This window comes from Dreissena polymorpha, chromosome 4 (genome assembly GCF_020536995.1).
Source record: "Dreissena polymorpha isolate Duluth1 chromosome 4, UMN_Dpol_1.0, whole genome shotgun sequence".
NCBI lineage: Eukaryota > Metazoa > Mollusca > Bivalvia > Myida > Dreissenidae > Dreissena > Dreissena polymorpha.
In genome coordinates, this window is record NC_068358.1 from 731,220 (window position 1) to 875,398 (window position 144,179).

Below are 144,179 nucleotides of genomic sequence, written 5' to 3' on the forward strand. Positions count from 1 at the left end.
AGTAGACTTTGATCTTTAAACAGCATTGAAGGTATAATAGTTCTTTCTTAATGTTATGGTTTTTTTAATTATATTTATAGTGCCCATATAATTCAACAACTTTTCATAAAAATGAGTGTAAGTTATAAAACAATCATTACAATATCATAACCATATTTTAGGCTTAGGCTGAAAACATTTACAGTACCACTAAATATAGATATATTAATATGTGTCCTATATTTCTTTGTCATCTTTTGGATCTTTTATAACTCACAATAAAGAAGGCCACGAAAGAGTATACTCATGTTGAAATTAAGAACAGCGTTTCTAGTATACAATAAAATTTAAATTACATAATGGTGATTACAAAAAGTATTTATTGCAAAACGAAACGCAAAAATTATTAAATTTCGAACTATTTGCTTTTTATATACAACAATCTGACGACAAACATGTAAGGATTCAATTCATTGTTTTCTAACTATGGATTGAGATTGAACTTTGGCAGTTTAGTATTTAGAAAGTTCAAATTTGCTGTATTATAATGTAATAAAATCACAAAACAGGTATGTTCGAATGGTGTTCAAGCTTCAAGCTAGTGCTCGAAGGGGCAGGGTGGTGCTCTTCTATTTAGGTCCAGCTGGGTCACTTGGTATTGTCCATGTGTCAGTAGTATCATGATGTGTCGCTTTGTTTGCCGTACACTTGCTGTCCCAGCAAACGGAACAAGTGCCACAACGCGGCATTATTGGTAGGAACATACAACACAGATTTGGCATATGTAGTCCATGCAGCCGATATATTATTCTCTAATTCATGAATGTGTCCAAGTATGTTAATGGTAGTCTCTATATGTTTGTCAAAATTGTCTTTTCCATTTAATTTATCCTCCAAATATTTCTCAATATTGCATAATGATACATGTTTCGTATGTGCATGTTTTGATGAAAGGTATTGAAGGTAGAATAAAAACGGCCGGGCATTTATTACAGCGGTGTCTCTCCACCGCTCACAAGACAGTTCCCTATATTCTGACTTATTGGCGTCAGTGTCCCACCGGTACCGGTACATTTCATAGACGAGATGTTTTGGCAAGCAGTATGATTCTTCTCTCGAAAATGATACAGGTGTCAATATCTTGCGCAAGCAATCCTTTACGATGTATGCCGGTGAATTTGAGTTTGTAAATTTAACTCGTTTTTCGAGTGTTTTAAAATCATCAAGTAAAAATGAAACTTCGACCATATGTTTCGTTATGCGTACCTCCTTCAGCCGTGACTCGGCTTTTTCGTATTGCTGCGTACACACGAGCATTGAAGCATATTTAAGATAGCAAGAGATTTTTCCGGAACTTAAGGAGCCTCTGAACATTTTATCAATGGCGTCTGATATTTCAATATTGTTTTCTAAACATCTAGACGCCTCTACCGAAGCTTTTTGGTTCAATATATAGTTTAAATGATATTTCCGTTCGTACCGATATTTATCGTCATTTGTGATAGCAAAGGATTCAGATTCTATCCTATAATCTAAAAAATAATCTACTTCACTTTTACTTTTTCTTGCCTTTCGATCTATATTAGAGCTCCAATCCTCATAAGTATTAAATAAAAATTGACTGATGATCAGAGAACGTGCTTCTTGTTTGGTTGATAGTCTTGAGTTTATTCTACCTGACATCCTTTGTCCAAAGTTGTCCATTTGTATCGAACAAATGCATATGAGTTTTGAAAATATCATTGTTGAAATCTCATTTTCTAGCAGGTCCATTTCAAAGACTTCAAGTTTGTTTTCAAATAAGTTCACCGACGCAATTGTGTAATGAGGACAATATCGACGTTTAAGGAAACGACGCAACGTGTTCAGACAGTACAGGACACACTGCAAAAGATTATCATTTCTCCATATGTTTTCCGGAAACTGTTCAATTGTGAAGAGAAAACTCGTTTTCATATGAAAGGTGCTCAATCTAGTATCTTCTAGTGGTCCTAGAAATTCCTTTCGAATCATTTTTGTAAGAATGTATGCCCTCATCTGAACTATGCTAAGGTCGAACATAAGCAAACGTTCTATAGTGTTAGTTGAAATTCGCCATTGCAGTAGTGAGTACTCGGTAGAAAATTGTATCGTCAAAATCGAATTTAGACGATTATATGTAGAACCGATGTTCCCCGGATGTACAAGAAATATTCCGCATTGTTTTGCATCGGTAATCGTCTGTTGTTTAGGCCAATGCCCGGGTTTTGGTCTTGTAAACAATACTTGGCAGTCGTCTGGCTGTGATGGACACTCTATGGCAAATGAAACATCGGTTTCTTTACATTTATCAGAAAATCTTACAGCTGGCCCGTGTTGTTCACAATTTAATGCAAATAGTTTGACCATACTTGACAATTTATCAACGGCAGGTTTATTTGAAACAAAGATTCTGCCTTGTTTATCACAAACAAAGCGCCCAGTAATGTCAATATCATCATTTGAAGCGATCTTTTGGTTAGTCTCTGGATTCAAAGGACGCACTTGTAGAAAGCAACATTGCGAACAGCAGTTTTTATCCTTCACAACAACTGCTGCCAATGTGTTCCTTTCGGTTTTTTCTGTGATTTGACCGTGAAAACTAAGCTTCTTATATTGTTCAACGCGCATCATATCGGTGTCCGAATTCATACCAAGGGTGGTAGAGCCTTCAACTTGACTACCAACTGCTAGGATATATGTCGATACTGACGTATTCTTGCATGGAGAACGTGTTTCATCTTCTAAATAAACATATCTTCTAAACCTGACCATTTCCTCAGTAACACCTATATCTTCCATTGCCTCGCATAATTTTGATGAGATCAAAGGTATCATTATCCTCTCCATTATATGAGTTTGGCATAGAGCAAAGAAGCAATTATCATTTGAAAGCCTACACTGTACCTTACTAGAGACGGTACTCATGAATCGTATAGTTTTTTCACAAAATTTGTAGTTTAATATCCATTTTGTACAGTTGTCGATTTGTTTTGAAGGCCGGTGACGACCGGGGATATTTTCAGATCGAGTATAATTATTGATTTTATACTCAAGTAAATCACTTATTGTATATACCCATTGAACGTTATGCACTAATTATTGTGTATGGGACTTTAAATTTGTTAGGCAGATTATATGTCCGCTAAGTTACTTTAAACCTATTTATGTTAGGATCGATTTAATCAGAAGCCTTGGGCTGTTTTAGACGCGTGGACGACTAAAATGTGGACGACTCATACATGATCTCCTTACTAAATAAGCAAAATTATAATAAATGTAATATTTGTGAATTGGTTTATGATATAAGTTTCCGTCGGGCAGTTATCGATTTAATTCACGAGTGATGGCAAAAATATGTTCACGTGTCGCAAAACTTTAAAAAACAGCGCCTTTTAAACGGCTATTGCCACCAGTTTGGTATTGATTATGAAACATTCTTCAGTGGTCTTTTACCAATTCTTTTGTTCAAATAATGTCACTGAGGTTAGAATAGCCCCGCACTGGGAACCATTCTTTTCTTTATTTTTAAACAATGAACAGTGAATATAATCTTAAAGCAGAAGGCCCAGAGATTCTGTGTTTGTTCTGAATAACAATCACTACCAAGTTTGTTAAAATAATGCACCTGTAGTCTAAATTAGGCCGGGGGTTACTTATTTGTATTGTGTTACTTATTTGTATTGTGTGTATTTCGTTAAAGTTAAGAGGTCTTGTATTATGTACCTAAATTACATCCTTCGAAAGGTGCTTACAAAATATGCGCCTGGAGTCGAAACAGACCTCGCAAAAGGATTTTAAAGTTTAACGTAGACTTATATAGAGAAAATATTCAGAAAAATATTATATTAAACCGCTATTCCAAATGCTTGTACATTTGGTATTTAGCATCATCTAGAGCTCCTCTACCAAATTTGTTCAAAATTTTTGTCCACTGGTTAAACATAAGTTCCAAACTGACCTCAGAGGTCATCCGTTTAAGTTTGTATATAAAAAAACTCTTTAAAAATCAAGTATAAAGACGCAAAGCACATGTCCCTGTTTTCACACCAAGCCATAAACCACAAGTCACATTATTTACACATGATCTATTTGCAAAATTACTTAAAAGTGTTTTCTCATGAGGACAACACAAGTAGGTATTACTTAAGCATCATATAACGGGTTCAATGTTTTACATTCATGTAGACTTACATTAAAATATGTTCAATTTATGCCGCTGTTTTAAAAAAGTAGACACAAACTATAAGTCTAGAGTATTATAATAACAAACTACAGTTTCCCAGTTGAGCTTTCACTAATTTTTATGATGGTTTTGTTTTTACAATTAATGCTTTGGAAGCAGAAATATCATGAAGCATTAGACATTTTAAATTTGAAACTAGAGTTGAAACACAATAAATATATATTATTTAATATAAGCAATTTATTAATTTTGACTAAAAATAAGTGAAGTCTGAGAAAAAAACACATGAAAATCATGAATTTTGTTCGGTTTTACACGTGGTTGAACTTTGTCAGAAAACACTTTGGCCATATACGGAAAATTGAAGGTAACACAAAAGTAGCTTAATTAGTTAGCTCATATAAAGCAACGCGTGCACGGAAGATCAAAGGAAACAGAGGTTCAACAAAGAAATGGCCGAGACAGTTTAAGAAACAGTAACATTATGAAGAATCATACAGATAAGAGAGTGTGTCTCCAGAACACTACAGTGGATCTGAATCCAATTAAATCTATTCGTTTATAGAAAATGAACATTATGTATGTGATCATCCTCCAAAATCTACTGCTTTTCTAGAATTATTCAAGTATATGCAAACATCCAGACATGTTAAAAATTGTTATATACTAAGGGATTCAGAGGTCACTTGAGGCAACAGTGACTGCATCCGTTTAAGAGCTTAGCAAAGCTAGAGAATGTCTAGATTGCATTTGGCGCAGATGCGAAGAAATGTGTCACGCGATTTAAGAGAATATAGTAAATAAGATACAAATAAAGACAAACCAATGGCCATGGCTACAAGTTCCTTGAAAATTGTTCTGTCAACTTTGTGATTGTAAGCTAGGGACTGAAGCCGAGGTTTCTACATGTGTGTGATTAAACATATGATTTGTCAGACATTGACATCGATGAAAGGTTCATTAGACAGTATTGAGAGAATTATGGACTAACGAAGACTGAGACGCAAGTAAAAAAACAGCGAATTAGACAAATATGACTATAACTGCAGTAAATTCTCACATATGTCTTTGAATGACTTAAGGCATTACTCTGAAAAAAAAGAACAGCAGCAGGAGAGAAGCAACTGCTTTCAGAAGTATGGAACCATCTTTTGACAATCTGTATTCAAATACAAGTGATATACAAACAGTGATAACTGAGCCTGAAAAACTAGAGTACATGAATCTTCAGACGATTGAAGATTGTGCTGTCATTTGCAATATTTTCCAGCGGTCTTTCTATTGCTTTAACTGCGGTTGATTTCTTTCAGATATTTTTTTGGTTTTGGTTTCACACTTATTTTAACACCATAATAAGACTTGTTGGTGAGTTGCTTGGGTAGGTGTTGTAAAATGTATTTTATTTAATTTCATTTATATAAATATTTTAGGAAGAGTATTTAACTTATGAACTTGGAGTACTGATGTATTCCCAATTGGCATTATTTTATAGATCATTAGCCAAAGGGGTTTAGTACATCAAAATAAAAAAAACCTGTTGATAGCCTTTTGAAACATGACGCAAAGGTTTAATATTATTTTTGATAATAACTTTAGTTGACAATAGTTTTTTATTAAATTTACAGACTATGTTTTATAGTTTTGGAATTTATTATTGATTGTATTATTTAACAATTGTTGATGTTTTGTTTGGCTTTTAGACAACTTTGCATATGTCAAGTCTGACTATAAGTCATTACTACAATTTCAATATTCAGTAGTGCCATATGCTCAGCATTGTAAGAACGGAAAATCTACCAAAACGCACCCGGCCAATTTAGACTGTACCCGAAATGTATTCCCGCGCAACATCCTATATCTTAAAACGTGCTACGGAATACGAAACACAATTCTTTTTAAACAAAAAGTGCCTGAACATGCTTTTTTGTGATATGAACATACTTAATTTAAAAAAAAAGCTGACAACGAAAAATTTAGCGTTAACATTGTTGGGTACGTTTTAGTATATTTACCGTACCCTGGGTACATTTAAGTATTCTTAAGAGTACCCGGGTTACATTTAAGTAGTACCCGAGCCGACAATGATCAATCGATCGTTAATTAGCGTATCGGGTTTGCCTCCCAGAAGACAATCGCAAAACAAAAATGATCATTCACCAAAGCAAGTTATTCGAACGGTTCCCCGAAAGTACGTTGTCCAGTATGGCGCTTTGAAGATTGTATGGCCCCTTGTCGAGATAATTTCGACCAGAGCAACGTGAGTTTAACGTTCGTTTTACGTTTGTTCAACGTATGTTTTTATGCATGGAACCCTTGCGACGGGTGTTGGCGCAAGTGTCAATTGCGTCGGTTGCGGCGAACATGCTATCAAGGAAAAGACGCAGGATCGACGTTCGTCCGACGCAAACTCGACATTATGTAGACGAACCCCGGTTTACATAAACATTTTTCACTTTGTCTAATGAGAATATCCGCAAATTACTTCGTGCGTTGACATGCAAATAAGGAATCATTTTTACCTCACTATGTTTACCAACATCGGATGGCACAGTTCAGAAATCCAAATAATATTCTTTTTAATCAGTGATTTTCTTAAGCGCACAATACTGATCAATAGAAAGAGAATTCGATGCTTAGTTATTCACAAAACCATATTGCCTCGTTCAATGCCGATAAGAAAACAGTTTGTGTTCTTAACACATCTTCTGGAACAAATGTAACGGGAAAGTCCTGTGAAAGTCATTCGACAAAATATTTGGTTCATAACTTAATACTAATAACCAAATTAAGGAATGTAGCGTACTCCATAAGAGAATTTGCTCAGAGTTCTGGCGATGGCGTACAATGATAATTAAACTACCCGGTAAATTCAATTAGATATATCTGGGCCTACACTATTTGTGTAAAATTAAAATTGAATAGGCACCAGAACCGTTGCGAGGTTTGGATGTTGTTGTTTTTTTTTGTCTGAAATTTCTACGCAAAACAATACCATGACTACTTGTACAAACAATGGAAAGACGTTTTTATATCGATTAATACCGATTGCCATGGTCTATTTGACGTCAAGTGGCTGGACCCACAAACGACTTGGTCGCTTCATCCTATTAACGTAAGAAGCTTTTGAGTTCTGGAACGCAGAAAAATCGATGTCTTCCATGGGCCGTGTGCGCATCTGGCTACACGAGCAGCCCTGCTGTCATGTTGCGGCACGGTGATCACGTGCCCACTGCTGTTTGGACCTATATTGCAGTCCGCACAGGCTAATCAGGGACATTTTCCGTCTAAACTGCATTTTTTAAATGTGACTTTCTATAAACGAAAATTCCATTTAAGCGGAAAGTGTCATCCCTGGATGTGCGGAATGCACAGGCTAATCTGGGACGCCACTTAACGCACATGCATTAAGCCCAGTTTAAAAAAAACAAACGAGGTTCTATTAATATGTTGGGGAAAACATCGGGACGACCCAGGGGAAGTTGCCACATTATTTTATTTGGATTTATTTTCCACCATAGAGCCAAGCATTTGTCGCTTAATCCCTCGGTGTGAGATGCAGTGTGTCCAGCAAATGGCCCGATGGCATCGGGCGTTCACGAGATCTTAAATCCGACCTAAGTGAATGATCCCGGAACAGGCGTAGTTTTTACATCCCAAATGGTTGCGGGGGTAAACGTCTTTGGATAATTTCCGCCATTATTTCCCCTCCCTCGAGGAGGGGGCATTTATAATAGTATGATTATCGTTCAGTGTAAGATATTTTGTTACGTAGTTCTTATTCATTATAATGATAAAATATTACATTTAATTAGACGTAAACGCGATTAGAAAATGTAAATTGGGTTTGAACACACGGAAAATAGTTTTCATGGTTATTTGTCCACTGAATTAAATTCACGACGTCATGAATAAGTAACAGTAGACAGTTACTTATTCCTTCGGTTATGACCAAAATGCATTATAATATTTCGCGCAATAATTATATAAGCAGGTGGTCACGCGTTCAGTAATAATGTGTTTAAACGGTTCGTTATCTTATCTTCTTCACTTTAATCAACAACTACTAGTAGAACTTATGTCATGTTGTGGCTGTATTACATGCTACGCCATTGCAGAACACAGATTTGTTCCTGACAAATCTGACAGAAAATACTCCATTCTAGAAACTTATTTCGAGTCTACAGAGTCGACTCGGTAGATCGAAAACAAGGATCTCTATATGTGTTGATGCTGCTATTGTACGTATATTCGTTACTTTTTATGTAATATCCAAGACATTGAAATTGCATAGTTACACGTGATATTTACGTAAATGAGGCATTTAGTCACAATAAACACGTATACGTTAAAAGATAAAATAGTACAGTTGCATGGAAATACTGAATAGGTTATGCGGCCTTAAATAATAAAAGACAGCCGATGATCCAAAACCCGAAAACCTCCGCGCGCATGCGCATTAACTATGACGCCTCCACGGATGAGATCACCGCAGAAAAGCAGGTGCAAATACAGAGGTGGCTTACCAGCGTGGAGCGTCAACAGCCGCCACCGGAAGTGGCCGTGATGGACGCCACTGGAGCAAGTCAGAAACCGCATGTTGATACAAGCGATGAGGAGAAGCTGGCGGCCATAAAAGCCGCCCTGGAGCGTCTGGACAGCGGCACGGTCGCGAGAAGTTTTAGTGGACGCAGCAACGGTCTGTCGTCATGTGTTACGATTATTTTTTACATGTATATTCAATGTTGAACCAACTTAACCAAATTAACCGATGCGCTAATTTAAACCATTGGTTGTTTTCTCCTTTTTAATATTTTTCGTTAAAATTGAACCAAACCGCGCACAAATATTTATTTATATGTGACTTTAAACTGATGTTAAAACTTTTAATTCATTTTTTCTATTTGTGAACAAATCGATGCTAATGCTCGTTAAACTGGTTTTATCATGGTTTCTAGATAAGCGAACACCGTATCCATCTACACCGTCTAGAACGCGCACGTACCTTCGACTCGATTTACCACTTCCGGTTCGCGCATACCGGGAAGCTTGCAAACGCATGCGCATTCAACCACTTCGACGGGTTCTGGGTCAGTTTGGGCGACCACGCATTATTCTGAATGACCTTTGTATGTCGTCCTACGACGTTCGAGCAGCATGCAAGGGGTTAAAGGTAAAAATGATGTTCAATTTAGCGTACATTAAACGTTAATCAACAGCATGCATGGTCTACTTTTGGTTGAAACAAAATGCCGGTATTTATCCAATCTGTTTATGATGTTTATTTAATTTCGATGTGATAACACATATAATTACTGTAAAGGGAAGCAATAAATATTTTTATGAGCGCATGCGCGAATTGATATATGGAACTACTCTTCTTTTCCTGAGATAATGTTAGCTTTGTCTTTTAGAAATTACATACATTAAACAATTTCCATTAAAATGGACTTAAATAAGGATTGAGCGCGCCCATGTTTAACCATATTTCATTAATTCGTTTATAAGGTCGCCGTGGTGTAATGGATATGGTGTCCGCCTAGCGACCGGGAGGTCATTGGTTCGACCCCAACCGTGGGAGCGTTCTTTAGATCTCCCCCAAAGACACCAAGTACTGGTTCTAGGCCCAGGAAACGGACTCGAGAGCGTTCCAATAAGCCTGAGGCTTTCGATGCAATCGAGCTAAAAATAAATAGGTTTAAACTAAACTAAACTAATAAGTTTATAATAAGATTGACTATTAGGTTTTAATTAAACACCGTGTAAAGTGTTCAATATTTACAGTTCGAATTGAGATATACATTGTATACAGATATATATACACCGACTGGAATAATTTGTTAAAAGTATGAGGCCTCCGCCAGCTACCTGGACCTCTCCGGAAACTCCCTTGGGGCAGCTGGATGTGTGCACGTGCTTGACATGCTGGGAGAGAACACCAACTTCACGGAAGTGGTTCGTACAGAATCGTACTGATTGGTTGTATTCTGTTTTAAATTTATCAATCCACTTTAACATGCAGTTGCAGTCTGTAGTATCAAGATTTTGAGAAACATAAATAACGTTTTTAATCGTCTTTAAATAACTTCAGAGTCGATCATACATAATACCTAAATTGGATATGACTTGTCACAAATATAGGCGGCTTATGGATTGTTATTAAATGCTTAAAATACTAACGTGGCAATGTTAAAATATCCTATACTATTTATGAGCGTCTTGCGGACAACTGCTTGAGCGGTGCCGACATAAAGGCCATAGGGAACCATTTCCTTTACAACAAGGTCATCACGGTGCTCGACATTTCCGGTAACAAACTGACGGACGCAAACGGTGTCGTGGTGGCCAACATGATCAAGGTTACTTACATTTTTATTAGACATTCAATTTGCACCCGGTTACTCTAGTTACCTTTGATGCATGGCACGATGATAGCATTCATCGACCGACTAAACCGACTCGAATTTCAAACCTGATTGTTTTTCAAAATTCCGAAGCGTACTTATTTATGTGTCCACAAAATTTACAATGCCGACAAATATAAAGGATTTTTGCAATATTATATATTCAAACTTGGAACACATATTTGATTTGTACTGCTCTCACGAGGTTAATGCTGTTTTCATTTAAATTGCACGCGTAGTTCATGCTTTGTTTTGCTAGAAAACAGGTAAAACGCACATAAATAATGTGTAAATGTCCAATGTCACGTTATCCATGAAGACCGTGATCGGGTGCATGTCATGTAAATACTCTTCTTTTCTACAACACAACTCGCAGCGCAAAAATGACATGTTCAGTTCGCAAACGATACTTACTTATGATTCTTGTAAAGTGTTAAGTTATTACTTCTATTACTAGTTATTATTATAAATATTATTAAATAAAATCTCACACCTGCGGTTTCTGCATTCGATTTATAAATTACAATGAAAGTGTTAGGTTGCCGCGCTGTGGTTGCACATCATAATGTGCGCTGAAGTGGGCCGCTGTCAACAAGGAGTACAATTACCCATGTTTATTGCAATGAGCAAGCTGTTAAACCTATTTTTGCCGTCTTGTAAGGTATTATTAAGGCACAACTACGGCGTTTGTTGAATATTTCAAAAGTTGGCTTTCGTTGCGGATTATTCAAAATTATTTTGCCAGCTCGTTTTTTTGTAAAGGTGTTATTTTTCAGATGTGTGTCTGCTTGTTTGCTTATACTTGGAAACAGTAATCAAAGCATAGCAATTGTTACTTTAGTATTTCCAGATGAATGCGGGTCTATAAACTTGTTCTATTTTTCTGTGTTGTTACAGTCCCTTAGCATAATTGATGAGCACGCACGAAAATATTTTTTGTATATAATATACACCAAAAACTTTATACTACATGTATATATAGTTGTATAATATTTGTTGACTTCGATTGAGATAAAACATGCAATATTTACATGGAACGACTAAACCGTACTAATACGATTTAGTAGTTAAAGAAGATCGTGCGTCGTTATAATTGTTTCCTTTGTAACTGTCGTGCGTCGCGAAGCATTTCGTCGTTCGAACTCTACAACTTCCAGTCGACAGGACACGTTATTTTCGCGATATATTATAGAGAGAGTGTCTTTGATAATGTTCGTTCGTTGAATTTAAAGGGGCCTTTTCACGTTCTGGAAAATTGACAAAATAAAAATTACAAATTTCAGATTCGCAAATTTTCGTTGTAGTTATGATATTTTTGAGGTACCAGTAATACTGAACATTAGCATGCTCTTAAATATCTATTATATGCATCTTTTTGGCGATTTAAAAACCTGAAAATTATAAAGCGTTGCAATGCGAAACGATTGAATAATTTGGAGAGTTCTGTTGTTGTCCTTATATTTTGTGATTTTATGAGGATTGCTTATAAATTAAAAAATACATCACTTATTGTGTGAGCACGGATGGCCCAGTGGTCTAAGCGATAGACTTTTACTCCTGGGGTCAATGGTTCGAGACCAGTTGAGGATTACTTTTTTTCTTTCTGTAATTTTATTCTTATATTTTTTTTTATTTGAGCTTTTAAAGTGATATTATGGGCATTTTTCACTGTTGAATTGAGCTGCAAAGAATTAACAGGTCAAAATAATTAGTTAAAATGTGGAAACAGACCAATTATCTACAACTCATCTTGCTAGCAGTTGTTTATAATATATATATATATTATTTTCGATATTTTACATGACTCACCAAGTCCTCTAAGCCGAAATGATCCGTAAAACAAAATTGTGTCTTTGTGTCGTATGAATGAATCTGCATGAAAACTACATTTAGACTCGCATCGTACATCGAATCATTTCTGTCCTCAGTTGTCAAAACGAAAGTACGGTTGATATTCAGATGGATTATTTTTCTTTTTCCGGGATATTGTTTTAGTATGTTGATGCTGCATTAACAAATATAAGTGTATATGATGTGAAAACACCAAAAATAAACAACGGTTGCGATAGACACCTATATACTGTTATGTGCCCATAATATCTCTTTAAGATCCAATGTTTACATTTATCAATATAAAGCATTTAATGACACACTTCAATACATGCCAAAATCTGTAAAAAGGCCCTTTGTGTCATGTTGTCAGGTCGATGCACGATATTCAATGCGACACACGATACGGAACTCGATATTGATCACCCGCACAAACCCATGCGAGAGACACCAGACCCAAAGACAAATCTAATAAAAATAATGGAGGTCCGATAACATTTTTTAAGATTCAAAGGCCCCCGTCTGGTAAAACAGTTCTAAGCGTCATTTTACTTTCATAAACAGAGAAAACAGATAGGACAATTGAAGAACATTCTTAAAATTGGTTGGATTATTGGTTGCAATATTATAATGATCTGTACGACTGATTGAAAAATGAAGAAATTTCGTCTGTTACACCCATACACATATGAATATAATATGGATAACTGTAAAGATAAATAGTCTATATCATTAGTATTGAAAAATGTCCGGTATTAGATCTAGTGAGTACTTATGAAATCCACAATTGGCAGAAACTTAATGCCTGTACTATTTCCCATTTTTCACATGGGTTGAACACTTAACAACGACCAACGACATTCGAATTTCGACGAAACATTTCCTGCAAAAACATAGCGCGATATTAATATATATTTAAACGCCACGTGTTTTCCTAAATAGATTTGGTAATTAAGGAGTAACTTATCGTGTATCGACCTCAAATGGAGACAGGAGAAATTCCGTGTGGAATTTAAGATCGAAGACGAGTATGTCACGCGAGTTGTGTATCGTGTTATTTCTTAAAATTTACCCGACATTTTTACAAGATATATACATTTCCAGAAAGGAAATTCATTTCTGCATTGAACAAGAAAGAATTCATCGAAATCACTGCACAATTGCTTTGAGTTATGGCTGTGCAAAGCGATGCACCATGTTTTCGGGTCATTTTGAGTTGACTACCGTGTTACATATATTGGATAGTGCTATTTTTCCCCATAGAAGTTGATTGTTCGTTTTACTTTGATAATTTTTCATTAAAAACGATGTTTTTACTAATTAATATCATAGGCACACGCTAACCACCTGTGCTAATGAGTACCTGTTTATGCGATTATATTTCACTAAATCCAGATAATTATGTCCGAGCTAAACAGTTAAGTACGCAGAACAAGCGAACACAGCACTACACCTTTGAGTTTCTCTGTTTGAGTATTGATATCGATGTCTATACACGTGTAATAAACTAAATTCGTTCAAATTAATAATAGTCAAGTGTTATAGATGAAATAGTAGCCTTTTGATGGACATGGTACGTATCACTTTAATCTGACTCACGTTAAAGGATAACTGAGATTTTTATGGGAGACAAACAATTTGCATAGTATTGAGACATCCTTAGTTTATTACATGCATGCGCCTAATTTTTCAATGAACACATACATTTTTTTATGAACACGTATTTATTTAGGCAACCTTGTTATGAATTTATCATAACAATTCATGCAATTACATCCTCTAACATTTGAAATGAGAACAGTCAACTCGTTTTAATTAATCATCATTTGCACTGAAACGTGATCCAAAGTTCAGAAGTATTTCCCGGACAAGATGATTTTATCTTTAAACTCGTTTACCAACTTGGTCATGTCTTTGTTTTCCGTTCGAACGAGGCGTAAGGCGGTGACCAGCTGATTCTGAAGGACTTTCTTTGCCTGAAGCAGAGCGTCATCCGGGCACTTCCGGAACAGGTCATACTTTGGGCCACCAGGCGGCTCGTAGCCGGGATACATCCGGGTAATCAGCGGGTTCGAGTAATAGAAATGGGGCAAGTGCTTTGCGTCCAGGGCCGCTTCCAGAAGACTAATGAAGTAAAGCAGAGCGTCGTATGTGTTGTTAAGGGCAACGGTCGGACGCAAGTGACATGTGAACATGACTTCGTAGAGCGCGATCTGCTTCAAGTGGTACGATTTCAGCACGGTTACGAGTTGGGGTGGTGACTGTTTTGAATCTTTGGCTGGCGTCTTAGCTTTGACGAAGTACGTCTTCATTATGCGCAAGGCTGTCAGAATGTAATGCCCCCTTGCAGTGGTCCTGATAACATCCAGCGTGTGTTTCTCGTATCCCGAGGAGTTGATATGCCACACCAGTGTTTTCTCTGTCTCAGAGACGAATTCAAGCATTTGTTTCATGTCTCCCTCAACCCATTTGCAGACAGCGTGGATGGGGCAATCGAGGCGGATACCTTCGTAAGTCGTCTTTTCGTCATCACGCAATTTTATCGCGGGAACTATGTCCAGGTCAATCTCGCCAGTACTGTCTTCCGCTTTTCTAAGCTTACCTTTCACCATAAGCTTGTTATGAGCCTCTTCATTGAGATGAATAGTGATGTTTATAGCCGGTGGATTCTTTTTCCTAGTGATGCTAAACTTAACCTCTTTGTTGTCTTGTATATTCTTTTCAACAATTGCGCTCGCCGCATCCACTATTGAAGTCAATACCTTCTCGTGCAGGTTCTTCGAGCTAAGGAACAACTTCCCATCCGACTTTACGAACACGCTTTTTTGGCAGAGCTTCTGAAGGGTTTTCTCCAAGTTTTCCCATTTTTCGTCGATCTCGAAGAAACAAAACCCGGGTATAACAACAGAGGATTTCGTCACCGGCTTGGACACTAGCTTCAAGCCTTCTATTTGAAACTGAATGACGGAATCGTACTCGTTCGGCCAAATGACCTTGAGTGCGTCCCGAGAGCTTCCTTGTCGGATGTAAGACTCGATCCTTAGACGCTCGTACTTGGCGGCTTCCGCGCGCATCTCTTTCTGGAGCTCCTTCATGACGTAATCAACGGCCTCTTGAGAGCGTGCCCACGGCTTTGACCCGAAATCTATGTCACCTGAAAGCATAACAGTCGTTGTTCATTTTAACTACCATTCTATTCCGGTAGCATTTTAATACTTTGTGTCTGCATTACATATATGTCTTCAGTAAAAATTATTACATATTCATAATCACTATGTATTCAAACCTGGGTTATGATTATTTATTTTATTTGGAAGTCAATCATGAAACGTTGATATGGAAGGCGTTTTACACTTGAAATATACATATAAATTGTAACACAACACTAAATATACGCATAATTATACAGGTGGCATAGCGCGAATATACTAGGTCACTCGCACGGTATGTCACAGCAATAACAAGAATTACTGAAAAGAAATATTTTCTCAAGATCTACAATTATATCAAAGCAGGAGTTATATCAATACTGTTTTCAGGCATGCTGATTAGGATGCATACGGTAAAATTTTCGATATGTATGTTTGTATTAAAATTACGTAGCAATGTTGAATTGTCCCTATGTGCCAGGCCAAACACAAGGTATCTACATGTAATACAAACATGTATTTCATATGAAGTTCGAAACATAATAATATTTTATACATTTACGAACTAGCATGCGTCTAATCAAGCTATAACAAGAGTAACTCGCATGTCAACTTCAATACATGTATGTACCTTCTGTCAGGGCATTACTGTTTGCTTACTTACTCCATGTATAATTCACGTACCAATATACTCGGATTCTTTTAAACTTTGAATCCAAGCTTGATCGCATCCGTAGAAGTTGGCTTTTGGCTTTACCCATTGGTTGAACTTGGCGCCAATATGTTTAGGATCTAACTGAAATGACCATTCGGTCCATTCGTAATATGTCCGGACCGTGACATGGTTTACCGTATATGTACATCATATTTGCCCGAAAACATACACATCCAGTCACTAAGCCTGCGTATTGAAGCAAAATATGTAAATGCTCTTAAAAATATATCTTTGATTTATTCGACGTACTTTAATTTTTGTCAAGGACATTGCGACCATCTGACAATAGACAAAGTATAAAGTAATGCATTATTTTTCGTCTTTATAAATGTAAGACCAGTGTTCGAATATAACCAACTTGGTGTGCCATAAACGATCTGTTTACATACGCTCATCCTCCCAAATGCGCTGGATACGTCACCATTGCCCGTCGCCATAATAGTCGAAACTACTCGAGTGTTTTCGGTAATCGCCGGAACTCCTCAAAATGTTCCCATTGTCCACTGCAGCTTATTCGTAGCAGTTCTCACTATTAACGCACGTTCAGATTATAATTGGTATCTGAAACATAATCCAGAGCCTAAACGTTCGTTTTAATGATTATTAATGTTGAATTCCACCATAAGCCACTGGCTAAATAAAAAAAACAAATATCATGTGCTGCGTTCATTAAAGGTAACATAAACATTGATTATGACGTGTTTTCCTTTTATAAGCTTGTTAAATTGTCGTTAAAGGCATTATGTGTGCCCATGCGTATAATATATGTGGGCGTCTTCACAAAATACATAGCATAATGGTTCTCCAAAGCTTTACTGTGCTATTATTAGCACTGACTGGGTCTAAAATCGATAGATAGCACATGGCGGTGAATCAAGGACACACTCTTCTACACAATTCGAGGTATATAGCGCGATGCATTAATTATGTCATTTATACTGTAGTATATTAAGAGTGGTTGTCATAATCGATACATTTTGAAGTTCCTGTATTGCACGAAAGGGTATGGACTCGTCTTCTTCAGTATATGCATACATTTCTTATTCATCATTTACTTGTATTTAACTTAAAAATATAAACAACGTGGTATTAATTCAATGCATCATCTGAAGGAACAGTATGGGAGCGTGGGGCTGGGCAACGTATTTCTATACAATGCCTATTTTAAAAAGGAATTTGTAGTATTCCATTTTTTGTACAAAAAAATGCTCACGTTGAATACGTTAGCATGACCGTTTTCAATTTCGTAATCATGAAATACTAATTTACTAAGAGTATATAAATACCCGTCTTCTTCATTATCTGCACATCTTTATTATTCAGCATGTGTATTGCATTAAACTTAAAAATACAAACAACAAGATAGCAACGCATTATATGAAAGAACAGTATTACCATTTAGGGTTTGAAACAGTATTTTTATACAATTATTGTTTTAAACTATAATTTTTATGCTTTTGCGCAAAAAATAAAATGGGCAAAACGGTCACATGACTTTTTTCAAATCGTTAACATGCAATAATTTTTTTTTAATGAAATACATGTCAATAAAAATGCAACTAGTCATTAAAATGCAACTAGTCATTAAAAGTAATAACAAAACGTATTATAGAACCGTTCAAGTCAGTTTAAGAAAGGAAAGTAAAAAAACTTAACACTTGAAAAGAAAAAAATCAAGTGCAGCTACAAACACATTCATTTGAAATTATTATTTGTTTGTATTTGCTCTCGCTGTATGATACTGAGCAGAACAATGTTTCAAATGCGCCATGCGTCATACATGGCAACAAGTTTTGAACCATTTGGATTTTACACCTAACGTTTTAGAACAAAATGATATTTTTTTATATCAAATGTCAATTATACAGCTAATATTTCTATACAAGTACTTGTTTTGATACGTAAACAACAAAAAGAACTTTTTATGAACATCTGAATCTCAATTTTATTGAAATTTAAGTTTTTACTAATTTATGTAACAGCTACACTGATTCCCTGACAAACAAACACTGAAATAACGTACATGTTCTCCATAGAGCCTGCAACCACTTATTTTGTCCGACAAACAGAAATAAGGTTAATATTCCACATATGGAGCATTACCAAATTTTATCAACCTCGCTTAAGTATTTATTTGAGTATCACAAGATCCAGATTTAGACGGACAGAAGCACATACGGGACGGCCCGGGAATAATTTATTGTCCTCTACGGGTACACCGATTGGGGACTAAATACAGTGACTATTTAACAAATAAAGACATTTATCGTCATTTTGTTATCTCATGTTGTACTCAAGTAGGTAGCAGAGCTCTAAATCAAAACCGACAAATAAACTTGACGAACGACACTTTATATTATTTGTTGTCCGTTCGTCTTGACGCCAGCTCGTCAGAAGGCGCCGTCGCGATATAACGACCTTATATTTTATTATATTTGCGCTTTTTTTGCGTTCTTTTGCGTTAACGTTGAATGGCGGCAACACGAAAATCACATTAATTAAAAATATAAACATATATATAATAATGTGTCGTTCTGGTGTGTAATCATATAGGCGTCCTTTTATCGCACTTTCAGCTAGAACAATCCGGTCAAATTCAGACGCAACACAATCAGAATATTGTGCAACAGCTGGAACATTAATCAATTCGTTTACACCACTAATAAACCCTACGTGCATGAATACACATGAATAAAATGTGCATTAGGTTAAACAATAATGTTCATCGATGTTACCTCTAAATCGTTGTTTAAACGTAAATAAAAATGTACCTTGTGTAAATAAAATCCCAATTACACCCACTGGCTTCATCTGCATTTAACTTTAGCTACATAACCGCTGTGCACGTGAAGCAATATGCCGTTGAAATGCAGATAATGTGCACTTCATGATTGTGCAGTGTAGACACCCACTGTACCGCTTACGGCGGTCCTTACGGGTCATATGAACAAACGACAATTAGTAACATGCCTTAAGACATTGGGCATCTTTTGTAATTGATTGTGTTCACCCACCCAAGATATATATGAAACTGAACCAAATAAACATTCTCCGTCGTCACCAAAAATCTATTTTCTTAAAACGCTTTTTTTTCTTACCGCAATTATGACTCTCAAACAGAAACTAACCCGTAGATAATTAATTTCTAATATGTTGGAAATATTATGCTGTATTTTCTTTCACGTACCAGGTTAGCCCTCAGCTTCGCGTCATGCACGCGCACCACAACGAATTTCACGACATGGCAGGCAAAGCTTTTGGAAAAGCAATAGGTGAATAAAATACACGATGTATAGCTAGTATATGTTAATGCTTTAGGTGAAACGACGTTTTGATAGACAATATTTTTTGTAACAAATAGCATTTCGATAGTCGGACACCTCAGTATACATTCCGTACCACTACATCATATCAAGAACCGTAGACGATTCGAGCTAACCTGGGTTCCGACAATGCTCAGGTCAGGAAAGTATTTGATAGACATATATATGTGTAGAGGGCTAAACGTTCGTTTAACAACGTTCTATTTGAGTGTTTTAAGGCTTGGCCGGAAAAGTATTTGACAATTCAATAGATTAATGTAATAGAAATAGCTCGAACAGTGTTCGGCAATCCAATCGGTGACTGTAATAGAAATGGCTAGAAAAAGGTTCCACTTTGCAAATGTTCACACAATATTAAGACAAACACCATTTTAATGTACCTGATACACCGATTTGTGTGAATTTCAAAATTGGTATGGATTATATAGTTATTTTACTTTAATGCAATGAATTTGAATACAAAATGTAAAAAAACACTTGCTGAACAGGACCATTTACTGAAGTGGAAACCACATGATGTTTCTCTTTACTGTATTAGTCTACCTGACTTTACATTTACTTTTTTATTCATAAATTATAATCAACTTTGTTTCCGTGTGCATTTGTTTGTCACAGCAAGTAAGACCTGTATCGCTGAGCTGGACCTGAGCTGGAACCACTTACGGCAACGGGGAGCAGTTGGATTTGCCAAAGGTCTCGATGTAAGTATGCAATATCATTCGTATTCCATAAACCGGGTGTAATTGAAAGCGTAAAAGCGTTGTTTCGCTTATAACTAACATGCGTTCTTACAAGTGCGGTTTGTATGATTGGAAGTACTACACGTATTTTCATTTTCCGCCAACATACCCATGAGACGCTTTAACTTAAAGGGATCTTTTCACTGTTTTGGTAAATTGACAAAATTGAAAAATAGTTGTTTCAGATTCGCAAATTATCGTTTTAGTTATGATATTTGTGAGGAAACAGTAATACTGGACATCAACCATGGTCTAATATAGCCATTATATTAATCTTTTGACGATTTAAAAACCTGAAAATTATAAAGTGTTGCAACGCGAAACGATTGAATAATTTGGAGAGTTCTGTTGTTGTCGTTTAATTTTGTGAAACTACGAAGGTTGCTTATATAAAGTATAAAATACGTCCCCTATATATAATTGGCAGGATGGCCGAGCGGTCTATTTGTTTTTTACTCCAGGATTCCGGTGGTCACTGGTTCGAGTCCTGCTGCGGGCTACTTTTTTTCCTTTTTTAAATTTTATTCTTGATTTTTTACTGGAGCCTTTTAGATCCAATGTTTACATTTATCAATATAAAGCATTTAATGACAAACTTCAAAATATGCCAAAATCTGTGAAAATGCCCCTTTAATATTTGCAAGTCACCGCACTGTCGGTATTACGTAAACCTATCGTAAACTTATTATCTGCATCATGAAAACCATTTGTTAAATGTTTATCAACCAGATTTGATGCATAAACACTTTTTTCTCTGTACGCGTATTCGAAAGTAGTATAAAAACTAGATCTAGAGGATCGACTTGAAAACGCAAATACACGCCTACATTTTATTTCACATACCTGTTAATACACACTGGTTCGGGAGGTTTATACAATTTTAAAGGCAATTTGTTTTAACGAGTTGTTTTAATGACAGAAATAATGCCTGCTCATAAATCATATTTCCACGGAATGTACATAATTGTATATGCACTTGGTATGCGTTTATAGCTCGAATATAATATATGAAATATATATAGTGGAGCTATCCTACTCACCCCGGCGTCGGCGTTTCCGTTTCCGTGCAAATGTTAAAGTTTTCGTACTACCCCAATTATTTTCATTGTCCCTTGACATATTGCTTTCATATTTTGCATACTTGTTTACCAACATGACCCCAACCTATAAACAAGAGCAGACAACTCTATCAAGCATTTTGTCATAATTATGGCCCCTTTTCCACTTAGAATATGTAGCAAATGTTAAAGTTTTCGTACTACCCCATTTATTTTCATTGTCCCTTGACATATTGCTTTCATATTTTGCATACTTGTTTACCAACATCACCCCAACCTATAAACAAGAGCAGACAACTCTATCAAAAATTGTTGTCATAATTATTGCCCCTTTTATACTTAAAATATGCATATTATTGATAAATCTATGTTAAAGTTTGCATACTACCCCAAATATTTCCTATATCCTTTGACATATTGCTTTTATATGTTGCATTCTTGTTTATCAACATGACCCCGACCTATAAACAAGAGCAGACCACTGTACCAAGCATTTTGACATAATTATGGCCCCTTTTACACTTAGATAATTTAACATTTTGCTTAAATTGCCATAACTTCTTTATTTATGATCACATTTCATTATTACTTTGACAAAACAACACTTACCTGAATACCACAATGGATTCCACCAAAACAATACCCCACGCCCCTACTCAGAATCCCTCCCCCCATTTTTTTTAAACATCATCTAATAAATTACCACACCCCACATTATACCCCCTCTCACCCCACCCCCCTACCCCCCCTACCCCCCCCAATTTTTTTTAAACATCATCTCATAAATTACTACACCCCACACTATACCCCCCTCTCACCCCCCTACCCCCCCCTACCCCCCTCAAAATGTTTTATTTTTATTTTTGAAAGATCGTCTAATAAATGACCACACCCCACATTATACCCCCTCTCAACCCCCCCCCCCTAAAAAAAAAAAATAAATATTTTTTTTTCCTTTTTTTTATTTTTGAAAGATCGTCTAATAAATTATTGAATATGAACAATTTCCCCATGATGGCTTACGTTATACTGTCAAGCACTCGAATAGTCGAGCGCGCTGTCCTCTGACAGCTCTTGTTATATGTCTCGTCAATACTATAAAACACGTTCGCTGAAATTAAGTTAGCTACATGAGATTAAGAATTCTAATAGAGGTCGGACAAAGGCAGTGACGTTACGCCATCTTTAAAAAGAATGGTCAAATCGAACTCCTAGACGAAAACGAATTCCACAATTTTCAAACGGCATTGGATGAGCTGTTAAAATAGTGACCGAACAGTATACTTTCATTATCATAGTCACTATAATAACAAATTCTTTCTTAAACACGTGCCAGACCACACGTTTTTATTTCTTCGAAAGCGAAATGAAACATTATATTCATGATCTTACTTCTTGTTCATGAACAAGTCGTGAAATAATGCGACGCTTTAAGATGTCGCTTTTTAATATCAGCAGTGAAATGACGTCATAGCCATAGTGTGACTAGAACATCATTAATTCGACTTTCTAAAAAAAAGAAAATGAAATTGAAGCAAGATTCATTTGGTAGTGTAAAGACGCCTTATGGAAGTTTTGAAATTACATATAGTGTCGTATCTGTTTAAGTTCTAAGAATTGAATATATGTATTTGCATTGTATCTCCTTTTTGGCATTTTTGTTTGTAAGTGATTGAAATATATTATACACAATACAATATTGAGTAGATGTTGATGATATATATTATATCGGTAGCTTCTTATACATTTTAAAGTGATATTATGGGCATTTTTCACTGTTGAATTGAGCTGAAAAGAATTAACAGGTCAAAAAAGTAAGTAAAAATGTGGTTACTGACCAATTATCTGAACTCATCTTGCTACCAGTTGTTTATAAAAAGATATTATATATTATATATTTTACGTGCCCGTAATCCGTAAAACAAAATGGTGTCTTTGTGTCGTATAAACGAATCTGCACTAAAACTAAATTTAGGTTCACATTCTACATGCGTGATCAGTTGTCAAACGAAAGTACGGTTGATATTGAAATGCATTATTTTTCTCTTTCCGGGATATTGTTTTAGTATGCTGATGCTGCATTAACAAATTTAAGTGTATATGAAGTGAAAACACCAAAAATAAACAACGGTTGCGATAGACACCTATAAACTGTTAGATGCCCATAATATCACTTTAAGTAGATTTATATTTTACTGTGAACATATCTAGAATCTTGATATAGTATCTAACTTAAAATAATTATGCAAATTCTTGCGCATGAGTCACAATACGTTTGCAAAACCACATTCAATAACTCACCCCTTTATTATTGAACGCATCGTCTGTCTCCTGTTGACTATTGATATTTCGGAGGTTTCATTGAACTGATGTGGGTTTAAATAATATTATATGTGTTTATAATAGTATGTTGTGTCCTTGCCATAGTATGTTGTGTGTTTATGATGTTATGTTGTGTGATTGTGATGATATGCGGTGCGTTTGACATAGTCTGCTGTGTGTTTGTCATGGTATGTTGTGTGTTTGTCAAGGCATGATGTGTGTTTGACATAGTATGCTGTATGTTTGTGATGGTATGCTCCGTGTTTCATTCAAATGATTTGAGTTTAAATCATATGATATGTGCTTATAATAGTATGATGTGTATGTGATGGTATGCTGTGTGTTTGTCATGGTATGCTGTGTTTTTCATGGTATGTTAGATGTTCGTCATGGTATGCTGTTTGTTTGTCATGGTATGCTGTTTTTTGTCATGGTATGCTGTGTGTTTGTCATGGTATGCTATGTGTTTATCAAGGTATGCTGTGTATTTGTAATATCCTGCGGGTTTATCTAACATGGTGTCCTTTTCATTCGCTATGATGTAAGTTGGCGTTATTTTCATTTGAACACTCGGTTCTGTCAAAGAACTAATGGTTACGTCAAACGTATGTCCGTCGGTCCGTACGTCCGTATTTCCGTCTGTCCGTGCGTCTGTCTCTTTGTCTGTGTTTTTTTCTGTGTGTCTGTCGTTCTGTTTATCTGTTTGTGTGTCTGTTGTCCGTTTGTCTGTTGTCTGTCTGTCGGTGTGTCTGTATTTCTGTACGTTCCTCCGTCCGTATTACCGTCCGGATGTCCGTCCGTCCGTGTGTCCTTATTTCTGTTTGTTCGTCTGTCCGTGAGTCTCGTCTGTTCGTCTGTCTGTTTTCTGTATGCCTCTCTGTCTGTCCGTCCGTATGTCCGTATGCCCATGTGTTCGTGTGTCCGTCCGTGTGTCCTTATTTCCGAATGTCCGTGCATCTGTCTTTCCATCTGCATGTCCGTCCGTTCTTTCATGCGTCCGTATATCCGTCTGTTTAACATACCGTCTGTCTGTCTGTCTGATATACGGACGGACAGACGGACGGACATACGCACTGACATACGGAAATAAGGACCCACGGACTGAACGAGGAACGGGCGGACGGACAGACACACAGGCAGACGGGAAGGCAGGCAGGCAGGCAGATAGACAGACAGAAGACTGACAGACAGACAAACGGACGGACACAAACACATAGACAGAAAAAAACAGACAGACACAGTGACAAACAGACAAACGCACGGACGGACGAAAATACGGACATACGAACCGACGATGATGTAACCATTAGATATTTGACACGAACCGAGTGTTCCGAATAAAAATAACGCCAGCTTACAGCATAGCGACTGAAACGGACATCATGTTAGATAAACCCGCAGGATAGTACAACTAACACGCAGCATACCATGATAAACACACAGCATACCATGACAAACACACAGCATACCATGACGAAAACACAGCATACCATGACAAACACGCAGCATACCATCATTAACACGCAACATACCATTAAATACACACACCATTCTATGGCAAGCACACAGTATACTATTATAAGCACATATCATTTGATTTAAACCCACATCATTTCAATGAAACTCACAGCATACCATGACAAACACACAACACATCACGATAGACACATAGCAGACTATGGCAAACACACAACATATCATAACAAACCACAGCATATCATCACAAACACACAGAATACTATCCCAAACACACATCATACCACCACAAAACACAGCATACTATGGCAAGCACACATCACACTATTATAAACACATATCATATGATTAAAACCCACATCATTTCAATGAAACCTTCGATATATCAATAGTTACCAGGAGACAGACGAGGCATTCCATACTTTATTGATGCCATGAAGTGATACAAAACATATTAAAAGTGTTTAATGTCGACGCTGTAACTTTTGTATCTGGTAAAATGTTTCATGGTGTAAGAGGAAGTGTTTCCTCCTATCTATTTTGAATGGCTTTCCTTAAGTTTAAATTGAGTTTCTTTTTGATGTAATAGGATTTAGATAGAACCAACTATACGCGATCAATATCTTCTTTGTCATGAAATAGCTTAAACACCTAAATCATGTTTCCACGAAAACGACGATATGCCAATGTTGGGATCTTAACAAACTTTGAATCGTTTGGGTACGGTAAACGCTTCACAAAATAACATGATTGGTTGACCTCTTTTTTACTCGCTCTTTGCTTGCTAGATCTATATTTGTTAAATATACGATGCCGTTCCAGGTTTCCATACTCAAGATGTGATCTTTTTTTTATCATTGCCTTGTAGTCTGAGTTGTAAAAATTGGTTTATATTTATATGTTAAACCGTTCTTATCATTAGCCCAATCACACTGCTTGCTTTGTTAACAAATTTATTAAGCGTTCTCACTTAATTTCAAGTCGGTAGAAAATAATATCCCAAGCAGTGCCGAATTAATCAACGCGGGGCCCATAGGCAGTGCAACTTTTGGGGCCCAATCACCCAGAAACCCTAGTCGGCCTATTGGCTAAGTGAACGTCACTGCTTTTATATTCTACTCCAGCTTAAGCCCCCTAATAAACATCTTGAAAACCAAATAACCATTAAAACGATAAGTTTTTTCAAATAATAAATAAGTATATCTCACTTGGTTAGACAATGACAAGTCTTTATCGGAACATAACATGGATATAAAATATATGGCTTTGCTGATTCCTAAGATTAGGCCAGGAAAGTAAATACAATCTTTCTTCACGGTCTCATGGGCCCCTAAAAGTCGCGGCGCCCATAGGCAGTTGCTAACTCTGTCTTATGGGTAATCCGGGACTGATTCCAAGGTCTAATTCGTATGTATTATTTGGCATTTCCGCTTTATCGGGTCCTTCTTCTAGCGTGTAGTTCTTATTTGGAATATGTACATGTATACCATAATGGAGGGTGTTGCATTTCGCGGTATTGAGCTTTTACCATGTATCACTTAACTAGGACAGTCCATAAGTATTTCCGTGGATGTGTTCATTGTCCAAAGGTACTTCAGCTAAGCTGAATAACTTTGTGTGATTAGCAAACAGGCGGATAGGGCTTGTGATCATGTCGTCAAAATTAATTGATATATATCTAAAAGTGTTGGCCAGAGTACACTGCCTTGAGGTAAGTCACTGGTAACTTTGCCTCATTTCGACATCTCCCTTTTCACAACAACTCGCTGCTTTCTATTAAAAAATGCCAGCTTAGCAATTTACAATCCGTACCATATGATACAAGCTTCTTAATCAATCTAGCATGGGACACGGTTTCGAATTCTTCTCTTAAGTCAAAATATATGCAATAAAACCTTTTTCCATCATCTCCCCATTTATTCCAAATCTAAATAACTTCAAGCAATTGCACTTCGACGAATAAATCGAAAACCACAGTGAATTAAAAAAAAAACAACAAAAAATTAATATGCATCAATCATATTTCTAACCAAGTTTAATCTTATTAGTTTTTCCATCATTAAGCACGCAATACAAAATCAAACTTATAAGACGATAATGTGCAGCTTCTTCGCTTGATCCATTTCAATCAAAGCCTTAACATGTGCAGTTTTCCAATGATCGACAACTTCACCATCGGCTCTGAAGTCTTCCCTAATTTTTCAATTATTTTAAGCATGAAATCTGCTCTTCACCAATATTCAGATCATTAATCGTCTGTATATTGAACCTGTTACTTATTATTGGCACATTTTCAACATGTTCTTGCACACACGCGCTGGAAGACAATATTTAACACCTCCGACGTTTCACAGTGATCTTTTGCTGCTAATGAATTATTAGTTGTTTTCGATTTCGCATCAACTATCCTTTTTTAAATTTGCACAATTTGAAGACTTTTTGATTATTTTCTTCTGCTATTTTAATCATCAAAACCAGCACGTGCTTTTCTACATTCTTGACTAGCAGCGGTTCTATCTCAAGTGTAGAGTTGAACATGAGTACGTTCTTTTGTTTTCATATACTTTGCCCAGAACGGTGTTTCTTTTTGATAGCTGTAAATGCATCTTTGTTATCCACATATATATGCTCTTTTTAGATGTATTTTATTTTATTTTTTCAATGCATGCAGATATGTAGTTTGTCCTTTTAATAAATCATTTGTCATTCAAAGATTTTTCAAAAGAAATCATTCTCCCAATTGACACTGGCGAGCTCTGTGGTGATCAAATCGTACTCTCCCCAATCGCATAAGAAGTAGTTTTCTTTTGCCTGGGAATATACTCAAGAATTTCCGTCGATATTGAACAATATAAAAAAGGTAACTTTTACTTAAAAAAAATAGTCCTGCAATTTATTAACTAATAGCTTGTCAGTTGAAAACACCAATTTAACCAAACTCGGTTTTTGAGAGTTTATATATATTGTGTAAAAGTTTTGATACAAGAAACTGTGTATGTCAATAAATCATGACTACCTCAGATCTCAGGCGCTGAAGACGTCAAATGATCTCAATTTATATATCTGTAATTGAAGTTACCCAATATACTCTTCTTAAGATGTTTTTTTGGCCTATTGCTATCATAAATTCATTTGAGTGTATTGTTTTTGCTTTGTAAGAATGTGATGCCCTTTACACTAGACCAATCAAATTGTGTCATTGTCGTATCATACTACACATCCACAGTTTTCATAAGGAACAAAAGTGTTCAGATTGCTCTTAAATAAAATTGCACTTCTTTTTTAAATATCACAATATATCGGATTGACAAATTGCTGAAAACCCTCCAATAAGTTACTCGAAATCAACTCTGTCACCCGTCTTGTGAATACTTCAATTATTTTTAGTATGTCCGTCTGGTGAATGTAAACTAAATCTTCAAATTGTGCCCATTTATTGCCACTACCGTCAGCATTTGTGATAAGGCATGTAAGACTTTCATGCTTTTTAATACAAAAGCTATCGTTGTTGTGACATCAGTATTGCTGTTTCCATATATTTCAGTGTTATTTGTAAGAAAGTTTAAGCAAGTACCTCTTCGATTTATTTCGGTGTAACTTGAAATGAATGCTTGAATCACTAGATACCGGTACATCTGAAGTACCGCCATCACATTAAACTATTGTCTCTGTGGAATTATCACTGCCATTAGATACATTTACAATAGCCGCATTATACAGGTAAAGGAAGAACTAAAGGAAGCGCACCCCTAATGATTTCCCGCGATTTCTTCGAAGGTTGAAGAGCCTAATATTAGGTGCCGTAGCCTAGTGGTTAAGGCGATAGACTAGAAATCTTTTGGGATATTCCCGCACAGGTTCGAATCCTGCCGACGACGTATACTTTTTTGCGACGCGTTTTTTTTATTTTCTAACGTAATTTGATTGAATATGGCATATAAACTATGTTTATTGTTAAATATGTTGCAATTTTTATGCACATTCTTCAATTTTTTTAAATAAAAACAACGTTATGGCTAAATGGGGTGATTTACTGCTGAAAATACGAACCATGCATGTTGCATTTTTATTTTTATTTCAAAAAGTAAACGTTAAATCTGTCTATTTCTTGGTATTTTTGCTGTATATAGTGTATCTATAAAAACTAAGTTCAAAATATTACTTAAATGATTCTATTTTGAATTGTATGACACTTTGTTTTTAACCAACCCAATTTCTACATGCCTGTAACCTCTTACATTTCATGGCGCTCTTCCATAGATAACAAGTTATAAAAAATAAATGTCTGTAAAATAAAACTTTTTTCATTTTGTTTAAACTTTAAACACCTTTACTGCATATGTACACACCAACTGCATGCCTATATTTTGAAATCTGGTGGAATTATGGAACTTTCATATACCCCAGGGGTGCACATAAACTGGACAAAAGCGAGTGTGGGGGTGGTTTTGAAATAAATCGGTATATTTCTTTTTAAAGCATGGAAAGACTACCTAAAAATTTGCATGTAGTTCAGTGAAATGATGCTGATTAAGAAAATAATAGATTATATTACATTTGGATAGGTGCCCATTACGGGTGCGCTACCTTAAATAAAGAACTGCTGTTAATTAAACGAATAGTTTTTACATCTAATTAATTGTAAACATTATAATAAGCTAAACTTAATGAGCTGTTAACGGTTTCTTTACTGTTATCTAACGTCCGCCTCCAAGGGAGTCGTGTCTCGGGCCATGTCTGTTCCCTCTTCCCGACCCCTTGCTCAAATGGGTCCTTGACCGTTTGCAACTTTATTAGAGCTGCTTTCATCGTTTGATTACTGACTAGGATTTATATTAGTATAATAAATTTTGGGCGACTGGCAAGGGCTTACGTTATTTCTAGGTCTCCATCGTATGCTTCGAGCATATTGTCTCTTGTTGGAGAATTTATTTTGGGAGTTACAGGCTGTTGAGAGCAGATTTGAGTTATAGTTTGGGTTTAAAGTATAGTTCGTCCTTTAGTTTCTTAAAGTCAAATGTTTGTTAAAACACACGGCGTTTAGTAACCTCTTCTTTCATTTAGATTTTTAAACAGTCTCTGCCTAATGTATAGTCAGGCGTAACCTGAATTTATCTTTAAGCACTGGGTTGCTTCTAAGGATTGTCCATCCTTCTTTCTTCCAAAAAAACTCTCATTGGCCGTAGTCTTGTGCTTCTTTTTTCACCAAGTCTAATTGTTTCTGTTGGTGAATCATTTCTTTTCACTGAGCCACATAGCTCATATACCACTACAGATTTTCCATCCTCAGAGGATTCCTCATTTGATTCTGACAAGGTGTAAATGATAGATCACATTAGTCTTGTTTTTGTACGTTCTTTCATGTCTAAATTGCTTGGTCTTATTCAATTTTTTAGTGTTACTCTAAACTTGCAAACATTTTGATTAACTGACTTTCTATTTGTCGTCATTCTCTCAATCATTTTATTTTGTGATTTTCATTTCGGCCTAGCTATTTTTCCAAGCATTTCACCTTAAATGGCCTTAACCTAACGCCAGCAGACCCGAATAAATACACTCCATTTATTCCATTGGCTGATTTGAGCATAATTTCCCGGAACATTGGCAACATCGCCGCGTTTTTGTAGTATAGAATGAAACACTGATCAATGTGGAGAAATGCAGACTTCACCTGCATGTTCATTTTTGCCCAATTACACTTACGCATTACCGGAAAAATCAATCCCAAGACTTTCAGGGTCAGTGTTGGGTCAGTATATCGTCAGGAGAAGACGAAATATACTATTAAAAAACGCCTTATGTTAATAACACAGTATTGCTTATCATATAACATGAATTCTATGGAAAGAAATTAATGAAAACCTATCGGTTATTGCCATTTATCTTGCATTGTGATACACCGAAATTGTATAGCGTTCATGATAGAAGAGAAAACGGTACATTATCTAGCCACACATTTATGACGTGCGCGGCCAGTCTGTAATTTTCAAATAACATGGGCGCTGATATATCGCTTGTAAAATAACATTTTTTATATTAGTTATTCACGCGCCTTTGCATCACAGTAAACCGGAACAGGAACTTTGCTAGACCTATAAAATAAACAATAAAATGTCTGCATTGTAGCTATGAAAAGACTAAATATATTAGGAATTGATAAAGAATCAACGTTAAACACATTGAAAATAATTACATAAACATACATACACATTTAAATCTATATCCATGCATCTCAAAGAAAGTGTAGCTTTTTAAAATTATATGTGTACCCATTAAACCATTTATTACAGTTTATCTGGATCTTTTTAAACCACCATTCCCATTCCAGAAAAATAAATCCATTGAGTATTTAAACATCGGTTGGAACGGATTTGCTTTCGAGGGCAGCGTTGCCCTTTCCGACGTGTTACTTCACAACACGACGTTGGAGAAGCTCGATGTCTCGTGCAATCGAATCCACCCACCGGCACTTCTCGAGTTCATGAAAGGTCTTCTAAAAAATAAGACACTGAAAGTGCTCATAGTGAGTTTTTATGACTGTATTTATAACATGAAAATCATAAATGAACTTGAAATATGAAGTTCCTAGTCAAGTAATTTAGGAAGACATTTTAAAGTATTTCACCGATTCTCCGTCAATATTTCATCTATTAGCATTGAATAGAAGTTTGTAGTCTGCGTATCCGCATTCTCCATTTATAATTTCAAAATATTTTTTAGACTCTATATTCAAATAAAGTGCGTTTTATAGAGAATAGTCATTTTCGACATGTTTGGGGAAAGTAATTACTAGGTCGTATAAAATACATTTATTATATAGTAAATCAGACAATGTTAAAGCCTGTTTTCCTCATAGTTAATAGTCACTTTTAAAATTAATTATGATCCAAAGACAATGCTTTCATATGTGTCAGTTGGACCGGAACCCCATCACGCCGTCGTTCGCTACTGTGCTGTTAGAAGGGATACAGAAGAACTCCTGCATGGCACTGGAGCAACTAAGCATGCAGGTACGGTATTCGGTCATTTGGATCCGTTCTCGTCAAGTTCAATTCACGTGTTCTAGTCAAAGTTCTGAAAGTGTACATCCCACGGTTCCGTGGTTCATGTATTGCACTCTTACAGGTTACGTGTCTTATCGTACAGATTGAAGCAGACGAACCGTTAAGAAAATGTCAAATTTGTATGAAAAGTTATTGCTCAAAGTTTGCATAGTGGTTTCTTCAGTTTTTATCGTCACATAATTCATACTGTCTATTTCAGTATGAATCACTTGTAACATAACTCAACTCAAATTTTTTTAATACAAAATTATTGCGTTGGTTTTCCAACAATGTATACCTCGACAAAATCAGTTTGATACTTGTAAACTATATTAGACATTTGAATGTCCTACATAATCATTTCCGAGTTGCCTCGTGCATATTTTTCACGAGATAAATATCAAAATATAAGTAAGTAAGCTGAGTATTCTCCCATAAACGTCTGTTTACAGTGGTAAATTTTATCAAGCTATGGACCGTATTTTTGTCTGTTCGCAGTGTATTGTGGTGGACAAGGCTTTCCAGGGAGTGCTGGATGCAGTGCGCCAGGAACGCAATTTCCACGTGGTGTATGAAACGTCACTTCCGGTCTCATGCAGAAATAGGAATGACATGCTTAAAGAGGTCAGAAATGCAATCACGTGTTAACCTTTATCAAGGTATTTCATTCAAACAACAATGACTCTTACGGCATATATGTTCACAAGACCAAAGTGCGCAATACCAGGGAGTCAAATGACCCTTTGCTTGAAATGTTCAGGGGTCAAATGAATTTTTCAGGGGTTAAAAAACTGCGTCAATACCAATGTAAGGAGAGAAACTTTATAAGAAAAGTTTATCGCTTTTCTTTTTTTTTCTAAAAATGATAGTATTGTACATGGTTGATGTACACTGTATTTGCCAAAAGAAATACATCCGTTTATTCATCGTGGTAAATCCGAAAGTAGTGCCTTTGTCTAAGGAGTTCCTTTCCTATGCAGGTTTTAAAGCCATTTATCAATCGCATACATGCCTTTAGTGATATTTCTTGTATCCCACGTGTGTCTGTGTACGTTTGGTGCATGGATTGTGTTAAAAGATTAACGTTTCGGGTGTGTATATAGAAGATTTGTGCTTTTGTCGAAATGCCACTGCAGGAGCCCTGTTTTCTGATGGTGTCTGCATTGAGCGATTGAATTTTATTAAAAGTTGCATGGCATTTTGTTTTATTACCATGCCGAAAAAAGACATATCGCGAACACACACACAAGAAAATGACTTCAAAGTTGGCCGTTCCATAATGGGAATTCGATTTAGTCTTAACTTGCCGTGACCCTTTTTCTTAATTCATCAATGCCCGTATGTTTGCAGATTGAGATGCACCGTAGTTGCATTATTGAGACCTTTTCTGGTTTAATGAATACATGGCTTTTCGCAGATCGAGTTACGCAGTACTTACAACATCGAACCTCTGCGCCTGTTATACCTATTAAAGGAGCGGAATCGCGCGCAGGACTTTTTCCACAAGATCAACAAGGATCACAACGAGGGACTCACTCCAGACGAGGTTGCGTTGCTCTTCAAGGTCAGTATTTAAACATGTATTATTTTATTGTCAGGTCTATTATATACGTATTAGTAAATATCGAAAACGTACAGTAGCTAAAAGTTTACGTTTTAGACTAGAATTGATTGGACCTTAACAGGAATCCGGCATACCGGTGGCTCGTTTCGCCGTGGACAGGATTATGGAATTCATGGACGTAGACAAAGACGGCAAGATAGACCTCGGGTATGTGACATTTTACAATACCAGCGATTTGGTTGCCTGTGGTCAGTATGTTGAGTTATTCTCGTTGGTAATAAATGGGTCTACTGAGTTTGCAGACATAAGTAAGGCATAATTGGCTTTAAAATACATGTATGTTAATAAGTTGTATACTTGTGTGATTCAATTCTTATTTAATTATATAAAAACCTTTATAAGTAGATAATCCATTTCCTTGTATTGAAGCGAGTTTTTGATCGGCGACAAGAAGATCAAGAAACTCTCGCGAGATCTTGCCCGCAAGTCGATAGAGGACGAGACACATTACAGTCGATATTCTAGAACCTTCCGACAGGCACACATTCAGCAATTAACGTCCAGATTGAAAGTAAAATACGGGTTTTATTATCAAATGTACATATAATATAACGTGAGGTTGGGGTTCAGATCGAAGTGTATTAAAGTTTAAGGTACATGACGCAAGATTGTCGAACATCATGTGGTGTTATATGCGGATATGCTTGATGTAATTTCAGGTAACACACTTTTTGCCCCAATATTGAATTGGAACTAAATACATATGAACTATGTATATCATGAAATATCTAAATAAACTAGTTCAAATCTATGAGTAACGGACAAAGTATTATTTATTAGGTTTACATTGCATTGTTCTTATTGAGATCGCCCTTTGCGACCAACAATTCTTAAAAGGGCCTTTTTACACAGTTTGGCATGTATTGAAGTTTGTCATTAAATGTTTTATATTGATAAATGTAAACATTGGATCTAAAAAGCTACAGTTAAAAAAACAAGAATAAACATTAAAGAAAGAAAAAAAGGAACACTCAGCTGGGCTCGAACCACTAACCCCTGGAGTAAAAGTCTATCGCTTAGACCACACGGCCATCCGTGCGCTCACAATAAATGATGTATTTTATTCATTATATAAGAAATCCTCGTAGTATCACAAAATATAACGCAACTCTCCAAATTATTCAATCGTTTCGCCTGCAACGCTTTATAATGTTCAGGTTTTTAAATCGACACAAGATGCATATAGTATATATTTTATAGAATGGTAAATGTTCAGCATTACTGTTTCCTAACAAATATCATAACTACAACGCAAAGTTTGCAAATCTAAAACATTTCTTTTGAATTGTGTCAATTTACCAAAACGTGAAAAGGCCCTTTAAAACTTTTTTATACGACTTTCATGCAAGACAAGTTTTAATACCTATGTCTTTACATTTACAGGATAAAAATTTTTTGTTGTATGGAGTATGCTCATGGTAAAATATACGTTAACTATTTTATAATAATTTGTGTATTCGTATTTTCGTGATCGTTTTAATTAATACAAAGCACCTGCTGTATTCACAAAACTATATTACATGGTTCATACCTTGTGAAATAACATCAGGCAAAATCCTCGATTTGAGTTCATTACATGTGCCATCAATAAAAGGTTTCAGTCATATCTGAATGATGACTAATTTCAGTGTGTTTATATCATGTCGTTTCAGGTTGAAGAGTCCCAAAACTACCTGTCCCCAATAACGTCCTTGACCCCATCACCTGCCAGCAGTCGAAGGTCATCCTTCAACCCATAAATTTCACCGTCCCTTCAGGGCCAATAGCCTTTCCGACAATATGGCATTGATTAAATGTGACATGCTTTACTCTGTGTGTCAAAATTTCGCGATTCTTATCTGTCTATGTTAAATGGCGCTACGTTTTTTGAAAACACGTCAACATTGTATGATAAAATCAGCGAATTTGAGTGGAAGGACTCACTTTTTAATTTCAAAGTATGTCATTCATTAAAGAGAACGAAATAGAAGAAGAAATAGAAGACAGCAATAATCGGATGTTATGCCACTGCACTTGACCAAATACTTCTCTATATAATTATGTATTGAAAGATATAAAATGAAGGAAGTTGAACTTGAAACTTGAAAGACAATTATAGGTAAGAATCGCATTTTCAAAATGTATTAAGCCAATGATTCCGAGATTTGAACTAATAAGTGATGAAATATGTTTTTCTAGCTTGTCCATTTCAAAGACTTCAAGTTTGTTTTCAAATAAGTTCACCGACGCAATTGTGTAATGAGGGCAAAAGCGACGTTTCAGGAAACGTCGCAGCGTGTTCAGACAGTACATGACACACTGAACAAGATTATCATTGCTCCATATGTTTAAAGGAAACTGTTCAATTGTGAAGAGCAAAGACGTTTTCATATGAAAGGTACTCAATCGGTTATCTACTAATTGCCCTAGTAACTCTTTTCGAATCATTTTTGTTAGAATGTATGCCCTAATCTGTACTATGTTAAGATCAATCATAAGCAAACGTTCTATAGTGTTAGTTGCCATTCGCCACTGTAGTAGTGAGTACTCAAAAGTGCAATTTATCTTTAAAATCGAATTACGACGATCATATGTAGAACCAATGTTTCCCGGATGAACAAGAAACATTCCACATTGTTTTGCATTGGTAATTGTTTGTTGTTTTGGCCAATGTCCGGGCTTTGGTCTGGTAAACAATACTTGACAGTCATCTGGCAGCGTTGGACAATATAAGGCGAATGTTGTATCTCTTCGATTAACGTAATCAGAACACTCTAAAGCTGGGCCGTGTTGTTCAACATGTATTGTCGATAATTTGAACCACCTTGCAAGTGAATCGATTTCAGGCGTATTCAAAAGCAAACGTCTTCCTTGTTTATCACAAACAAAGTGCCTAGTGATGTCAGTGCCATCCCTGCGAGTGATTTTAAGTTCAGTCTCTGTACATATAGGACCCACTTGTAGAAAGCAGCATTGCGAACAGCACATTTCATCCTTTACAAATAGAGCTGCCCAATGGCCACCTGCGGTTATTTCTGTGCTTTGACGGTGTAAAAAAAACCTTCATATATTGTGTAACGAATATCGTATCGAGGTCCGAATCCATACCCATTGTAGTAGAGCCTTCAACTTGACTCCCAACTACATAAAAAGACGACAACGACATATCCTTGTCAAAAACAGGTCTATCATATTGTAGATAAACATACCGTCTCAAGTTAACCATTTCTTCAGTAACACCTACGTCTTCCATTACCTCACATATCTTTAATGAGAACTTTTCAATGATTTGCCTCTCCATTATAATGTGTATGTTATATATCTATAAAGCTATAATCGTACATAAAGCCTATACTGTAGCTTAAAAGTAACGTTAAATACAAATCCGTTAGTTTTTCACACATTTTATAATTGTATATCTATTTTAAAATCGCCATGTAGTTTCGAAAGCCAGTCAAAACCCAGCTTATTTTCTAATCAAGTATAATCGTTGATTTGTAACACAACTAAGGCGAATATTGTGATAAGCGGCTTGACTATTTTCGTGTTGTCTACTTGAACACGGTTAGATAGATAATATGGCCTCTCACATTTTAAAATCCTATATATATATTTTTTTAGCAATATTGCATCGAAATCCTAATGCTTATTTAGACACGTGCGTATTGTGAACGACTCGTATATGGTTAATACATGTACTTTCAAATAGAACAATTAAAATAAATGAGGTATTTATAAAGTGGAAAATATGATTTTTTTGGTGTTTGTACATAAATCGATTTAAATATAAAAGAATAACACTTTTTTCAAATGGCGTAACAAAAAATCCGCCCGGGGTTATTTGTTAGCATTATATGTGTAAAGTGAAAGCTATAACAACAATCTACTCTGAAACAGCCTTTCCAAAATGTGTGCTTTTTTATGTAACATGGTATTGTGGTAATATACAACTGGCCTGGCCCCAGGGGTTAACAGTTTTACATAGAATTCTTGTCTGTAGCCGCATACCCCCAATGCTTTTAGATCTGTATATAGAATCAGGTAGACGTCCTTTGTTTTGTCCAAAGTTTGTACAAAAGTTACATCTAAGATTGAAACCTTGCATCGTTTCTGAAAACACAAACTCCAGAGCTTAGTATGCAGTATTATCTCGAAGTCTTCTAATTTGATTGTTCAAATTATGCATCTGGGGTCAAAACCTCGTTCCGGGGGTCAACCATTGTTTATTGATCCATTTTGCGAAAGTCTTAAAACATTTCTTTTTTTAAACCGCAAAGCAAAGCAAACGTTTTCATTTTTTGATGCCTAGCCTCATCGAGAGGTCCTTTACCAAGTTTGTTCAAATAATGCTACTGAGGTCTAATGACGACTCAGCCCGGGTGTCATCAGTTTTAGATTGATTTATATCGGGATATGCCTTTAAACAAATCTCTTTTTATTATGAAATGGCAAAGGCAATTGCTTTTATATTTAGTAAAAAGAAGTATCAACAAAAAGTACCCTACAAAGTTTGCTCAAATTACGCCACTGAGGTCAAAGCTGACTTTAAATTTTACATACAGCTAATCACTTTTAAAATCTTATATTTGCGAGACGAATGATCACAGCTTTGATAGTTGCTATAAAATAGTGTTCCTCTACAAAGATTACAAAGATTTGACCTGACGAGATAGTATTTGGACGAACGTGATCCACATTCGAACTACGCCTAGATACTAGATACTAGATATCTAATGATATACTAGAAATGAATTAAACCTTGACAAGTTAAGGATGCAGTCACATTTAAAAATGAAATAAGTTGCAGTCGCATTTTTGAAACTTTAGACCCAATAATGATTTATCTAAACATAGTTCGTATTATTTGTTTTAAAGCGATGACTTGAAGACAAATAAAAATCTTTAAACAGCATTGAAGGTAGAATAGTTTTTTTTATCCCATCATCAGACTTGCATTGTCGAAATAAACCACTGTGGAATAAATTTTCCTCTATTTCGGCAGTGCTGAAATATAGCTGTCACGCGCGGCGGAGTATGGTCATATTACTCAGAATCAACTATGAAGTAATCATTTTTAGTAAAATCGAATCAGATTCAAAAAAACAAACAATTTGATACCAAGATGTAATATATTTTTAACACATAATGCAACTCAAAAAGCAAAAAAACATTATTTACAAATATTAAGTGCGCGTACTCGTGACGTCATTATTAACACGTCATACGACACAATGCATGTTCTTTCACGCTGAAGCTGCAGTTGTTAAGTGTTTTTTTTCCCATTATTTCTAAAAATCGGGGACGTAGAGGTATGATAAACAGAAAAACAGGTTAGTTACTGATCTTTTTGTCATGTATTAGGCTCGGCACAATTAAAATAATAAAACAATGTTTGCTTAAAATAACTTTGGGATTTTCCGTGTAGTTCGATTTAGATACCTATTCTATTTTTAAAGAAATAATTTACGACTAAGAAAATTGATGGGATAAATCGAATACTAAGTCGGTGCCGAATAAAGCAAAGTTTATTTTGCTCGGCACGAAAATCTGAACCACTCGCCAAGGCTCGTGGTTCAGATTTTCTAAGCCTCGCAAAATAAACTTTGCTTTATTCGGCACCGACCTAGTATTCTTTATAAATGTTATGGTTGATTAAAAGATATTTATAGTGCCCAAATAATTCAACAACTTGTTCATAAAAATGAGTGTAAGTTATAAACAATCATAAAAATACCATAACCATATTTTAGGCTTAGGCTGAAAACATTAACAGTACCACTAAATATAGATGTATTTATATATCTTTGTTATATTTTGGATCATTCATAACTCACAATAAAGGAGCCACAAAAGAGTATACCAATATTGGAATTAAGACCAGCGTTTCTAGTAAAAATAATTATTTAAAATACACAATACTGATTACAAACATAATGTATTGCAAAACGAAACGCAAAATCATTAAGTCTCCAACTATTTGCTTTTTATATACAACAATCTGACGATAAACACGTAAGGATTCAATTCATTGTCTTTTAACTATGGATTGAGATTGTACTTTGGCAGTTTAGTATTTAGAAAGATCAAAGTTGCTGTATTATAATGTAATAAAATCACAAAACAGGTATGTTCGAATGATGTTCAAGCTTCAAGCTAGTGCTCGAAGGGGCAGGGTGCTGCGCTCTTCTGTGTAGGTCCAGCTGGATCACTGGGCATTGTCCATTTGTCAGTGGTATCATGGTGTGTCGCCTTGTTTGCCGTACACTTGCTGTCCCAGTAAACGGAACAGGTGCCGCAACGCGACATTATTGGTTGGGACATACAACACATATTTGGCATATGTAGTCCATGCAGCCGATAGATTATTCTCTAATTCATGTGTGTACGAGTATGTAAAGGGTAGTTTCTAAATGACAATCGATATTGTCTCTACAGTTTAATTTATCCGTCAAATATTTCTCAATTTTTAGAATGTCTTGATGATAGATATTGAAGGTAGAATAAAAACGGTCGGGTATGAATAACAGCGATGTCTTTCCATCGTTCATTTAAGAGTTTGGAATATCCAGACTTATTAGTTTCAGTGTCCTGTCTGTACATTTCATACACGAGATGTATGGATGCGCAGTGAGATTCTTCCCTCGAAAATGGTACAGATGTCATAATCTTGCGCAAACAATCCATAACGATTTTTGACGGTGACTTTGAATTTGTGAATTTAACTCGCTTTCCGAGTTTTATAAAATCATCAAGAACCAATGAGCTTTCTACCATATATGACGTGATGGATAACTCTGTAAGCGCAAGAAGTGACTCGGCATTTTCGTATTGTTGTGTGCACACGAGCATTGAAGCATATTTTAGAAGGCAAGATATATTTCCGGAACGTAAGGAGGCTCTGAACATTTCATCAATGGCGTCTGATATCCAATATTGTTTTTATACAACGAGACGCCTCTATCGAAGCTCTCAGACTTAATATACTGTTTAAGTAAAATATTTCCGTTCGTTGAAATGTTGGTTTGCATTTGCAAAAGCAGCATATTCTTGTTCTAACTTTATATTTAAAATAAAATCTATTTCACAGCCGCGTCGTTCTACTGCTTTATCTATAATAGAGCACCAATCGCGATAGTCATCAAAGAAAAATTGACAGATAGTCAGAGAACGTGTTTCTTCTTTGGTTGTTTTTTACTCCATCTAACAATCTTTGTCCAAAGTTGTCTTTTTGTATCCAATAAATGCATTCAAGATTCGAATGTATTATTGCTGAAATCTTAATATGAAGCCGGTCAAGTTCAAAGTTTTCAAGTTTGTTGTCAAATAAGTTCACGGACGCAATCGTGTAATGTGGGCAAAATCGACGTTTAAGGAAACGCACCTGACTGCGAGACGTGTTTGCTATTTGCGGTGCAATAGTCTATAGGAAAGCCAATACACTAAAAAACAATAATCAGTATCACACAATTTCAGTAGGTGAGTTGGACAATAGTATTCAAATAAGAACACTAACAGTGCTGGCGATTTTCTGTATTGAAGTTGACAAATGTTTATAATACTAAACAGGCGGTAGACGCACGTAACTGGTGTGGCGTAAGAGTGAAAAATATTAACTGGTGTTTAAAATGGCGGCAAACAGCTGATTTTGTTTCGAACTTTTGAAAGGGTTGTACATTTACCATAGTTATTCTAAATTATCCTTACGCTCCATTTAAACTCGGTATCATTCTACATTCTGTAGATGCATAATCAATATTTAAAAATTTATTGAAAACTTAATACGCAATTGCCTGATTGTTAACGATTGTCAAGATTTATTGTATTTGCATTTTAGGTAATATATGAGGTCTTCTCGGCAGATTTCATGGAAGGTTAACTCAATAACCACCATGGTAATCTTGCATGAACATGAGGATGCTTCCAACAGGCAATCGCAATATTTGCACGAAAATTAGAAAATAAATTCCAATTTTCATAACTGGTCAACACTGTAACCCAAATTTCCGTAACTGGTGTGTATGAGAATACACACCAGGTTTTTTCATGTAACACATTTCATTAGTCTTTTAAAATTTCAGAACAACAGTTAATGCATTAATGTTTTGTTTCAGATTCCATTATGGTATCATTTAAGTATGGGTGATAGGTTGGTTCCTTTTTCCTAGTTCCTCATTCCTTATTCGAGTAAGGAATATGGAACTGTTCCTTATTCCTTATTCAAGCGTAACATATTTGTTATAGGGTTTTAAAGAACAATAATGCAAACATTTCTGAAGTAAATCAAAACAAAATAACTCGAATACATTTACTTTATGTATTATGTTACATATTCATGTTTCTTCTTTGCGCTTGCATAGGATTTCTTGTTTAAACCGAACCGATATTTACTTATTCGAATACTAACTTCACATCAACAAAACCTAAAGCATATACTATTTTTTTTACATGTATGTGATAAAAACAATCAAACGTGTACATTTAAACATGTTTGTTTTTATCTATAATCCAGTTCCTTATTCGAGGCTGAATAAGAAAAAAAGGAACCAGTTCCTTATTCCTTATTCAAGCCGAATAAGGAACTGGCATTTTTTTACTTAAACATCAATAAAATTGATCCAAAATTAACCACATATAAATGAACATATTATGTATATATTGGTTGTATATGTAAAATTATAATTGCAATACATTTCTTCTAAGTTTTAAGTGATGATTATCTAGTTCCTTATTCAGTGTGAATAAGGAATAAGGAACTGGTGCCTTAATCCTTATTTAAATCCAATAAGGAACTGGAATTTTCTTTCTATAAATTATAATTCAAAATGAACCAACAAGACGAATAACTCAACGAAAATTATTGTAAATGTATGTCGGGTGTAACAAATATAAAGAGCAGTACATTTCTACTTTGTTTTATTTAATAATAACATAGTTCCTTATTCGGTTTGAATAAGGAATAAGGAACTGGTTCCTTATTCCTTATTCAAATCGAATAAGGAACTGGTATTTTCTTACTTAACAAATAAAATAATATGATTTAAAAGACGCATAAATGAAGGAAAATCACTGTTATGTAGGTTGGGAATAAAACATATGTATTTATTACAGTACATTTCTTTTAGTATTCTTGTGTAATGATAACCTAGTGCCGGCTGAATAAGGAAAGCGTAACCAGTTGCAATATCTAAAGATATCACTTATAACGACCGAGAACAGTGCCATTGTGTCGGTTCTCACGACTTTTAATCGTGCGCCAATGTTGAAGGTGGCCGGATGTAACGTTGGCATCATATAGCGAGGAAACGCGCTTTCGGAGATAGAAAATGTATTGAAATAAAACCACCCAATTACAGCTATGTAAGTTATGTTTTTTGATTGAAAGAACAAAACAAACGAAATAAAGAGGAATTTCGATGCAACTTTCCAGTCTAATAGAGGCACCGTGGCTGCTGCTTCCGGTTCAGTCTCGCTTTATTGCGACATCAGTGACGTCGCACTGATGACAACTCTGTCCGGAACATTGGCATGCGTCTTGTGCCGAGGTTGAAAGTCGCCAAATGTACCGTCGGTCTGCATGAGCTAGAAAACGCGTATATTCGCACTAAAATATATCAGAAGAAAACACACGTGTACAGATAGTATGCGCGCTTTTTCGTTTCAATTATAAAATATTGGGGCATTTCGATGAAACTTTTCAGTCTAATAGAGGCACTTAGACCGCTGCTTCCGATGCAGTCTTTGTTTTATGGAGACGTGTTGAAATCATTTTGATATCTTAATCATAACCCTTCGTAACAGTTTTCGTATGAAAACGGAACAAGATATCTGAAACATGTTTAGTTTTCAGCTATTATATAGTCTTGACCAAAGTTCAGGGTTAGATAAGACTTCAAGAGCTGTACTAGAGATATAAGTAACAAATCTTACACAAAAATCGCCAATAATAACAAATATAAAGCTGTGCTATTCTAAAATGATCCGAATTGAAGTATCCGAAATTATGGCCTCCGAATAAGGAATTGAGCGTTAAGTTAGTTCCTTATTCGAAAGCCTGTATTTCGGACAATCACTTTCGGATATGTTATATTTTAGATGGTGTGTTGGTTATTTAAGCTTGAATATGTTATATGGACGTATTCTGTCAGATTTCTTTTTATATTCTATGTGACGATGCATGCTGAAAACAAGTATTATGAAGACGATAATAAGGAAATGGTATTGCCTTACTCAAACATAAATTAAAATTTACCATATAATATTACATGTCAATGATAATCATGGTATATGTAGGTTCGAAGTTAAAAATATTTATAGCAATATGTTTCTACCTAGTATTATTAAATAATTCTTATTCAGTGCGAAAAAGGAATAAGGAACTGATAACCCACACGTCATCTTAAATATAACATATCCGAAAGTGATTTTCCGAAATACAGACTTCCGAATAAGGAACTATCTTTATGCTAATTCCTTATTCAGAGGCCATAATTTCGGATGTTTAAATTCGGATCATTCTAGAATAGCACAGCTATATATTCGTTATTATTGGCTATTTTTAATGTAAGATCTTTTTTTAATTTATATGTCTGATACTAGGAAAAAGGAACCAACCTATCACCCATAGAAATATGACACCATTTTAAGGGACATGTTCTCATTTTTTTTATTTTTTTATTAATGATGTCAATTGTGTTTGAATACAAAAAATGAAATATCAATATAATAAAACACCAATATAATAACATGAATCTTATAAGAAGAAAAGAAATTGTTTTAAAATCTCAGTCTGTGAACAATTCTGATTTAAAATATGCATTGGCTAGTATCAAACCTGTTCAGTACAAGTACAACATAATAAATAATTCAAGAGAGGAATTTTCTGTTACAAGTAGATCAGAACAAAGGTTCCCTGCAATCATGGGTGGTGGTATTTAATTGTTAAATGTTTTCTATCCTAAATTTCCAATTTAATATACTTTGAATATGTTTGTTAGGCTCGAACAAGGTTCTTGTTCTAATAGCTGTTGAGCCCGTTGCAGAGGTGTATGTGAGAGCAAGGAACATCTCTGCCTGGAGATTGATACACTCTCATTAATATAACACTAGATTTATATCAAAGATACTGAAATTAACAGATAATGCATAATATCATAACCATACTTACAATCATTTATTATAATAATTATTATTATCAGTTATAAGAAAGTTTTATCCCTAATGGAAGAATTTTAACATACTTTCTACCATTCCTTTGATAACCATTTTAAAAAACAAACAACTGCAACACAAAAATAATATAAGGTTTTAATAAGTCCATTCTTTTTTAGAATGATTGAGCAATACATTTTCATCTTCACCTTAACTGCAGCATAGTTTGTTTTTAATTTCTTAAATACATTTATATTTAAATTTGTTATGATTTTTTCACAGACAAATACTTATTTCTGGCTCGCACTTCTCGGAAACTGACCACACTGGATGACATACCCCGGTAAGATCCTATATCTATACATATTTACTTAATATTTGTTTCACTTTGATAGCAAGTGTGTTTGTAAATATTCGACCATTAATAATAAAGTTAATGTAGTATGATTATCAGCGACGCTATTTGTCTAGATTGTGTGATATATGTTAAGCAGATGTGGCAGTATCTCAATAACACATCTGTGAACATTATGAATGCAATTGATTGTCAATTTAATTGTTGTTAACTGTTGAGCACATTATGGATGCAATTAATTTCAATTTAAATGTCGTTAACTTTTGAGCACATATGGCAGTATCTCATAAAATTATCATTGAAATAAATGAATGCAATTAGTATCTTTTTTAATGGCATGCTGACGCCACGCTTTACACAAAGATGTTGCCCAAGCTGTTGATGTAATTTTGCAACTTCCTATGTTCAGATACTTGTAATCTGGCCCAAGCAATTTAAGCCGGATCTGCGTTGCGCAAACTGCCTTTTACATCATTGTATAACATATATACATGTATATTGTACACTCGAATAGCCATGAGTGTCTGTGTTTTTGTGTGTTATCCTTTGTTAGAAAATTAAAGCGTTATGCTTCTAGCTAAATGTTGAACAGGACTTTCACTGATATTTAAATCCCAGTGTCGTATTGACTGTTGAGATCAAAATGTCAACAGCCTTTGTCAATAGTCATTACATATCAATATAAAGTTTAAGTAATTTCGTTTTTTATAATTCTTGGCATAGTCTTATCCTTCACATTAACACAAAAATCTGACTGTGGACTAAATGACCACTATACCTGGTATGTGGATGAAGCATCAGGGTATGTTAGCGAAGCATGATGGGATTCCCAATATATATATGGTTTAAGTGTTATTTCTAGGTAAAATAATCAATATTGCTATTATAATTTGTTTAAGTTTTCCTGATCAGATGGTAAGTTCTGTATTGTGATCCATGCCTTGTATGTTTTTAAAATTGTCTGTTTCCAGGTGCCTAGATGTTAATGCTTTTAAGGACAGGACGGTATGTCCGTGTTGTGATTGTGTGAGGGGAAGTGATGTTTCGACAACTGAGACACCACAGAGAATAGGTTGGAACATAGTGAACTTGTCATTTGCTGGGAGATTCGTGATCAATGTGTGCCTCACGTAATAGTGGCTGGATTGTTGGCGGTGTGCCTTTTGAGGTGCTGCTCTTCACTCCTCCCAGATTGCAAATATGGCGGCATTGATAGAAGTATGCATTTAGCGAAGAAATTTCCTTTATCATATATTAAATAAAAAGAACGGACATTGGCTGAAAGAAAATTGAGTATGGAGGAGAGGATGTGCCAATAAAATTTATGCCAAAAGTTGGGACAGGTGTTGATGTGGTTTCAGAAGATGTGTGATGAATATATATATATATATATATATATATATATATATATATATATATATATATATATTTATATATATATATATATATATATATATATATATATATATATATAAGGTTGTAATGAGTCCATTCTTTTTTAGAATGATTAAGCAATACATTTTCATCTTTACCTTTACTATAGCTTACCTTTACCTATATATATAAATAAATACATACATACATATATATATATATATATATATATATATATATATATATATATATATATATATATATATATATATATATATATATTAATACCACATTTATAAAGCACCCTTTTCATATTCGAGATGTGCGTTCAAAGGCGCTTCACAGTTTTTCCCTGATCACTGGGTCATAAGTCGTCCGTTAACATCTTGGCGCAGTATGCAGCCACGGCACATTGGCTTATTTCCCTCACAGGTAACCATTTATACACCTTGGTGGAGAGGAGCAGATGTGGGATAAATATCTTGCTCAAGGAAATTCCAGTGGTCAGGGCGGGATCCGAACCCGGGACATCTCGATCCCTACGTCAGCGTCCTACCATTAGACCACTGCTCCCATATACTATCTGTCTGCAACTTGGTTTTATTGTACTGTCGAATTTCAATTGGCTCACTGTAATTAATGAAGTTAGGAGCGCTATACCAGCATATCCCCTAATCACCTAACTACTGACCCCTTTCATGCCATCTATACTCAGGTCAAAGAATCAGGTCACTTTTTGGCCCCTGTGAAACTTGTTAACAGACTTCGTCCTGAACACTATATGGAAACTGTGAATGTGTTAAAAGGATAGCATCCCGGACGCCAATAACATGATGTGTTTAATATAAAAACAGGGACATACCAAAATAGTGGTTGATATCCTGTATGCTGCACTTTATTGCAAAATATGTTGTTTCATTACCAAAAAAACTTAACGTTCTTCAATTATATTCTGTTTTGTCTGTGATATCTTAGATTGTATGCATGTTAGCCATTATATATATTAGAAATATATCTATAAAATAGTTTTGCCCTGTTGTATATCTACATCTCATATATTAACCCTTCTCTGATTATACCACCTCCTTTTCATATTATTTTATGTCCTTCTTCGAAGAAGCAGGGGAATATTGTTTTGCACATGTTGGTCGATCGGTCCGTTGGTCGGTCAATCCGTCCACCAAATGGTTTCTGGATGATAACTCAAAAACACTTAGGCCTGGGATCAGGAACGTTCATAGGGTACATTGATCATGACTGGCAGGTTGCCCCTATTAATTTTCAGTACTCTAGGTCAAAGGTCAAGGTCACAGGGACTTGAAACAGTACAATGGTTTCCAGACGTCAGTGCGTTGTACATACTGTTCCCATGGTCATGTGTTTGCCTATGCCTAAAATATTTGAAGCCTTTTTTTTCTTCCCATTAATTGCAAAGCTCCTCTTGGGCATTGACACACTGCGACTATACTTGGAGTCTGTCTCATATTGATTAAAAAAATATGTTTACTGTATGTTTTTTAGCAACCCTAGTAGTGAATGTTTACATTCTTTGAACAAATTCTGTCTTCACGCAATAAGAAAACTAACGAGTAAAAATCATGAAATCTTGTCCGGGGTTTGTGAGTGGACTTTCAGCATCTAAATAATTTGCCATTTGCAATCATCATTAAAATAGGGTAAGTATCGTTGATATAAAGCAAGGATACGGTCTTGCATTTCTCACGAGCGTGTTTACATCATAATGTGCATGCGCAAAACCTGTTGTGTTCCGGTAAATCTTAACTCCCTCAAGGTCTTGCAATTCTCACGCTACACCGGGCTTGGGTATACTGGGCAATTATACTTGATCGCGATGCGCACAGCTTCCCAGTGATGACTGCAACGATGGTGTAGCCAGTCCAGAAAACGTCCCGATGATGACTGCAACGATAGTGTTGCCAGTCCAGTCTCTGTCTTTTGTGCTATCTATCTCGCTGTTCAAGCAACAAACAATTCAAGGAAAGACACAGAGCCAGAAGACTGTATTGAGAGTTCATAATACTATATAAAGATTTGAAATGTTTGGCAAACATTTCAATTAATATAAACACAATGTATATGGTATTTTGCGTTTTGTAATTGCCTTTGATTACATGTGCATAAAAATTAATGAAATACAATTTGTTGATGTCGTTTGCTGGCTCCAATTGACCAGTCGCCAAATTATCGATCGCTCCGCCCACATAGTCACGTGGTCTAGTGATTAGAAAACTCCGACAAGCAGATCGCAATTATAGCGGATTACGTGAGGGAAATTCTATATTTGTAATGATGTATTATGCTCTTTTCTATAAAATAAATTATTAAAGAAGCACACTTAACTAAACTGCTTTGTTAAACGTTAATACAATCATAAAAACTTTAGAGAGAAATGGCGTAATCAAAATAAATGAGTTAACGGCAGACAGACTATCAGAAACGTTTCTTATACATATTATATAGGGAGGTGATGAAAAATCCGTTGTAAAAATGAGCATTTATTTCATATTGATTTTGAACTTGTATTCAACCGTCTGACAGTGAACCCGGTGGCTATTCATATATAATTTTGAAAATATTTTTATTAAATTCAAATGACATATCCATATCATGATGGGTTTTTTGTTTATTAAAAATGTTTAGATATTTGTTTTATTGTGTTATTTTTAAAAAGACACCGATTTTTTTTTATTTAGATATAAATTAAATTTTTATTGTAACCATAATTTAATACAGGCCTGATCTCGTGGTTTCATTAACAGATAGTCTAATATGCATTTTATTACATTTATGTTTAATGCGAACCTGTTACATTTGCATTTGCTTATTTATAACAAGATGGCCCTTATATGTTAATTGCAATTTTGCACATTTCTCCCCGTATCAATATATGTTGTATTAGAAATGTTGTTGTTGTAATATAAGCCGTACATTTTACACTTGAAGTCGCTTTAAGCTGGCTAAGCCGCGTTGAAATCACCTTTTTGTTGTTTTTACTTTAGTTAAAACAATATTTAAGTTAACAATTTATAATGATTTCCCTTGTTTATGATCCACAGAAAATAAATATATAATTGGAAATCATTTAAGTAATTAAATAGTATTCTTTTCTTGTGTACAGTACCTAACAATGCCTTAATGTTCCTTCATTCTGAGATCCACGCAACATACTGTTATTTATTAATCATCGACAATTACGCTGAGATTAATAAGCACGTGTGGCAATTATTATGTTGCCCAAACTGCTTAATAATATTGTGCATCAAACGGTATAACACGTTTTATAGAACACACACCTGGTGTGGTTAAACTATTTATTGTGCTTGTTTTCTCATTACTCGTTCATATGTTCAAGAAATAAAGATTAAATAATAACCTTTTATAAAGTATGTATAGCACCTACAATTTTGAATAATGATCGAACAGTAATGATCATGCATTTGATATAAAATCTGTGTAAACTCTTAAAAATTGCGTCCATTCCATATGTACAACACGCTTTGTTTGTCGGACAAAATGGCGGCCAGATAAGCGTTGCTGAGGTGTGTGTGAAAAATCGATATCTCATTGGCTGATCGACAAAATGTGGGCGGAGTTGGCGACTGGTCAATTGTTTGGGGATAAGGTCCGTCGAACAATTTATCAATTTCTTCTTACCGTATGACAAGAGACTCTGAGCGTGGTAGTATGTCTGCCGAGCATTCTATTTTTCAACAATTGTCAAAATGATGATGCTAGCATAATCAGTGGTCAGGTTGACGAAAATGGTTTCGTAACAACAATTCTAATAGGAGTAAACAAAAGTGCGGAGTCACGAAAGTATGGTGTCGGTGTCAGACAGTGTCATCAATTTTGCTTCACAACAGTTTGAGTATCTGAAATCATCTATGAAATTATTGATTTTTTTTATGCAAATAATAAGAATGTACGTTATCTCAAAGACTTCACTTGCAATCAAAAGCGCCATAACAACGCACCATAAACCTAGTCAGGCACTGATTTCAACACAAGATGAACGTGAACATTCTCCAGGTGCTGATGCCGCCAGTCCATTTAAACCCACACAAACTACAACAATTTCCCTGTCAAGCGTCACTCTAATAAAAGTTGTGACAGTCAAGTGCCTTGAAGAACACCACCCAAAATGTCAACACATAACAAAGACTCGTGCTAAAAGTTATATGAAAGCTCCCCAATACGGACCAGTCGCAGTGGAACGCGTAGTAATCAGTTACATAAACAACTCGTCAAGAACTCTAACCTAATCCCATCAAAAGCGTTTCAACAACAAGGAACAATAACTATGAAATGTGCTTTTCAAAGCTGTTATGGTTATTAAAATGCACAAATTCAAATTGGGAATCTGATACAAGATAGTATTTACCCTGCTTTGGAAATGATTATATTATGTATAATTAATTTTCGAATTTCAGGACATGAAACTTGCCTCCTTTTTGGAAAAATGTTCAGAAAGAAATAATGTAATTATGCGTTTAAAACTGGTCCTTTATTGGTTGAATATTTTGTTTATGTATATGTGGTACATGCACGATTTAGAACTGACAGAAAAACGATAATTATATATTTTTAATATTTATTCATTATTGATTTTCTAATGAAACAAATCTCGACTTTTATTATGTTGCAGAATCAATTAAAAAATTAAACAAAAAGGAAAGGACGTCAGGGAAAATATCAAAATCGATCAAAATCCTTCCTCCCAAGCTGTGCACGCGTTAGGACCCATAACTATAGGAAAACTGCATGAATATTAAATTATGTGCACTATACTTTGCATGATGAGTTGAAGGCAAGTTTATGGGAAAGGAATATGATATTCATGATACGTTGTCTACAACAAGTACATAGTTCTAAGAAATTGTTTTACACTCTACTAGTTCAGGTTTTCAAGGCATATGTGAAGACTTTAATGATTCAGAAGCCATTTCTGTCTTCTGGGAAACACAGTAAAATACATGAAATACGTAGACATTGAGTGTGTTCATATACGATACAAACATAGAAAAAGAGATTCTATAAAGGGTCGTATAACACAATTCAGCCGACTTTAGTGCGCAATTTTGGTATATATGTGTATATATATTTATATGTATGTATATTTATTTATTGTATTCATTTCTTCATTTTAATTAATTAAATAATTAATTAATTAAAATGAATAAATAAATAAAATAAATAAATAAATAATTTACCAAATTGCGCACTCAAGACGGCTTAATTGTGTGTAGAGAAATACAAGAAATGAGGAAAAATTCTGCTTTTTACATTTTTGGGAACCCACATTTATATTGCCTAGGATTTGTATCGGTTTTATAGAAGGGAAAAACACATGAGACACTTGTAGTCTATTAATCACTTCTTGTGTGAACTGTACAGTCAGGTCGTCAGTTCCGAAAAGTCGCCAGTTCCGAAACAAATTACATTTCATTCAACAATGAAAAATAAGTCTTACCACTTATGATTGAACAAATTGTACAGCCAAACACCTTAATATTTGATGATTTTTTTCGCAACAAACCGGAAGAAAATATACAAATGTAAACAATCTGAATTGTCGAAACGCTCGCTGACATATTTTCGAATGGCGGCAAAATCTCTCTGCGCGATCGGTCATCGGAAATTAGAACACGTTTGCTTCTATAACGGATTGTCCATGGTAAGTGATCTTGGTATTGATTTGAAGGTAATTTATCAGGAAATAAGAAAACAATAAGTTTTATACATTTTCAGTCAAACTGTGAATTTAGAGTCTCGAAAATGACTCGCTGCCACAGGTGTCAGTTCCGAAACAGACATGAAGCAAACCAGGGGTAATCTCAAATGAAATTTTACCAGTCAAACATCGTTAAGTGATATTGTAAATTTTATTATTGGCATTTACACATTGCCTGGGATGAAATGCTATTATTTTTAATGCTTACTGCTTGAAAACAATATAATTAAATTTGGTCCCAACCAGCATTTTGTATATTGCATTATTGAATAGGAAACATGCTAGCTGTTGCTAACTGTATCAACCTGTATGGATGTGATATTTATTTTATATAAGAGAAAAACAATTGCTTGTTTATTCATTTACTTAGCACACTGCTCATACATTTTTGAATTTACGGACGTTTAAAAGGCAGGTTGTTGGTATTTACTCATAGACAAAGGAAAACAATGTATTCCGATTTAAGTGAATCTGGTTATAAAATTTTTAAATTGTGTGATTTTATTTTTGTTTTAATTAAAAACATATGCACATGCCAAGAAGAAAAATGAAGTAAATGCAGTATATTTATAATATATTCTCTTGATGCGGAAAACTAGTGGTGATTTTTTCAGCTAAAAAAATCGTGATAAAATAATGTCGCATGTGACTGTAATATGGGTAAATGGGAATTTGAAATGTGCTAGTCACGTGAGGTATAATTAAAATAGTAAGGCTTATATCATTATTTTTTCAGTATTGTGAAGGACGCATACGTGCCCCGACAGGCAATGGGGGAAATGCAGCAGCCCAGACCTTTCACCCATGCATCTGTGATGTGTTTAGCTCTACCCATGTGAAATTATGAGTGTTGTACACTTGCCAAAGCTCTCTAGTAGTTGCTTATTTACCAACCTTTTCCTTATTTTATTTTAATTGGTTCCTAGTTTGTTTGTTTTCTTCTAGTTTTTACCTAAAGCTTGAATTCCTATTTGTCTAGAAATTGATTTAGCTATTTTTCATGGTCAGTTGTCCATATGTTGAATTGATATGATTTGTGAGGCTGGGTTCATCCCCTCTGAAAAAAGAACAACTAAGTAAGGGTTTGTTTTAATAAAATATTTTAAATCCAGTCTATATGGGTGGTGTTTTAGGAAAGTTAACCCATGTTCCACTTATATTTTGTGGAATAAGTTTGTACAAAACATCAACTTTAAATGTTATTATGTATATTTTGCTTATCCTTTAAAATAGATTTTCTTAGTCAAGTGAGATCAAAACACCTTCATAAGCAGATTATCTGTATAAAGTTTACATGAATATTTACTACAATAGAACCTTGACATGCATTGTGTGCTGCTGCTTCCTTATACATTCTCATAGTTTTGTGTGACAAACTGTATGGTATGCTATCCAGATTTGATTCATACAACGATATGTTGTTTTCATTTATTTTTACCGTCATTTCGGCATCAGAAAATGCTGTCCTATACAAGCATTAACACTGCATAGATATATGTACATTGTATTTTTTTATCACTGCCTTTTGCATTTAAATGTACCATCCCTGTCAGAGCAGAGCAGGACTGTTCAATTTATTGGATACTCCTTTAGAAAACTGGTCCTTGTTATTTGCATTAACTGTAATCTTGAATTGTCATGTGCAACCTACATAGGTTGAAATCGCTCAATATTTTCTGGTTTCATGTAATTGTTTGTTAAGAATCTCTAATTTTTGCTCTGAGAAATGAAACTTTCCTCTCATAAAGCTTGTGTTGTCTCCAGTGGGCAGAGGCTAATCTAAGATAACATGTGGCAACATAAGATTGTATATTATAGTATATTTTATGCATGTGCAAGTGTGTGATCTCAGGTTGGACCCATTTTATTTCGTTTTAACTATTTCTACATCTTGTTTTCTATGTTGTTGCTTGGAAACAGTATACTGTATATTGTAGTACATATGTATAATATATGCAGGTGCCCTTCATTATGTGATCTCAGGTAGAGGTCCATTTAAATTTGTTTTGTTATTTTTTACTTTTTGATTTCTTTATTGTTATAGTTTTTACACAAATCTGTGATCAAAAGCTAGTCTGGTTATATTGTTATGAACGTTAAATAAACTATTTTGACAGTTGAAGTTTGTTTTGAGACGATCCCTAGTCATAAAGTGCACCTCCTGTCACGTGATTCGCTATTGGAGAATATTAACCGGAAATGGAGAAAGGTTTCGGTTTAGAATTAACATAAACACTCATTTATATTCGAACCGAATTCAAAATCAAGGTAATCGAAGCATAGAGGTTAAAATTATATGTAATACGCCCTATATCCGAAATTAAAATCGATCGCCGTTTTAAAATATACATGGGTAGTTTTGATAGTGATTCGGAACTGACGACCTCACTGTATTATAGTTTTATTTGATACAGTGGTCAATTCCTTGTGTGCACCAGTGTGGGCGCAAAAGTACAAATCTCTAATATGAAAATTAAGAAAAACGCCGATGCTTTACAAAAAAACTCGCTCATTTTCCCGACGATTAACGATTGCTATCATGCATGGTGAGGTAATAACAAATATGCCTCGAATGAAAGTCATCACGCGCGTCCCATATAAATGCGAAGAGCGTGTAAATTATGTTAGAGCAAGAGGTTTTCATCCTACATGCGTTGATTTAGGTATAACACATATGAAGAGTTTTACGTAAATAGTTGAGTAAAATTGATGGCCGTGGTGTTGGTCGCTGAAGTACGTGTTGGCGATTGTGAAGCATTGTCCATGCGCAATAAGGAGAGAGCACTATTAAAGCAAACTGTAATTGCAGAGATTTATAATATCAGTGCTTTCCACAGGCCATTTAACGGTCCCCCACCGGGGCGCTTGAATTTCGAAATCAGAGTCCGTAGGGCGCCTGAAATTTTCCGATCAGTGTATTTGCTGCTACTGCAACTAGCTTTTCTTGAGATCAAAGCGATATCGACTTAGCCGAAAATTGTGAAAGCCGATTTACGATCCTCTGTCAACTACACCTAACGCTTTTCCCACCTAAAGCCCGCTTAAGGGCGGAGCGTCGCTGTATTGGAAAATCAATATTGGCCAATGAGATCGTACACTTTGTATAAGTGACAGCACTCGTAGGCAGGCACTACCTGCAGTTAAGTCAATACTCAGTTATTTTATAAACTATATTAAATATTGTTTATAAAATAACTGAGTATTGACTTAACGCGTTAGCAAAACAAAGATAAGCAGGCAGTTTCTTATATTTTTAAATAGAACATAAGCCATTTCAAACAGGACACATTAATATTGAATGTATTATGTAACATCACATTACGGAGCTATGAAAGAATCCGGAAAGTACAGTTATGACACGGGGTCGGTGCCGACATTCCACGCTGCAGATTACACGGTGTTCACCTGCACTCTGGCCATCTCCGCGTTTATCGGAATCTTTTATGCGATCAAAAACCGGAAGAAGCAGACGACAGACGATTACTTGCTCGCCGGCCGCTCCATGCATCCAATTCCGGTTGCCATGTCGCTCCTCTAGTTTTATTTCCGCGATCACGATTCTCGGAACGCCGGCGGAAGTGTATGTGTACAGCACAATGTACTGGTGGATTTCCGTCGCCATGGTGATAACGGCACGGCTGGCCAAATCTTCATTCCGATTTTCTACAAACTTGGGATTACCAGCGTGTTTCAGGTATTTTCAACATTTAAATTAAAATAAGGGTTCATATGTAGGAAACTCTTGCATGAGGTTGATTTTATGACTTTATTTCCTGAGGAAAGCGCACCTTAATTGTGCACTATTGACCCTGAAATTAATCAAACGTTGATATCGTTTTCAAGCTGTCATTTGTTTTGAACGTTGATATTCGAGTTCATTTGCTTGAAATCGAGTTATTTTCAAATGCAAATCACTATAAAGCTCATGTTTGATTGAGGATTGCTGGCTTCCCGAAGAAGGCCTCAATGGCTGTAATGTTCATGTTGTCTTTACCAATTACCTTACAGACTTGATAAGCTTATAGAACATAAGTCAAGCAAACTGGAATGAATTCAACCCACGTCACAAGTACATGATTATAAAGCTAGATTGACAGCGCCACTCACTCAATCACTCACTCACTCACCATCATTATTAGGAGGAAGGCAATAAAGGTAAATATTTAAGCCGAAGAAGACTAAAGGAAACCTGACCCAGTCTAGAAGAAACGCACACTATCGCCAATTGCCTGTGGAAGTGAATTAGTGTCATAGAAAAGCTAACATCATTTGTCAAGACTAGACTGTCTATAGAGCAGATAACTGCAAACAGTACACCATTTACTAATTCATCAACACTTAACACAAGAGATGCCCCTTTGACGTCTCTAAAGTGTCCCTGTTGAGAAGCCGACCAAGCGGATGAACACATCCTTCAGAAAAGCAGGATCATCGACCACTGGGTGAGAATATATGAGTCGTGTTTTGAGAAAACTTGGCTTAATGCATGTGCGTAAAGTGTCATCCCAGATTAGCCTGTGCAGTCCGCACATGCTAATCAGGGACGATACTTTCCGCCTTGACTTGATTTCCGGTAAGGAGGGACTTCCTTGAAATCAAAAATACCATAAAAGCGGAAAGTGCCGTCCCTGATTAGCCTGAGCTGACTGCACAGGCTAATCTGGGACGACACCATACGCACATGCATTATGCCCAGTTTTCCTAGAACACGACTCATATGACCAAAACCAACGAGCCTGCGGAGGAAGCTGTATGGATATGTGTGTGGAGGCTCTACGGAAGACGGTCCGTTTCATCCTCACCTAAGTGTAGCAGCGATCGATAAGAAAAAACAAACCATTTCCTTAATAAAGAAAACAGAAAACACAAATGTTCCACGAGCAAGCACGTTATTGTGTCTATCAGTTGTCATTTAGCCGAACTAGTAAAGAAGTAGTTCTCACAAAACGGATAATAATAGCATTTAATAAATCATGTTCAACTCTCTCGAACGGTCTAATCAACCAATATAAAATGTGCAAGAAAGTCACTGTAAAATATTTAAATATATAACAGACGCCGGTACACATCGTGTGCATTTCGGATTGATGATATGAGATTTCGTATAGTTTTTAAATTTGATCGACAAGAACATTCGTAACAAATAAAGTCCATTTACCGCGAATTACTTTTGAATTACTTAACAATGAGATGGGGTTTTAATGTATGTGTATTTCAAAGGGACATGTTCAAAGATTTTGGTATCTTTTAAGGTAAATATTCGATATATTAATTTTATAGATTTAAGCATAGCAACTTTAAGTTGAAGTACTGTTATAATAACGGAAAATATATCATTGAATAATATAAACTACAAAGTTATTTCCAATAGATTCACTTCTGGTTAATATGGATCAAAAGGCTAACACTAATAATTTGACTATTCAGGCTCGTTAAACTGATATCAATTTTAACTTTAAATAAGCGACCCACGTATTGAAAAATTAATTAAAATAAAACATGAACATACGTATTTGTGTTTCAGGTGTTGGACATGGCCATCGTCTTGTACGCGCCGTCGCTAGCCCTGAACGCAGGTACCGTACGTCACGTGATATCCAATCCATGTCTTAAGTTGTTGCCAATCTTGCACGTTAAAACATGGGAGTATTGGTGCGGACATTGACCGAAGTAATAGCTATGATACACTATACATAGACTCCATGAAAGTGTTTATTTGTGTCTTGTTCTGGGAAAATTGGGCTTAATGCATGTGCGTAAAGTGTCGTCCCAGATTATCCTGTGCAGTCCGCACAGGCTAATCAGGGACGACACTTTCCGCTTTTATGGTATTTTTCGTTTAAAGGAAGTCCCTTCTCACCGAAAATCTTGTTGAGGCGGAAATTGTCGTCCCTTATTATCCTGTGCGGACTGCACATGCTAATCTGAGACGAAACTTTACGCAAATGCATTATGCCCAGTTTTCTCAGAACGCGACACATTTAAAACCACGAAGCCTTGCTTCTTTACAAATAACGGGAAACAGCATCAACCATCAGGCGCAAAAAAAGCAATTAATTGACTCGAAGAGAACAAAAGATATTTTCGGCGTATTTTTACGGCCTTAAGAAACTTAGTCTTAACGTTTCCAATGAATAACCTCAAATTTAAATCTGAATTCGACTGAATACCCAAACGTATGCTTGCTTGTTATGCAGCAATACCAGACGACTGTATAACAAAGACTAGAAATTACGCGCGAAAACCTGTTAGTAAATATGATGACCAAGTAGATTGCTATAAACTTCGCCTTGTGGATTTAAAGTTTGAATATAACAAATGGTTACACCGAGGTACATGTACATGCACTTACTAAAATGTTGAATATATATCAGAACAACGATTTGTGGCTGCAGCGCCGTTAAATGTCGCATCGCCTTTATATGTCGCAGGCTACGAGATTTGTCGCAACGTTGCCGATAAATGCCGCAAGGAACGATACATGTCGTAAATCCTGCTGACGATATATGTCGCAACATTGACGACAAATGTCGCACACCTTTGTAAGTCATGTTAAAATGAAAAGTTGAAGTAAAATGACTAAAACTTTACGGTTAGATCTAGATTAACCGACGAGGTTCCACTAGAATGGTCAGTTTTTCGTTAGTATTGTCCGAAATGGTCAGTTGTGGTATTTTCCATTAATGTCAGTTGCAGTCAGTATTGTCCAAAATGGTCAGTTGTGGTCAATATTTACCCAATCAATTCTTATAATTCTTGGCTCAAGTAGCCAGTTGTTGATTTCCCTGTGCTAAATGGACTGCTGTTTTCAAGATTGGCCAAGGTTGTAAGATGTGATAAAACTTTAACATTATTACAGCAATACAATTACGATAAAATTGTGTTGCATATTATATGTTAGTTACATGACTGTGTTACATGTATCATTATCTTAGTTAATGTATTACTATTTTGCAGACGCACTGGTATATGCCGTAGTTTGTACGGGCACACTGATGAACTGACTGAAGACTGATATGTTCTTTTTATTTTATTTTCAATATCGTTGCCTTCAAGTAATGCTTAACATATAGGAAGCCTACCTCATCACCGTTTATCAGTGAACTTAGCCTTCTGTTAGTTATTTCCTTTACTTTCGTGAATATAAAAGTATTTGGTGAGTAACACTGTCAACGATCATCATCCGTACACAGTAATTTTGTTTTATTAGATTCCCGATCATTTTGGAATTTGAACTCGTACTCGTCACGGGATTAAATCCTCTGGTAGAATTGCCATTCTTTCTCTTTGATCTTTATGTTTCATTTTGACCCTATGAGCTTAAGGCATAGGTGTGTTGTGCGACAAGTTGTCTCGACATGGTAATCATTTCTGTCAAGTCATTTTAAAATCGCAAATACATCATTAACAGTCCGGAAAAAAATATCGGGTGATACGGTCATACATTTATATGCATGTACATACAGGAGCAGTGATAGATACTGTTAAATGTTCTATTAACTTAGTATTACCTTAGTATGATTTTATGAATAATCACATTTGCTAAAAGGCAATACAAAAATGTGTTTTCTTTCATACAGTATTTTTACCCAAATAACATACTAAACATGCAAGAAAACACATACTTTACATTTTGATGACCTGACGTATTGCACACATGTCAATAGTGAATTCTTTATAATAACAATAGCATGATAGATATCATTTTTCATTGATTCATTAAAAATGTTTGCATCAGCTTGACCGATATCATTAAAATAAGACACTGTTCACACCTTTGATTTATAACTTTCAACTGAAAAACGTTTGACCCGCGTTCTGAGAAAACTGGTCTTAATGCATGTGCGTAAAGTGTCATCCCATATTAGCCTGTGCAGTCCACACAGGCTAATCAGGGACGACACTTTTCGCCTAAATTTGATTTTCGGTAAGCAGGGACTTCCTTGAAACTAAAAATACCATAAAAGCGGAAAGTGTCGTCCCTGATTAACATGTGCGGACTGCAGGTTCCTATTGTCGTTTCTATTATTTTCAGTGCAAATCTTACTTACGTTTACAGGTGTTTTACCTTCCCTTCCAGATGGTGTTCGCCATTATGTATATAATCCATTACGCTGAAACACCATCTACATTTATATTTCCAGAGCCAAATAACATGAAAGACACACGTTCAGCAGTTACATTTACGAGACAGGTCTAAACACCGCTGTACATACGCTGTACATGTGCCAGAAGTGTATCAAGAACTTTGATTGTTATATTGTAGCTGGTTCCCTTGTACATGATGGACATCCTGAATCAGTACCTCGGACTGCCGGGACTTATGCTCTCTTGTATATTCAGCGGAAGTCTCAGGTATGGCCCAATCAAGTCATAAAATAATAAAACTAGAGTTTATTTGCACACGCATAATGAACAATTATTAATTCATATTTAATCCTTTATTCTGAAGTCTAATGATAAGGGCCCTGACATTTCCGGCCCCTTATTATCCTCATTGAACGCCAACGACGCTCATTTCTGTCGTTGCTTTAGTACATACTAGGAATTTTACATACATATAGTATGATTCATGTATGCATCACGTATTCGTTTACGTATACATATGGAACGCCATAGCTGTCTTACGTTGTCAAATTTCGTTCTGTCTTCTTTAGAAGGTGTCTTATTATGTTAATTAAACCGTCGTGATATTTTGTTAATATGTGGTGTTGACTTGTCAAAACACAGTCTTATTATGTCCATAAGACAGGTATGGCGTTCCATATTTACGCATGTGCTGTGCAGTACGATATCGTCCGGTCTGAACGCCGTGGCCGCGGTGATATTCGAGGATTTCGTGCGTCCCATGTGCTGCAAGGCCATTCCTCCGTCACGGGCTACTTTCCTCTCCAAAGTATTCGGTACACGTGCTAGTCGAAAGACTTATCGGTCATGCATCTTTCAGTATGTTGTTCGGGGTGATGATCACGGACAATATGACAAATGTTCATAGAGACGCTTAATATAGCTTTCAGTCTGGTTTATTTTATGGCCTAAGTGGACGTGTGCACTAAAAATGTCGAACTTATATAGAAACGGTAAAATGTGTGTATAATAAGGGTTATCCGGACTTTAACGTCATCATTCATCATGCACAATGAAGGTGTAAAATAACTAAGCACAGTTATGCAACGTGTCACACTTAAAGATCAGGTTTTCGCATATTATGGCTGTGTTAGACTGTAAGTTCATTATTTAGCAGGTAATTTAAAACTTATCATAAATGTAAAGCATGCGGAGATTACATGCCACATGCAAGATATGCAACTTAGTTCAATCTCTAACAAGGTATATTGTAAAATAAAACAAGAGCACCACTTAACGGGTGCCACGCTCGGCTGTGGGTGCAGTTTTTAATAGATGAAAGCTTGTCAGATTTTTTTAGAGGTCACAGTGACCTTGACCTTTGACCTAGTGACCCAAAAATGGTTGTGGTATGTAGAACTCATCAAGGTGCAGCAACATATGAAATTTCAAAGTTATAGGTTGAAGCACTTTGATTTTAGAGCCAATGTTCAAAACCTTGACAAAATGTTAAGGTTTAAGCACGACGCGGACGACACGCCGACGGACACGACACGACACGACGAGCTGGCTATGACAATACCTCGGGTTTTCTCCGAAAACAGCCGAACTAATAACACAACCTTTGTATCGACATGTTACCTGCAAGACATGCGTCCTTAGCTAAACGGTCAATGTTTGAAATATGGGCATGATTAATATTTTTTTCGGACTGTAGCATTCAAACGAAAATAAAACAAATTATATTCTTTGCGCCAACGCGCGATGATGAATTGTGTGTCCAAAGCTAAAACGGTATTTCCACACATAAAAATGGTGTTAAAACATCTACAAGAACCTTACAAATGTGCTATTATGCGGTGATTTTATTTATGCTTTCCGGTGGTTTATAGAGAAATATCAGTGAATTAAAACTGATAATTTCACTGTTTTAAACATTGAAAATTAACAGTGAAAATTATCGATTTACTGTGAAAGGACTTCATTTTTTGACGAAATGACGTCATTATCCCAGCGAAATTCTTTAGCTAAACTCTTTCACAATGTATAGAAACGGTGAAAAAAAAACAACATAAAATAAAAAGAAAATTTGTTGGATTCGGTGGTTCATAGAAAATATATATGTGCCACTCGTGAAAATATTATTTTTTATCATCACTCGTGAATTAAAATCGATAATCCACCGAATCCAACAAATATCCTCTATTTCCACCATCAAAATTAATTTTTATATAAAGAACAACATGAACTATAAATAGTGTTGACTGATTTTGCAAATTCTTCAACAAAATATATTTTTTTCCGTATATTTTATTCAGCCCACATTGTGCCTTTACATCGGAAAACCATTATTTTCAGTGCTCCTGTTAGGAAAACTTTTTACTTTCATTTTTTAAATCTCTTCTTGACAATACAATTGAGCTCTCCAGCTCCTTGGTTACTCTCTAGCAATTTAATGCACTTACTGAAAAGGTTGAAAATGTCAAAAAGCGCCAAAAAATGTGAAATAGTCGCTGTTTCGCTAAGATAAGACTAGCGTGCGTGTTAAATACGTTTCGGTATAAAGATATTCATTGATTTCATTATAAACTGAATAAATAATGTAATATACTTGTTATTGTAAGTGTGTTATTTATACACGCACAGCATTAACGTTTATTTGAACGAAACTGGTGGGTTTTTTTCCGCGTTGTACTGATCGAGCTGCTAAACCCGACATGTTATCTGTTTTTGGTAGTAGCGTCCTTAATGGAAACTGATAACTCGTTGCAGTTGACCGGGGCGTTTTTCGGAATTATGGGAGGACCATTGTTGGGGTTAATTTGCCTGGGAATGTTGTTTCCTTGGGCAAACAAATGGGTAAGCGATCGCGTTTTTTCAATCGTTTTCATATGAAACGAAATAAATATATATATATATTACATGAACACTGCATTTAGTATGATTTTGCACTATATTCCAAGTGTTTTTTAACATACAATGAACATGTATTAGTATGAAAATATTCTCCTGTCATTAACTGTTCTCGTGTTTTGGGTGGATTTGTAAGACTGGCAACCAGTCTATCTCTTCTGCTCTGGATTGGACTGGGCCAAGCTATCACAAGAACCAGCGTTGTGATTACGCCGCCGGTGGAGACTGTCGGCTGCAACTGGACTGCTATTAACAAAATGACCCCATCCCTCTCCTACCGACCACCACGCCGGATGCGCAAAGCATCCCGTCACTTCGAATTATGATAAATACGAGTAAGTTATTGTTTTTAGGTAAGTGCGGTGACAACACTGAGCTTCAACTTGCATATTTAAATCATTATGTCCAGAACAAAGTTCTTTTTTTAGTTTGAACCAACGAAAACACAAACATCATTGTTTGTGCATCTTGAAATTTATGTAAGATTCCAATGTTCAAATAGAAGATTTTCGCTGAGTTAAAATATAGATAAACATGCATTCTATACTTACCGATTATATGTAGGTAATTTTACTGTTATAAAAGTTTGTTTCATATGGCCTATTACAGTATATTTGTTTAAAATATGATTATCTCTTGGTTTAGGAACAATATACCAGGCTAAGGAAATAAAAAACTTGACTATACGCAAGAACACATAAATTTATTCCTGTCTATCGAAAACTGACATGCGCACCTTTTCTGTCATTTAACTAGGGAATACATGAAAAAGGCACACCGGAAAAGCGACACCAGCATCTCGCCAGTCTTCATCTAGACAATGACATCGCAACGCTACCTCTAATCGACGTCCGGGCTTAACTTACGCACGCTATCTGAAGTAAAATGTCCATTTTAAAGCGTTAGAAGTCTATTGGGCACCCGACGCTAGTATCTTATGCACATGACGTACAAATCTCAACAGTAAATCTGGACACTCGCACTACGTAAGCTCTGCCCATGAGCCACTATAGGCGGTGCATTTTTCAGCAAGTTAACCTTTTTTCTGAATCCACCTACAATCTAGTTGTAAGCATCTCGATATCCAATCGGCCGTTAATGCGAACAAAGCCTTCTAACGGTTAAGTTTTTTTCCATGTTTGATTGAAAGTGGCAAATCTAAGTAATATGCCCATTCAGAAGAATAACTGTTTTGGTGTCATAAATGACATTCAAATGAAACTAATCACTGAATGAAACATGGTTACAATGATATTTTATTTAAAAATTAACGTGTCTAGTATTTAAATATCACTCGGTAAGATTTACAGACATACGTCTTTTTTCGTCTTAAAGATTATGATTGTGCATAAACTCGTGTAAAGGACGTTTGTTCATTTGAAAGTCTTAAACACATGTATCGTCAATTTAAGCCATGCTTTTCATTAAGAAATAGTTATCGTTATTATATTGAAGTATAAATAAATAAATAAATATTTATATAAAAATTGTTGAATATAAATTAAAATATTTTTTGCAAATATCTCAAGTTATTGAAATTCATTTGCAAAATTGTTAAGTGCATAAAAGACCGCTTTTCCTGCAGTTTGTGTCGATATCCTCAGGTATAAGAATAAAGCTTTGAGTACGTCAAAAATTGGTGGCAAAATTTCACGTTGCGTTAAGCGTTATTGTGCAGTACATATGGAATTTTTGAACAAGAACACAGGCTTATCAAATAAAGTAAATCTGATGTACTTCACATTGCCCTAAGCAGCATTAAAATCTGTCTTTTATACTCTAGTTGATATTTTACGAAAAATTATTTTAAAAAGTTATTTGGAAAAAAGCAGTACTAACCGGTGTGTATACATCCATTAACGTTTAATTGGGAACCCAACAAAGTCACGTAATCCTGCAAGCTGATAATGACATCCCTACAAAAGGCAACAGTCTTATCAAGCTGGTGTACATACCGAATTTATAGCATGGCCTCTGCATCTTTGTTAGTTCCCAATGTTTTCCGGTTCATGGACCAGTATTCCATACGGAACTGTCCAGCCAGGTAGACAGAAAATAGTCAAAGACGACTGCTGTTTCTATTGACATTGCCCTTTCAGCAGGCCTGGATTTATTTAATACAATATTTAAAAAGGAAATGTTTATGCGCTGTCTTATTACTGTATATACTAGTACTTGTATACTTGGGAGAATAAATGTTGGAATTAAAACGTGTACCTGTTGAAATCACACTTAATATGTATTCCGGGCAGAAATGGAAGTACCGCTAACTTTTGCATCAAGTGGCATCAATGTATTGACGGCTTCGCGTCTCTCATACGTCGCCTTAAGGCACACTGCGTTTATGCTCCTCACAACAGCCTGACTCCATCTTAAGCGCGCACCATAGTACTGAAATATGAAATGTAAAGATTGAATGAAAATTTGGCATCTACCTTTTCACATAATTACACATGGAATAACTCTTCTCCCACTATTACTTGATTGAACAAGCTAAAACATAATTAATCATGAATAACGGCTTGCGGACGACATGGAAAGTGCCGTTTAACCGCTGAAGTCTTGTCAGCTGTTTGCCAGTGTTTGGTGATGGCGAACTCTATAGTCCTTTGTTAGATTAAATAAGTACATGTGTTCAATTGCAAGTACGTATAGCATAATTCTCACGGGCACGTTTGAGGATGAGCTTCAACGTCTGTGGTTTTTGAAGGTTGACGTCTGTGGCGCCGAAAACTTGTATAGCCTCTTCTACTATTCGTGACGGTCGTTAGACGGACACCATCTTCAATACGCCACGATGAAGACGATTTCTGTTATCTTCTTTTTTCTGTTTCAAATTATTTACAGGTTTACATTTAATTTCTAGTGTGTACGAAATAATCACCAAATAAAGATTTAGTCCTAGTTTGCATACTATTAAGTCGGTAATAGAGGTATTATCTCTTACTCTCATAGTATCGCTCCGCCTCATAGTATCGTGCCTTTAACGATAAAACCGTCAAGTAGTACTGGAAAGTTAATGTGCTATTTTTCTTCAATTTTTGGAAGTTGTAGTTTATTTGATGATTATCCATGGCTATTACAACGATCATTCTCGTGATTTCCGGTGTTCGTTGGAAAGTAGGTCATGTTTATTCCAGAGTGTTGATGCTTTGATTTTGAATTACGTAGCACACAATTATGTTAGTCTGTTTATGGATTAGAAGTAGCTTTATCAAATGTTTAATATGCCGATTATTTTTTTAATAAAATTTTGAATTACGTAGCACACAATTATGTTAGTTTGTTTATGGATTAGAAGTAGCTTTATCAAATGTTTAATATGCCGATTATTTTTTTAATAAAATGTAAAACTATTTTAAGAACAACGTGAGTAAGAGTTTCGTTTTTCCATTAAGTTACTTTTTTAGAGCAAGCAACTGCGCATAGTAACAAATCTAAGCAACCAATCAGAAGGGCCGATACTATGAGACAGTTTTATATGAAACAGCTTACTACAGTGAGCTAAGATTAGCGAGTATTTTGTGAAAACATTGCGGATTTAAATGCAGTTTTCGTTGTTATGTCCAAGAATACACATTTAACTATAGATTGACATATAACACATACGTGATTTGTATTTGTCCACTTCCAAAATTTGCATGTATTATTAAGAGGGTCGATACTACGGAAAGACGTGCTGTATTAAATCTACATGTTTGAAAAATTGCATGCGTTTCTTTTTTTGGTAAAAATAAATATATGGCTATTGAAAATCATTTACTGGCATTTGGTAGCAGCAAAGACCTATAAAATATATTTTATAGGTGTTCGGCAGCAGTGGATGCTTTTTCATTTTATTACATCAAAAACTTGAAAAGAAAATCTTTAAACACAATTTTATCATGGGAACCAGACTGCGTGATGTTACCGTTTTGAAATGTGACCGTAATGACCCATCTAGAAATCATTCGCTATATTCAGGTTACATTACACTAAATCATTGTGTATCCCTCCGTGGTCCATTCGAAAGTAGTGCCTAAAGAGTTCCTTTTCTCTTCTTGAATATAAGCCATTTAACAATGTGAGACATGTCTTTTGTGGTTATTTGTAAAATCCTGTATGTGTCTGGAGTACTTTGATGCCTTGGATTGGAAGCTAACTCAAAAGATGAACTTTTGAGGGTGTGTTTTCTATTGTGTGGGGCTTTTGTCGAAATTAGGATTCCTAAACACGTTTTTCTACGGTGGGATTCATTCGACAGCGATTTTCTTTCTTAGAAGTTGCGAGACGGTATGTTTTTGATTGCAATTATTGGAAGAGGACAGATCCATCTTTAAAATGATACCAGGTTCGGAAAAATTGATACGTCGAAAAGGCAAGAAAAATGCTGTGAAAGTTGTCAGTTTTATAATGGGACCCTATGGGAATCGGAATTAGTGTAATATAACCTACAATTACATCTCTTTAGTTCAATCGTGATACATCGGCTATCTCGGATTCCTCCGTAAGATTGATTTATGAAATAAATCGTCTGCTGATCCAGAGTGCTCTTGAGTTTAGGGTCGTCGAGTCAGTTTCGTATAAGCAATTTGGCAACGATGTAAGGAAACAAAAAATTTGCCGTAAAGAGACTGATACCGAAAGTTGGTCGTAGTTTTCAAGATGGCGTCTGTAAATCTCCATGCGAGAAATCGCAACGAAGACAAAATAATGTTATTTTATTGTTTTGACGATGCAAAAGCTTACATAAAAAGAAATGAAATTGATACGAATAACCTACATAATTGGTTACAGCACAAAAAACTTGGGTAATTCAGGTAAATTCATTTTATTATTTTGTTCATATATCTAAACGTAATGATTTCTGTTGAAAGAAGCATAAATTAATTATTCTTCAAAGTTTAATTGATTGTTGTGGTTGTAACCAGCTGGCGTTTGAAAGAAACTCAAACATATTTTAATGAAAAGAGAAAAGAGAGACATGTTAATCTTTAAAAAATAGTTGGTTTGAAAGAAACACATTTAGCTTTCCTTTTTGTTTTCCTTACAATATTGACACTGGGACCATAGACACGACCGTTTGTAGACCTTCGTCGAGTCAGTATTGTAAGGACAATTTGGCAACATGGTTAGAAAACAAACATTTTGCTGTAAAGAAACTGCTACCGCATGTTTGTCAAAGTTTTCAAGATGTCGTCTGCCAATCTTCACACGAGAAATCGCAATGAAGACAAGATACTTTTATTTAATTGTTTTAACGATGCAAAAGCACAAATTTAAAAACATGAAATTGATAGTATAATCGTAAAATAATCGATTATAGAACCAAAAAATTTGGCATTTCCATTTTTGTTTTCCTTACAATATTGACACTACCGTTTTGTAGACCTTGACTAGAGTGAATATTATTAATGAAATTGTTGTCAAATATTATCAATTATAAGTTGAAGAGAAATACAATTACCTTCCATTATTGTCATTTTGAATACATTGAATCAAGCTCTGATTATTTAACAAATTATCAGGGCTTTCCTTTGACCCGAGCTCCCGGGTTTTGACGCTTGAAAATTACTGAAGACCCCTTTTTGACTCTTGAGAAAATTACGTCATGCGTCACATTTGACCCGGGGGAATATACCAACTTGCGTCAACGAGATCAAAAGTTGTTAAGACTAAGCGATAATTGGCTCGGGGCTTCTACTACTACTACTACTACTACTACTACTACTACTACTACTACTACTACTACTACTACTACAACTACTATTACTACTACTACTACTACTACTACTACTACTACACCACCACCACCATTCACAGTGACAAAAAACGTATTCACACAATGGCTGCTACTACAACTAAAAGCCCATATAGGGGGGCATGCATGTTTTACAAACAGCTTTTGTTTCTATGGGATTTTAACCACAACTGTTCATGTTTATCTCCGACACATATTTTTAGGTCACCTGTCATGAAGTTACACGGTGAGCTTATGTGATCGTGTGATGTCCGGTGTCCGTTGTGCGTGCCTGCGTGTGTGCGTGCGTCCGTCCGTCAACAATTTGTTTGTGTAGACAGTAGAGGTCACAGTTTGCATCCAATCTTGATGAAATTTGGTCAAAATGTTTATCTTTATGAAATCCGGTTTGGGATTGTATTTGGGTCATCTGGGGTCAAAAACAAGGTCACTAGGTCAAATAATAGAACAACCTTCTGTAGACAATAGAGGTCACAGTTTTCATCCAATCTTTATGAAATTTGGTCAGAATGTTTATCTTGATGAAATCTGGGTTGGGATTTTATTTGGGTCATCTGGGGTCAAAAACCAGGTCACTAGGTCAAATAATAGAAAAACCTTGTGTAGACATTAGAGATCACAGTTTTCATCCAACCTTTATGAAATTTGGTCAGAATTCTTGATGAAATCTGGGTGGGATTGTATTTGGGTCATCTGGGGTAAAAATCTAGGTCAAATAAATAGAAAAACCTTGTGTTGACAATAGAGGTCACAGTTTTCATCCAATATTTATGAACTGTGGTCAGAATGTTTATCTTGATGAAATCTGGATTGGGATTGTATTTGGGTCATCTAGAGTCAGGAACTAGGTCACTAGGTCAAATCATAGAAAAACATTGTGTAGACAATAGAGGTCATAGTTTTCATCTGATCTTAATGAGTCAGGTGAGCAATTCAGGGCCATCATGGCCCTCTTGTTGAGTTACTAGGTCAAAGGTCAAGGTCACTGTGACCTCTTAAAAAAAAACACAAAAAAATCTGACAAGCTTTCATGTATTCAAAACTGCACCCGCAGCCGAGCGTGGCACCTTTAATGCGGTGCTCTTGTTAGCTTACCTGAGCACCTTGTTAGTATGCAGAATCTTTATTTTCATAAACAATACAATAGCAATGTCTCATATAAATCAGTCTTTACTGAATTGGAAAGCATTGTATTTAATAACGATTTTGTTAAAAAATAGGATCCAGATGAATCAGCTAAATGAACAAAAATCTTTTATATATAAACTTTGAAACATCAATGTAGCGCATCCTGTAAGCCATTTAATGCAAAAATAAACAATGTACATGTAATGATGGACACAGGATTTTAAAAATGTTCTTAAAATGGTGTTGATTTCAGTGCAAAACAAAAAAATTTGTTCTTATTGTCTTGATGAATGCTCAGATAAAAATATAAGATTTATTTCTTTGGACTTGGTAAAATGCTAACATTGATCAGATCATTCCATGAAGAGTAAAATGTTTACCCTTTTGTTTTATACTGACTACTATTATGATGAAATTAGACTTACAGTATCTGTTCTTAAACAAATTTGGTCCAAATAGTTGTCAAAACTCAACACTGTGTGATATCAGATAAAATATGCATTTTCATGTACATAAAGTTGTAAAGATATTAACATACTTTTCAGACAAAGACAGTTAGCAGTGAGCAACATTCATATGCTAAATAGAAAACAAGGCATGCAGTGCAGCTCTCCAAAAAATTGGACTGTCCTGCTTCTATCATTCTGAAGGAAGTGTTGATATTCACCCCTGAAAAGGTTGGATGTGTTGTTTTTCTTTTATTTAATTTACCCACAAGCAGGACAATTACTGTACATTACATTGTTTTATTGCAATCATAACACTTAAGAAACCTTACTATTGCACCAATGCTCAAAATCCACTGGTTATATCATCAATTTCTTCTGATTCCTACAAAATGTACATTTGTATTGTGTTTGCCTCATTTTTATTGTTTTTACCTCTGTAAAAGTGTGATAAGCAAAATATGATGACAATTAAATTAAACATCTTCATCCAATCATTTTTTTCTATTGTTGGTTTTAAGCACTGTTTAGGTTGTCAACATTATGTCATTTAATACAAGGGTTCATCAAGCGAGCTGGACAAAAAAATGGCTGCTTCTAATGTGAGGAGTGATCTGAGTAAAGGCATCAAGAAGATAATGGTGGTGTTTCCTAACATCGAACACAAGTACCATACAAGTGGAGAGGTACTGATATGTAAAGTAACACTCTGTAAAGTTAAATTTCTGTTGATTTATTTGCTGTAACATGTGATCAAAATTGTCAACAGTTGCCCCATCATGGGGATTTCTTGTTTACCTGGCACGTAATAATTTAAAAAAATGTAAAAATCTTTTGAATTTGACTTTTTGAAAGATGAATAGGATTACGCAGAATATTTAAAAATGTCATCAGACTGCTCCAGCTTTAAACCTGATTTGTTTGGCAGCACTCTGTACCTTTACATTATCCTAGATCTTTCCTTAAAAGATGATGTGTATAATAAAATAACTTACAATTAATTTTCTCTTAATGCTTGAGTTTTGATAGTTGTTATTTGACATCAAATAATAAAACTAAAGATTGTTAAAAGCATGCTCCTGGAATCAAAGGTAGCCACACGCCAGTGGTCGAATGATTTATATGGACTTTTATTAAAAATGACTGTTTAAAGACTTTCTTAAGAAGTCAAAGTTTTGCAATAATTAAGATAATAATAACGAAATAATGAGGAGAAGAAGGACATAAAGATTATGCCCTGGTTTCCATTATAATTTCTTTATTATTCCCTGCCGAAAGGCATAGGTATATTGAACTTGCAGTTGTCATTCCGTTTGTGTGTGTGTATGTCCATCTTCGCAATCAGCATATTGCAATATGTCAACTAGTAAATTACCTAGGTTGATGAAATTTGGTATGTTGAAAGAGGGACAAAAAGTTGAATGTACAATTTCCTTCATTTTTTTTTGCCTCCTGCGCAAATTATTGTTGCTGAGTTTAAAGAAATGAGTGGAAACTAAAAGCGTGCTGACTCAAAAAGTACGTAAGCAGAGTTGATAAAGTTTGGAGGGCATAAATGGCCGTATTGGGAATATGCACTTCGTGTCAGTTTCTTTAATATGGTTCAAATTTCTGATTGCTATGGTTATATAAATACAATGCAGCAAATATCCACTAGGGGGCTGCTGTTTTGTCTGTTAACAAGCTCTTGTTAATGTAAGATTCAAATTTTACTGATTATCTTAACTAATCAACAACAACGCACTCTGGGGTCACACTGTCTGTCAGACACTGAGACATCTACATCTTTTCATTTGACACCTCTTTATAATAATGTATTTATATTAGCTTGAAGATCTGTATTAAAATGCAGATGATCGTACATTGGGGTGATAATGTTTGCAAAGTGCATGTTTATATTAATTTCTGCTATTTAAATTTCTTATTGAATCTTCAACAGAACGCTGGGCTGTTGCAACGTATCGACAGTGATGTTACCTCAAAAATTAAAAAACTTGTGGTGGAAGAGGGCGTTGCAAATGTTGAAGAAATGCAATGCCATCTGACCTCATTTGTTATGAAGAATGTAACACCTGCTCCATCAAGAACTAAAAGGAGATTTGCCCCTACAAAAAAGTGATCAGATATCACATGAATAAGGCAGCAAAGAAGGGTTGTGATAGCAATGATGACCAACACAACTTAGTTCAACTTGTGAGTGTGCTTAGTGTGTAATTAACAGTTACTTCAATACAGATATATATTAATCACATGCCATACCCTGCTTCCCCTTGTAATATAATCATTACGAATATTTTTATCTTACACATGTGTAATATACTTTTTAAGGATTTTCATTGGCTTATTTTCGTTTGATTGACCAATCGCATTTTGTTATGTTGCTGAAATAACATTGCAACGTCAAATGACGTCACGAAATGTAAACAACATTTCGGATTTATCATTAAGTTTGCGAAAATATTTTAATAATTTTTTGTGTCCGGAGCCATATCTTGGAAGTGCTTTGGCGGATTTCATTGAAACTTGGTATGAGTATAAATATGGATAAGAGGATGATACATAACATTTGACAGAGTTATACATCTCATTAGGCGAAATTTAAGAAATTGTGTTATTATATTTTCATATATTACTTTTCGGCCTAAGATGCTAAGGTCATACATTGTTTTTTAAACGAAACATGCGACATAATTTTCCTTTATCATTTACATTTGTTGTAAATAGTGAACATATTAAAATTCTGATGTCTGATATTAATTTGCCTCTTGTGAATAGATTTGTACCATTGTTTTGTTAAATGGACCTTTTCACGTTTTGGTAAATTGACGAAATTGATTTTTTTTCAGATTTCAAAATTTTCGTTGTAGTTTTTTTTTTGCGAGGAATCGGTAATACTGAACATTTACTAAGCTCTACAATATTACAGTATTTGCATATTTTGATGATTTAAACACATTAAAAATTTAAAGCATTACGAAGGAATAATTTGGCGAGTTCTGTTGTTATCATTATATTTTGTGACAGTACGATGATTGCTGATATAAATTATAACATAAACATATTACTTACTACACGATCACAGATGGGCGAGTTGTTTAAGTTCTAGTCTTTTACTCAAATGGTCAGTTGTTTAAGACTAGTTAAGGATAACTTTTTTTATCTTTGATTTTATTCTTGTTTAATTATTGAGCTATTTAATTCCGATGTAAACATTTATCTTTTTACATTATTTTATTTATTTCATCATTTTTATTTTTAAAACTTCAACACATGCCAAAATCCGTGAAAATATCCATATACAGGTATGCGTTTATAATTGTTGGCATCATTTACGTCAATTTCTTTAAACTATGACTTTTTCCCTTCGCACCAAGACAAGAATATTAATTGATTAAACCAATGGTTATTGTTTGCTTTTGAATGTCTTACTATTGAACATTTGATAATCTCATCCGGAGGTTGTTGCTTTCCCGGGATTTTATTATTGTTTTGTTAATTTATTAATTTTCCAACGTTTAGAAATGTCATGTTTTGCTAACATTTATAAATGCATTTATACTTTTATTCGCACTTTGATCGTAGTACTTTCATGTTTGGCTTTCTTTCACATCGAACAAGTGTTTATTTTTTTTTATAAATATCATCTACGGTTGAGTGGTTCGATTTAACTTCTTTAATTTAAGTCGCATTCTGCAGAATACACCAAAAATATCGGGTTTGATGAACCTTATATATTTACTGTTGTGCCTTTCTTTTATTAATACGCTCTCCTTTTCTATATTTTGTAATTCGTCTGCAAAACAAAAGCGTTCATATTTGAGTTCTTTTATTGCTAGTTTATATTTTTTCTTGATTAAAAATCAATGCATTTTTTAGCATTTGCGTATATTCATAGTTTATTCGATGTTATGGTATGATTTTCTTGAAACGAGATGGTTTGCCACAGACGTGAATGGCAGCAATGTATAGATTGTGTGTAAACCATTTCTCCCATTTCACCTTGAATCGGTAAATATTAAAGATGAAGTTCGTGTAAATAATGCGTTGTTAAAACGTCAATTTTATCTGCATTTTAGGAGATGTATGATGTTAACTGTGTATAGTTGTGAAATTAACCATATTCGTCGTTATCGCATTAGTTATGGCGACACTCTTCAAAGATGATCTTAAAATACTTAAAGTTGTAATTATTGTTTATTTGTAACATTTTAAGTCTAATCCGGGTTTTCGCAACAAATAAATTTAACCAAACATAGGACTGCACTCAACGGCACTTATGTGGCCAAGGATGGTTAAATCTCATAGATGTGTGTTCATATTGAAATACCATATAAAGTTGTATATATTTATGTATGCATGCATGTATGTATGTATGTATGTAATGATATACATATTAGATATATTTAGTCTTAAAGCCTAACAATTGATCCATATGCATCACGCACATTTACCAATAAGGTGTACTCCTTTTTATCATGTTAATGTCATTATTTAAAAAAGTTGCAATATTATATGAAATCATGTATTCCCTTCATAAACATACCATGTTAACCAGTTCATAACAATATCGTCCATTCTTTATCTTCTACCATCACTTATAAATAAAATGTATAATCCATATATAATGTAAGCTATGAGCTTGTATAAGCTTTGTTGCTGAATAAATGTTGTTCTTGTTCTAAGCATTTTTGTTTGTAACAATTTTTGTCTTAAAACGGAAGATATGACATTATCAGAGAACATAAAGTCATTGACAATAACAATCCATTAATTATAAGGTAATTACAGTGTATAACTTCTAAATTGTAATATAGACCGTATAACCCTTTCTCCCATAAGAAGCAAAGTGAAAATTGATTTTGCAACCAGCATAAACCCAGAACAGCAACTCGCAGTCTGTTAAGGTTTTATGCTGTTTGTTACTCATCAGTACATAAAGATTGGAAATGAAGCATTTAAAACTTGAATATGTTAAGAAAGGACTTATTTAATTTAATTTTCTAAAGGACTTTAAATGCATCAAAGTGCATTTGTGAGAGGTAAAGGGATAAGCACATGAGATTTTTGTTGTCCTTCATTTATAAAACCCGATGTATAAGCACGATGTGATCGTTGTCTAGACGCATACCAATATGGGTTCATGTGTTCCTCAACGCTATTAAATCCGTAAAATAACATGTGCATATTCTATGGACAAAGATAAACAGAAGTGGATCAGTTTCTTCATGCAATTGAAACCGTATAAAGAAACTCAATTTATTCACTCGATGCTGATTGATTGGGTTTTATTATGCCATACGATGCAGATTTATTGGGTTTTATTACACTATAATGCAATTAAGACCATATATTCGCATGTGAACGTTAACTGGGCGCAGATAAATAGGCATCCATCCCTGGTTTCACCCGAATTGTACCGTATAAGCACGAAGTGGACGTTGTCTGGATGCTTTTTTGGAGGGGGTGGGTGTATTAATTATACATTGGTAAAAAAAATATAAAAAATAAAACACGCGGAGATTTCATGCACGTACATCAATCTAATTAACTTAGTTATTTGATGCAATTAATAGCATTGAAGCACACTCAACAGGAGCCCCCCCCCCCCTCCAGGAAGCCCCACGATTAAAGTGATTTTGAAGGTTTTGTCAACCACTTTCCGGACATGTCACGCCTTATTTACTTTCATCAAAGTACCTTCTTATAATGCCAAAAATATGCATAGTTTATACGCCGGGCGACACAGAGTATAAAGTTAAAACATTTTAGCGATTGTCTGTGATTAGTGGGCAATTTTGAGTTCGAAGAAGAAGATAAAAATGAGTTTACATAGGTGATTTAGATCTAGCTAAGTGTGAAACATCAAATGATTTGATCTTTACTTTGAAGATTTTAGGGGGGGGGGGGGGGCGTACGCCGCGTCCGCTACCCTCCATTGGAGCCGCCTATGCTTAATGTGTTGACTCTCGACTCAGGTTGATAGGGCTCTAAATGCTCTATAATGCACGTACGACCGTATGTAAATGTTACTGGGCCCAGATTACCGTTAAACCATCATTTTTAAACACGAATATAACCGTTCACGCGGGATATAAAAGAACGTCTGGACGCAGAATAATCGGCGCTCATTAGTTCCCAAACGCTATTACACTCGAATTCGCGCAGATAGTCCATAGATATATATCAATGAGTTATCCCATGCATATCCCAATCTCACTCAATTTTATGGACGCATATATTTAAAGGGTTCAACTATGGGATAATGGACGTATATAAGCGCATGTCATGTAAACTGAGCACAGATCATTAGGGACCAATAATTTATAAACCCGATTTTAACGTACATTATAAGCACGATGCGAACGTTATCTGGATAAAGATTTATAGGCGCCCATTACTTCACCAACGCTATAACACCCGTATAAAAACTTGCGAAGAGACGCAGAGACGCTGGTAAATAGAAGATACAGGATCTTCACTATAAATCTGTATTCTGAACTCCTAATAGTGTGCCTGTCTGTATCTAATGATGTTTGCAGAACTCCACATGATGTGCAAGTGTGCATCTAAAGCATCAAATTAGTTCACGCAGACAAATAGGGCTTTATAACACTCGTAATTCATACTAGCCGATCCGCAAAATAAACACCTCGCTCACGTAGTGCACAATCAGCACTATAAATCTGTATTCCAAATGTAATATGTTTATTCACAATATTCTCACTATAAATAGAGATATAACTACTTATCATTATCAAAGTAACAAATTTTATTTAATACTTTTAAAATCCAATGAAAATAGAAGGAAAAAATCATTGTCGTAAATGTTGCTGCAAAGGCGTTGTATTTCCATATTTTTTTGCCAAATAGTTTTCCTTCCAAAACTGACACGACCGTTTAGGGTAGGGGTAACCTAGAGTCTTTAAAACTCAATTAAATATTTAATGTATTTCTTGTGGATAAAAACATTGAAACTAATGACAGCTCCCTAGCAAGGAAATTGTGAATCTGCAAAACGGAGGTTTTCACTTTTGGCGGAAGTCAATACTTCACGCTGCAGAAACAGAACAGAACTTTGAGGTAAATTGTGATCAAACAATCAATTGATCTTTTATGCTGTTGCATTGTGTTATTCAATACACCTGTGAAATCATCGTTGGGTACCTTTACTCTTATTATATATATAAGGACCAAAAAATTGTTTCAAGTACCTGTGCTTAAATCTTAACGAACAAGAAAGTGTTACAAATGGACAACACATTGATGGGGTTGATAAATGCTATGATATTCGATCAATATTATAGACGTAAGATTTTGCATAAAACTAGAATTTGCATTAAAGAACATGTATATATTTATTATGTGAAATTATTAAAAAGCAAACAATATTTATGACGGGTGATGGACATTTCATGCCGCTACCAGTTTGTGACACTGCTATATCTATCTATATATACTGTCTAACTCCCCTTTCGGGTATTATATTAAAGTCACTTGTGTATATGTGTAGGCAGGCATTGGACTTTTTGTCACACTGATAAATTGATAATATTTAGACAGATTGCTGTAAATAATACGGTTTAGGTGTGAATCATAACGGGAAACTTCCGCACATTTTATTGTCACCTCTGTACAACATAATAACTACATTGTTTTATTTTAAGATAATTTATTCAGGTTAATTGTATTCTTTACATGCATTTCAAGCGTTTTCAAGATGATTTAAAAGAATACATTAACAAAATGTATTTCAGTTGAAGATTTTACATATTTCATTTTATACATTAAAAATATAGAGAGTTCTTCTACTTCTTCTCTTTATTTTACATGTTTATATTATACATTAACAATATGGAAAGTGAATACATACATATATTGAAAAAATGTTTCGATGCACAAGTGCACAAACATATACAAAAATACACATTTCAGAATTCCTCTTCGTCGTGGATCTGGTCATGTGTTGTGTCCGGTTCCAGGCCTATGATGTGACTGCATATCCTCAGTAGTAGTAAAAGTAGTAAAAGTAAATCATTTTTATTTTTCTTATACATAATTATAATTGTTGACCCTGTTGCAATTTACTACGTAGAGAATAATAGGTTATTGTTGATTATAGATCAGGTTTATCATGCGTGGCTTAGAAAACAAAAAGCACGAGCCTTGGCGAGTTGATTATAGATGATATTTAATCAACAGGGCTTTAATCAACCGAATTCGCTGTAAAAGTTGGATAAATTACTATACATCCCGTTCTGATTCACACCTTTATGGTATTATTCACACTTATCTGGCCATATATTATCAGTTGGATGAAACATCTACCCATTTTCAGCACAAATATCAGTGGCACATATCAGAAGTGAAACAAAACGTCCATAAACTTTTATGAGGGTTGAATTCAAGTTAATTCTATTAGTTTTATTAGCTCATCTATTTTTTGAAAAAAAAAAATGAGCTATTGTCATCACCTTGGCGTCGGCGTCGGCGTTGGCGTCAGCGTCCGGTTAAGTTTAGCGTTTAGGTCCACTTTTCTCAGAAAGTATCAATGCTATTGCATTCAAACTTGGTACACTTACTTACTATCATGAGGGGACTGGGCAGGCAAAGTTAGATAACTCTGGCGTGCATATTGACAGAATTATGTGCCCTTTTTATACTTAGAAAATTGAAAATTTTGGTTAAGTTTTGCGTTTAGGTCCACTTTTCTCAGAAAGTATCAATTGCTATTGCATTCAAACTTGGTACACTTACTTACTATCATGAGGGGACTGGGCAGGCAAAGTTAGATAACTCTGGCGTGCATATTGACAGAATTATGTGCCCTTTTTATACTTAGAAAATTGAAAATTTTGGTTAAGTTTTGCGTTAAGGTCCACTTTTCTCAGAAAGTATCAATTGCTATTGCATTCAAACTTGGTACACTTACTTACTATCATGAGGGGACTGGGCAGGCAAAGTTAGATAACTCTGGCGTGCATTTTGACAGAATTATGTGCCCTTTTTATACTTAGAAAATTGAAAATTTTGGTTAAGTTTTGTGTTTAGGTCCATTTTATTCCTTAAGTATCAAAGCTATTGCTTTCATACTTGCAACACTTACTAACTATCATAAGGGGACTGTGCAGGCAAAGTAATGTAACTCTGACTGGCATTTGGACAGAATTATGTGCCCTTTTTATACTTAGAAAATTGAAAATTTGGTTAAGTTTTGTGTTTAGGTCCACTTTATTCCTACAGTATCAAAGCTATTGCTTTCATAGTTGCAACACTTATTAACTATCATAAGAGGACCGTGCAGGCAAAGTTATGTAACTCTGACTGGCATTTGGACGGAATTATGGGCCCTTTATACTTAGAAAATTGAAAATTTGGTTAACATTTGTGTTTTGGTCCACTTTACCCCTAAAGTATCATAGATATTGCTTTCATACTTGGAACACTCACAAACTATCATAAGGGTACAGTAAAAGGACAAGTTGCATAACTCTGGTTGTAATTGTTATGGAATTATGGCCCTTTTTTGACTTAGTAACTTTGAATATATGGTTAAATTTTGTGTTTCAATCCACTTTACTTCTTAAGTATCAAGGCTATTGCTTTCAAACTTCAAATACTTTCATGCTATCATGAGGTTACTGTACCTGGCAAGTTGAATTTTACCTTGACCTTTGAATGACCTTGACTCTCAAGGTCAAATTATTAAATTTTGCTAAAATTGCCATAACTTCTTTATTTATGATTAGATTTGATTGATACTTTGACTCTTACCTGACATACCACAATAGACTCCACCCAAACCATCCCCCGTGCCCTCCCCCCTCCCCCCCTATTTTTTTTCTTTTTTTAAGATCATCTCACAAATGACCACCACACCCTCACACTATACCCCCACCCCCCACCCCACCCCCCTCCAAATATTTTTTTTTTAATTTTTTTTTTTGAATATTTTTTTTTAAGATCATCTCACAAATTACCACCACACCCTCACACTATACCCCCCCCCCCATTTTTTTGTTTAAACGGTTATGTTTGAAATACCGTCCAACTATCGCACCCAAAAAATCCCCCCCCATCCCCACCCCCCCTCCGTTTTTTTTTTCTCGCTTTTTTGGAAGATAATTTAATAAATGTCCACAACCCCACACTATACACCCCTCTTCACTCCACCCCTCCCTCCTTTGTGATTGAAAATGAGAGTCCCTTCACCTTTAAAAAGAAAATAGATGAGCGGTCTGCACCCGCAAGGTGGTGCTCTTGTTTTAATTTAGTTTTACTTTAATAGTACACATGATAAACAATGAAAATGTATTTTTATTGTTTACTTATTGATGAGCTTGAAGCGGTGTTCATGACCACTAATATTTATTCAAACCCGCTAACTTAGTGTTACCACGTTTGAGCAAAAACAAATCGGTCAATACCATGATCATTGCTATTACTTGATGGTGAAACAAAATGGTAACAACAAGGAACACACCTTACTCTGTCAAGATAAACCCTTCTCGAAAAAGTGCACTAAATGTACATTTAATGCGCATTAAATGCGCATTAAAGCGCATGTTATTGGCATCGTATTTTTTTGCTATAAAAAATACGGTGCCAATAACATGCGCTTTAAAGCGCATTAAAGCGCATTTAACTAAACAAGTGCATTTTTTGTTCAAATAATACACTGTTTGAGTGTATAAATGCACTTTAGTGTGTATTTTAAAGTGCATTTAAGTGTATTTAAGTGAAATAATACGCTTAAGTATATTTAAGCGTATTAATTCGCTTACCTTTTTTTTGTCCCCCAAAAAGTACACTTGAAGCGTGTTATAAGCGTTTTAATTTACTTAGGAAAACATGAAAAAACACTTAAATACGCTCTAGTGTATTTTTTGAAAAAATATGCTCTATAAAGCGTATTTTGGGGAAAAAAATATGCTCAAGTGTATTTTTTGAAAAAAATACGCTCTAGTGTATTTTTTGAAGAAAAAAAACGCTCTAGTGTATTTTTTAGTGTATAAGTGCACTTAAGTGTATCTTTGAAAATGTCTATTAAAAAAACATTCATTTGGATATGAACAGTGGCCGGTTTAAATGATCTGAAAAAACAACAACAAAAAAACTTTGAAATAAACACATTTATTAACATAAATCATTTAAAAATAAACAAGTAGTTAAGACCATTCTGTGGGTGCTTAAAAGCTTTTCCGCTTTCCTCTGCAACTGCTTCCCCCTGTCCCTATACTTTTTGGTTTACATTGTTCCATACAAAGAATGAATTGAAAAATAACATATCAATATACATTTTTTTCAAACAATATCACAATAAATTACAATGGCAAATAAAATATGTTGAAAGACAAAGACATACATGTAGGCTTACCAAACTATGCAATTAAGGTATTTAACGGGTACCGGCAAAAGTTAACTCCGCTATCACGTGTAAAGATTGTACATTACTGCAGTGTCCGAAACACGATCATAAACATAAGCAGTCACAAAAGGGACCGTAAGATAAATTGAATATATGCATTTATCATAAAATGCTATATTTAATCACTCCTTATTACTAATAGAGATTTCAATATACATGTAAAGACAGTTCAATTTGCGTAATTAATATGCAGGGTTTTTCCGTTTGCATGCTAAATTGAATTTGTATTCATTCAATGTAAACGAAACGTAAATTCATTCAATGTAAAAGAAAATTACCACAATATTTAAAAATAGTACTGTTTGCCGCTTTTTAGGGCTTTGTTTTTTTTAATTGATTAAATGCACCTCTTACTCTATTGATTGCTGATGAAATAAAACACTATCCACACCACCGCTGATGAAATAAAACACTATCCACACCACTTATAATTATAATACAATTAATATATGTTTTATTAGTGTTGAATTATAATTTATTCAAGTCTTATTATCAGAAAGAATACGGATAATGTATTGTTTTGTTTTGTGGAATTTTCAGTATTTAATCTTCCGATCACGTTTACTCTATGCTAATAACTACTTCGTTTTTTTATGAAGAGGAAATTTTATTTGTAAATTTACATTTATTTGGTACTAAATATGCTATATTTGCACTTTAAAAAAAAAGAGTTTTAATGTTTATTTCGTTTTTATTATCAATTTATTGACTAAACAAAAGCCCTTTCTACATGTTTTACGTTACTGTAACCAGTGTTTTTTGCCAACCAGTCAGTGCGCATGCGCGGAAAATCCCGAATGTAAACAATAACAATTAACTCGTCTATACAGTTTGAAAATGAACTAAGATGTGTGGTCTCATTTGGCTGTCTGGACTGGCTGGAAGTGTGATGCCTTTTAAATGCATTAACCTGTATAGTTTTACCTCTCAACAAATCCAGCTTTTCTTAGTCAAGCACAGCCCACTCTCCTGCTCCACTCTAGTTGGCCAACTCTTGAAGGGTAAAAACCTGGTGTAAAAGTCCATACATTAATTAGTATCCCCCTGTTTCTTCATTTTTAAGCAGGTGATAATGCACATTCTTTCCTTGGGGCAAGAGTTTTACCTTTAAAATCAAAATATAAAAGTTCTCATTAAATATGAGGGAAAGAAATCCATTCAGTAATGGCCAGACTTGGCTATAAATAAAATTAAAGATGACAATAACCCTAAAACACAGCCATAATAATTCACTGTACACAACATTTAAACTTTTTAATTTATATATTTATCTATTTTTGTTTCAATTGGTGTTATTTTTCCTTAAAATTACAATGCATTTACTTATCCATATACCAGAGACAATACATTAACAATGATAATGATCATAATTAATTCAATGAACTTTATTAAAAAAGGGATGCAGAAATGAAAAATACAAACCTGTTACAACTGTTTTTCAGAATCCAGCCACTTTGAACATCCTTTGATTTACTACATTGTAGTAAATACACATTGTTTTCATCACACAATTCTTCATGCTGACAGTATTTCAAGACATTTGACACTACAAGTACAATTTTAAATCTTATTTTGCTAAATTATGTCTAAAAATGTAGCTCATTTTCAGTTGCTGACACATGCTTGTTTATACAAATTTACTTCCTGTGCCCTAAACCAATCAACAGTGGCTTGTTTTCAAAACAAAAACTATCAACCAATCAAAAGTATGCAGATGATTTGCACCCCTTTGTTAGGCATTGCTGCATCACTGATAAGAGATTAGTGTTTATGATGCATATTTGATTTAATTGGGGGAGAGCTGATCTCTTATCTGCTGTGTCAGCTTGAGATATATCTACTGATGAAGGCAAATTTCAACACCAAAATATTTATGGAATAATACACATCACTGATAACAATTCTTCTCTGTGTGACCTTCAATTGAATATCATTACTGAGAAATGACAATCTGTTCATTGTTTATGAAATCACAAATTACAATACATGCACAAAACCCTTAGCATATTATATTTAATTGTGAATATTTCAATTTAACATACTGAATGGTGTTAGAAAATTATAATTCTATTATAAATATTATTTGAATTGCCTTTTTAAAAATGTGTTTAGTAGTCAATGTGGTAGATATTAATTTTATTTGGGTTAAATATCAGTATAAGAAAGTTGAGAAAATATAATTTTAATATTAAAAATATTGAAAGTGTCAAAAATATTATGTGGGCTTGCCAGAAGCCCACATAATATTTTTGACACATTCAATATTTTTAATTATTTACCCACAGCCTGATTTAGTTGAACTTGTGCTTTTTAAAGCTGTAAAACGTTGTTGTTAAAATATTTATTATGAAAAGTATAATTTTCTTGATGTTTTCAAATAATCATTAACATTTGATAATGTCATACATAACACTTGTTTTTGTGTTGTTTTTGTAAATACTACAAAAATTTTACTACTAATATATAATGTATAAAAAGTATAAAATATGTTCAGACCCAGAAAAGATACAGTTATTAATACACTCAAATACACTTAAATTGAAAAGACGCACTGTCTTGGAAAAGATATAGTAAAAACGCGCTCTAATTTCGAAAAATACACATTAATGCACTTAAGTGTACTTTTAAAACGAAAGACGCAGAAAAAATACACTTTTTTTGGAGAAAGCGCAGAATAAATGCACTTATTAAAGTGTATTTTGTTAAAAAGCGTATTTTATTTCGAGAAGGGAAGTTTCCAAACAATGCAAAAATGAATCATTTAGGGATTGGCTTCTAATGCACAGTACACATTACCCGGTATTGTTGACAAGAGGAGCCCTACTTTAAAGCGAGATTATACGATTTTGTCAAACATTTATGAATTCTTATGAAATGTGTAAAAAACTTATACATATATTTTAATATAAATTGAAATAAAAGTTAAGCAGAACATGTATCGAAAAATGCAAAATAAGCCGGATATTTAATTCTGAAATCGAAAATGTCTGTACAGTCGAATTCGCCAGCATGTATATCATGCATGTAATATTTGAATGTAAATTTAGTTTTAGTGCAGATTCGTTCATACGACACAAAGACACAATTTTGTTTTAAGGATCATTTTAATTTCCTGCAACGATATCTATTCATACTACACACTAACACTAACTCCAATCCTAATGAAAAGACGAAAGCATTCCCAAATATTACATTTAAATTACTCTAAAGTGATTGGAAGAGTTTTCTCAGACTTTAAAAGTTGATTGTTATTAGTGTGCAGACGGTTGTTAAAAGAGAAATTTTGACAGCAATAGCTTTGCCTGAATAATGGCCTTTTCTGTTTGTCTGCTGTGGAATTAATTATTGCTTTGACTGTGTCCAAACGTATGTTGTTTGGGCATCAGTATCTGATACACATTTCTAGCTAATATGTTATCATGCTGGCATGTAAAGATTTCACACATCTTGTGAAGCTGATTCATTATATAAAACAAGTGTGTAATTCCAAATGGTTAAAGTACTGTACTATTTTACATGAATGATAGTAAAAAACAACCAACATATTACTAAGTATGTTTGTGCGGTATGAAATATTGTATGATCATTGCCGCTGTTAAGTTTATCAGTGCATTGTTTGGTATTTTGGTCTTTCTATGTTGCTCTTTATAACAAGCATTTTGTGTATCAGGTTTTCTTGTGTATCAATCATATTTACTGTTGGTTGTTTATAGTAAGATTCTATGCAATTCAGATCTATAAGGATGGCAAAGGGAGTCACTTTGTGGATGCCCAAAACAATGCCACCTCTAACTGGATGAGATATGTGAAGTGTGCTATGACGGAGGCAGATCGGAACCTTGTAGGATTGCATTACAAAGGAGGCATCTATTACTGCACATTTAAGCCAGTTTCACCAGGTATATACCCCCTTTTGTATGACTAAAGATATAAATGTTCAATGTGGATCTGTCTTATTAGAGCAGTCTCAACTTGTTTATACGGGTTCAATTGACATGACGCCTTATCTATGATCGCTCCGCCCACTAGAATTGATCCACCAATCAGCGATCGATTAATCGGGCGCACTCGTTAGCAACGACCTGTCCGCCATCTTCTAGACAAGCTACATGTTTAGGTTCACTTTTATTCCAACGAGTTTCTTTTGTTTTCCTCTTTAAAAAAACGATTAAAAATGGTTAAACGGTGTCAATGGGGATTATGTAACTCGGACAATCGATATCCTGAAAGATTAGATGGTGACATTTAATTTATATCGTTTCCAAAGCCGTAAAGAGATCTTGAGAAGTGTAAGAGATGTATAAATACATGAGGTCGTCACCACGAACAACTGAACGTCAACACTGTCAAAGACAATTATAGGGTTATTATTTTTATCGGATATACTAGCAGATTTAAATAGTTTATGTTATCGATCTGATTATCACATAATATTTCTCTTTAAAAAAAATTAGGTTTATCAGTTACTAGGTCAGAAGCGAGGTTCATCTGCATTACTTAAAGAGAAATAAAACCCAGCATGAAGCCTTATTCATGCTGTGTTTTATTACTCTGATAGTAATGCACTTAATTGACATCATACATGTTATTTGAAGGTGACATGTGATATATTATCTTATTAACAGTATCTACACATTTGCACTCATGTGGTGTCACCAATAAACGCTTTTAATCCACACTAGGAGCTCGAATGCCTAGATCTCATTTTTTAAACGAGTTTCGTTTATTTTGTTCGGATTAAAAAACGGAAATGAAATATGCAAAAACGGTGTAAAAAGGGTTAATGCAACTCTGACATTTGGTATCCAGAAAGATAAGTTAGATGAATTAAATTGATACCATTTCCAACGCGGCAATGCGGTCTTGACAAGAGCGAGTAGAAGCTTCAAGAATTACCGAGATCCCCTTTATAGAACATTAATTTATTTCACAAACTTGAAATGTCATATAAGCAATAACTAAGCATGATTAAGTCTGTATTATGTCACGTGTGCATGTAAAATAATTGAGAATTTTGGTACCCAATTCGTGTAACTTTACGAAATCCCCGTTAAAAATCGCGTTTCTGTGTGTGTCAGAAACAAGTGATAACCATTTTGTCATTATTTTAATAAAGACGTATCGATAAATGCTATTGTAAAAGAGTTATTATTACTGATATTAGTTAACCAATAAATGCGGTAACTTCGGGGAAGTTGGTACCTGCGCGAGCGTCTGATATTGGTAGCCTTATTAATTTATAATAGCCTGACCGTATTCCATTTCGTACAACGCTAATTTTATATCAGACAATGTCCAAACTTACTGTGTTGTTTTTGCGCTTTTAATTATAGTGATTGATAAATGTCCCATAAGCAATGTTTAATATGATTAATATTATACGCAATAACATGTGGGATTGAGGTACCCACCCGGCGTCAGAAAGCGCGTAAAACTTCACCGAATTCCCAGTAATAAAGCGCTATTTCGCGTCAAATACACGGGTAGGGGGAATGTTTCGGTAATAATTTTGTTAATAACACGGGTAAATACCGGTGAAGTGTTAATTTATTGCAAATACCACCATTACATGTAATAACGGGTTCGATTTCGGTAAGCGCGCAAGCGTTTGAGAGCGTGTTTAATGTACCGATTTACCCGTTATAAATAGCTGATGTTCTCTTTAATCGTATATTTTTTGCATTTGCAGAATAACTAAATGGCATCAACCCCTTTACAAGTCTAATATGGTGTTAAACAAGTCCATAAAATCATCCGGAATATCGCGTAAATCTATATGCAGTCTATAGGCAAAGAAGCCATTTTGGTGTTAGCTTGTCTAGGTTTTCTTCCCTCAGAGCCACGTGATTAAGTGGGCGGAGCGATCACTGATAAGGCGTCATGTCAATTTCCTGTACGTGGGTGGAAGTTTGTATGATTGTCTTCATACCAGAAAGGTGTTATTTTCTCCGGATTATCTTATTTCCCCCACAGCGCAACACAGCTATATGAATACCCCAGACTAATAAAAAAATAGGTGGACATTATAGCTTTAATTCAAATGTCATCCCAATATAGGCATCCCGGAAAACGCAACTTTTTGGAAAACCCCGTTATCTGCTGGTACAAATAAACATGACCAATTTATAATCCTTTCAAAATCACACACCGTATCAACCGTTATTATTGAAAGGAAGCTATCATTGGTTGATATAATGGACCAGCGTTGTTTGTACCTGGGTGATAAGTGGGTTTTTCTAAACTCGTGCTTTTCCGGGATCAGTCTATTCTGAGTGCTGTCTTAGACACACTCCAGATCCTTGCATAATGCAGCCTCAGTCGTAAAACTAATAAACGTCATTATATACACAACACTTAATTAAAGGTCAATCTAAGTAATTGAAAAAAACTGCTTCTCACTACGTCTAAACAATCTTTAAAAAATAATGTTTGTTTTACCAACTTGCCTTTCTACTCCAACATTCCCTTTAAATTATTTAACATTTGGAAATAGCAAAAAAACACATAAATAACCAAATCTTTGAGTTTGAATTAAAACCTGTCCTATATTTCAGTCTAAGAATCGAAAACAGAATATGTTGAGATCAACAAGAAGAACGTACAATTTATATATAATACAATTAACACATTTACACATTTTTATGCTCCCGTTAGGGTGGCCTATAGCAGTTGAACTGTCCGTCAGTCAGTATGTCAGTCATTCTGTCCGTCCGTCCGAAAAAAACTTTAACATTGGCCATAACTTTTTCAATATTCAAGATAGCAACTTGATATTTGGCATGCATTTGTATCTCATTAAGCTGCACATTTTGAGTGGTGTAGGTTCAAGGTCAAAGTCATTCTTCAAGGTCAAAGGTAAAAAAAATAAATATTTCAAAGCGGCGTTCTCATGAAGATGCACATTTTGAGTGGTGGAAGTTCAGGGTCAAGGTAATCCTTCAAGGTCAAAGGTAAAAAAAATATAAAAAAAATTTCAAAGCGGCGCAATAGGGGGCATTGTGTTTCTGACAAACTCATTTCTTGTTAAGATATAAATGTGGGGTATCAGTCACATTTGTTACAAAGTTCTAGTTGAGACATTCAGTGTTTGTTGAAAAAAAAGTTTAAGATTTGTAGATGTTTTATAAATAATTTGTTAATATTTCTATTGGTTCAGGTGAGGAGCTGCTGGTCTGGTACAGAGATGAATTAGCCAGAGAACTTGGCCTCATCGGACCCAAAAACCTGTTGAGCAGTTATTCAAGTAAAGACAGTGATCACTTTAAGGAACACATGAGAATACAAGCAGGAGAGAGACCGTACAAATGTGAAGAGTGTGGTAAAGCATTTAAACTGAGTGATCACTTGAAGAGACACATGAGGATACATTCAGGAGAAAGACCCTACAAGTGTGAGGAGTGTGGCTATGCTTGTAGCCAGAGTAGTTCATTAAAGAGACACACGAGGATGCATACAGGAGAAAGACCGTACAAGTGTTCGGAGTGTGGGTATGCATGTAACCAGAGTTATGACTTGAAGAGACACATGCGGATACATACAGGAGAGAGACCATACAAGTGTGAGGTGTGTGGTAAAGCATTTAAACATAGTGGTTGCTTGAAGACACACATGAAGATACATTCAGGATAGAGACCATACAAGCGTGAGGAGTGTGTTTATGCATGTAACCATAGTGGTACCTTGAAGATACACATGAGGATACACACAGGACAGAGACCGTACAAGTGTGAAGAGTGTGGTTATGTTCTGACTTGAAGAAACACATGAGGATACATTCAGGAGAGAGACTGTTCAAGTGTGAGGAGTGTGGCTATGCTTGTGACAAAAGTGGTGACTTGAAGAAACACTTGAGGATATATTCAGGAAAACACTGTATAAGTGTGAGGAGTGTGGTTCTGCATCTAACACTAGTGGTAACTTGTAGAACACATGAGGATACATAACTGAAGAAATATTTAAAACAGAAAAATATCACAAATCTCTGAAAAGAAGTGTCAGGGCTTATTGTGATTAATATAAACTTGTATAGTAAGATAGCTTAACAATCTTCTCTTAAACGATAAGCCATGAAGGTTTAACATTTGAAAGTTAAATTATATTGTGTTCCTTTACCAATTTTGTTAAAATCATGCCCCTGTAATAAAAACTTGCCTTGTCCTGCATCTATTTTGTCTTGCGTATTACGTATATACAGAACACTTAGAAAATCTTTCTCTCTGAAACTATAAGACCCAGAGTTTTGGTATTGGCATCTAACATAAATTGAGCTTCTACTAAGTTTGTTCACAACTGGCACATTGATGTAACCTGTGTTCCATATATGTAGTAAAATTGACAACAATCAGTGAAACCCCTATGCACACGGGTTTGGTAGTTAGCATGATACTGGCATGGTTGTTTTCAACCAAGTTTGTTCAAATGGTGCCCCTGATTTAAATTTGGCTCCACCGTGTTGTAACTTGTTTCCTGTACGGTATAAAAGTGAAAGCTTTCAAAATCTCTTAAACTGCAAGGCACGAACATTGGTATGTGACCATTAGATCGTTTTGTTTTCCTCAACCTTTTTTAAACATTTTGCCCATTTGATTGAAACCGACATTGTGGTAAACTTGTTTGAATGATATATTTGCCAAGTTTGAAAGTGATTGTCGGTCAAGTATTCTTATATTGGTTACAGTGAAACCTAGTGAACACTGTAGAATAGTCGAAATGTAACGGTAACTCAACTTATGTGCATAAACTGTTTATATTAATGACCCGGCTAAAATCACATACGAAGGGCCAGTTTATGTGCGTATATATACAGTAAGGACATTATTGGCATGTGGATTTGCCTAAAATTGATAACGATAATAAAGCGTATTGGCAGCTAATTACCCACTTTGCTCGTGTACACACCCCTGTAACATAATTTGTGTGCTTGGAATTATGACACTTCTGTTAACAAAAGACGTCACTAGACTATTCACTACATGTTTTTAATCCGTTACACGACTCCTTGTGTAATTAAATGTCTTGCGTTGCGTTTTTTCAACGTAAAGGCTATATTTTGTTGTTATGTCGTCAAATTATTAAGTTTACTATATACTTATATATTTTATAATAATTCAGTTTAAAGCATATATTGAATACATATACATGTATGTCAATGTATTAAATATGCAGGCAACTGTACTAGCAAAGTATATATGTGCCGAAACAATTAAAATCTCGACATGGAAATTAACGGATGGACACAGAACAACCATTGACCCAAGAGGAATATATTACGTAAACTAAATGCTGATATCGTTTGCCTTACAGAAACAAAATTAAGATCAACGGATACTATTTTAATAGAGAACTACATGCCATATTTGTTTAACAGGGAGAATTTAAAGAAAACAGCAACCTGTGGATCAGGAGACGTTGCGATTCTTATTAAAAACACGATTGAAGAAAATTTCTATGTAACGTGTGCTAGCAGAACTTTCGAAGGCACCCTTAGCCTAAAGCTTACGATCAAACTATCATCGTTTGAAATTGTCATTACAGTATGTTATCTACCGCCCGAAGGTTCAAAACGAGGCCAGCACGTGGACGAATTCTTTGATCATCTAACGGGCATTGTATACATACACCCAAATGCGGACTGCTTATTGTTTTGCGGTGACATAAACGGACGAATCTCGGATTTAAACGACACCATCGTAAATATAGATAATGTAAATGTCAGAAAAACAATTGACTTAACAAAAAATAGGCACGGTGAATCATTTGTAGAATTTGTAAGAGAAGCGAAACTGTGCGTATTAAATGGACGTCTTTGTCCGGAATATGACAATTTCACTTCAATTTCTACTAAAGGGAAAGCAGTGGTAGACTACATATTCACCCCACACTCGAACATCGATTTATATAACAGATTCGAGGTACATACCGTTAAAGAACTCGGCAATAAGTACTACATTAAACCGGATTGCGCAATGCCTGATCACTCAGTACTATGTTGTACAATGACTGTTAAAACGTAAATCAATAATCAAACAAACAGAGCCAACGGAACGTGCACTGATTATAATAATCCAATAAATGGGAAGAGGTTTAATTACGACTCAATACCAGCGCAGTTTGTCGAAAACAACAGACTGATAGAAATGATCGATAGAATACAAACGTGTAATTTGCGCCAAAGTGAATCGATTATTTATATACCGAGGTGTGTTTCTTATACTATGAAACACTCCTTGCAAAAGTAAAACACAGTGACATGTCAAAATGATCAAAATAGGGCTTCCGTCATCAGTCAAAACCGTGGTGGAATAGTGACCTTGACTCTCTCTTCAAAGATGTGAGTGAAAGTGAACATGCATTCCTAAAGGGTAACAGTACCAAACGAAACAAACTTGAATACAGGCGCCTGTATACATTAAAGCAACGTCGTTTTGATAGGGAAATTAAACGATGTAAGCGGCAGTTTGAAAGGGACACACAAATTGAACTGGAAACTATATGCACGGAAGCCCAAAAGAATTTTGGCGCCATATAAAGACGCTAGGTCCTCGACGAGACCACAAAATACCCATGGAAACAGTCGACGAAGATGGTAACTTAGTAACCGACAATAAAAGTGTCCTTAAAACTTGGGAGATAGAATTCCACAAACTTTTTGACAAAGCGGAATATCATGCTAAGGCGCAAACTTTGATGAACAATTTAACGAAAATGTAAAGAAGTTTAAATTTGAACTCGAACATCAGTTCACAGAGACTGAAAATATAAATGACGATAACTCGAATCCGATGCTTAACGCAACAATAAGCGTGGCGGAGGTGATAAAAGCTCTATCAAACTGCAAAAACGGTAAAGAATGCGGAGAGGACTCACTTCCGTACGAAGTCTTGAAAAATGAGAGTTCATAGCATCTGCTCTGCGAACTGTTTAACAAATGTTTTACCTCTGGGATAACGACCTCTATGTGGTCCGCGTCAATAATCAAGCCAATCCCGAAGAACAACACGTGCAACCCGCGTATACCACTTAATTATCGCGGTATCAGCCTACATCCGCCCGTGAGCAAAATATTCGCGAGTGTTCTTAACAACTTTTTGACACAATACCTTGTCCAGAACGAACTAATTGTCGATGAGCAAAATGGCATCCGCACACTTAGATCTTGCACCGATCACCTATTCACATTGTGTTCCATCATTCGCAACAGAAAGGCAGAGGGACTAACAACGCATACATGTTTCATTGATAGGATGAAAACATTTGATAGGGTGGACAGAGATTGTCTGTTAGCCAAACTTTTGGCAATAGGTGTGAACGAACGCTTCTATCACGTTCTACGTCATCTTAACAGCACTTCGAAAGCGAGGGTGAATATTAACAATCACTTAACCGATTACTTCAACATCGAATGCTCGGTCGAGCAGGGAAACATAAGATCACCGACGCTATTTGGACTCTATATAAACGATCTTGCTATTGAATTGAAGGAAATGAACTGTGGTATAATGATCAACGGTGAAAATATATGTATCCTACTGTACGCGGACGACATTGTAATTTTAAGCGAAAGCGAACACTATCTCCAAAAGATGCTGGATAAAATCGATACATGGTGCAAAAAGTGGCGCATGAAAATAAATCCTTCAAAAACGAGCGTTATGCATTTTCGAAAACAAAGTCAGCAACAAACAACGTGTGCCTTTAACATTGGAGAGCACGCTATAAACATAACGAACGGTTATAAATACCTCGGGTGCATTTTATCAGACACTTGACTTGACTTCTTCGTTACCGCTAACACACTGGCGGAATCGGCGGGCAGGGCTCTCGGTGGGATTTTAAACAAAGCTAAACAATAAATGGACTAACGTTTACCGTATACACCAAACTTTATAACAGCAGTGTTATACCTGTGATGGATTACAGTTCAGGTGTTTGGGGATACAAAACATACTCGAAATGCGACACTATACAACATAGGGCGATTCGAGCCTTTCTTGGTGTGCATAAACACGCATCGAATATTGTAATTAACGGCGACGTTGGGTGGCAGACTACTACCGCCAGACACCATATTGTGATGCTGTGCCTGTGGGACCGCCTTGTTAAGATGCCAGACGATAGGCTAACAAAAAGGATTTTTAATTAGGACTTCTCGCAGAATTAGGGCTGGAACTCCGACAATAAACACATGTTTGAATCACTGAACCTCCAGCACTCATTTGCATCCAGATCGATGGGCAATATCTCATTAGATAGTCTTCTCAGTCGGGCAACCGATCACTATAAGAAAAACGACATCAACAAATGGACACAGGGCCTCGAAACCCAGCCGAAACTCAGAACCTATCGGCAAATAAAACATCTATATGAGTGCGGAAACTACGTGACAATGTGCCTCCCGAAACATCTCAAATCGTTTATTGCACAGATAAGAACTGGAACCTTGCCACTACGCATTGAAACCGGGAGATTCCGACATATGAAGCCTGACGAGAGATTGTGTTTACTCTTCAAGGAACCAAATAAAATCGAATCCGAGTACCACTTCCTATTTGAATGTTCCGGTTATACAAACCTCAGACTTATGTTCTATAATGCCATTATAACGATAATACCATACCTGATTCGTATGGATTATAGTGACAGACTCAAATGCTTAATGACGGACAAACGAGTGATATATAAATTTGCTTTATTTATAAACGATTGTTATTTAAAACGAGAAAGTATACTGTGTGTGACGATATGACTTTATTATTGCTATTATACAAAGTTGTATATGACACTAATAAAATGCTATATCCTATATTAAATTAGTGATTATTTTACAATATACTCTTAAACAGACATTAGACAGCTACACTTATCCATGTCTAATTAGTGACTCGTAAGCCATATGCATGGCTGGGTAGTACTGTTTGTTTTGAAATTGTATATGATAATTACTATATGTATGTACTATGTGTCACTTAAATAAAAATATGAAACTACAAATATTTCTTGCAATGTTTTAAAACCATGATTTCTTTATTTACAACAGTGACAACAGTGTGTGTTGTGTTTTTAATACTTATTAACAATATTAGTATAAGTTAACAAAATAATGACATTCTAAACTTATACAAAGGTAACCACTGTGGTTCTTTTCTCATTAACATATGATGCTCTCGCAGGACAGGGTCTTAAAGTAATTTACAAGCTAAAAGCAAATTTAGTTAAATACCCAGATATATCAGTTAATTATAGACTTGAGCTTTTAAATAAACTTTTTGAATCTATTCTATAAAGCTACATTTATGGTTGTGAAGTATGAGGGTTAAAAATAGGGAATGTGTACAGATTGAAAGAATACATATACGACACTGTAAGCAAGTATTAGGTGTGAGGTTGCAAACACAAAATAATTTCGTTAATGGAGAACTGGGACGTGTAACGTGATTACATTAACGTATTATGTGTGTCTTCGAGTACTGGTTTAAAATATTACATTAATTCGTATAAGAGATCTACCCACAGACTTGAAGTGGAAGCAGGGAGATGGCAAAAGCCTGAAAAGATACTGTTTCAAAACAGACAAATGTTCCGCGGTCGGAGATGTATGTCCCTCCAAACAGGGGTTTTAACTAGTGACCACAATTTCAATAGGGGTCATCTACTGTCCAAGGCCAATGCGCATGTGAAGCATCACGCCAATCGGTCAATTCGTTGATGAGTTATTGATCGGAAACAATTTTCACACTTATGGTGACAGTGACCTTGACCTTTTACCTAGTGACCCCAATTTTGACAGGGGTCATCTACTGTCCAAGACCAATGCGCACGGGAAGTAGCAAGCCAATTGGTTGATTCGTTGACGAGATATAGATCAGAAACGCTTTTCCAACTTATTGTGCAACTGACTATGGCCTTTGACCTAGTGACCCCAATTTCAATACGGCGCCCATGCACATTACAAGTATCAAGCCAATCGTTGACTCGGTTGAAACGATTTCACACTTAGTCTGTAACAGTGACCTTGACCTTTGAAATAGTGAACCCAATTTCAATAGGGCTCATTTACTGTCCAAGACAAATGCACATGTGAAATATCAAGCCAATCTGTGAATCAGCTGAGTTATTGATGGGAAACGATTTCACACTTAGTGTGTAACAGTGACTTTGACCTAGTGACCCCAATTTCAATAGGGGTCATCTACTGCCCAAGGTCAATGCACATGGGAAATATCAAGCAAATCGAATTATTGATCAGAAACGATTGTACTCTTAATGTATATCAGTGACCTTGACCTTTGACTTTGTGGCCCAAATTTCAATAGGGGCCATCTTTTTTCCAAAGCCAATGCACATGTGAAGTATCAAGCCTACGGGGCAATTGGTTGACAAGTTATTGATCAGAAACGATTTTCACACTTATTATGATGGTGACCTTGACCTTTGACCTTGTGACCCCAATTTAAATAGGGGTCATCTAATGTCCAAGACCAATGCACGTGTAAAGTATCAAGCCAATCGGCCCATTCGTTGACGAGTTATTGATCGGAAACTATTATCACATAGTATGATAGTGACCTTGACCTTTGACATAGTGACCTAAATTTCAATAGGGCATCTACTGACCTAGGCCAATGCGCATGTGAAGTATCAAGCCAATCGGTCAAGTCGTTGACGAGTTATTGATCGGAAACTATTTTCACTTAGTGTGATAGTGACCTTGACCCTTGACCTAGTGACCCCAATTTCAGTAGGGATCATCTACTGTCCAAGGACAATGCACATGCGAAGTATCAAGCCAATCGGTCAATTCGTTGACGAGTTATTGATCGGAAACGATGATCACACTTAGTGTGATAGTAATCTTGACCTTTGACCTAGTGACCCAAATTTCAATAGGGGTCATCTACGGGGCCAATGCACATGTGAAGTATCAAGCCAATCGATCAATTCGTTGAGGAACTATTGATTAGAAACGAATGGGTCTACCGACATTCAGACTGGTATACCGACATTCAGACAGGTTTACCGACAGACAGCCAGACCGACAGACAGCCAGCAAAATAATATACCCCTTCTTCTTCGAAAGGGGGCATACAAGTGCAAACACTGTTACGTTCTTGATGACGATTTTCATTTTTTACCCGAATGCCACATGTTTATTTATTTACGTAAGAAGTATATAAATACATAGTATTGAACCCGGACGTGATTAAGTTTATTGACCTCTTACAGACAATGAAAAAAAGTGTACGAAATCTATCGATTTTTGTTTTTAAAGCTTTTAAATTGAGAGATGATTTATATTATCAATGTTTTCTCTCCATGTGCTTTCATTTATTTATCTATTTAATATTTTAAAAAATACGATTAAGTGTATTGTGGTATTGAGGTTTTCTAAAAAATATTTATTTATATATAGATATATAGATAACGGCGCTGGACATTTAGTGTTGATGCATAATCTAACGGCAAGAACGGTAATAATGTTTTGTTTCATACGTTTTATTGAATTATGGTACCGAGGTCCGTTAACTTTGCAGGGAAATGCCATTTACTCCATGAAGATGTCAGTCTTAGATCGGTGATTAGTAGGTCACGCGAGCTGTGCATCGTGCTATTTATTAAAATTTGACCCAGCATTTGTAAAAATATTACAAGATAAGCCCAGTGGGCATCCAACGTTGCTGCAGTAAATATTTTTTTTAATATTAAATTATTAAAAAAATAGAATTTAAAAATACTGCGTTTTAATGCGTTGCAGCAACTTTGGGAAAAAACGTCGCAGCAACGTTTGGAAAAAACGTCAGGAAAATTCATATAGACGATTGGTACAACCAAACTGCAACGTTCGAATGAAACCTAAATACAACGTTGCAGCAACGATGGAAAAAAAACGTCGGAAAAACTTTCATATACACCATTGTGACAACCAAACTGCAACGCTTGAATGCAACCTAAATACAACGTTGCAGCAACGTTGGAAAAAAAACGTCGGGAAAACTTTCATATACACCATTGTGACAACCAAACTGCAACGTTTGAATGCAACCTAAATACAACGTTGCTGCAACGTTGGACAAAAACGTCGGGAAAACTTTCATATACACCATTGTGACAACCAAACTGCAACGTTTGATGAAACGTCCGGGTAATGTTTTGAACGCAACGTTGTTGCAACGTTCGGTAATGGTTGCCGACGTTGCGACCTAAATATTACGTTGCCACAACGTTTCATACAAAACATTACCCGGGCGTTCGGGTAATGTTTTGTATGCACCGTTGTGGCAACGTTCGGTAATGGTTACCGACGTTGCGACCTAAATATTACGTTGCAGCATCGTTCGCACAACGTTTGATGCCCACTGGGTGTACATTTCCAGAAAGGAAATTTATTTCTGCATTGCATGAGTTCATGGAAATCGCTGCACAATGGATGCAGTTATGGCTGTTGAAAGCGATACATCCGGGTTTCGGGTCATTTTGAGTTAAATACCTTGTTATCCCCCGCCAGAGGCGAAGGGATATTGTTTTGGCGTTGTCCGTCCGTCCGTCCGTCCGTCCGGCTCTCCGTCCGTCCGGCACTTTTGTCTCCGGAGCCATATCTTGGAAGTGCTTTGGCGGATTTCATTGCAACTTCGTATGAGAATATATATGCATAAGGGGATGATGCACACCAAACGGCATTGTACACCATCTGTTAACAACAGAGTTATGGCCCTTTGTATCTTGAAAAAATGCTTTTTACTATAGGCACTTTTGTGTCCGGAGCCATATCTTGGAAGTGCTTTGGCGGATTTCAATGAAACTTCGTATGAGTATATATATATATATTTATATATATATATAGATATATATATATATTATATATATATAGATATATATATATATATATATATATATATATATATATATATATATATATATATATATATATATATATATAGATATATATATATGTATATCTATATATATATATATATCTATCTATATCTTATATATATCTATATATATATTATATATATATATAGATATATATATATATATATATATATATATATATGCATAAGAGGATGATGCACACCAAATGGCATTGCACCCCATCTGTTGGAAGTGTTTTGGCGGATTTCATTGAAACTTGGTATGAGTATATATATGGATAAGAGGATGATGCACGCCAAATGGAACTGTACACCATCTGTTAATAACGGAGTTATGGCCCTTTGTATCTTGAAAAAATGCATTTGTTTGTGTGTCGGCAGCCATATCTTGGAAGTGCTTTGGCGGATTTTATTGAAACTTGGTATGAGTATATATACGAATAAGATGATGATGCACGCCAAATGGCATTGTACACCATCTGTTAATAATGGAGTTATGACCATTTTTATCTTGAAAAAATGCTTTTTTGAGTGTCAAATATAACAATTTTGTGTCCAGCAGCATATTGGCGGGGGATATCAATTCAACGAATTTGCTTGTTTGATATAGTACAGTACGTCGCATGGGTATAAGAAAAAAACTGTATTAAAATATGCCGACCGGTTTCGCACAGCTCATCAGGGCATATAAACCATACACAATAACGTCAAATTGTCAAAGTAACTTCGTCAAATGACGTTACTTATATTATGACGTCAAGTTATTACATTGAATTTAACAGGGGCTTAAATAAATCAATAAATAATTGTTCTTTTGCTAACCTTAACGTCATTTAACGTTATAACTTTGACAATTTGACGGTTGTTTCTGCACACGGCCGCTAAGTCAAACAACATTCCCGTGTATTACTTCGAGTTTCGCAAATAGCATGATATAACGCGCTGCAATATAATAATTGCAAATGTGCATACAGAGAAAGAAAAAATCAATGTAGTTTATTTCATCGCTGATTTTATCAACAACGCACACACATGAAAAAAGCAAACATTAAAATATTTTTTTTACACATCTCTTACTCTTAAATAATTGACAATTTAACCGTGTGAAACATCGCCATTGCTTCCAAAAACAATCCAACTAATCGCTTTCATGCACACTCGAGTTTTCTCAAAGATTTTTATTTCGGCAGCCATTGTTATTGAAAGTATGTCACTTTTCAAATGTCTCGTTACAAGTCTAAATGGAAGCTGAGAGGTTTGTTACCATTTATAGGTGCGAGAAATTGACTATTTGAACATAACAAATAGATTGGAGGCGAAAGTCACAAGATGGAAATTGAAAGATGAGATAATATCAATGAGAAGTATTTACTATGTGGTTTATAATTACCTCACTTGTGGTGCCAAACAGTTCTAGACTACGGGTTAAGCGAAGTGATGGTTATAATTACTATTTCACGAGCTTGCGTATAACACTTATCCGACCATGTAAACAATTAGATTAAAATAATGATTTGTTGTCATTCCAACGAGGGAGCTACTGCATCCATGTATGTACATATGTAACCGTTTCGTTCAAATTATGCGAAAAGTCTTAATATGGTTTCATAAGCTGGTTTAATAAAATAAATTCAAACGTTGATTGTAAGCAGATCCGTGCTATGTGGTTAAATACTGACACGATAACGAATGGTTCGCAGATTCGATCAAAATGCCTAGTCCGATTTTGTGAAAGATTACTTATTGGGGAAGTTGTACTTGAGGGTTAAATCTCTAAAATAAGAGAAACATACGCTTACAACTTAAACAAATTAGCCTTTTTTCGCAAATGTTAACCCTTTTTTATGTTTATAGATATTTATATTGACATTATAGTATACCTATATTTGAAATTAAATTATTTGCATGACATTATTTTGGATCGTTGGGTTTTTCCAATGCGTTAAATGGTAAAGAATCAAATTTTATTATTGTTATTATAATTATTATTATTATTATTATTATTATTATTATTATTATTATTATTATTATTATTATTATTATTACTATTATTATTATTATTATTATTATTATTATTATTATTATTATTATTATTATTATTATTATTATTATTATTATCATTATTATTATCATCATTATTATTATTATTATTATTATTATTATTATCATTATTATTATTATATCTTATAATTTTATCTGTTTTTATATTCTTTAATGATAATTATTTGGTATTTAGTGCTATGTTGTTATGCCTAGTTACTTGACATAGAATAATGTGTGTATTTAAGCATAAAAACGATGTATGTCCTTTAGGCACCTGGTCGATTTTTGCAGCGAAACGCTGTAGGGTATTGAAACGTATACAATTTTTCTCTCCTCAGACCTGGGGCTTTTTTTAAAGGTAACACCTACAACGTTGTTAAACGTACACGTTTTTCGCAATTTTAAATACTGTAACGGATTTTCGCGTTGTTTAAAATACATTTTACTGTTTACAACGAAAATCGGGCCTAAAATACATTTTTACCCGTCACAGTTGTTTATTGTCAAACAATTATCTGCTTAAATACGGTATAATTTGTTATAGAAAGGGATGCCCCATAGCGGTTTCTACCGTATTTTTACCCTTTCATACACCTGAAAAACGAAGTGCATGAGAATACTAAGAAGAACTGTAACGTATTTTTTACGAACTTTGTCATGGCAAATAAACCTCTGATCCGTTGTAAGAGCCGATGATCTTTTTTGCCAAAACGTTGCCATATAAACATTCGAAATGCAGAACTTTCTTAAGTGTATACCACAAACATGACAGAAAATTATTGTTTTCAAATTTTATTCGATGCAATTATTGTATTTACATCGAATACTGAACAACTTATTTAACTAAACCTGACAATGTGTCTCTTTGTGAAATCTCAAGAACGCTCACAGAAAGCGAACCCGAGACCTCACGGTCACAAGACGGACACCAGTTTCAATACGCGACCACGAACGTTCAAACAAAGGAACACGGCGTCCGGTTAAGTTTTGCGTTTAGGTCCACTTTTCTCAGAAAGTATCAATGCTATTGCATTCAAACTTGGTACACTTACTTACTATCATGAGGAGACTGGGCAGGCAAAGTTAGATAACTCTGGCGTGCATTTTGACAGACTTATGTGCCCTTTTTATACTTAGAAAATTGAAAATTTTGGTTAAGTTTTGTGTTTAGGTCCATTTTATTCCTTAAGTATCAAAGCTATTGCTTTCATACTTGCAACACTTCCTAACTATCATAAGGGGACTGTGCAGGCAAAGTAATGTAACTCTGACTGGCATTTTGACAGAATTATGTGCCCTTTTTATACTTATAAAATTGAAAATTTGGTTAAGTTTTGTGTTAAGGTCCACTTTATTCCTACAGTATCAAAGCTATTGCTTTCATACTTGCAACACTTATTAACTATCATAAGGGGACTGTGCAGGTTATGTGCAAGTTATGTAACTCTGACTGGCATTTGGACGGAATTATGGGCCCTTTATACTTAGAAAATTGAAAGTTTGGTTAAGTTTTGTGTTTTGGTCCACTTTACTCCTAAAGTTTCATAAATATTGCTTTCATACCTGGAACACTCGCAAACTATCATAAGGGGACAGTAAAAGGACAAGTTGCATAACTCTGGTTGTCATTTTTACATTATGAATTATGGCCCTTTTTGACTTAGTAAATTTGCATTTATGGTTAAATTTTGTGTTTCGATCCACTTTACTTCTAAGGTATCAAGGCTATTGCTTTCAAACTTCAAATACTTTCATGCTATCATGAGGTAACTGTACCTGGCAAGTTGAATTTTACCGTGACCTTTGAATGACCTTGACTCTCAATGTAAAATTATTAAATTTTGCTAAAATTGCCATAACTTTTTTATTTATGATTAGATTTGATTGATACTTTGACAAAACTACTCTTACCTGACATACCACAATAGACTCCACCCAAACCATCCCCCGTGCCCCCTCCTCCACCCCCCTCGAATCACCCCCTATTTTTTTTTAAAGATAATCTCACAAATGACCACCACACCCTCACACTATACCCCCCACCCAACCCCCAATATTTTTTTGAAACGGTTAAAAAACACAAATATTTATTTTTATTATTTTATGTTTGAAATACCGTGCAACTATCGCACCCAAGAATCCCCCCCCCACCCCCCCCCCCTCGAATCCCCCCCCCCCAATTTTTTTATTTTTTTTTAAAGATCATCTCACAAATGTCCACCACACCCTCACACTATACCCCCCCCCCCACCCCATCCCCCAATTTTTTTTTTGAAACGGTTAAAAAACACAAATATATATTTTTATTATTTTATGTTTGAAATACCGTCCAACCATCGCACCCAAGAATCCCCCCCAACCCCCACCCCCACCCCCCTCCCCGATTTTTTTTTTGCATTTTTTTCCGCATTTTTGGAAGATAATGTAATAAATGTCCACACCCCACACTATACACCCCTCCTCACTCCACCCCTCATCCCTTTGTGATTGAAAATGATAGTCCCTTCACCTTTAAAAAGAAAATAGATGAGCGGTCTGCACCCGCAAGGCGGTGCTCTTGTTTTATTTCCAATTGAAATGTCTGAACGCTTAAGATCTACCTATGTTCGACGCACGATTAAATTGCTGATTATATTAGTATTTATGTTTCCGTAACATCGCGATATTGCGACAAAAATGATGCGGATAAAGGTATTGATAATGATGATGTTAAAAAAATATTGATGAGCAATAGTAAGAAAAAAGTTCGACCATCGGTTAGTTTGGTCAAATAAGATGTTTACAAGTTACCTTGTGTTAGACATACAAATATATTTTAGAAAATCGCGTGTTTAAAGAAAGTTCTGGGACTTTAACATTAATTAATATGTAAAATATAATCAGATTGAACAGAATAAACACTTTCATACCAAGATGTCATATATTTAATACGCAAAAATGTACATAACCAAAACAAAACATATTTCCGAAAATAAGCGCAAGTGCACATGTCACCGTTATTTACGTGTTTATCGCAAAACAACATATTGATTACCCCCTACAAAACACCGTTGTAGCGATTATATTTCATGATTACTTTAAAATGGGGACGTTGAGATGTGATACAAATAAAAGCAAGTTACTGCATGTTGTGTATATAACAAGCTTAGCACGATTAAAGAAACGGTGAGCCTTGTTCAATGCCTCACCTGATATATCAATCGTGATACATCGGCTATCTTCGGACTCCTCTGTAAGATTTAAGCAATAAACCGTTTGCTCATCCAGAGTGCTGATATATTACACAACGATTAGTCAATAACCTTTTATTCCCTATTTATCTTGATCAAACTTAAGTATTAGTGTTCCGAGATAGTGGAACACGTCAGAACGTTGATTGGAAGTTTGGTGGAAAACAAGTTAACACAACACCTTGTTATGAACAAATGGGGCTTTTTGTTTATCCCCTCCATGTCATGGACCATATAACTTAATAAGTTACCTGCTGCTGCACACAATGATGTCTTCTAAATCTACAAACATTTGGTCATTGTCCACCAAATAAAATGTTTAATTGAGTTGACTCGATGATCGCGCCAATACTTTGTTATTGGTCTTATATATGGGGATATTAATATGTGCAGATTGTCGAATCTTGTCACCTTATGTTTTGTAAACGGTATTTTAAAAGATGACTACAAATTATTGTATAGTTCTTGGTGAATACGGAAGATTAGCACTATGTATAACTGTAATGCCATTTGTATACGGAATTGGTGTAATTTACTTGAAATGCAACCTTATTGTTATTTAAGAAATTGCTTTATATTACTTAAATCACTTTATTAATCTGGTCGGATATTGTGCAACCAACATTAGACATTATTATTTTCAAATGGTTTTGAAGATCAGCAGGCATAAGTTCATCGAGAGACAAGAATTGATGCACTATTTGCGATTGTTACGCTATTATGATCCAAAGCGTGGTCGACAACTTTGACGCCGACATTTGGTCCCAGAAAGGTTATGTGTCTAAACAAAGCCTGCTAATGTAGATAATGCATTCAGCATCTTCCTCTACACAAGAGATTGATGTTGGCAAAACCATACAACGCACACACAAATCAGATAGGGCCTAGCCGACAGAGTATGATATTGATATTGAGCTATTTCTTAAGGACCGAATAAAACACATGTTCCCCCAAAAAGAGCACAAAAACAGGTGTTGAAACTGAAAGTTTTGGCAAAAAGGGTTGTGTCCGCAAACCATGCAAAACAAAATGACTTCGGTTATCTCAAACTGACGTTGGTTATCGCAAACTGACTTTGGTTATCGTCAAGATACACATACCACACAGTCATGTCTTTAATACAATGGATATAATGCGCGGTTATTCAGAGAGCATGCATGTATATATGAAACCTGCAGACCGAGACATGATAATCAGTGTGCAGAATCAACGGGATTATCAAGGATTTACACACGGGATGGACAGAGTGTAAACACAACGTAAAGAACTTTATTTTTGCAAATATCTCAAAGTATTGAAATTTATTTGAAAAATGTTTAGTGCATAAAAGACAGCTTTTCTTGCAGTTTGTGTCGATATCTTCAGGTCTAAGAATAAAGCTTCGAATACGTCTTAAATCGGTGACATCATTTCACTTTGCGTAAAGCATTATCGTGCAGTATACATGAGTTGTTTTAACAAAAGCACAGGCTTATGAAATAAAGTAAATGTTATGTATTTCACATTGTCATAAGCAGTATTTCACATTGCCAAAAGCAGCATAAAAATCTGTCTTTTATGCACTATAGTCGATATTCTTGCGAAAAATTGTTAATTTTTTTTATTTTTTTTAAAGCAGCACTTACCGGTGTGTATACATCCATTAATGTTTAATTTGGAACCCAAAAAAGTCGCGTTATCCTGCACCCTGATAATGACATCCCTACAAAAGGCAACAGTCTTATCAAGCTGGTGTACATACCGAATTTATAAGATGGATTCTGTATCTTTTTTAATTCTCAATGTTTGCCGGTATGTGGACCAGTCTTCCATACAAATAGCCAAAGACTTCACTTCGCTTCCAAAATTCTCATGTATTGATTAAGAGGGTCGATACTACGGAAAGACCTGCTGTATCAAATCTACATGTTTGAAAAATTGCATGCGTTTCTTTTTTTGGTAAAAGAAATATATGGCTATTGAAATTCATTAACTGGCATTTGGTAGCAGCAAAGACCTATGCAATATATTTTATATGTGTTTGGTAGCAGTAGATGCTTCATTTTATTACATGAAAATCTTGAATAGAAAAAAACTTTAAACAAAATTTTATCATGGGAACCAGACTGCGTGATGTTACCGTTTGGAAATGTGACCGTAATGACCCATCTAAAAATTCTTCGCTATATAAAATTACGTATCTTTAGGGCAGGGGTAACCTATGGTCTTTAAAACTCAATTATATATTAATAAGATGTATTTCTTGTGTTAGATTTTAGATTTGTTTGTATGAAATGTACAAGAACAATGTGAATGACTGTTCAAACGAAGTGTGCACGTTTGTAATGTATTTTCGTGGTAATCAGATCGATACTTGGATGTGTTGTTGCAAGTTTGTTTTTTGATGATCGCTTTACGGTAGACTTATGCGAACATGCATCGATTTATTCCTTAAGTATGAAGTCTTCTGCGTTGTTTGATACCAGAATTGTGCCAATCGGTTGAAAATTGATGGGGTAGTGAGCTTCGGAAATTGGCTGGTATGCCGAAATCAGCAATTCAAGTGTCTAAGTCGCATACCTTGTTATATATATATATACATATATATATATATATATATATATATATATATAATTAAAAAACAAAGCAAAAATTCGACGAACTTTTTTTGTCATGGGGGGTAGTAGCTAATGCCGAATGCCTGTGTTTTTCATTAAAAATGAGGTGGGTGGGGGGAAAGATCAAGGGCCAAAGTATCACAAGTGAAGAAGCCAGCCTTGTCTTTGGTTGTATTTTCAATGTAAGCTGCCTATGTTATGACACTGACACAAAAATGGCCAGGCTTTCTTGTGTCACTTCCTATGGATTTAACTGTTTGTGGCCATTTGTAACTCGACTTTTCGTCCCACTGATAATATTTCGACAGATTGCTGTAAATAATACCGTTTAGGTGTGAATCATAACGGTAAACTTCCGCACATTTTATTGTCACCTCTGTACAACGTAAAAACTACATTGTGTTATTTCAAGATTATTTATTCAGGTTAAATGTAAAATCAGCGTTATAGATAATTTTTGACCCATGGGGGTAAATACCCCCACTTTTTAAAGCTTGGGGGTAAATTGTCAAATTTTGCCTTGCTTGAAGGGTAATTTTCTAAACGTAAAACAAAACTATAGCTGGGGTACAGACACACTACTTTCAGGGTTGGCATATTGACCGGTCAATTGAGTATTGACCGGGCTGGTGATCAATACCTGGTTAAAACCGGTCAATACTGGTCATTATTGGTCAATACTGGTCGATTGAAAATTGTAGCATTTAAACATCACAAAGCTATTTAATATTAAATCAATAATTATTCTGTAATTGATAAACTTTTTTTTTAAAAGTAATTTATTGAAAAAATAATCTTTAAAGCTGTAAAAATTACTTCTTTATTATTTATGGAAACGGCCTCAAATACATAAGGACTAAGGCAATATCTTCATCTCAGTGTATCACATCTGTAACTAAAGTATTATTACTATTGTAGTTACCATAGTATTTCACTTATCTATTGATATATCTATTTGATAAGCAGATGGACAAACAGAACTCTTTGTTTTCTAGGGTCATAAATCTGGCCCCTAAGCCTTAATTGGTAATTAAATGCATTCAGTGTTATGTCTCTGATATTGACAATGAAGCAAATCTGCCCTTAGGCTATTTCATATCACTCACACAAAAGGAGATTACTTGCTATTAATTAAATAGTTACTTCTAACTTGTCTCCTTTCTGTATTAAGAGGGTTTTTTCCTTTCGTATTTAAAAGTTCTATTAGTATTCAAATGAATACGCAATCAAAGTTCTTGATTTTGACAGCTCTTCTCTGCAATTATTTTTTTCTTTTAATAATTATTTCTTATTATGTTTTTTTTATATCAATGGAAAATAAAAGGTTTTTTGACTATTTTGTTTAAAAAGTATTAAAGGAAATCTATGCAAAAATACATGACAAGTAAGAGTCATGTAAAAAGGTTCCATTTTAGGCCCTATTATCAGTTTTGGGTGCCCCAACCTGTATAGGTTAGAAGACTGTGGGGACAGTGGGGCATAAGTAATAACTCATACACAGTAATTGACAGGTTCTTGTTGAATCAAGCACAGAATTATCTGAGCATTCATAATTCATTAGAATTGAAAAAAAAGTTCAATCAACCAGAAAAATCCAATTGACCACCTTTGACTAATTTGAATATTTTTAAAAGATTTGCTTACAAATTGCATGAACAGGTATAAAATAGTCGGTATTAATAGCTTAAGACATTATTGGCAACATGTCTGTTTAATTTATGTTATCAATATTGTTTAATTAGGCATGGAATATTAATCAAAATTAGGGGTTAAGTTCAATCGACCAGTATTGACCAGTAATGACAACTTCGGGAGTATTGACCGGGGCGGTTTTAACCGGTAAAAACCGCCGGTTAAAACCGGGGGCGGTCGATTGGTGTGCCAACCCTCACTACTTTAATCATGTTAAACACAATAAACCATAGACACACTACTTTAATCATGTTAAACACAATAAACCATTAACTATGTGTATTCCTTCATAGTAGCAGGTTTCTTAAAGTTTTTTTTTAAATGTGCTTGATTTATAGGCTTCCACCACTGTGAGCCACGGAAAACTTTTTTGCCAACTTTCAACAGTTGGTTTATTAGTGTTTAAGTGTTTCCTTTTTTATTTGAAAACAGAGGAAATTAAATCATTCAGTATTGGCAGTACAATGTTTTTACTCGATACAATTTTTGCCGTATAAAAATAATCAATTTTACTTAGAGAAGTAATTTGTTTTGGCTTCGAAGAAGCCATGCTGATCTCTTCATGCGTCTAGATGATACAGAGTATACATACCGACTAGCTAACTATTTCTACAATCCAGCAGACATATTATCTCTAATTTTTACTACTACCAGTCTCATATTTTGGCAAAAGACTATCAGCTGTTTATATTTTTTGTTAAAGTTGTACGCAGTGAATTTACATCATTTGCGTAAGTCCAGATTGGCTTGCTTAAATGTACGCACGGAAATGATAAATTGAGCGTATCTTGATTGTTCTAATGCGTATATTACGCTGATACGCAGCTTAATTAGAACGCTGCTTTACATGCATTTCAAGCGTTTTCAAGATGATTTAAAAAAATACACCAACAAAATGTATTTCAGTTGAAGATTTTACATATTTCATTTTATACATTAAAAATATAGAGAGTTCTTTTACTAATTCTTCTCTTTATTTTACATGTTTATATTATACATTTACAATATGGAAAGTGAATACATACATATATTTAAAAAATGTTTCGATGCACAAGTGCACAAATATATACAAAAATACACATTTCAGAATTCCTTTTCGTCGTGGATCTGGTCATGTGTTGTGTCCGGTTCCAGGCCAATGATGTGACTGCATTCCCTCAGTAGTAAAAGTAAACCATTTTTATATTTCTTATACATAAATATAATTGTTGACACTGTAGCAATTTACTACATTACTATACATCCCGTTCTGACTCACACCTATATAGTATTATTCACACTTATCTGGCCATATATTAAATAATTATCAGTTGGATGAAACATCTACCCATTTTCAGCACAAATATCAGTGGCACATATCGGGAGTGGAACAAAACGTTCATAAACTTTTATGAGGGTTGAATTAAAGTTAATTCTATTAGTTTTATTTTAATTTTGTTTTACTTTAATAATACACATGAAAAACACGGAAAATAATCTTTCACATGTAATAATGTCAATTGATTGTGTTCATGAATTAAAAAAAAAAGATTTAAAATCAAGTGTTGTTTGTTGCAGCTTATGTTTATTTAATTATTTATAGTCATTGTTTTAATATTTTATCAATGACAAGTTATTTTTCACCTATTTCAATAATTATATTATAAGGTAACAATGAAAATGTATTGTTATTGTTTTCTTATTGATGAGCTTGAAGCCGTGTTCATGACCACTAATATTTACTCGAACCCGCTAACTTAGTGTTACCACGTTTGAGCGAAAGCAAATCGGTCGATACCATAATCATCGCTATTACTTGACGATGAAACAAAATGGTAACAACAAGGAACACGCCTTACTATGTCAAGATAAAGTTTCCGAAACCATGCAAAATGAATCATTTAGGGATTGGCTTCTAATGCACAGTGCGCATTACCCGGTATTGTTGACAAGAGCCCTTTTTTAAAGCGAGATTATATGATTTTGTCAAATATTTATGAATTTTTATGAAATGTGTAAAAAACTTATACATATATTTCAATTAAAATTAAAATAACAATTAAAAAGAACATGTGTCGAAAAATGCAAAATAAGCCAGATATTTAATTCTGAAATCGAAAATGTCTGTACAGTCGAATTCGCCAGCATGTATATCATGCATGTAAGATTTGAATGTAAATTTAGTTTTAGTGCAGATTCGTTCATACGACACAAAGACACAATTTTGTTTTAAGGATCATTTTAATTTCCTGCAACGATATCTATTCATACTAGTGATACTACACACGAACACTAACTCCGATCCTAATGAAAAGACGAATGCTTTGGTTATTGTAGGAAAATATATTATACAAAATATCTTCGTCACAATCGGCTCGGGTACAAATTTGTCTTTGCTGCATTTTATTAAATTTGTCTTCAAATTCAATGCATAATTTTTCTTGCCTATTTTGCGTTATTGTAACATGTTTTTATCAATATGTTACCTGTACAATTTAAAAAATATAAAAATCGTATAATCTTGCTGAAAAACAAGTTGGCCTACCTAAACAATTCATATCTCAACCCTGCATACAAAAAATATTGAAAAAAAAACACACACATACAGTTGTATATATCAAGATTAGTTTTTCAGATCACTTAATGCAATGATTGTAAATGTAAAGTGGTGTGCAATACTTTTGCACATTTGTAAGTGTTGTGACCCTATCTGTCTTATGAAATTGACTATGTATGAACATTTTCAGAATGACACATACACGGAAAAGAGTGGTGGCCTCCAAAAAGTTCAAAATGAGAAAACGAAAGACAGAAAGCAATACCTGGGAAAGTGACCTTAAAAGCAAGTGTACAATTAGAAAGGACTTTGATTCCAAAACCAAAACTAGTGTAAACACTATATCAGCTAGCGTAAGTTCAGAGACATTAAATTCAGACCAAACAATAGATGACTTGAACTCTGTTTGTGTCAAAATTGAGACTGATGAATGGTATAATACGGCTTCTGATTTTTATTCTGATTGTGCCAAATCAAAACAGGTTCTATGGGAAGAGAGACATCCAGATTGCAACAAACAAGATGGCTTCACCTCTGAATGTGTGAAATCAGAACAGATGGAATGTGAAGTTATGCGTCAAGATGTTACCAGCCAAGCTTGCTTCAATTCTGTATGTGTGAACAAAAATACGACTTTCAATTCAAATGCACACGATGGGCTCCATTCTGTCTGTGGGGCAACACAACCGTTTCTAAATCCAATTACAGACCAGGGTTATATAACAACATATGACTTCAATAATGAATGTGGTATAGCTAAACAGTATATAAAGACAGAAACAGACAATGGAAATACATCATCAAATGATCACAATGCTTTATGTGATCATACGTATTCAAAAACACCTGAGAATCAAGCTAAGCTGGCGGACCTTAATTCTGTATATTTGACAAGGGAAGAAATTGAAATTTCAAATGTTGAGGAATATAGTGCTAAATCAGCTGTGGGTGGAGGGACAATACAAATGGACCAATACTCCAACTTAAATGTTCCAAGACATTCTAACTCGGAAAAAGATGGAGGTGAATTATGTGCACTCAATAACTCAAACTATTAAAATCGGATCACCATGAAGCTTTTTAATTATGTAATAATATTAAAGCATAGTTTTTACAACAAGCCAGATTGCAAAAATTAAGCTGTTCGTAGCAATGGCCCATTATTTGTAAAAAGGCTTAATTTACCTTGCCTGCTCACTTAATCCGATTGTTTACATGGGATAATTATGAAACTTGGTGGCTTTGTTTGTGGGCATTAACTTTCCACCAAGTTTGATAATCAGCTAAATTGCATAAAGCCCTTCCATATTAAGACCCTTGCATTATAAAGTACATTAGTTTATGGTGCCCTTGTTTAAGTGTGTTATTTATGGATACTCAATACACTTGAAATCCAGTATAAGAAAAAAGAGTCACACAAAATCCATATTTTGACGAAAAAATGGTGTTGAAAAAGTTACTTGGTAATAACAGAAGTTTAATTTTAATGATATGCTTGCAGAGAATGCTGTGACAAGGACTGCATCCCCTTTCCTGGAACCAACTAAGATTAAATTGGAGGAAAATGGTGACCATGTGAAGAATGTATGTATAAGTTACCACTAACCAGGATTGTGTTTTCCTCTTATTGCAATCAATTATAGGGAGGTATTGAGCACTGTACTGGTCCGTACCTACATGTGTCTGTCCTGAAGATTCTGGCTCCATTTTATCTTTTACAACTGGGTGGATCTTTGACTGTTGAATGACTTTCATGTGTGATTATCATAAAGAAGAAAGGAACATCGGCTGCAACAAGATTTACAGAATAAAGGTCCTTGGTCTGTTTTTCTGCATAAGAAAATATAGTCCCGAAATGTTTGTGTTTTTAAAATCTTAATCTGCTTGGCGGAATTTGCTTAAACGTTCACTGCCTGATTAATCTTAGTGTAAAGACGATGGTTAAGAATAAAATTTTAGCTGTAACCAGTATTTGCAGAATACGTTCCCTTTGTCTGTTGTTTAGGTAGAGTGTGTTTGTGAATGAGATATTTTATAGCTGTCCGCCTGTTGCATGGAATGCTTTTTATGCCCCCCTTCGAAGAAGAGGGGGTATATTGCTTTGCACATGTTGGTCGGTCTGTCGGTCTTTCTGTCTGTCGGTCCGTCCACCAGGTGGTTTCCGGATGATAACTCAAAAACGCTTGGGCCTAGGATCATGAAACTTCATAGGTACATTGATCATGACTCGCAGATGACCCCTATTGATTTTGAGGTCACTAGGTCAAAGGTCAAGGTCACGATGACCCGAAATAGTAAAATGGTTTCCGGATGATAACTCAAGAACGCTTAGGCCTAATTTGTTTTTATTTAAAGATCAATGTTATCGGAATAAAATGTGTTAAACGTTATGTATATTATTCATATTCAACACCATTGCAGAGAATGAAGAAAAAAGGGTCCACAGAAAAAGACAAGACATACAGTCAAGAGAGGAACCTAGCCAGCTGTAATGACCTTGGACCTTGTAATTATGACCATTTTCTCTGTAAGCCTTGGAACAAAACATCCATTACCTGTATCTTGCACTAGAAAGTCTCACATAAGATCAACAAACAAAACAATATTTTTTAGCTCCCCGAGCACTTAGTTTACAAGTTGAGCTAAAGTGGTAAGTTTGGTGTCATGTGTTGTGCATGGTCAACATTTGGCTTATTACCACTCTACAGACACCAGTTAAATCAATATAGAGAAAACTGTGTCAGTATGTTTATAGTGAAAATATTGAGACCGAATTATAACCAGGGTCAAGTAGGTTAAAAACTATGCTAATTTGTTAAAACATTGAAAATCTGTATTACTACTCTGGAAGACATTTATTAATCAATCTTGATGAAACTTGGTAAAAATTCTAAATTTGGTATAATTCGACATTATATTGGGTTAAGTTGAGTGAGAACTAGGACAGCAGGTCAAATTGTGCAAACCTTCGAACCCTTTAAAGCCTGGTTTATGATTCGATCTTGATAAAACTTGCTCAGAATTTTTATATAACAATATCAAGGCCAAGTACAACTACAGGTAAAAACTAGGTCGCTGGGTTACCATATCACAAGCCATATAAAAAGTTAATCTTAAAGAACATTGGTCAGAATTTTAAATTGAGGGTAGCTTGTTAAGATATTGCTCAGATGTGGTAAAAAAATATGTTCATATGTCAAATCTGAGAAAATTAGTGATACACTTCAATTGCCTCATTTGTGGCTGTTTTGGATTAAACTTGTTTCTTTTTCTTATTTAAGCCTAAATTAAAAGCGGGTCACATGAAGTAACAAACTATAAAGTCACAAGGTCAAATTATTGACCTATTTTTACATTTGTACCTTGAACATGAGTCAGATTTTGTGTTGCAAATAACTCAGAAGGTAAAAGAGCATTTGATTGAACCATATGAGCTTATTATGTGAACCGATGACTCTGGGAATAGAAATAAAGGGTCTTGTGATGCAAAGGCTGTCTTTCAGATATTTTCTAAATTAGCGGTTTTATACTTTTCATTATAAATATAAGTGGGTTCTTTAAATCTGATGTTCTTGTAGCTGATATAAGTCTTTGACTAAGTTTGATTATTGCAAAGTGTTTATTTTCTCCCTTAGACTGTGGAGAGTTTGAAGGGAACTGCCCTGTCCATGGACCCTATAACTACATACAGGACAAAGAGGTGAAGCTGTATTCAATGTAAAAACATGAACTACATGTTGTAGTGTTCTAATGTTATCTTATTGTAGTGTAGAGGTTTGTAATACAAATCTATATAGTCAAATGGCTTAATAACAACACAAGTGTGAGATTATATATTTAATAGCATTCTAATGATGCTTAACTCTACAACTACTAATAATGATGTTACCCCAAGCAATACATACAAGAGACTGAAAGTGCGGGCTGTCTGCATCTTTGTTATTAGTAACCCTTGGGTATGTCAATTAGCTATAGCCTGTATCTATGTATCTGGATCATGGAACAGTAGAAAAATAAGAAAAACAAGAGATGTGTTCGTCAGAAACACAATGCCCCCTATTGCGCCGCTTTGAAATAAAATTTTTTTTTTTTGACCTTTGACCTTGAAGGATGACATTGACCTTGAACTTCCACCACTCAAAATGTGCAGCTTCATGAGAACGCCACTTTGAATTTTTTTTTTGTTGACCTGTGACCTTGAAGGATGACCTTGACCTTGAACTTCCACCACTCGAAATGTGCAGCTTCATGAGATACACATGCATGCCAAATATCAAGTTGCTATCTTCAATATTGAAAACGTTATGGCCAATGTTCAAAGTTTTCGGACGGACAGATGCCATATATTTGACATTTGACCTTGAAGGATGACCTTCACCTTTCACCACTCAAAAGTTTTTGGACGGACGGACAGACGCCATATATTAGACATTTGACCTTGAAGGACGACCTTGAACTTCCACCACTCAAAATGTGCAGCTTCATGAGATACACATGTATGCCAAATATCAAGTTTCTATCTTCAATAATGCAAAAGTTTTGGCCAACGTTAAAGTTTTTCCAGACGGACGGACAGACTGACATAGACACATACTGACTGACGGACAGTTCAACTGCTATATGCCACCCTACCCGGGGCATAAAAACAAACATATTACTAATATGGTATCATGATAAAGTATCAGTATAAAGTATCATTGGCATATGAGACTGTTACTTAGAAAGTGTTTTACCGATTATTCAGTCGATTAATATAAGAAATGCCTTAAATATGCACTTATTGTTCTAATACAAAAGAGTGTTTACACTACATATACTGTAATATAAACTGCAGGTGCCAGAAAAAGACCCTCTTAAAGCTGAGCATACCTTGCCAGATTGCCTTGAAATCAAAACATCCAAAATAGCTGGAGCTGGTCTTGGAGTGTTTTCCAAGGAGAAACTGGAATCCAGGATCATGTTTGGACCGTATGGCGGAGACATCATGATCATCACTGACAACCATAAGTCAGGGTATTGCTGGCAAAGGAAGGTGATGCTAAGCTTGATGCATTGTTACCTATTTGTAGTTTGAAATGCGAGGCTAATCTAAAAAAAGTCTTGATGTTAGAAAATACAGTCCTGAATTTTCCACAAATGAATTCTCTATCCAGCAGTCAATAGAGGGGACCGTTCCAAGGCGGTGACCACAGCTTTATTCATATTTTGTGTTTATGTTGGTTTGTATTGTGCTGTTTTGTACTGTTTGGGCAATCGGTCACTTACCTTAAATAAAGGACCAACTATTTGTTATTAATAAAAATTCAATACTGCTCCAGCAGCTGGAGTTTCACTTCTTTATATTTTATTATACCGCCACAGAGTGAGAGGCATTAAACATTATACTTGTCCGTCTGTCTGTTCACTCCAAAGCTTGTAATTTAAATACTCTTAAGCTAATGGTTTGATCTTAAGCATACTGTTTATTGTGTAGATGATTGTAAAATAAAGGCATTGAACATTCCAGGAGTTTTGGCAGGATTGTGGTTTTTTGTCTATAGTACAATTCTGACGCGTGTGTTGTCAATGCCTCTTTATCTATTTGGTGATTCTTGTTCAAACTTTCGAATATGAATAACCTTAATGCATAGATGATTGCAACACCAAAAAAAGTTTGTTGCAGGAAGTTTTGGCAGAATTATCGCATTTGTCTGTTTTACCACTATGGAATATCCCATTATTGTTTTTATGCCCCCGGATCGAATGATCGGGGGTTACGGGGTATATTGTTTTTGGCCTGTTTGTTTGTCATTGTATGTGTGTGTCTGTGTGTCTGTCCCAAAACTTTAACATTGGTCATAACTTTTGCAATATTGAAAATAGCAACTTGATATTGGGCATGCATGTGTATCTCATGGAGATGCACATTTTGAGGGTTGAAGGGTCACGGTCATCCTTCAAGGTCAAAGGTCAAATATATGGCATCATAGGGGCACAGTAGGAGGCATTGTGTTTCACAAACACAGCTCTTGTTTTCAACTTATCTTTACCTACCAGGTTGATATTGATCAAATTTTTGTAGATAATAGTTATGAAAGTAACTTTTTCTGTGATAAGATTTGGCAGAGTTATGGGCCTTTGTTTAGTTTCTACTATAAAATACATAGTCCCAAATATTACATTTTAATTACTCTAAAGTGATTAGAAGAGTTTTCTCAGACTTTAAAAGTTGATTGTTATTAGTGTGCAGATGGTTGTTAAAAGAGAAATTTTGACAGCAATAGCTTTGACTGAATAATGGCCTTTTCTGTTTGTCTTCTGTGGAATTAATTATTGCTTTGGCTGTGTCCAAATGTATGTTGTTTGGGCATCAGTATCTGTTACACATTTCTAGCTAATATGTTATCATGCTGGCATGTAAAGATTTCACACATCTTGTGAAGCTGATTCATTATATAAAACAAGTGTGTAATTCCAAAGGGATAAAGTACTGTACTATTTTACATGAATGATAGTAAAAAAAAACATATTACTAAGTATGTTTGTGCGTTATGAAATATTGTATGATCATTGCCGCTGTTAAGTTTATCAGTGCATTGTTTTGTTTTTTTGTCTATCTATGTTGCTCTTTATAAGAAGCATTTTGGGTATCAGGTTTTCTTGTGTATCAATCATATTTACTGTTGGTTGTTTATAGTAAGATTCTATGCAATTCAGATCTATAAGGATGGCAAAGGGAGTCACTTTGTGGATGCCCAGAACAAAGCCACCTCTAACTGGATGAGATATGTGAACTGTGCTATGACGGAGGCAGATCGGAACCTTGTAGGATTGCATTACAAAGGAGGCATCTATTACTGCACATTTAAGCCAGTTTCACCAGGTATATACCCCCTTTTGTATGACTAAAGATATAAATGTTCAATGTGGATCTGTCTGATTAGAGCAGTCTCAACTTGGTTATACGGGTTCAATTGACATGACGCCTTATCTATGATCGCTCCGCCCACTAGAATTGATCCACCAATCAGCGATCGATTAATCGGGTGCACTCGTTAGCAACGACCTGTCCGCCATTTTCTAGACAAGCTACATGTTTAGGTTCACTTTTATTCCAACGAGTTTCTTTTGTTTTCCTCTTTAAAAAAACGATTAAAAATGGTTGGTGTCAATGGGGAGTATTTAACTCGGACAATCGATATCCTGAAAGATTAGTTGGTGACATTAAATTTATATGGTTTCCAAAGCCGAAAAGAGATCTTGAGAAATGTAAGAGATGTATAAATACATGCGGTCGTCACCACGAACAACTGAACGTCAACACTGTCAAAGACAATTATAGGGTTATTTATTTTTATCGGATATACTAGCAGATGTAAATAGTTTATGTTATCGATCTGATTATCACATAATATTTCACTTAAAAAAAAAGTTTTATCAGTTACTAGGTCAGAAGCGAGGTTCATCTGCATTACTTAAAGAGAAATAAAACCCAGCATGAAGCCTAATTCATGCTGTGTTTTACTACTCTGATAGTAATGCACTTAATTGACATCATACATGTTATTTGAAGGTGACATGTGATATATTATCTTATTAACGGTATCTACACATTTGCACTGTGGTGTCACCAATAAACGCTTTTAATCCACACTAGGAGCTCGAATGCCTAGATCTAATTTTAAAACGAGTTTCGTTTATTTTGTTCGGATTAAAAAACTGAAATGAAATATGCAAAAACGGTGTAAAAAGGGTTAATGCAACTCTGACATTTGGTATCCAGAAAGATAAGTTAGATGAATTAAATTTATACCATTTCCAAAGCGGCAATGCGGTCTTGACAAGAGCGAGTAGAAGCTTCAAGAATTACCGAGATCCTCTTTATAGAACATTAATTTATTTCACAAACTTGAAATGTCATATAAGCAATAACTAAGCATTATTAAGTATGTATTATGTCACGTGTGCATGTAAAATAATTGAGAATTTTGGTACCCAATTCGTGTAACTTTACGAAATCCCCGTTAAAAATCGCGTTTCTGTGTGTGTCAGAAACAAGTGAAAACCATTTTGTTATTATTTTAATAAAGACGTATCGATAAATGCTATTGTAAAAGAGTTATTATTACTGATATTAGTTATCCAATAAATGCGGTAACTTCAGGGAAGTTGGTACCTGCGCGAGCGTCTGATATTGGTAGCCTTATTAATTTATAATTGCCTGACCGTATTCCATTTCGTACCACGCTAATTTTATATCAGACAATGTCCAAACTTACTGTGTTGTTTTTGCGCTTTAAGTTATAGTGCTTGATAAATGTCCAATAAGCAATGTTTAATATGATTAATATCACTTTTATACGCAATAACATGTGGGATTGAGGTACCCACCCGGCGTCAGAAAGCGCGTAAAACTTCACCGAATTCCCAGTTTTAAAGCGCTATTTCGCGTCAAATACACGGGTAGGGGGAATGTCTCGGTAATAATTTTGTTAATAACACGGGTAAATACCGGTGAAGTGTTAATTTATTGCAAATACCACCATTACACGTAATAACGGGTTCGATTTCGGTAAGCGCGCAAGCGTTTGAGAGCGTGTTTAATGTACCGATTTACCCGTTATAAATAGCTGATGTTTTCTTTAATCGTATATTATTTGCATTTGCAGAATAACTAAATGGCATCAACCCCTTTACAAGTCTAATATGGTGTTTAACAAGTCCATAAAATGATCCGGAATATCGCGTAAATCTATATGCAGTCTATAGGCAAAGAAGCCATTTTGGTGTTAGCTTGTCTAGGTTTTCTTCCCGCTGAGCCACGTGATTAAGTGGGCGGAGCGATCACTGATAAGGCATCATGTCAATTTCCTGTACGTGGGTGGAAGTTTGTATGATAGTCTTCATACCAGAAAGGTGTTATTTTCTCCGGATTATCCGGATTTCCCCCACAGCGCAACACAGCTATATGAATACCTCAGACTAATAAAAAAAAGGTGGACATTATAGCTTTAATTCAAATGTCTTCCCAATATATGCATCCCGGAAAAATGCAACTTTTTGGAAAACCCCACTAATCTGCTGGTACAAATAAACATGACCCATTTATAATCATTTAAAAATCACACACCGTATCAACCGTTATTTTTTAAAGGAAGCTATCATTGGTTGATATAATGGACCAGCGTTGTTTGTACCTGGGTGATAAGTGGGTTTTTCTAAACTCGTGCTTTTCCGGGATCAGTCTATTCTGAGTGCTGTCTTAGACACACTCCAGATCCTTGCATAATGCAGCCTCAGTCGTAAAACTAATAAACGTCATTATATACACAACACTTAATAAAAGGTCAATCTAAGTAATTGAAAAAACCTGCTTCTCACTACGTGTAAACAATCTTTAAAAAATAATGTTTGTTTTACCAACTTGCCTTTCTACTCCAACATTCCCTTTAAATTATTTAACATTTGGAAATAGCAAAAAAACACATAACTAACCAAATCTTTGAGTTTGAATTAAAACCTGTTTTATATTTCAGTCTAAGAATCGAAAATAGAATATGTTGAGATCAACAAGAAGAACGTACAATTTATAAATAATACAATTAACACATTTACACATTTTTATGCTCCCGGTTAGGTGGCATATAGCAGTTAAACTGTCCGTCAGTCAGTATGTCAGTTAGTCTGTCCGTCCGTCCGAAAAAAACTTTAACATTGGCCATAACTTTTTCAATATTCAAGATAGCAACTTGATATTTGGCATGCATTTGCATCTCATGAAGCTGCACATTTTGAGTGGTGGAAGTTCAAGGTCAAAGTCATCCTTCAAGGTCAAAGGTAAAAAAAATAATATTTCAAAGCGGCGTTCTCATGAAGCTGCACATTTTGAGTGGTGGAAGTTCAGGGTCAAGGTAATCCTTCAAGGTCAAAGGTAAAAAAAAATATATAAAATTTCAAAGCGGCGCAAAAGGGGGCATTGTGTTACTGACGAACTCATCTCTTGTTAAGATATAAATGTGGGGTATCAGTCACATTTGTTACAAAGTTCTAGTTGAGACCTCCGGTGTTTGTTGAAAAAAAAGTTTAAGATTTGTAGATGTTTTATAAATAATTTGTTTATATTTCTATTGGTTCAGGTGAGGAGCTGCTGGTCTGGTACAGAGATGAATTAGCCAGAGAACTTGGCCTCATCGGACCCCAAAACCTGTTGAGCAGTTATTCAAGTAAAGACAGTGATCACTTTAAGGAACACATGAGTATACATGCAGGAGAGAGACCGTACACATGTGAGGAGTGTGGTAAAGCATTTAAACAGAGTGATCACTTGAAGAGACACATGATGATACATTCAGGAGAAAGACCCTTCAAGTGTGAGGAGTGTGGCTATGCTTGTAGCCAGAGTAGTACATTAAAGACACACATGAGGATACATACAGGAGAGAGACCGTACAAGTGTGAGGAGTGTGGATATGCTTGTAACAGGAATTCTGACTTAAAGACACACATGAGGATACATTCAGGAGAGAGACTGAAGAAGTGTGAAGTGTGTGGTAAAGCATTTAAACAGAGTGGTTACTTGAAGACACACATGAGGATACATACAGAAGAGGTACCGTGCAAGTGTGAGGTGTGTGGTAAAGCGTTTAAACACAGTAGTACCTTGAAGAGTCACATGAGGATACACGCAAGAGAGAGACTGTACAAGTGTGAGGAGTGTGGTTATGCATGTAACCAGAGTTCTGACTTGAAGAAACACATGAGTATACATTCAGGAGAAAGACCGTACAAGTGTGAGGAGTGTGGCTATGCTTGTAACCAGAACAGTACATTAAAGACACACATGAGGATACACACAGGAGAAAGACCGTTCAAGTGTGAGGAGTGTGGCTATACATGTAAGGAGAGTAGTACATTAAAGAGACACATGAGGATGCATACAAGAGAAAGACCGTACAAGTGTGAGGAGTGTGGGTATGCATGTAACCAGAGTTATGACTTGAAGAGACACATGCGGATACATACAGGAGAGAGACCATACAAGTGTGAGGTGTGTGGTAAAGCATTTAAACATAGTGGTAGCTTGAAAACACACATGAGGATACATTCAGGATAGAGACCATACAAGTGTGAAGAGTGTGGTTATGCATGTAACCAGAGTTCTGACTTAAAGACACACATGAGGATACATTCAGGGGAGAGACTGTACACGTATGAGGTGTGTGGCTAGGCATGTAACAAGAGTAGTACATTGAAGACACACATGAGGATACATACAGTAGAAAGACCGTTAAGTGTGAGGAGTGTGGTTGTGCTTGTAACCAGAGTAGTACCTTGATGACACACATGAGTATACATTCAAGATAGAGACTGTACAAGTGTGAGGAGTGTGGTGATGCATATAACCAGAGTAGTACCTTGAAGACCACATGCGGATACGTACAGGAGAAAGACCGTAGTGAGGAGGGTTGTTATGCATGTATCCAGAAAAGTACTTTAAAGACACACATAAGGATACATTTAGGAGAGAGACTGTACAAGTTTGAGGATTTTGGTTATGCTTGTAACCAGAGTATTACCTTGAAGACTTACATGAGGATACATTCAGTAGAGACTGTACAAGTGTGAGGAGTGTGGCTATGCTTGTAACCAGAGTTCTGACTTGAAGAAACACATGAGGATACATACAGAAGAGAGACTGTACAAATGTGAGGTGTGTGGACAGTGTGGTAAAGCATTTAAACATCGTGGTACCTTGACAACACATGAAGATACATACAGAAGAGAGACCGTTCAAGTGAAATGTGTGTGGCTTTTCATTTAAACATAGTAGTCAAGTGAAAAAACACTTGATGATACATTGAAGAGAGAAACACGTGTGAGTTGTGGTTATGCATAAAAGAAGAGTGGTCACTTGAAGACACGCATGAGGATACATTCACGAGAATGGCTGTACAAGTGTGAGGAGTGTGGTTCTGCATCTAACACGAGTGGTAACTTGTAGAACACATGAGGATACATAACTGAAGAAATATCTAAAACAGGAAAATATCACAAATCTCTGAAAAGAAGTGTTAGGGCTTATTGTGATTTATATAAACTTGTATAGTAAGATAGCTTAACAATCTTCTCTTAAACGATAAGCCATGAAGGTTTAACATTTGAAAGATAAATTATATTATGTTTCTTTACCAAGTTTGTTAAAATCATGCCCCTGTAATAAAAACTTGCCTTGTCCTGCATCTATTTTGTTTTACGTATAACGTATATACTGAACACTTGGACAATCTTTCTCTCTGAAACTATAAGACCCAGAGTTTTGGTATTGGCATCTAACATAAATTGAGCTTCTGTATTAAGTTTGTTCACAACTGGCACATTGATGTAACCTGTGTTCCAAATATGTAGTAAAACTGACAAAAATCAGTGAAAACCCTAAGCACACGGGTTTGGTAGTTAGCATGATACTGGCATGGTTGTTTTCAACCAAGTTTGTTCAAATGGTGCCCCTGATTCAAATTTGGCTCCACCGTGTTGTAACTTGTTTCCTGTACGGTATAAAAGTGAAAGCTTTCAAAATCTCTTAAACTGCAAGGCACGATGTTTGGTATGTGACCATTAGATCGTTTTGTTTTCCTCAACCTTTTTTAAACATTTTGCCCATTTGATTGAAACCGACATTGTGGTAAACTTGTTTGAATTATATATTTGCCAAGTTTGAAAGTGATCGTCGGTCAAGTATTCTTATATGGTTACAGTGAAACCTAGTGAACTCTGTAGAATAGTCGAAATGTAACGGTAACTCAACTTATGTGCATAAACTGTTTATATTAATGACCTGGCTAAAATCACATACGAAGGGCCAGTTTATGTGCGTATGTATACAGCAAGGACATTATTGGCATGTGGATTTGCCTAAAATTGATAACGATAATAAAGCGTATTGGCAGCTAATTACCCACTTTGCTCGTGTACACACCCCTGTAACATAATTTGTGTGCTTGGAATTATGACACTTTCTGTTAACAAAAGACGTCACTAGACTATTCACTACATGTTTTTAATCCGTTACACGACTCCTTGTGTAATTAAATGTCTTGCGTTGCGTTTTTCAACGTAAAGGCTATACTTTGTTGTTATGTCGTGAAATTATTAAGTTTACTATATACTTATATATTTTATTTTATAATAATTCAGTTTAAAGCATATATTGAATACACATACATGTATGTCAATGTATTAAATATGCAGGCAACTGTACTAGCAAAGTATATATGTGCCGAAACAATTAAAATCTCGACATGGAACATTAACGGATGGACACAGAACAACCATTTACCCAGGAGGGATATATTAAGTCAACTAAATGCTGATATCGTTTGCCTTACAGAAACAAAATTAAGATCAACGGATACTATTTTAATAGAGAACTACAGGCCATATTTGTTTAACAGGGAGAATTAAAAAAAAAACAGCAACCTGTGGTTCAGGAGGCGTTGCGATTCTTATTAAAAACACGATTGAAGAAAATTTCTATGTAACGTGTGCCAGCAGAACTTTCGAAGGCATCCTTAGCCTAAAGCTTACGAACAAACTATCATCGTTTGGAATTGTCATTACAGTATGTTATCTACCGCCCGAAGGTTCAGAACGAGGCCAGCACGTGGACGAATTATTTGATCATCTAACGGGCATTGTATACATACACTCAAATGCGGACTGCTTATTGTTTTGCGGTGACATAAACGGACGAATCTCGGATTTAAACGACACCATCGTAAATATAGATAATGTGAATGTCAGAAAACCAATTGACTTAACAAAAAATAGGCACGGTGAATCATTTGTAGAATTTGTAAGAGAAGCGAAACTGTGCGTATTAAATGGACGTATTTCTCCGGAATATGACAATTTCACGTCAATTTCTACTAAAGGGTAAGCAGTGGTAGACTACATATTCACCCCACACTCGAACATCGATTTATTTAACAGATTCGAGGTACATACCGTTAAAGAACTCAGCAATAAGTACTACATTAAACCGGATTGCGCAATGCCTGATCACTCAGTACTATGTTGTACAATGACTGTTAAAACGTAAATCAATAATCAAACAAACAGAGCCAACGGAACGTGCACTGATAATAATAATCCAATAAATGGGAAGAGGTTTAATTACGACTCAATACCAGCGCAGTTTATCGAAAACAACAGACTGATAGAAATGATCGATATAATACAAACGTGTAATTGGCGCCAAAGTGAAATCGATAATTTACATACAGAGGTGTGTTTCTAAGACTATGAAACACTCCTTGCAAAAGTAAAACACAGTGACATGTCAAAACGATCAAAATAGCGCTTCCGTTATCAGTAAAAACCGTGGTGGAACAGTGACCTTGACACTCTCTTCAAAGATGTGAGTGAAAGTGAACATGCATTCCTAAAGTGTAACAGTACCAAACGAAACAAACTTGAATACAGGCGCCTGAATACACATAGCGAAACACATGCTAGTACAACGCATCAAGCGTATACATATGCCTGGAAAAGTGAAAATAAAACGTCTTATACTGAAATGTTAAACTCAGAAATATTTATTGAAAATCTGAATGTGTGGGTGGATAGTGTAGATAATTGTTGCAGTGCAAATGATATTGATGTATGCATAACGCATTTTGGCGATATTTTTGATGACGTACTCTCCCCTTTATTTAAACGGCAACATAGGCCTCAGGGTCAGGAATATTTTCCTTCAAGGATTGATAAAAGGTGGTTTAATGCCGAGTGTGCAGAGAAGAGAATTAATTTTTACAGACACTTGAATATTTTTAGAAACAATAAAACCGAAGAAAATTAACGTAATTTTATTGATGCAAGAACGCAATTTAAAACATGTATAAGAAAATCAAAATTTGAATGCGATCACAATGAAACTAAAAAGTTATTAGATGCAAGATTTAACAATGCAAAACTTTATTGGAAAATGCTAAAAAATGTAGCAGGCTTGAATAAATCGAATATTCCACTAGACATGTTTAAACAGTATTTTTAGAGCATTAACAATCCCGACAGCACATTTTTTACCCCCGATGAAGATGTTCTGCACTTTATTGAGCGCTATGAAAATAATGAATTTAAAATAATGTTCGAAGAATTAAATTTGCCAATATCAATGAACGAAATTAAAAAAGCTCTTAAAGAAATTCATCCAGGTAAAAGCGCAGGACCTGATTTGTATTTGAATGAATTTTTTATTTACGGAAAAGACGTTCTTACGCCGTACTTACATACGCTTTTTAATAAAGTTTTTATATTGGGGTGTTTTCCATCTTCATGGTCTGAGGGTTACGTTATACCATTACATAAAAAGGGCAGTCTAAACGACGTAAATAATTACAGAGGTATTACTCTTCTTAGTACTTTTGGAAAACTGTTTACGAAAATTCTTAATAACAGATTAACTGACTGGGCCGAACGATATTATGTATACATTGAAGCGCAGGCTGGGTTTCGGTCGGAAATGAGTACCGTCGATAATTTATTTGTATTGCACGGCTTATTAACGCATGTAATAAATAAAAGTAAACAATTATACTGTGCTTTTATAGATTTCACTAAGGCCTTCGATTATATTGTTAGAGATAATCTATGGTATAAATTAATTCAATTGGGTATACGTGGAAATATACTCAATGTTATGAAATCAATGTATAACTCCATAAAATCAAAAGTTAAACATGGCAATACGTTGAACGACAGCTTTGAATGTTTACTTGGTGTAAGGCAGGGTGAGTGTTTATCGCCATTTTTGTTTTCATTGTATCTTAACGATTTGGAAGCTGAATTTTACATGAAAGGCATTAATGGTATCGACGTTAACTCTTTTAAAATGTTTCTCTTATTGTACGCCGATGATATGATAATTTTTGCTAATACCGCTGAAGAATTACAAAACGGCTTGGATCTATTATACGATTATTGTCACAAATGGAAACTTGTGGTAAATACTGAAAAGTCTAAAATTATGGTTTTTCGTAAAGGTGGTCGCCCCTTAACAAATATATTTAAATATGATAATCAAATCATAGATTTTGTAAACCGGTTCAACTATCTTGGTATTGTATTCACAACTGGTGGTTCATTTAGTGACGCAGAACATACTCTCGCTGGACAGGCCCTAAAAGCTATCTTCAAACTGAAAAAATATTTGTACAAATTTACAGACATTCCAATTAGTCATAAACTATGCCTTTTTGATAAACTCATAACACCAATTCTTAACTACGGAAGCGAAGTGTGGGGTTTTGTCAAAGGTTTATCAATTGAAAGGGTTCATTTGCAATATTGTAAGCAAATACTTGGTGTAAAAAGATGCACTCAAAATGATTTCGTATATGGTGAACTTGGCCGTGTAAATTATCAATGCAGGAGATATATTAATATAATTAAATACTGGATAAAACTTTTGAGAACATCAGATAATAAATTTAACAAAAAAGTTTATTTGACTTTATTAAATGATAGTATTGAGTATCCTAACAAGAAAAATTGGTGCACATTATTAAGGGATATACTAAGTAATTTGGGATTTTATGATGCTTGGCTTTTTCAAGATGTTGGAAATGAAAATATGTTTGTATCAGTCGTAAGACAAAGATTGAGCGACACGTTTGTGCAGAATTGGAATGAGCGACTTCATACTTCTACTAGGGCAAATTTTTATAAACATATCGCCGTTTTTCAATTTCAACCGTACCTGAATATATGTAATGTCAACAAGTTTCGAGTAAATTTATCAAAATTACGTATGTCATCACATAGATTAAATATCGAGTCAGGCAGATGGGCTAGACCTACACCAATTCCATTAGACCAAAGAAAGTGTACTGTTTGTAATAAACTCGAAGACGAGTTTCATTTTATTCTTGAATGTACAATATATACTGAACTGAGATCAAAATATATTCCATTGTATTACAGAAAACGACCAAACATGTACAAATTTATCGAGCTAATAACATCAAATAATGAACTTTTAATAAGAAAATTAAGCTGTTATATTTATCAATCTTTTAAGGTTCGAACGCATAATACATATGTGTCATCAATTTGATGTATTCTGAAATGTTTTGTGTGGTATATATCTTGTTGTAACTTTAATTGCATTTATTATGTACTGCATATTAATTGTTGGGATAGTACCGCATATGAACCGCGTTTTTTTCTGTCTTTGTGTTTAAACGGTCGCCTTTAATAGACTGTCAAAACTGTATTTGAATGTATTTAATCAATTGCCATTATTATCTTTTTAATGAAAGTTATATTATAGTATCGTATCTGTTCCTAGATGTATTCTACGACAATATGGCTGCATTTTTAGAACTGTTATGCACTGATTTACAACTATTATGTCACATTAAATACTATACTTGTAACATCTATATTTTCATAGAGCATATTACAGGACCTTTTGACCATCTACATTTTTTTTTTTTTTTTTTTTGATTGCGTAGGTGGTCTGTTTAAGGTTTATTAAATGCTTGTTTTTTAATATCAAACGCAACCAGTTAAAACGTTTTGTTTCTCGTGTTTGTTTAACTACATACACCTTGTCATAATATCATAATATCAGTCTAATTAAATAATATGTTGTACTATGAGCAGAGCCTTTGAGCTGCCTATATTTTCGTTTCGCATAGGTAGCAAGCAAGGGCTAATTCTTATGAAATTGATACACGCATGAAAAAAGCATAATTGATATTTAGTTAAATACTGTGTGCTATCACGTGAAACGAAATTTTAGTAAAACGTGTTATTATTATGACAATTGTCCTGTGAAGACCCAATATATGTACAATAAGCTTATTTGATATGTTGTTGTCATAATTAAGCTCCATTACAAATGATGTAATACGACCTATTCAATTACATATATACTATCAATAGTTATTAATATAATTATACCTAAATTTTATTATACATGTATGAATTGTTGCAATGAAACGTATGATTTTTTTAATTTCTTTTTGTAAATTCATGAATTATTTATGTTGTAAACATTGTATGCTTACTTTGTCCACTTGGGCTTTTGGCCTTCTGGATGTGTTGTTTAATAATAATAATAATATATAAATGTACTAGTAACATACGAATATTCATAATTAAACCGACTATGTTAATCCGGATTAGTATAAGGTATTTTTATTAGAAAATCTTGCTTATGAAGACCTTATAAATGTAAATTACAGTATTTTTGGTATATTGCATTAAATTGAGTTTATTAGCCTCATACACTCTGACGCACTTAGGATATATTTAATTACATGTATACTTTCGATAATTACTTATGTTCTAGTGTAATGTATAATAATTCATAATGTATAATAATTCATGTATGCACCGTTGTAACCAAACGATTTTATTTCTTTGCATAACTTTATTTTGTATAATCATAAACTGTGTATTGTGTAAACACTGTATCATGTAAGCTTGCTTTGTCCACTTGGGCTTTTGGCCTTCTGGATGGATTGTTTAATAAACTTCTACATTTAAGCAACGTCGTTTTGATAGGGAAATTAAACGATGTAAGCGGCAGTTTGAAAGGGACACACAACTTGAACTGGAAACTATATGCACGGAAGCCCAAAAGAATTTTGGCGCCATATAAAGGCGCTATGTCCTCGACGAGACCACACAATACCCATGGAAACAGTCGACGAAGATGGTATCATAGTAACCGACAATAAAAGTGTCCTTAAAATTTGGGAGAGAGAATTCCACAAACTTTTTGACAAAGCGTAATATCATGCTAAGGCGCAAACTTTGATGAACAATTTTACGAAGATGTAAAGAAGTTTAAATTGGAACTCGAACATCAGTTCACAGAGGCTGAAAATATTAATGACGAAAACTCGAACCCGATGCTTAACGCAACAATAAGCGTGGAGGAGGTGATAAAAGCTCAATCAAACTGCAAAAACGGTAAAGCCTGCGGAGAGGACTCACTTCCGTACGAAGTCTTGAAAAATGAAGGTTCATACCATCTGCTCTGCGGACTGTTTAACAAATGTGTTACCTCTGGGATAACGACCTCTATGTGGTCCGCGTCAATAATCAAGCCAATCCCGGAGAACAACGCGTGCGACCCGCGTATACCACTTAATTATCGCTGTATCAGCCTACTTCCGCCCGTGAGCAAAATATTCGCGAGTGTTCTTAACAACCGTTTGACACAATACCTTGACCAGAACGAACTAATTGTCGATGAGCAAAATGGCTTCCCCAAACTTAGATCTTTCACCGATCACATATTCACATTGTGTTCCATCATTCGCAACAGAAAGGCAGAGGGACTAGCAACGTATACATGTTTCATTGATATGATGAAAGCATTTGATAGGGTGGACAGAGATTGTCTGTTAGCCAAACTTTTGGCAATAGGTGTGAACGGACGCTTCTATCACGTTCTACGTCATCTTTACAGCACTTCGAAAGCGAGGGTGAATATTAACATTCACTTAACCGACTACTTCAACATCGAATGCTCGGTCGAGCAGGGAAACATAAGTTCACCGACGCTATTTGGACTCTAGATAAACGATCTTGCTATTGAATTGAAGGAAATGAACTGTGGTATAATGATCAACGGTGAAAATATATGTATCCTACTGTACGCGGACGACATTGTAATTTTAAGCGAAAGCGAACAATATCTCCAAAAGATGCTGGATAAAATCGATACATGGTGCAAACAATGGCGCATGAAAATAAATCCTTCGAAAACGAGCGTTATGCATTTTCGAAAACAAAGTCAGCAACAAACGACGTGTGCCTTTAACATTGGAGAGCACGCTATAAACATAACGAACAGTTATAAATTATATAAAATACCACGGGTGCATTTTATCAGACACGCTTGACTTCTCCGTTACCGCTTACACACTGGCGGAATCGGCGGGCAGGGCTCTCGGTGGGATTTTAAACAAAGCTAAGCAATAAATGGACTAACGTTTACCGTATACACCAAACTTTATAACAGCAGTGTTATACCTGTGATGGATTACAGTTCAGGTGTGTGGGGATACAAAACATACTCGAAATGCGACACTATACAGCATAGGGCGATTCGAGCCTTTCTTGGTGTTCATAAACACGCATCGAATATTGTAATTAACGGCGACGTTGGGTGGCAGACTATTACCGCCAGACACCATATTGGGATGCTGCGCCTTTGGGACCGCCTTGTAAAGATGCCAGGCGATAGGCTAACAAAAAGGATTTTTAATTGGGACTTCTCGCAGAATTGGGGCTGGAACTCCGAAATTAAACACATCTTTGAATTACTTAACCTCCAGCACTTATTTGCATCCAGATCGATGGGCAATATCTCATTAGATAGTCTTCTCAGTCGGGCAACCGATCACTATAAGAAAAACGACATCAACAAATGGACGCAGGGCCTCGAAACCCAGCCGAAACTCAGAACCTATCGGCAAATTAAACATCTATATGAGTCCGAAAACTACGTGTCAATGTGCCTCCCGAAACATCTCAGATCGTTTAATTGCACAGATCAGAACTGGAACCTTGCCGTATTGAAACCGGGAGATTCCGACATATGAAGCCTGAAGAGAGATTGTGTTTACTCTTCAAGGAACCAAATAAAATCGAATCCGAGTACCACTTCCTATTTGAATGTTCCTGTTATACAAACCTCAGACTTATGTTCTATAATGCCATTATAACGATAATACCAGACCTGATTCGTATGGATTATAGTGACAGACTCAAATGCTTAATGACGGACAAACGAGTGATATATAAATTTGCTTTATTTATAAACGATTGTTATTTAAAACGAGAAAGTATACTGTGTGTGACGATATGACTTTATTATGGCTATTATACAAAGTTGTATATGACACTTATAAAATGCTATATCCTATATTAAATGAGTGATTATTTTACAATATACTCTTAAACAGACATTAGACAGCTACACTTATCCATGTCTAATTAGTGACTCGTAAGCCATATGCATGGCTGGGTAGTACTGTTTGTTTTGAAATTGACCGCACGGTCAAAACTTACTTGGCAGGAATTAACTTTTGGCAACAAGTACAAGGCCAAAAATCGTTTTCCGAAGAATTTAGGCTACGTAAGATTATAGAAGGCTATTCGCGATCAATGGATATAAACAAGGACAGAAGACGCCCGATCACATCCGAAATCCTCTTCAAAGAAATACAACAATTCCCAAACGTATGCTATAACTCGTATGACGCAACTATATTTGCTGCGATATTTTCTCTCGCCTATTTTGGGCTATTTCGTATACGCGAGTTGGTATCACCTAAACGACCAGAAATGTATTACCAAATCAGAACGTCCGCAGTTGAATTGTCGTTAGACCAGTCATACATCCCAATCCGCATCGCCAATTCAAAAACGCTTCTACACAACGCGGCGGTGACACTCAAAATTCCAAAATCGGAGGAATCAATATGTACTGTCCAGAGAATGCGCGACTATCTGGCTATGTCACCGGTAGGTCCTGCAGCATTTTTTCATAAGGGGGGTATGCCAGTTACCAGACAGCGCGTTTTTTTTGCGTTTTTTGCGGTAACGTTGAATGGCGGACACGAAAATCACCTTTAATATATAATAATGTGTCGTTCTGGTGTGTAATCATATTGGCGTCCTTTTAACGCACTTACACGCCACAGCAATCCGGTAAAATCAGACGCCCTACAATCAGAAAATTGCGTAAGAGCTGGAACATTAATTAATTCGTATTCATCACTTATAAAACCATGTATGCGTGAATACAGATGAATAAAACGTGCATTAGGTTATACAATAATGTTCATCGATATTACCTCTAAATCGTTGTTTAAACGTAAAAAAATGTACCTTGTGTAAATTAAAATCCCAATTACACTCACTGGCTTTATCTGCATTTATTTTTAGCCACATAGCCATTGTGCACGTGAAGCAACATGCCGTTGAAAAGCAGATAATGTGCACTTCATGACTGTGCAATGCAGAAACCCACTCAACCGCTTACGGTGGTCCTTAGAACGTACGACAATTAATAACATGTCTTAAGACATTGGCCATCTTTTGCAATTGTTTGTGTAAACCAACCCAAGAAATATATGAAACTGAACCAAATACATATTCTCCGTGGTCACCAAAAATCTATTTAAGACGAATTTCCTCAAAACAATTATTTTTTCTTACCACTTTGATGACCCTCAAACAGAAACTATCCCATAGATGATTAATGTTAAATATGTTGGATACATTATGCTGTATCTTTATCACCTACCAGGTTAGCCCTCAGCTTCGCGTCCTGCACGCGCACCACAACGAATTTCACGACATGGCAGGCAAAGCTTTTGGAAAAGCATTAGGTGAATAAAATAAACGATGTATATCTAGTATATGTTAATGCTTAATGTTGAACGACGTTTGGATACACAATATATTTATAACACATAGTATTTTGATAGTCGGACACCTCAGAATACATTTCGTTACCACTACATCATATTAAGAAGCATAGACGATTCCAGCTTACCTAGGTTCCGACAATGCTCAGGTCAGGAAAGTATTTGATAGACATATATATGTGTAGAGGACTAAAAGTTCGTTTAGCAACGTTATATTCGAGTGTTTTAAGGCATGGCCGGAAAAGTATTGGACAATTCAATAGATTAATGTAATAGAAAAAGCTTGATCAGTGTTAGGCAATCCAATCGGTGACTGTAATAGAAATTGCTAGAAAAAAGGTTCAACTTAACAAATGGTCACACAATATTATCACAAACACCGTTTAAATTTACCTGATACATCGATTTTTATGTATTTTAAAATTGGTTTGGATTCTCAAGTTATTGTATTTTAATGCAATCAATCTGTATACAAAATATTAAAAACAACTTGCTGAGTCATTTACTGCATTGGAAACAACATGGTGGTTTGCTTTGCTGAATATAAACCTGACTTTACATTTACTGTTTTATTCATAAATTATAATTAAAATTGTTTCCGTGTGCAATTGTTTGTTGTAGCAAGTAAACCTGTATCGGCGAGCTGGACCTGGGTTGGAACCACTTACGGCAACGGGGAGCAGTTGGATTTGCTAAGGGTCTCGATGTAAGTGTGCAATAGCATTCGTTTTCCACAATTTGACGGAATCAGCTGAGCAGTTAAAATAGTGGCCGAACAGTATACTTTCATTATCATAGTCACTATGATAACAACTTCTTTCATTTACACGATTCCAGCCCACAAGTTTATATTTCTTCGAAACGGAAAGCAAAATAAAACATAATATTTATGATGCTACTTTTTTCATGAACAAGTTTTAAAATGATGTCATTGTTTTGCAAAACTTTAAGATGTCGCGTTTTTATTATTCAGTAGTGAAGTGACGTCATAGTGTGGCTATAACGTCATCGATTTGACTTTCGGAAAAAAGAAACTGAAACTGAATCATGATTTAATTGTCAAAGTAAAGACGTCCCATGGAAGTTTTGAAATTAATAGTATCGTCTCTGTTAAAGTTCTACGAATTGATGCCATGAAGTGATAATTACTATTATAAACCATGAAAGTTATGAAGACGTCATATGTGCTTGTCTAAAATTATGTCACTTTGTAGCTCTTCTGTATAATAACTACATTCAAGCAGATTCGGTGGACACACGCTTCATACATAAATATATACCTACATATCGTTAGGGCAGGACCCCAGCGTGGCTCCCAATAGCGCCCCCCCCCTCCTCTCATGGTCAGGAACCTACGTTATATCGGGCATTATTGTTAATATTTGATCTACCTTGAAATGTCCAATCTTTTCTTGAAAGTGTTCAATGTCGACGCAGGCAAAAGGTTCCATGGTTTGCCTACCCTTTGTGAGAGGAAGTGTTTCCTCCTATTTATTTTAATGTATTTTTCTTAAGTTTAAGTGAGTTTCCTTTTGATGCATTAGGATTGAGATAGAACAAACTAGAATTCTATGCGTGATCAAGATCTTCTTTGTCAGGCAACAGCTTATACTACTAAATCATGTTTCAACGAAAACGACGATATGCCAATGTTGGGATCTTTAAAACTTTCAATCGGTTAGGGTACGGTAAATGCTAAACAAAATTGACATGATTAGACCTCTTTTATACTCGTCTATACTTGCTATATATTTGTGAAATCTACGATGCCATATCAGGTTTCCATACTCCAGATGTGGTCTTATCATTGCCTTGTAGAGTTGTCTAAATTAGTTTATATATATATATGTTGAACCGTTCTTATCGCTAGCCCAATCCCTTTTCTTGCTTTGTTGATACATTTATAAAATTCTCACTTAATTTCAAGTCGTTAGAGACTAATATTCCAAGCAGTGCCGAATTAAGCAATGTGGGGTCCATAGGCAATGCAACTTTTGGGGCCAACGCCCCGAGACCCTAGTCGGCCTAGTGGCTTCTAGAACGCCACTGCTTTTATATTTTACTTTAACCTTAGCTCACTAATGAATATTTTGAAAACGAAATCACAATCAAAACGATATATGTAAGGTTTTGCAAAACATAAATAAGTATATATCTCACTTGGTTAGACAATGGCAAGTTTTTATCGGAACATAACATGGATAAAAATATATGGCTTTGTTGAGTCCTTAGAATAGGCCAGGAAAGTACAATCTTTCTCCACGGTCTCATAGGCCCCTAAAAGTCGCGGCGCCCATATGCAGTTGCTTACTCTGTCTAATGGGTAATCCGGAACTATTTTCAAGGTCACATTCGTGTGTTTTATTTGGTATTTCCGCTTTATCTGGTCCTTCTTCTAGCGTGTAGTTCTTATTTGGAATATGTACATGTATACCATGAGGGAGGGTGCTGCATTTCGCGGTATTGAGCTTTTACCATGTATCACTTAACTAGGACAGTTCATAAGTATTTCCGTGGATGTGTTCATTGTCCAAAGGTACTTCAGCTAAGCTGAATAACTTTGTGTGATAAGCAAACAGGCAGATAGGGCTTGTGATCATGTCGTCAAATTTAATTGATATACATCAAAAAGTGTTGGCCAGAGTACACTGCCTTGACGTGAGTCACTGGTAACTTTGCCTCATTTCGACATCTCCCTATTCACAACAACTCGCTGCTTTCTATTAAAACAATTGCCAGCTAAGCAATTTACCATCCATACCATATGATACAAGCTTCTTGATCAATCTAGCATGGGGCACGGTATCGAATTCTTCTCCTAAGTCAAAATATATGCGATCAAACCTTTTTCCATCATCTAACCATTTATTCCAAGTCTAAATAACTTCAAGCAATTGCACTTGTACGAATAAATCGAAAACCATAGTGAATTTAAAAGAACAACAACAAATTAATATTTATCATATTTCTAACCAAGTTTCATCTTTTTTCCATCATTAAGCGCGTAGTACAAAATCAAACTTATAAGACGATAATGTGCAGCTTCTTCGCTTGATCCATTTCAATCAAAGCTTGAACGTGTGCAGTTTTCCAATGATCGAGACCTTCACCATCTAGATACGAATGTTTCAAAATATATTTCAAAGGTGTAAATATAGCGGGTTTAGTCTCTCTAAGTACTGGATGTAATAGATATGGCCCTGAAGTCTTCCCTAATGTTTCAATTATTTTAAGCATGGAATCTGCTCTTCGCCAATATTCAGATCACCAATCGTCTGTCAATTGCACCTGTTACTTATTATTGGCACATTTTCAACATCTTCTTGCACACACACTCTGGGAGACAAAATTTAACACCTCCGACGTTTCACAGTCATCTTTTGCTGCTAATGAATTATTAGTTGTTTTCGATTTCGCATCAACTATCCTTTTTTAAATTTGCACAATCGGAAGACTTTATGATTATTTTCTTCTGCTATTTTAATCATGAAAACCAGCACGTGCTTTTCTACATTCTTGACTAGCAGCGTTTCTATCTCAAGTGTAGAGTTGAACATGAGTACGTTCTTTATTTTCATATACTTTGCCCAGAACGGTGTTTTTTTTTGATAGCTGTAAATGCATTATTGTTATCCACATTGGTATGATCTTTTTAAATGTATTTTATTTCAATTTTTCAATGCATGCAGGTATGTAGCTTGTCCTTTTAATAAATCATTTGTCATTCAAGGATTTTCCAAAAGAAATCATTCACCCAATTGACACTGGCGAGCTCTGTGGTGATCAAATCGTACTCTCCCCAATCGCATAAGAAGTAGTTTTCTTTTGCCTGGGAATATACTCAAGAATTTCCGTCAATATTGAATAATATAAAAAAAAGTAACTTTTACCTTTAGAAAAATAGTCCTGCAATTTATTAACTAATAACTCAGTTGAAAACACCAATTCAACCAAACTCGGTTGTTGAGAGTTTATATATATATATATTGTGTAAACGTTTTGATACAAGAAACTGTGTATGTCAATAAATCATGACTACCTCAGATTTCAGGCGCTGAAGACGTTAAATGATCTCAATTTATATATCTGTAATTAAAGTTAACAAATATAATCTTCTTAAGATGTTTTGCTATCATAAATTCATTTGAGTGTATTGTTTTGCTTTGTAAGAATGTGATGCCCTTTACACTAGACCAATCAAACTGTGTCATTGTCGGATCATACTACACACCCGCAGTTTTCATAAGGTACAACAGTGTTCAGATTGCTTATGAATAAAATTGCACTTCTTTTTCAAATATCACAATATATCGGATTGACAAATTGCTGAAAACCCTCCAGTAAGTTACTCGAAATGAATTTTGTCACCCGTCTTGTGAAATACTTCAATTATTTTTAGTATGTCCGTCTGTTGAATGTAAACTAAATCTTCAAATTGTGCCCATTAATTTCCGCTACCGTCAGCATTTGTGATAAGACATATAAGACTTTCATGCTTTTCAATACAAAAGCTATCGTTGTTGTGCCATCAGTATTGCTGTTTCCATATATTTTAGTGTTATTTGTAAGAACGTTTTAGCAAGTACCTCTTCGATTTATTTCGGTGTCACTTGAAATAATTGCTTGAATCACTAGAAACCGGTACATCTGAAGTACCGCCATCACATTTAACTATTGTCTCTGTGGAATTATAACTGCCATTAGATACATTTACAATAACCGCATTATACAGGTAAAGAAAGAACTTTAAAAAAAAGAACTGCTGTGAATTAAACGAATAGTTTTTACATCTAATTAATTGTAAACATTATAATAAGCTAAACTTAATGAACAGTTACTCGTTTCTTTTCTGTTATCTAACGTCCGCCTCCAAGGGAGTCGTGTCCCGGGCCATGTCTGTTCCCTTTTCCCGACCCCTTGCCCAAATGGGTCCCTGACCGTTTGCAACTTTATTAGAGCTGCTTTCATCGTTTGATTACTGACTAGGATATAGGTTAGAATAATAAATTTGGGGCGACTGGCAAGGGCTTACATTATTTCTAGATCTCCATCGTATGCTTCGAGCATATTGTCTCTTGTTGGAGAAATTATTTTGGGAGTTACAGGCTGTTGAGAGCAGATTTGAGTTATAGTTTTGGTTTAGTTCCTCCTTTAATTTCTTAAAGACAAATGTTTGTTAAAACACAATACTTTTCTTTTTTCTTCATTCTGACCTTTACCTAACGCCAGCAGGTCCGAATAAATACACTCCATTTATTCCATTGGCTGATTTGATCATAATTTACCGGAACATTGGCAACATCGCCGCGTCTTTGTAGTATATAATGTAACACTGATAAATGAAAGGAAATGCGGACTACGCTCTACATGTTCATTTTTGCCCAATTACACGTACGCATTACAGTGAAATTCCATTCCAAGACTTTCAGGGTCAGTGCTGGGTCAGTTAATCGTCAGGAGAAGACGGAATGTACTATTCAAAACGCCTTTAATAACACAGTATTGCTTTCAAGATATCATATAATACGAATTTTAAGGAAAGACATTAATGAAAACCTATCGGTAAGTGCAATTTGTCTTGCATTGTGAGACAACTCTACCGAAATTGTATAGTGTTCATAATAGAAGAGAAAACGTTGAATTATCTAGTCACACATGTTTGACATGCGCGATCAGTATGTAAATTTTAAATAACATGGGCGCTGCTATATCGGTTGTTATATAACAGTTTTCTTATTAGTTATTCACGCGCCTTTGCATCACAGTAAACCGGGACCGAAACTTTGCTAAACCTATAAAATAAACAACAAAATGTCCGCATTGTTGCTATGATGAGACTAAATATATTAGGAATTTATTAAGAATCAACGTTAAAATACATTAAAGCGGGTATATACGATTTTTTATATGTGTTTAATTGTAATATATTGATAAAATATGTTACAATTACACAAAATAGGCAAGAAAAATTATACATTAAAGCCGAATTTCATAAAATGCAGCAAAGACAAATTAGCGGCCCGAGCCGATTTTGACGAACATATTTTCCTACAATAACCGAAGCATTCGTCTTTGTATTAGGATTGGAGTTAGCGTTCGTGTGTCGTATGAATAGATATCGTTGCAGGAATTCAAATAAACCGTTAAACTAAGTTTAGATTCTCATCGTACATGTATGATATACATGCTAGCGAATTCGGCTGTACAGCCTTTTTCGATTTCAGGATTAAATATCTGGCTTATTTAGCATTTTGCGACACATGTTTTTCTTAACTTTTATTTTAGTTTATACTGAAATATATGTATAATAAGTTTTTTACACATTTTATTTTAATTAATAAATATTTGACAAGATCGTATATACCCGCTTTAAAAGTAGATACATAAACATTTAAATCCATATCCATACATCATAGGGAAAGTTATGCTTTGCTTTTATTATATATGTACCCAGTAAAAACATTTATAACAATTTATCTGGACCATTTAAAACCATACCCATTCCAGAAAAATAAATCCATAGAGTATTTAAACATCGGTTGGAACGGGTTCGCTTTCGAGGGCAGCGTTGCCCTTTCTGACGTGTTACGTCACAACATGACGCTGGAGAAGCTCGATGTATCGTGCAATCGCATCCACCCACCGGCACTGCTCGAGTTCATGAAGGGGCTGCTAAAAAACAAGACACTGAAAGTGCTCATAGTGAGTGTATTTATAACATTAAAAAATATCTTTAAATATGTAGTCACTAGTCAATGTATTAAGAAAGAAATTGGGAAGTGATTCCCGATAATTGTCAATATTTCATCGATTAGCATTGCATAAAAGTTCGTAGGCCTCGTTACCGCTTTCTCCATTTATATTTTAAAATATATTTTAGACTCTATATACAAATATAGAGAGTTTAATAGAGAACTGTCATTATCGAAAAGTTCGGGGAAAGTAATTACTATGTCGAATAAAATATGTCCAAAATAAATAAAGTTAATTAGACTATGTTAAACCCTGCTTTTTTCATAGTTAATAGCCACTTAATTATAATCCATATAAAATGCCTTCATATTTGTCAGTTGGACCGGAACCCCATAACGCCGTCGTTTGCTACTGTACTGTTGGAAGGGATACAGAAGAACGCCAGCATGGCACTGGAGCAACTAAGCATGCAGGTACGGTATTCGGTCACTTGCATTCGTTCCCGTCAAGTTGTCAATTCACGTGTTCTAGTCAAAGTACTGAAAGTGTACACCCCACGGTTCCGTGGCTCATGTATTGCACTCTTACAGGTTACGTGTCTTATCGTACAGATTGAAGCAGACGAACTGTTAAGGAAATGTCAAACTTGTATGGAAATTTATTGCTCAAAGTTTGTATAATGGTTTCTTCAGTTTTCATCGTCACATAATTCATACTGTCTATTTCAGTATAAATCACATGTAACATAACTGATGTTTGTCCTAAAAATTTTTTATAAAATATTATTGCGTTGGTTTTTCAACAATGTATACCTCAACAAAATCAACTTGATACTTGTAAACTATATTATACATTTGAATGTCCTACATGTTCATATCCGGATTGTCTCGTGCATTATTTTCACGAGATAAATGACACAATATAAGTAAGTAGGCTGAGTATTCTTCCATAAACGTCTGTTTACAATGGTTAATTTATCAAGCTATAGACCGTATTTTTGTTTGTTCCCAGTGTATTGTGGTGGACAAGGCTTTCCAGGGAGTGCTGGATGCAGTGCGCCAGGAACGCAATGTCCACGTGGTGTATGAAACGTCACTTCCAGTCTCATGCAGAAACAGAAATGACATGCTTAAAGTGGTCAGAAAAGCAACCACGTGTAAACTTTTATCACGGTATTTAATTCAAACAATAATGACTCTTACGGCATATATGTCCGCAAGACCAAAATACGCAATACAAGTAATTTCAATAGTTTTTGAAAATAAGGAGTCAAATGAATATTTGCTTGAAATTTTCAGGGGTCAAATGAATTCTTCAGGGGTTAAAAAACTGAAATGTTTTATTTTGCTTTTGGATAATTGTTGAGTGCTCTACAAATATTTTTTTTTTACTTTTAGCACATATTGCCTAACTAAAAACATCATTTTGTGTAATAAAAATTACATTTTATGTTAGTTTCATGGTAACTTATGCATCAAAATGATGCAAGAAAGAAAATATTGAGGAGTCAAAAGTGAAAAAATTGCAAAATACTTGCATCAAAAAGCAGGATTCTGCTTCAATTTGATCCCCGGCATTAGGTTAATAATTTCCTTGTTGGTCACAGATCGACATGCGTGGTACATTCAAAATTGAGCCTCTTTCTTGACATTATGATCGCAGCTCGAGATGCGCAGCACTGAGGGCACGTTCTACTAAATCATTTTGTAACCCTCCGTGGTAAATTCGCTTCAGGCTCCTCAGGAAAAATGTAGCTGTGTTATTTTATTTAATGCAATTTGTTCACAGAGAATATCAATTAATTTCAATATTCTATGTGTTTTCTATGAGATTAAAATTGACACAGGTAGTAAAAAGCACTGCCATTTACTGCTTCAATACAAATGTAAGGAGAGAAACTTTATAAGAAAGGTTTCCTTCTTTTCATGTTATTTCTAAAAATAATAGTATTGTGCATGATTGATGTACACTGTATTTGCCAAAATAAATAAATAGATTTACACTAAGCGCATTTTATCTCGAGCTGCCTACGGAATCCCAGTACAGAAAACGAAAGGCAGATCGCTTATCATGTGCCATAACTGAAATGCGCTTTGGATGCATTTCTTCTGATCGACTTTAAATTTTGTTGTGTGGTACACATAGGGGTTTAATGATGCTGTTGCAGTTTTATTTTCCATGATCAAAAAATGTTGAGCGTCATTTAACGTAACATTCCAGTAAATTATTGTGTATCCACCCGTGGTCAATTGGAAAGTAGTGCCTATATTTAAATAGTTATTTTACCCTTCAGGTTTAAAAGCCATTTATAAATCGCACACATGCATTTAGTGATATTTCTTTTATCTCACGTTTGTCTGTATACGTTTGGCGCATGTATTATGTTAAAAGATCAACGTTTAGGGTGCGTTTATTGAAGAACTATTCTTTGGTCGAAATCCCACTGACAAACGTCTTTTTTTCTGATGGTGCCTTTATTCGAGCAATTATTTTGTTATGACATTTTTTTATTCCAATGTCTAAAAATATATATTCGCTTTTATATTGATATTGGACTTTTCCAAAACACAAGAAAATGACTTTGTAGTCGGCCGTTTTGTAATGGGACTCAATGGGAATTCGATTAAGTATGAACTTGCCTTGACCCTTTTTCTAAATTCATGAATGTCCGTATGTGTTCATATTGAGATGCACAGTAGTTGGTGGTAATAGTGAGCCGTTGTAATGAATACATGGCTGTTCGCAGATCGAGTTACGCAGTACGTACAACATCGAACCTCTGCGCCTGCTATACCTCTTGAAGGAGCGGAATCGCGCGCAGGACTTCTTCCACTGTCTTTACCTTTGCAGGGTGAAAGTTTTTGTTTTATGGCGTATGGTCTTGGGCAAATATACGCTAACTAATTATTTATATATAATGCCGTATATTTGTAGGCGTATTTTCATGACCGTAATTATTAATAACAAGCACCTGCTTTATTCACAAAACTACATGACATGGTTCATAGCTTGTGAAATTACATAAGGCAAAATCATCGATTTGAATTCATTTCATGTGCCATCAATTAAAGGTTTCAGTAATATCTAGATTATGACTTATTTCAGTCTGTTTATATGATGTCGTTCCAGGTGGAAGAGTCCCAAAACTACCTGTCTCCAATAACGTCCATGACCCCATCACCTGCCAGCTGTCGAAGGTCATCCTTCAATCCATAAAGTTCAACGTCCTGTCTGGGCCTATAGCATTACCGACAATATGGCATAGATTAACTTGCAACATGCTTTACTCGGTGTGTCAAAATGTTCGCGATTCTCATCTTTTAAAAAAATGGTACTAAGTTTTGTTTTAAACACGTCAACAGGGTTTCATAAAATCAGCGAATTTGAGTGGTAGGACTCGGTTCTTAATATAAAAGTATGTCAATCATTAAATAGAACTAAATAGAAGTAGAAATACAAGACAGCAAAAATCGGATGTTGTGCCACTGTACTTGACCAAATACTTCTCTCTATAAATCTGAATTGAACGATTTGATATTAAACTTGAAACTTGAAAGACAATTAACAGATTAGAGTCGCATTTTCAAAATGTTCAATTTAAATCGCATTTTTAAAAGTAAAGTCAAACCATGATACATACATAACATATTTTTTTAACTTGTTTTCGATTTTGAAAATTACACTAAGATTATTTGATATACTGAAGACTCTTTTTAACGTACGGTGGCTTGAAGACATTCACTGTAATATACTGAAAACTAAATTACATGAAGAATAATTGTTTGTAAATGCTATGATTTCATGAAAGATACTATTGCTCAGGGGCCGTTTTATCAACAGATATTAGCGTGATCTTACGTAAGATTCGTAGGATTTTGTCGTACGCTTATCATAAG

General features: G+C 35.2%; 3 protein-coding genes and 3 long non-coding RNA genes across 6 annotated transcripts; 5 read left to right on the forward strand and 1 right to left on the reverse strand.

The window, feature by feature from the left end:
• Positions 1–14,087: 14,087 nt before the first annotated feature.
• On the reverse strand, positions 14,088–19,182 carry LOC127876199 (uncharacterized). The gene is made up of 4 exons (XM_052421254.1): positions 19,050–19,182; positions 16,668–16,839; positions 16,248–16,359; positions 14,088–15,568 (listed from the first exon to the last, which is right to left on the reverse strand). Exons 2-4 carry the CDS (start codon positions 16,713–16,715, stop codon positions 14,265–14,267), a joined length of 1,464 nt encoding a protein of 487 aa, XP_052277214.1. The 5' UTR covers positions 16,716–16,839; positions 19,050–19,182; the 3' UTR covers positions 14,088–14,264.
• A 337-nt stretch (positions 19,183–19,519) lies between these two features.
• LOC127876807 (leucine-rich repeat-containing protein 74A-like) lies at positions 19,520–35,603 on the forward strand. The gene is made up of 9 exons (XM_052422266.1): positions 19,520–19,550; positions 20,217–20,302; positions 31,526–31,720; positions 32,112–32,207; positions 32,739–32,864; positions 33,658–33,804; positions 33,926–34,011; positions 34,234–34,375; positions 35,517–35,603. Exons 1-9 carry the CDS (start codon positions 19,520–19,522, stop codon positions 35,601–35,603), a joined length of 996 nt encoding a protein of 331 aa, XP_052278226.1.
• A 16,745-nt stretch (positions 35,604–52,348) lies between these two features.
• On the forward strand, positions 52,349–54,507 carry LOC127876215 (uncharacterized). The gene is made up of 2 exons (XR_008047733.1): positions 52,349–52,415; positions 53,209–54,507. It is a non-coding gene; the product is annotated as an uncharacterized LOC127876215 (long non-coding RNA).
• Positions 54,508–57,982: 3,475 nt separating this feature from the next.
• LOC127876213 (uncharacterized) lies at positions 57,983–63,742 on the forward strand. The gene is made up of 4 exons (XR_008047730.1): positions 57,983–58,048; positions 60,617–60,827; positions 63,312–63,398; positions 63,589–63,742. It is a non-coding gene; the product is annotated as an uncharacterized LOC127876213 (long non-coding RNA).
• Positions 63,743–67,933: 4,191 nt separating this feature from the next.
• LOC127876210 (uncharacterized) lies at positions 67,934–75,444 on the forward strand. Its single transcript, XR_008047727.1, has 4 exons — positions 67,934–68,251; positions 70,866–70,997; positions 71,327–71,452; positions 72,706–75,444. It is a non-coding gene; the product is annotated as an uncharacterized LOC127876210 (long non-coding RNA).
• A 31,051-nt stretch (positions 75,445–106,495) lies between these two features.
• On the forward strand, positions 106,496–123,373 carry LOC127876187 (histone-lysine N-methyltransferase PRDM9-like). The gene is made up of 9 exons (XM_052421214.1): positions 106,496–106,851; positions 109,709–109,790; positions 111,348–112,180; positions 112,659–112,741; positions 113,579–113,684; positions 114,793–114,857; positions 115,992–116,189; positions 117,854–118,019; positions 121,273–123,373. The coding sequence occupies exons 3-9, from the start codon at positions 111,349–111,351 to the stop codon at positions 122,247–122,249; spliced, it is 2,427 nt and encodes an 808-aa protein (XP_052277174.1). The 5' UTR covers positions 106,496–106,851; positions 109,709–109,790; position 111,348; the 3' UTR covers positions 122,250–123,373.
• Positions 123,374–144,179: the final 20,806 nt, after the last annotated feature.

What these genes read in the sequence shown, in the direction of transcription:
- LOC127876199 (XM_052421254.1), bottom strand. Translation starts at nt 16,715, where the DNA reads ATGGCGACGGGCAATGGTGACGTATCCAGCGCATTTGGGAGGATGAGC. An exon ending in GCGCATTTGGGAGGATGAGC is followed by an intron (nt 16,360 to 16,667) that starts GTATGTAAACAG and finishes TGGTCATTTCAG; the next exon opens with TTAGATCCTAAACATATTGG. An exon ending in AAAAGAATCCGAGTATATTG is followed by an intron (nt 15,569 to 16,247) that starts GTACGTGAATTA and finishes TTATGCTTTCAG; the next exon opens with GTGACATAGATTTCGGGTCA.
- LOC127876807 (XM_052422266.1), top strand. Translation starts at nt 19,520, where the DNA reads ATGGCAGGCAAAGCTTTTGGAAAAGCAATAG. An exon ending in AGACACTGAAAGTGCTCATA is followed by an intron (nt 31,721 to 32,111) that starts GTGAGTTTTTAT and finishes CATATGTGTCAG; the next exon opens with TTGGACCGGAACCCCATCAC. An exon ending in AATTAACGTCCAGATTGAAA is followed by an intron (nt 34,376 to 35,516) that starts GTAAAATACGGG and finishes ATGTCGTTTCAG; the next exon opens with GTTGAAGAGTCCCAAAACTA.
- LOC127876187 (XM_052421214.1), top strand. Translation starts at nt 111,349, where the DNA reads ATGACACATACACGGAAAAGAGTGGTGGCCTCCAAAAAGTTCAAAATG. An exon ending in TAATTATGACCATTTTCTCT is followed by an intron (nt 113,685 to 114,792) that starts GTAAGCCTTGGA and finishes TTTCTCCCTTAG; the next exon opens with ACTGTGGAGAGTTTGAAGGG. An exon ending in ATTTAAGCCAGTTTCACCAG is followed by an intron (nt 118,020 to 121,272) that starts GTATATACCCCC and finishes CTATTGGTTCAG; the next exon opens with GTGAGGAGCTGCTGGTCTGG.